General features: G+C 37.1%; 14 protein-coding genes across 18 annotated transcripts; 7 read left to right on the top strand and 7 right to left on the bottom strand.

Moving 5' to 3' along the window:
• Positions 1 to 5502: 5502 nt before the first annotated feature.
• On the bottom strand, positions 5503 to 7290 carry LOC105043698 (homeobox-leucine zipper protein HAT4). Its single transcript, XM_010921359.4, has 4 exons — positions 6877 to 7290; positions 6469 to 6755; positions 6270 to 6349; positions 5503 to 6177 (listed from the first exon to the last, which is right to left on the bottom strand). The coding sequence occupies exons 1-4, from the start codon at positions 7043 to 7045 to the stop codon at positions 5781 to 5783; spliced, it is 933 nt and encodes a 310-aa protein (XP_010919661.1). The 5' UTR covers positions 7046 to 7290; the 3' UTR covers positions 5503 to 5780.
• An 11203-nt stretch (positions 7291 to 18493) lies between these two features.
• LOC105043874 (U-box domain-containing protein 35) lies at positions 18494 to 27148 on the bottom strand. 2 transcript variants are annotated; one of them, XM_073255684.1, is made up of 10 exons: positions 26961 to 27148; positions 25626 to 25866; positions 24750 to 24871; positions 24547 to 24668; positions 22701 to 22924; positions 20986 to 21323; positions 20735 to 20836; positions 20217 to 20645; positions 19226 to 19978; positions 18494 to 19075 (listed from the first exon to the last, which is right to left on the bottom strand). In XM_073255684.1, exons 2-10 carry the CDS (start codon positions 25798 to 25800, stop codon positions 18893 to 18895), a joined length of 2448 nt encoding a protein of 815 aa, XP_073111785.1. In that variant the 5' UTR covers positions 25801 to 25866; positions 26961 to 27148; the 3' UTR covers positions 18494 to 18892. The 2 variants fall into 2 exon arrangements, with proteins under 2 accessions (XP_073111785.1, XP_010919905.2); XM_010921603.4 differs by having other exon boundaries at positions 25626 to 25861; positions 26961 to 27147.
• Positions 27149 to 38100: 10952 nt separating this feature from the next.
• On the bottom strand, positions 38101 to 41307 carry LOC105043699 (derlin-1). Its single transcript, XM_010921360.3, has 7 exons — positions 41157 to 41307; positions 40444 to 40579; positions 40144 to 40217; positions 39131 to 39224; positions 38865 to 38993; positions 38578 to 38738; positions 38101 to 38428 (listed from the first exon to the last, which is right to left on the bottom strand). The coding sequence occupies exons 1-7, from the start codon at positions 41171 to 41173 to the stop codon at positions 38317 to 38319; spliced, it is 723 nt and encodes a 240-aa protein (XP_010919662.2). The 5' UTR covers positions 41174 to 41307; the 3' UTR covers positions 38101 to 38316.
• A 4498-nt stretch (positions 41308 to 45805) lies between these two features.
• Positions 45806 to 47645, top strand: LOC105043701 (photosynthetic NDH subunit of subcomplex B 3, chloroplastic). The gene is made up of 6 exons (XM_010921361.3): positions 45806 to 46091; positions 46193 to 46303; positions 46398 to 46454; positions 46689 to 46751; positions 47117 to 47179; positions 47335 to 47645. Exons 1-6 carry the CDS (start codon positions 45876 to 45878, stop codon positions 47404 to 47406), a joined length of 582 nt encoding a protein of 193 aa, XP_010919663.1. The 5' UTR covers positions 45806 to 45875; the 3' UTR covers positions 47407 to 47645.
• Positions 47646 to 50409: 2764 nt separating this feature from the next.
• Positions 50410 to 52871, top strand: LOC105043702 (transcription termination factor MTEF18, mitochondrial). Its single transcript, XM_010921362.3, is given in 3 exon segments — positions 50410 to 50856; positions 50859 to 52477; positions 52570 to 52871. Coding segments are annotated over 2 exon segments (1821 nt in total). The 5' UTR covers positions 50410 to 50568; the 3' UTR covers positions 52392 to 52477; positions 52570 to 52871.
• A 7411-nt stretch (positions 52872 to 60282) lies between these two features.
• On the bottom strand, positions 60283 to 65523 carry LOC105043704 (probable isoaspartyl peptidase/L-asparaginase 3). Its single transcript, XM_010921364.4, is given in 9 exon segments — positions 60283 to 60793; positions 61687 to 61791; positions 62317 to 62374; positions 62439 to 62540; positions 62543 to 62674; positions 62677 to 62872; positions 62986 to 63050; positions 65121 to 65289; positions 65387 to 65523. Coding segments are annotated over 9 exon segments (1050 nt in total). The 5' UTR covers positions 65390 to 65523; the 3' UTR covers positions 60283 to 60573.
• Positions 65524 to 65716: 193 nt separating this feature from the next.
• On the top strand, positions 65717 to 67375 carry LOC105043703 (uncharacterized). Of its 2 annotated transcripts, none has more exons than XM_010921363.4 (2): positions 65717 to 66032; positions 67149 to 67375. In XM_010921363.4, the coding sequence occupies exons 1-2, from the start codon at positions 65793 to 65795 to the stop codon at positions 67218 to 67220; spliced, it is 312 nt and encodes a 103-aa protein (XP_010919665.2). In that variant the 5' UTR covers positions 65717 to 65792; the 3' UTR covers positions 67221 to 67375. The 2 variants fall into 2 exon arrangements, with proteins under 2 accessions (XP_010919665.2, XP_073111783.1); XM_073255682.1 differs by having other exon boundaries at positions 67059 to 67375.
• A 2182-nt stretch (positions 67376 to 69557) lies between these two features.
• Positions 69558 to 71707, top strand: LOC105043705 (probable transcription factor MYB58). Its single transcript, XM_010921365.3, has 3 exons — positions 69558 to 69969; positions 70220 to 70457; positions 71074 to 71707. Exons 1-3 carry the CDS (start codon positions 69713 to 69715, stop codon positions 71548 to 71550), a joined length of 972 nt encoding a protein of 323 aa, XP_010919667.1. The 5' UTR covers positions 69558 to 69712; the 3' UTR covers positions 71551 to 71707.
• Positions 71708 to 73494: 1787 nt separating this feature from the next.
• LOC105043706 (uncharacterized Rho GTPase-activating protein At5g61530) lies at positions 73495 to 85376 on the bottom strand. Its single transcript, XM_010921366.4, is given in 11 exon segments — positions 73495 to 73853; positions 74714 to 74854; positions 74857 to 74872; positions 78952 to 79196; positions 79276 to 79353; positions 79436 to 79534; positions 82114 to 82132; positions 82217 to 82279; positions 84391 to 84674; positions 84783 to 84874; positions 85238 to 85376. Coding segments are annotated over 10 exon segments (1155 nt in total). The 5' UTR covers positions 84844 to 84874; positions 85238 to 85376; the 3' UTR covers positions 73495 to 73704.
• Positions 85377 to 93549: 8173 nt separating this feature from the next.
• Positions 93550 to 96710, bottom strand: LOC105043707 (actin-related protein 2/3 complex subunit 5A). Its single transcript, XM_010921367.4, has 4 exons — positions 96499 to 96710; positions 96345 to 96417; positions 96154 to 96254; positions 93550 to 93806 (listed from the first exon to the last, which is right to left on the bottom strand). The coding sequence occupies exons 1-4, from the start codon at positions 96591 to 96593 to the stop codon at positions 93671 to 93673; spliced, it is 405 nt and encodes a 134-aa protein (XP_010919669.1). The 5' UTR covers positions 96594 to 96710; the 3' UTR covers positions 93550 to 93670.
• Positions 96711 to 101632: 4922 nt separating this feature from the next.
• On the top strand, positions 101633 to 103721 carry LOC105043709 (uncharacterized). Its single transcript, XM_010921368.4, is given in 3 exon segments — positions 101633 to 101893; positions 101896 to 101941; positions 101944 to 103721. Coding segments are annotated over 3 exon segments (1527 nt in total). The 5' UTR covers positions 101633 to 101806; the 3' UTR covers positions 103338 to 103721.
• Positions 103722 to 107757: 4036 nt separating this feature from the next.
• LOC105043710 (phosphatidylglycerophosphate phosphatase PTPMT2) lies at positions 107758 to 116737 on the top strand. The gene is made up of 6 exons (XM_010921369.3): positions 107758 to 108398; positions 110093 to 110215; positions 111749 to 111842; positions 113742 to 113824; positions 113906 to 113995; positions 116136 to 116737. The coding sequence occupies exons 1-6, from the start codon at positions 108156 to 108158 to the stop codon at positions 116538 to 116540; spliced, it is 1038 nt and encodes a 345-aa protein (XP_010919671.1). The 5' UTR covers positions 107758 to 108155; the 3' UTR covers positions 116541 to 116737.
• A 5508-nt stretch (positions 116738 to 122245) lies between these two features.
• LOC105043711 (putative kinase-like protein TMKL1) lies at positions 122246 to 126157 on the top strand. The gene is made up of 2 exons (XM_010921370.4): positions 122246 to 123097; positions 124373 to 126157. Exons 1-2 carry the CDS (start codon positions 122599 to 122601, stop codon positions 124957 to 124959), a joined length of 1086 nt encoding a protein of 361 aa, XP_010919672.1. The 5' UTR covers positions 122246 to 122598; the 3' UTR covers positions 124960 to 126157.
• Positions 126158 to 131684: 5527 nt separating this feature from the next.
• LOC105043712 (uncharacterized) lies at positions 131685 to 138358 on the bottom strand. 3 transcript variants are annotated; one of them, XM_073255681.1, is made up of 8 exons: positions 138334 to 138358; positions 137306 to 137507; positions 134858 to 135071; positions 134473 to 134639; positions 133096 to 133220; positions 132379 to 132439; positions 132151 to 132199; positions 131685 to 131997 (listed from the first exon to the last, which is right to left on the bottom strand). In XM_073255681.1, exons 2-8 carry the CDS (start codon positions 137471 to 137473, stop codon positions 131915 to 131917), a joined length of 867 nt encoding a protein of 288 aa, XP_073111782.1. In that variant the 5' UTR covers positions 137474 to 137507; positions 138334 to 138358; the 3' UTR covers positions 131685 to 131914. The 3 variants fall into 3 exon arrangements, with proteins under 3 accessions (XP_073111782.1, XP_010919675.1, XP_010919674.1); XM_010921373.4 differs by lacking the exon at positions 138334 to 138358 and adding an exon at positions 137960 to 138265 and having other exon boundaries at positions 137306 to 137485; XM_010921372.4 differs by lacking the exon at positions 138334 to 138358 and adding an exon at positions 137960 to 138261.
• Between the last annotated feature and the right edge of the window lie 1773 nt (positions 138359 to 140131).

The raw sequence follows: 140131 nt of genomic DNA, 5'->3' as shown, positions 1-140131 counted from the left end.
CGTGAAAGATACAACCCTTCTCCCTCACGTTACCGCATGGCAGCTGTCTCGAGTAATGATATCACGAGGATAGCCCGCTAGATGAGTGCCACCTGTTATCAAAACCGGGCTCTGCAATTGGATCCCTTCTGAATTCCACTCGAACCAGGTTTGGTGGGTCCAACCGCTTAACGGCGTTACGAGACCGGTTTGAATAGACCTCGACATGATAAGCCACCAGCCATGGACTATGCACCAGTTTGTCAAACACCGCTTGTGGGAAAAAACAACTCGAGGGTCCGTTTGATCGAGGATAATATGGCACGAAAAAGATGAATCACGTATCAAATTATGGCGTTGAAAATAAAAAATTTAAAAAATAATAAAAATTTGATAAATTTTATATTTATTTTTTTTAAAAATAAAATAAATACCATAAGAAGTTGATATTTGATAAATTTTCTAATGATTGTTATCAATATTTAATAAAAATATTTTCAATAAAATTATATATATAATTATTGAATTTATTTTGATACTTTTTAAATATATTTAATAAAAAATTTTATATAAAAATTAAAATGAAGATGAAATTATGCAAAGGACTATGTGATTATAGTCATTGTATAAAAAAATTTAGAAATGATAATACATCTCAGTATGAAAAAAATTTTATGTTGAAAAGTATATTTGTAGATCCTACCATATTTCTATATAGGATTATCTCCGACCAAATGTAGTAATTTTTTTTCAATGCTATTTTCTGAAGTAATTTTTCTACCAACCAAACATAATAAAAATTATTTTATTTTATATTTTTTTTAAATAAATAATTTTTATGAATCATCATATTATCTCATAATTTGATACACTCCAATCAAATATATCTTTAGAGAATTTTAATTATTATTAAATCCAACAGAACATATCAAATCTTATGGTGGATAATATGCCACATTATCTCTTAATTTCACCGATTCTTGTTTGCACATTATCCACGGTGCAAATGGTTTGTCCTCGTCCACTGGGACCTCATCCATACAATAATTTCTCCTCGGTGAGGTGACCAATACATCCCCTGCGTGGCAGACCTCCTGCAAGTTCTTTTACATCCCGATACTCCATTGGAAGATCTAAATGTCGAGGCCTGCAAAGCAAAACAGCAGTAGTGATCGAGGAAACTTTACGGCTTTTAAAAATTATATATATTATAATTTTAATAATATAAAAAATATCAATAATCTCGTATCGATTGTGAGTTAAGAAAAATTTATATTTATAAAAAATAAAAATTTTTTCTTACGTGATATATTTTTTAAAGGACTAAATCGTGAGGCCCATGAATCAGAGCGGACAATATCTCACGTGACGGACCTGGCCTTTGTCTGCAACAATGACGTGCCAAAAAAGAGTCGAGGTCTACTTCAACTGACTGTGAGACTCCTCGCACTATACACATCAGAGTCAAAGGAGTCCTCCTTGACTGAGGGACTTTGTTGCGGTTCTAATAATATGGAGGGCACCAATAGTTCCACATTAATAAGAAAAAAAAAAATTTCTACGTGAGGTACTTTTTAAAGGATAAAACCGTAAGGCCCATGGACCAGAACGGACAATATCTCACATGATGGATCGATCCTTTGTCCGCAACAATATATATGCAAAAAAAATTCTTAATTACAGATTTCATCCAAGATCCACTAACCTTCCTTCATTTTAAATTAATCATGATATTTATAATATTATTTAGATTTTTTTATTTTATATAAATATTTAAGATCCATCTAATGCATAGTTAATTTGAAAGTATATACATATTTACATATTTCCCCACGTATCTTTCTCTTCCAATTCTAACGTCTGGAGCTTTCAAATCTATTTAAATTTAGTCATAAATATCATAAATTCAATCATAAATATCATAAAATTTATAATAATTTAAAATATTTTCATCTAAAAAAATCAAAAAAATATATCATTTTGATTTTATAATTTTATATTAATATCTAAGATCCATCTAATATATAGCGGATAATCAATACGGGGCTTGATATTTATCCATGCGGACCTTGTCACAAGTACAGAGATAATTGCCACCGTGCCTGTAAATGTCTGGCCAAATGCCGGAGGTGTTCACGACCCTCGGCACTCATGCATTGAGACAATGCGGGAGAGCTTTCTAAATCTACTTGTTAAAAACACAGGGAACTATCAACATTACTCTTTTGGTCCTCGTGTTTCCTTCAAGTAAGCGTTCCATCTCCATCACGGACATCAAACCTCCAATCAGTACTATAGACTAATATCACCTTCTTTTTCTTTTTAATCTCATTCCATTCTTTTTTTTAGACGAAAACTTATTCCAATCCTGGTCCTCAAACCCCTTATTGGGTTTGTTACCTAAAAAAAAAAAAAAACCTTATTGGGTTTAGATCTAGATTTGGGTGCTATTGGCTCCAATCAATCCATAGCACCCACAACTAAAGTTATCTTTCCAGGATGAAATCCGGTATTGGGCTTTCATCGCTTCTTCTGGGCCAAGCTAAAAGCGCACCTTGCATGCCTATGTCTCCTCTGCTCCAACACATCAAGCTAGCGGTGATCAAATATATATTCTGTAAGGATAACTGATGTCTCCACTAATCTCCCGTAGCGACTTACCCTTAAACCTCAGGTGTATACTATAGGAGGCTTTTGTTGTGCTCCTACTTGTTCTATACATTTTCCTTCCTTTTCTCTATAATTTTTTTCTTTCTTTAACAAAATTTTGATGACTCATGGAGGTTTAAACTCCTTGCGCGCTCTTCGTTTATATCAACAAAAGAAAGAGAGAGAACTATATATCGGTGCTATCTTTTATTGTGCATACGTGAATGTCTATATCATGCCTATTGTATACTTTTCTACGTAATAAATGCAGATGTAGAGCTCTGACGTGGACGGCTAGTTGGCACCAAATGATGTCAACCGTTCGGTGATGGCAGCGCAAACGTGGCCTATGTTCTTTACCTTTGCCCGATTGTGCAAGTTGTTTTGGTCTTTTGCCCACAACCTTGGAATTCCCTCAAGCACACGTATTTGAATGACGGACGAGGGATAAGACAAACAAACCCATGTTTGACGGAGAAATGGAATACATACATGGCTGCATGGCCAACTTTTTCGCCTTTGAATTTTACCCGAATATTATTTGATGATTGCTCCGGTCTCTTCCGAGCTATGGATCTCTAGGGCTAGCTATGACATCACTCCATCTGACTTGTTCATCCAACCGTTTGTCTTAAATATGATACATGCATCTTATCAACATTCAGTAACTTATATCCTTTTTTTTTTTTTTTTTTTTTGAAAAACATCGGGTAAATTATTATCATAATAAATGGTAATATACGATAGAAAGATAAAATTTATATGTGTGTATGTATGTATGCATACAATTGATGAGTCAACAAGCATATCCAAATCATGTCAAGAAAGTCGTGACCTAATCACGTTACTTGAAATTAGTGCGAGACAAATTGCTTAATTATTGAGCTCAAGTATAATCAAATTTAAGTTCCCACACCTTCCAACATAATTAGCCAGCCAAATTGCTTAATGAACCACTGGGTTTCATTTGATGTTTCTTATTTTCTTAGATTGCACTTATAATAGCACCTTCTCCATCAATTCACTGCATGCCCAAGTTTACTTTTAAACAAATATATTGATTTCAAGTCTTGCAGATTGAAGAGGAATCGAGCTCGATCGCTATCGCTAAATACGTAGCGTCTTGAACTTATCTTCTAAAGCACAATGGAATTCCCACTCCGCGGAAGCCATCAACCTCAATAAAACCTAAAATCATCGTCATTGTGATGCTTGAGAAGAAGCCTAGTCCCAGGGTAATAATTTCACCTTGATCTCTCCTCTCATTTTTATTCTTTAACTTTGTGTTATCTCTTTTTTTTATTATTATTATTTTGTTGATTTTTTGGGCTAGATTTGATTAGAAAATTTTAGGCTTTGCTATGGGATTTCCACAAGATTAAATTAGTAACATGGTCAAACTAAATAAACCCAATTTTAACAAAAGTGAGCAAGGTGACAATCTAAAGATATAATGTTCAACAGCCGCCCAGATGCTCCGTTGACCATCTTGAAAACTTGTAGCAAGCTATTGGATTTTTCCTAAGGTTAATTTCAGGCATACTTATGTCACTCCTAAGGACTTCCAAAGCCGCACCCTCTCAGTGGCAAGCACAAAAACCTATAGTTCATAGTCACTTGGTCAGATATGCTCATGGTGCACTCTAGGTTTCCATATGATCTAAGCAGACATCAGACTGCTGAGAAAAGTTGAACCAATTACAGATAGGTGAGGGCATGCATCATTCAAAGGTGAGGGCATGCATCATTCGGAGGGGCATTTCCAAGTAGCTGACCCAGACATGGACTCCACATACTTTATCGTGAGGTCACCCAATTAGGCAGCTCCCGGTTTCGGTCAGGCAGGCCTATCCGCACTGTCTGAGGCCGCCCCGCCCGCGCACCCACACCAGTCAAATCTAAAGTCGATTTAAAGGGGAGCCGTAACGTCAATCATACTTAAAGACTGTCTCGTTTTCTTTCTTCGGTTCATCACCCCAAATCCATCTACCAGCCACGTGAGTCCTGGTCTTCTCTCAAACAGGAAACATGTATTACGATAAATTCATAAAAAAAGGAAGACCACAGACAATCAGTAAAGCCACACAGGAAGGTGGTCCCATCGACCTAGAGGTATGGTCGCCCCGCGTCACGATGGGCGATCCGTGTGGACCCAAAGAAACAAGTTAATAATAAAAGTACCGGTTACAGTATTTTCTACGAGTATTAAACTGGGGATAGATAGATACCATGCATTTTCCAAATTAATAATAACGCATCAGGATTTTAAAACTCGATCATCAGCCAACTAATAAACAACTAACTCACAGAGTCACATCCCGCACCCACTTACATTCATTACCTCGTCTCTTGCGGTGTCAGCAACAATGGTGGTGATGGTGGTAAAGAACTAATACTTCCAATTAAAGGTGAGATAACGACCATTACCGACCGGGAATGGGTCAGATCCTTCCTAAATTTATATGAACAAATGATTAGCATGGATACGAAGATCTGATATTTTATACTTGGTCTCTTTGTAGATTAGCTAGTAGTGAATCCCCCCAACGTGCACACCAACTGATCTCATGCAAGCCATGAGCACATGCCGCAGAGATCATAACCAATAGTTTATGGCAGCATCGACAGCACATAGAACAAAAATAATTTAAAAGAAGAAAAAGAGGGGGACAGAAGGAAAAGAAGGAAACCCTTTACATGATACGAGTTCATGTAATCAAATCATAAATAAGAAAAAGAGCTCGACATTTTTTTTTTTTTTTTTTTTGAGACTTCGGGACTGAGGGTCGGAGAAAACCCCCACCTCCTCTTAGATTTCCTAGAATATTTCCATAACTAAAGTAGAGGAAAGCCCAAGAAAAAAAGTGGAGCTGCTTGAACAAAATATGATGAGAAAGATAGGCCAAGGAATTCCCCGTCAAAAAAGAAAAGCTGACGGAGTGTCTCCCTCCATCACTCACCCACCCACCATCATCATCATCAACAGAAGTTACAGAACACTTGGACATCGTACAGCGACATCCATGGTATCCGAGCGCATCCACTTTTGTATCCCACCAAATATCATACAACCAACATCCATCATCCGCTCCGAAATAACCACACGACGGTAGCCAGTCATGGTGATGATTTTGGTTTCCCTTCCAGTCTAACTACGTACGCTGTGGAGTGGCATCGAGAAAGGAGGGGCGAAGCGGTATCGGGGCCCAGGGAGCCGGTGTGGCGGCGGTGGCGGCAGGGGCGATGGGAATCGGACGGTGGTGGTGGTGGTGGTGGTGGTGGTGGTGGAGGAGAGGATGGTGATCGGGCGGCGGGGGCACCGTGGACGGTGCGGAAGCGGTGGCGGTATTGGTGGAGTTGGAGACGCGCTCGCAGGAAGGACACATGGTGAGGGTGGTGGGAGGGGTCATGTGCATGTAGATCTGCGGCGATAGCTTCAAAGCTCTCAGCTCCTGGACTTCCTTCTGGAGCCTTCTGTTTTCTTCTGTGAGATTCTCGCAGCACCTCTTGAGGAACTCGCAGTCCACCTCCGTCTGCTTCAGCTTCGTCCTGAAATATATACCCCCAGCTGCTACCATCAGAATATGGACACATTCTCTTCCCGAAATCCCACTCCATCGGTTAAGACAAAGTTATCATACCTCGCTCTTCGGTTCTGGAACCACACTTCCACCTGTCTTGGTCTCAGGTTCAGCTGCTTGGCCAACGCCAGCTTCTGCTTCTGTTCTCGATAGTTAGAACAAAGAGAAAAACGCAGGGTCATTCTCGGAAGATTACAAAGTAAGTTTCCGCTCGTTCCCAGATTAACGCTAGTAAGAAGGGGAGGGGATGTAGACTTACGGGATTGAGGGTGTTGTGCTCTTTGAAGCTCTCTTCGAGGATGGCGGACTGGTCCTTGGAGAGGCGGAGCTTCTTGCGGGAGCCTTCGCCTTCCTCCTCGTCGGAGACACCCCGGGAGCACGCGCGCTCCGCCTCGTGCTCCTCCGCGCCGCCGCGCTTCCCGCTGACGCTAGAAACGGTGCTGTTGGGCGACGATGTCCCCGCCTCCTCCTCGCTCTCCCGCTCAGCCGCTGGCGCCCGGTTCACGTCGATCCCCCTCATGAGCAGCGGCCCCTCCGTTCTCCTCTCTGCAATCCAAAACACATCGGATCCTCAGATTCCATGCAGCAAACTAACAGATCCGTGATTCTTACTCGTCAGAATCCTCAGATCTGGAAAGACAAGTGCAGATCTAGATGGAAAAGCTACCCGAAGAGGCGAGGAGATCGCTCCATTGGGACTTCAGGAACGGCGGCTGTGGATGAGAATGGGAGGAGGAAGAAGGAGGAGGAGGCATGAGATTGAGCTGGAGAGGGAACCGAGTCTCCGACGACCTCAGGCTGAGGCTGAGCCCCAGATCCTCCTTTTCCACCATCATCTTTGTCCAAGCTAGCTCGCAACCCTTTTATCTCTTTACCTTTTCTCCTTGCTTCACCTTTTTTTTTTTTTTGGTCTCCCCTCCTTTTCTTTCTTTCCTCCTAAGCTGAAGGTTAGGGTTTGTGAAGGAATTCACAGAACAGAAAGGAAAGGGAGAGGAAAAGCGGTTGAAGGGGGATGGATGGAAGGGAAGGGGAGGGAAGCGGAGTTGCAAACGGTTTACAAGGAGGCTTTTGGGGATTTTTGATGGAATGGGAGGAGTTGGGAAGAGGCGTGGAGGGGGGTGGGGGTTTTAAATAGTGGTGTTCTTCCTTCAATCATGACCTGTGTCAGGGGCTCCCCAATTATCGGTATCGCAATCGTGGCTGCTCCCAAAACCTAACCCTCTTCCGCAACCTTTAACCCTGGTTATCCGTGCTTCGCCCATGAAAAGCCCGTGGCTCGCTTGTCGGACCGAGCCCCAGAAAGCAGAAGCGGCTCCGCCACGCTTTGACCTTTCGCTCTTCCATCAAAGTAGAGAGAGAAGGGAAGGGCTTCTCGCTCTTGGGCGCATGGGGGAGTGGCAGGGCAGTGGCGTGATGTCAGGAGGGGGGGCGCACACCCCTCATGATTGCAATACATGGTACCAATCCATGTCTATCATTGCCTTTGAGTTGTGCAATTATTACCGCCTTGATGTCGATATATGAGATGGGATGACCAGGGAGAGGGAGCATGGGTGACCCCCCACACCATTGAAGGCCAGTTCACACTCGCCCATATCATTGTGTCCCGTAGGGTACCAGCATCAGCTGCCGCATGCTGGGACCCGGTGACCCCTTGCACCATCATCATCATATCATGATCATTAACCATCATCCATCTACCATTGCCGCTGCAATCGACATTAACCTTCCAGCATCATTATCGCCCTTGAGACTGGTGTTACTTTAATCAAGTATTTAAGATTTTCTTGGAGATTTTGTTGTCGTCTAGCAGCCAACGAATCTCTTCCATATATGTGACAGGACAATGAGCATGCTTTGTTGCAATCCAGCAGTAGGATTTAGCTGTAGATGTTTGTTGTGCTCGACCCTTAAACTAATTTCAACTGTATATATTTCAAATATCTGGTTTGGTTGGTGGTTTTTTTTTTTTTTTTTTTTGATAAGATTGGTTGGTGGTTTTTCCAGTCTATATAATTTTGGTGGTTTTTGGTTGCTGGTTTTTTTTGGTTGGGTGGTGGTTTCCACCGGCAGTATGATTCGCTTCTAGATTTGTCCTCAAATAAGATATGAACATATATTTACTATATATATAATACAAATACTGCATGTTTGGTAAAATTTTGTTGGTACCTAAGTATCTCTAAGCCTTTATGTTATTTAGCCTATTGATAAATCTCTACTATACGTAATGCCCATGCTTAATACAAATGGACATTTGGTAGAACAAGATATGAGTCCCATGGGCTAGTCGTTAATTTTGTTTTCACTTAACCCATCAAAAATCTTTACTATATTTAGTGAAAATGTATAGTTCAAAAGATATTATTCTTTGTTGGTGAATTGTTAGCAAGATGTTTGTATATGAAGTCATATATCTTAAAATATGCATGAAATTTTGTGCCTCACTTCCCTTCTATAATGTTCCATGATTGAGGAGTTGTTTGTTTTTTTTTTTTTTGGCTCTTTTTTTTCCGGGAGTTGAGATTGAGGAGTTGTTTATTGTGTGTTTTTATGTACGAATATTTCAATGATATCCGGTGTACTTAATTTTTTTTAATTTACTAAATATATTTCGAAATAATTATATTAGACCATGCATTTAATCACTCCCTCACGAACAGACGCTCTCATGAAGATACCACCAATAATGACCAGCTCTAACACCTGCTAATAACAACGATAACAGCTTTTGTTTGCATGATATGATTGTGGATGTCCGTTGTCGACACTCTTCGCATAGTCTGACGCTTCCTCTGTCCATTTGCAGGGTGGAAATAATACCGCAAAAAGAATCGGTCCTCACATATAGCGCAGTAACCCACCACCACCGGCATGTTACGTGTGAAGGGCCCTTCATTAAATACCCATCTTAATAGAAGTAACTACCCCCATTACTCCCCAAGCTAAACTTCGGGCGTAACTCCCAACGAGCCTTTAAAGTCCTTCTCGGACATCTGGCGTCGGGTCACCTGAGCCGGATCCAAGGGGCTCGCCACTTGCTCTGGAGATAGATTAGGGCCCACCTAGCTGTATAAACCGAGCCGAGCCGAGCCGATGAAGCCGAGCGAGGGGGGACAGGTTGGGGTGGGGGTTCACGTGGAAGCTGGAGGAAAACCAGGGCGAACTCACGTGGACCAACATGTCGTGCCCCAGCACGTGCGAACACACCACGGAAAGACGTGACACGCGGGGCCCACCGAGCCCGGTCGTGCGTGTCATGCTGTCCGCCCAGCCCCCGACACCCACGCCCCGCAATCATTGGCCCCCTACTTGTACCTCCCCACTGCCACTTCCCGGAATGCCCCTCCCTCTTAGGATGCCAATAATTGCCTGGAAATAAAAAGAGCTCGTCACCGGTGCAAGGGAAGCCCCCTGCTTTTGGTCAGTTCCCTCATCCCCTCTAACATTCTCACAACAATGATATCTAAGTGCGGTATATCGGATGACTCTGAACTTGACAATATATCCCATTCACTTGAAAGAAAGCATCTCGCTTTAGAGAGATGATTAAAGGCAGACTAATGATAATTTAACAGAACAGAATGTACTTTAGGGAATAATTTTCTCTCTTTGAAAAGTTTGGTGCACACCAGTGGCAGGTTTTTGTTTTCTAAAAATCAAGTTTGGTCATCTCATGAGCATTTATTCGTGGCGGATAATAATGCTACTAGTTCCCCAATTCCGCCTTGGTTGGAGTTTGAACTTGGTTTGTGTTGCGACTTAATTAGCTCGAACATGTTAATTTCTGAGCTAGACTAGGTTGTTTTGCGGTAATTTTGGTTCTTTATAGATATTAACTTTTCTTCTTTCTTATGATTCAAGTAGTTTTCAACAATTTATCTATCAGAAGATGGTGTCGTGGTCAAGTATCAATTATTTAGTTGATAATACTTTATAAGTACCTCTAGATTTTTTGCTCAAAAGCTTACTCAATAATATAAAAGACAAATAAAAAGTAGCAAGTGATACAACACAAAAGCGACCCCATTTATCAAAAGCTTGATAATGATTGATATTTGAATTTGACTACCTTAAAACTATCTTATTTTATAAAGTTCTTTCCAGTAGGAGAATGGAAAGCATGGTTACATAAATCATGGAACTTTGTTCAATGGACATTTAGAAGTTGAGCTATCACGCTATCATTAGGGCCACTTAAACTATGCACAAGTTTATCTTGATGCCGACAATCAATATGTTATGTTTTCATTTTTTTTTCCAAAAATGCCATTTAAAGATGAATCAATAATTTGAAGTCAGAAATCAACAACAAGCTTTGTTAATTAAGCTTTCAATTCGGAAAAATATCATTTAAAGTTCAATCAACAATTAGAAGTCAGAAACCAATAACATGCTTTGTTAATTAAGCTTTCAGTTCCATATGATTTTTTGACAAAATTTTACTATTAAAACTTTTAATAAAAGATGGAATATGCACTGATTCCTTAAATACCATCTTAGTGAAATTCGAGCCATATTTCATGTATGAAATTTAAATGAAATAAATCAATAAATAATTTTTTTTCTTTCGTTCTGATAGAAGAGATCTGCAGGTAATTGCCATAGGATAAATAATGGGTCTTTTGTAGCTATTCTTAACCTCTCAACTTCTAATAGAGACAGGATTTGAACTAAAGTTCAAATCTCTTAATATTTCTATTAAATTAGTTCAAAACTCTTAATAATTCTATTAAATTAAATTACTAACCTGCACCTTTGATGGGTATTAGTTTCACAATTGGTTCATGTGATTTTAATCTTTAGTTCAAATCTCTTAATAATTCTATTAAATTAAATTACTAACCTGCATCTTTGATGGGTATTAGTTTCTCGATTGGTTCATGTGATTTTCTTCTTGTTACTCCGTGCTAATTGTTTTCCTGCGATAGAGAAAGCAGGTAATACCTACAGGTCTCCTTCATTAATTTTGTGAAGGAAAAGGAAGTGACAGGGGTAGAGAGGGGTTGAGTGGTTAATAATTATGAGGATGGGGGTAGGAGGAATGGGTATCCCTCCTCGGAACCAGTGGATTTAATCCCGGCACGATGTCGGTGTAGTGATGATTAAGTGTGCCCCCACGAGTGCGTGCTAGCTGTCCCACGTGTCCCCTAATTATCACCTTCACTACCCGACAACTCTTATCATGCGACAGGGGGAGAGAAAGAGATGGCCAACCCAATTGTAGTCCGTACGAGACTTCCAGCCCTCCCCCATGTGACTCGCACGTGCCCCCTATCTGTCCCTTACCAATTTGCCCTCCCACCCTCCGGAAAACCCAAGTTACAATACCGTGGTACCGTCCCAAATATACGCATCGTTGGAGTTATTTGTACGGGAATCCATCAAGTTGCGGTTATTTTATTCCGAAGCCCTGGGGCGAAAATGGAGTACCGAGCGACCACCAGCGCGACGACAGCGAGGTGCACGTACGGGCACGGATCCTCCGCACGTGCGGCGGGGAGCGGTCAAGCCTCAGCTTCCCGCGGTCAAGATGTACCACAAACCAATGGAGATTTTTATACTCTTTGCTTCCTCGTTGCCTCTCCTAAGAACGAGGAGACGGTGATCGTAAACCCTAAAATACTTATCGGAGAAATTATAGTACCCTATACGTGGCTCCCCGATGAGCTGTAAGATTCGAGTAGAGAGATCAGGACGGTCGGGTTGGGTGGATTTTTTTGGGGGCACGTGGGTCCTGCGGGCAGCCCGAGAGAAGCTGGGCTTCGGAGATGTGCAGCGCACGTGCGGGGACGGTCCGGTTCTTCGGGGAGTGGTGCACGTGTCTCGTGGGTCCGCTGGCCATATAGCAGGGTTCGCTTCACGTGCGAAGGTACTCCTCGTTCGGACGTGGGAATCCAATGCTGGCTCTTGCTGTTCGGATCGCACGTTGGGTGTGCGATGGTGGAAGGGAGGGAGTTGGTGGCATAATATGGGAGGATGGTTAGGGTATTTTAGTCAATAAATATGTGAAGCAAGGAGGTTGTGGGCCAAAGATGGGAGGCATGCGATTTAAGGCATGGACGATTCTATCATTGCAATTGATAGCAACGTCTCTTTGGATTCGAAGATAGGGTGGCCCCACCGGTTTCGGGAAAACAAAATTATGGAGTGATGCACCAGTTACAGTTAGCCCGGTGATAAAAGTTTCCTGATGGTTCGATTGATGGACCGAACCCATGACTTCAATCCTTTTTTCTCAACATAACAACAAAGGAGGCATGGCCTGCGAGTCTTGAATTTATTAGGGCTGCAAATTTCCCAAGGAAGACCTTCTCTTTGATGACTGTCGTACAATTGCTTATATGCCTTTAGCAATGGACAATTTTATTTCATTATCTGGATTTGAATGTGGAAGAGTAATGTTCTTCCAGAAAAGAAAACAATTGGGTTATTTGAAAATTAATATTTTCTTCTTTTCACCTCTGATACCATTTTGTTTTTTCCCAAGAATGGAGTGATGCAGTTCCTTCAGAGATTATTTAGGAAATGAAGCTCATGAAAATTATCCAAAAAGTATGATTAGATGAACATGGAAACACCACTATTTTATCGCAAGATTTGACATGGTTTATTGACATAGAGCAGTGGATTTTCATTAACATCGTAAATGTCTGGAGAATGATTAGATATGATTCACCATGATGAATAACATATGGTAATTGCAATGATTAATTATGATAACATACAGCAAATATGTCAAAAATGATTAGTTTTGCATGATTAGAGTCTGTAGTTCTTTTGGATCATGTTATCACGCACTTCTTAAAAGTGGAGGGCAAGTATGTCAATACATAACATAATTACATCAAGTTATATATCTCTATGGATCTAAAACTAAGCTGCTTGTACAATTTGTAAGATCTTCGATAAACACTTTCCTGAATCAGATAAAATGCGCAAAAACTTGCACATATAATTGAAATCAACCTATAGTTCAATGTGATAATACAAAAATACAAGATTGTCCGATTGGGCTAAGTATTGAATAGCCATTGTGGAGCCAACTCAATATGAACTTAATAATTATTGAATAATGTCTTGAGCACCAAAATGAACTGGACCGATCCAATATAATATAGAAAAATAAGTTGGCTTAATGAACCTGATAGCAAGCCAAATTTTCAACTTGCAACTGGCTAGCGCTATATGCCAAGACAGACATATTGTTTGTATTCCATGCCGTGCAATTCAATCTAGATAGATGTGATGGTTTGAATAATCATCCAACCTTGAGTTGGAGGTTAAGTCATTGCACTTTACATAACTTATTATGTTATAGCATAATATAATGTACAATAAAATAGAATATAAAATAATACAATACGAACACACTTAGTTTATTCTTACTTTGAATATACATACATTTACCAAGTAATATCAATGGTAAAAAAATTAATCAAATTAGAGATTACAGCTATTCATGGTATAATGCATGTGGCAGACTTCAGTAATATAATATAGAAAAAAGAATGAGTATTGGTGATAGTGATACTTAGTCAGTCCAGTCCCACCCAGTTGGGTATATTAAATGCTTGCATGTTGGAGGTTTTGAATTCCCTATGATTAGTAGGGATAATATAAAATGGGGGATGTAATCCCAAGTTTCTAAGCATTATTCAAAGCTAAGCCATCTGTCCCTTGTCAAGGTTTTACTATATAATAATGGCTCTTTTAAATACGTTCGCACTGCTGTTCCTTAATCACAGTGGATTCCCACACGTGCCGTCATCATTTCTAACCATCTCTTTGATGATGCTGTCGCGCCGATTGCTACGATCTTATGTCTTTCTCAACATGGATTTTATTTGTTATTTTATTTTAATAATATAATGAACTGTTTGCTGTGTAGTGCCGCTAGCTCAAGATTCCTTAGACACCGCTAATACCGCTGTCATGTCTAATCTTTTCTTCCCAAGTTTTATTAAGGATCAAAAAATAGCAATAAAGAAAAAGGCTTAGACATGGTTAAGCTAAATAAGTGAAATAAAATTAGAGATAGCATTTGCACATCATTTTTGCCACTACATTCTTTTATTTTCACCTTCTCTGAGAGTAATAAATGTTTGGTGTCAAAAGCTTTAAAGATTTTGCAAATAATTTTAAAATCAAAGAGTTTCATACTACATTTATGTCCAAACTAGTCCATTTTTTCTTGGATTTTTAAAACAAAAACAGAAAAGAGAAGTATTACCAGATGGTTAAATTTTACATATCGATTTTTTGAGACAAACAAAATTTGAGTATTTTCAATTAACAATATAATGCGATAGCAACCTTCCTTTTAAAAAAGGAAAAGAGGTAATCGATCACAATCATATTACTACAATTCATCCTCTACAATTAATGAATGTTTCTGAAAACTTTTAGAATTAGTATCATACATTACATGATTCTTGTTACTGCATTTTATCTTTATACCAGTTTTCTTTTCTTTGAGAGAGGAACGAAATACCCATCCAAGATAAATTATCCATGTTTAAATACTTGAAAATGCGCTACATAAGAATTGGACCCAGAACCTCTACAAGATGACAAAGGAGGCGACCGTGGGAATACTGCTAAATTCATTTTTATGAACATTGAATGTGTCAGAAAAAGGCTGAGATGATCACAATGAAATTTTTCACTGAGTCACAAACATGATGCACCTTTTATTCATTATATGCAACTGTAACATGTGTGGGTTTTATATTGTAGTTTGTTTATAATGATGTACGAACTTCGATGTGGAAACCTCCATAAGAAGATCAAGTGAGTAAATTATAACAAAGAAGAGAGGCAGTATGTGAATTTTCTTAAGGTATTTAACTAAGTATCATTGGCAGTTTCTTGGAAGAAAAAAATTCAACTAATGATTAACACATGCTGTGGCTGTTATAAGAAAACCATACCGATTCGCTTTAATTGCCTGCTGAAGAAAATTTGCTTAGTTGAATTGTCTGGGTGGAAAAACTCGATCCTGTTTCTTAATTATTGTGATTAAGTGCCAAGACGACCAGAGTTTTGAGGTCCAATTATACCTTCCATAAATTAGGGAGCATGCTGCCATAAATGCATGGGATATAGATTTTAAAATTGTTGGTGATAGGTTCATTTTGAGGTCCACCATGGCCTTTTCTAAAAGGTCTAGTCTCTCGTTGATTGTTACAATTATATTTTTAACAATTGCCTAAAAAAAAACTATGTTTTTGACAAACATCAGTATTTTTTTTTTTTTTGTAAGGAAGAAGTTGGAAACTTCTGACTCCAAACTTAATGAGAAGTCATGGGACAGCCCATGATTTCCTGCACTCAGAGCGCTGTCTCATGTACCATGGAGGAGACCACACAAATCAAAGGACCCCAGAGCATCTTCAAATCAAGAAAACATCTTCTCTGCACCTCTTGTCTTGCAGCTTGATGGGATCATGGAAGTAGAACAGCAATAGTTGAGAGGGGTGGGGTGGGGTAAGTTGTATTTTGTCAGCATTTCCATGAGCCTCTTATTCATGCTTGTTGTTGTCTTCATATTCATTAGAGCGTTGTGTTTGATAATGCAACCATTGAAAGTTGGTTCGAATATTTAAATCGAGGCAAAGACTTGTGTAGAAAATCCAGGTGTTCAACTGTTGTTGATCTTTTCTTTTCTTAAAGAAACATGGGAACTTGCTCTTATCAACTGCACGTTATCATTAAACAAAACATTGGATTCTTATTATATGTTTTTTGTTTCTATAGTATTTGTTTCATGGACTAATGAAAATTTTGGACTCGTTAGCTTCATACCATATCAGGTGGAAGAGGCTGATTTCAATCCTTCGTGGATTACTGAGGTCATTAGCCTGGAAAGTAATCAAACAAAGCTCTGACTAGATCATGATTTAAATTTTTAGTACCTATACAATGTATTGGAACTTCCTTTCATTCACAAAAAAAAAAAAAAAAAAAAAAGGGATTTCTCCACATGTTATATGCAAAATGATTCGGCATACATGGTTCTTGGCTTTTTCTAGAACAACCCTGATATTAGTTTTGGAAAGAAAGCTTCAAATGGTCATTTGCTTCATAAATTATTTTGTGCTTCTTTGTGTTTATTGATTAATTATCTGAAATTCAAGTTTATGATGTTTAAACTTGTCATTTGTTTGATTTTATGCTTTTTTTGTATGCCCTTTTTTTTGGCTCATAATTTTATAGTGGTTTCTATTGTGAATTACCTGCCAGTATTAGAAAAATATGGTGGTTTCTTTGAATTGACACTTGTCATATATTTGTTATTCCATAATTCGGATAATTTGCTATTTGAATGGCTCAAGTTTTCTTGAACAACTATTGCAATCTATTATGTAGGTTCAGGGTTATACTTTTTCTTGAACAAGAAGCGATTTTAATACATAGCATGTTTTTTAACTTTCACAATTTATTTGCATCACAATATATTGCCGCAACTTTTAATTGATCTTGTTTCTTCCTTTTTCTTTTTTTGCCTATTTTACTTTGATTTTCTCTTGCCTTTCTTTGGGAATTTTTATGTGAATATTTCATAGATGGTTATTTTTATTTTTATTTTCTAAAAAATCAATAAGAAGGATAGTGTTGCTAGCTGGTTGCCTTTTTTTCTCACATATACATCTCTTTGTATTTTTATGTTTCATTAGGCAATGATTGGTGCAGGTTAAATATTACTACATTTAATCTACTTTGATCCGGACCAATATCTTTTGGTAGGGAATATAATAGCAGAGTTGGATTCATTTCTTAGCATGCGAGGATGTTAGTGCGATAAAGATTTGCATTGCTCTTTTGTTTCTTGTGATTAATTATTTTGTAATAGAGGTTAAGTTGCTCTGTTGTTGGGATTAAAAATATTCGACCTTTTCATTTACTTCATGGATGTCAGCTGCATATTATTTGATTTATTTTTCAGATTTTTTGTGCTTTTTTTATGAATTCGATATAGTGGTAATTGCTTTGCATTACTTATTACTAGATTTAGTTGGTATAGTTTTAATATAATCTGAATTACAGATAAGAACAAAGCAAATGTAGCAGTTGATATTGAGCGAGTGGAACCAATTAAAATGGTATTAGTTGTTTCCGATGCTGCATAGTGATTTATTTAAGCTTGTGGGTTAAGACTGCATGGTTCAATATATTTTCTAACAGCCACAACAATTTCTTTAAGTTAGTAAGCATTTGCGTTAGGTCATAGGTGCGTGGACGGCCATAGTGGGAACTTAATGGATGGTACCATATATATGGTGGATGGATCATTATGCTATTGTTTTTGTTGAGGAACTGCCTTTCCCTGGACCTCATGGATCATTATTTTGAAAATACATATTTTCATTTTTATATGCCTATTATTTTTTTAATCTATGATATTCCATTGTTGCAGGAAGCCAATTTGCTCATACGGATGATCATTTAAATACTCTAGTAAGTTTTGTTTCTAGATAGAATGAACTAAGTTATGTGGAAGAGATATGCACTCTCTCTTATGTTTCTCTCTCTCGTTTTTTAATTACTCTCCTGGAAACCTATTGATATTTTTAACATTTTTCTTCCTCTCCTAATATTCTCTTCCAGCTTTTTTCTTCACATTTACCAGGTATGAATAGAAGCTCGAAGTGGATATTCAGAAATCTCACCTCCTTGTGTTTTTGTTTATATATTATTTCAAGGATGGAAAGTTTTTTGCTTCATATTTTTAATTTATGAACTACAAATAATTTAACAACATGTTTGGTTCGTGTCTGGAATCAATATCAAAATAAGAATGAATGATTTAAATGCTTAGAGGAGAGTAGGGAGTAAGAGTCCTCTCACCCAAACAGCTGGAAGGAGACTCATCCATTCACATTCCCATTTTCGACCTCAACTCTCCCCAACCGACATGCCCTTAATTTAATTTGTCTCAACAGTTTGTGGATCTACAAACTTAATGAGGTTGATAATGTAATTATACTAGAATGTGAACAGGAGTAGCTCCCCGGTGGCACCTCATTGCTTGTTTGCAGGTCAGGGTTCGAGTCTCTTGAGAAGTGTTATGCCTCGAGAAAATTTGGCCCCAAATATCACACCAATCATCTGGAAATCATACCATGTCCAATTTCCTATTTTAGATGAAAAGTAATTTTGCTCATCCCCAACATTTGCTGCAGAAAAATCACCCAAAAGGGTTTATACTTGTTAGTCATGTTTGTTGAGGCAGATCAGATGGCTTGTTTAGAGAGTCTATACAACTGCATCAGAGAGAAATATACAATTAAAAACAATAGTTGGACCATTTAAAAGAGAATTCTACACCCATATCACTGTCCAAATCCTGTATTACAAAGAGAACATGGAAAAAGTTCAGCTGGATCCACAAGAATTAATAACACTGTGACCCTCCCCCTAAGCCACTTTTTTATTTCATTACTCCGAGCTGTTCCACAGAATAAAATTTTGTTTGGCATATATCAGATATTGCACTACTTTGAACCCTTCAATTCTACCATGCTCAACTTGTTTCATTGTGTCAGTTGTACATATACCATTTGCAATTGGACCTTGTCAATGATCTTGCAGTGATGCTGAAACAGGCTTGTAGGATCTCTACTAAAGTTCTCCTGATTAGGTGAACCATAGCAATGACTTTCTGGACACAGCTTTGCGGTTCATTGAGTTCTAGACTTCCAGTCGTTAATAGCAGAAAGAAGGGACTGATTAGGTATCAGATCTTTATTGGGCAGTAGTAAATTTGTCATTGGAGACTTGCCATTTGTTCTGAGCCATGTCTCAATCGCATTTCGGCTGTATGTATACCCATCAGAAGCAATGCAAGGATCATCCATCACCCTCTGTGAAAGAAGTTCAGGTTAATTGCCTTAGTTCAACTATTCTGGTTTGAAGCAGTTACATAATAAAAATTGAGCATAAGTAGAATACTGAGAATATAAATGAATAAATGAAGTGCAGGATATATACATGAGAGAAGTAGACATACGTACCTTTACTAGTGGACAGATGAAATAACTTGGAGGAATAGATGTGGCTTGCTGCGCCAAGTCGTGGGCCTTGTTGGCAAAATCTTTTAGTCTCTCAAGCCATGGAAGAACCCGATCCTTCAAGTCAGGCCTGTCCTTTCGTCTCAGCTCCAAACAACTCAGGCCAAGGAAAGCCAGCTCCTGGGTCTCCTCTGGAGGCCACTGTCCTGCTCGAGAATCCAGAACATCCATCAAGCAGCTGTCTTGCAGTGCTTTTTCCACAATGTGAGCCAGCCCCATGGGTGATTTTGCAGTCAACAACCCCAGAATTACCATCCCCAAGGCATAGGTATCTGACTGTGGTGAGACCAAACCAGTTCTCTGGTACTCAGGGTCTATGTAGAAGAATGTACCAACAGGAGCACTGTCCTTGCACAATGTATGCACAGAATAATCCACGGAAGGAAGTATTGTGGAAAGACCTACATCACCAATCTTGCTTACGAAGTTACGATCAAGCAAGATGTTTTCGGGCTTAAGATCCCGGTGAATAATAGGTCCTGGTTTTGAGTTGTGCAGGAACACAAGAGCTGAGGCAATTTCCCAAGCTATTCTATAACGGTAGAACCATGGAAGTGGGGCCGCACCATCTTTGCATTGTAACCTGTCTGCAAGGCTACCATTTTCCATGTATTCATAAACCAGGCAACGCCTATCAGGACAGGCACCGAGCAGAAGCAGCAAGTGAGGATGACGAAGTCTACCCAAAACTTCAAGCTGGAAAATGAAAAAATCGTTTAAGGTCATCTTTTCGACTTTCAAATTCAAATTTTCTCTTTTTCTTTTCTTTGTTCTTTCAATACAAAGTTTTTGGAAAAATCAAAAGCAAGAGTAGCATCAGTAAATGCAATCCCATGATCAGAAATTGTTTTGTCATTACCGCAGAAACAATCAGTAAAGTCAATGCTACTGGTAGTTGATATTAAACCTTCGGATGTTCAGAAGTTTCCCGTACCTCTCGCTTGAATTGCTTGGTTCTATGACTGTCATTGGAGTGAAGAATTTTCACTGCAACACTTGTATGATGGAGGCTACCCTTGTAAACAGTTCCATTCGCTCCAAGTCCAATCTTAAAATGATCAGAGAATGATGAGGTAGCAGATTCTATCTCTTCCCATGTATAATTCCTGAATTGTACACCATTACATGAAAGGGCCTTTTCCATCCTCTTCTTCTCATCAGCTTCGCGAGCAATAATCTTCTCTACATCTTTTCTCTGCAAAGCTTCTTTTTCAGCACGTTCTCTTGCATATTCAGCCTCCCTTTCTGCTGCTTCTCGTCTCTTCTTCTCCTGTTGAGCCACTTCTTCAGCCTTCTTTGCTCTGGTCCTTATCTCTTCAAGTTTAACTGCTTCCTCTTTGCAGCGTGCACTCAGTTCATTTATCTAACAAAAGAAAATTTAGAAAATTTTAATTGCAAAAAACTCATGGATTTCTTTTGAAAATTAGTCGTATGTGGAGGGGAGAGCTTTACCTGATGGGAAGTGTTAACTGATTCATTCCGAGCAAACTCATACATTCCCTGAAGTTGCTGGAGATCAATTCTCAGCCGTTCAAGCTCACAATCGATATTGACCTGCCAATAGACAAGATACAAATTTAGCAGATAACTGAAATAGATCCGTTTTGAGCACTACTTGCAGCCACACAAACACTCGATCCAGAAATAGGAGCCTATATGAATAGAGACACACAGGCTAAACTTCAGGATCCAAGTATTGTTACCTTGCCCCCTGAAACTGAAGATTTCCTTGGATTTTCTGATGTTGAGCATTGGTCAGAATTTTGTGACTGATCTGTCTGGGAGGTTTTGCTACCAGACATAGTGATATCACTGCACTGCATTTCTGATCCATTGGAACTGTAACTCATGGCATCCTCATCAGTATCCAAAGATAGAAACCTAGTGAGATGAGTGCCAGCAGCTCCAGCTTTAGTAAGAACAATGTCAGCAGAAGTGGATCTCTTAAGCTCTCCAGAAGAAAGGTCTAGGTTTCGCTGGATTGGTCGTGTAAAAGCATTAGGAGGATAGAAATTTGCTTCTCCATCTATATCTGTAAATTCTACAAAAAGAACCAGATTCCTAAATTAACAATTTTCCATTCCTTGTATAAAGCTAGAAGACAGACCATTTTGTTCAAAATTTTTGATGTAACATATTAGATTAATTCTTTAAAGAAAATATAATGTTCATGACTTATCTCATATCTGAACCACAAATGGAATACTTGTCAGCAAGATAAAATATTTCAGTATGACAATATTTACTTGGAAAGCAGACAGAGGTGAAATTCTGAAAGTCAGTAGGAAACAAAAGAATTCTTCACAACCTAACCTCCTCACTTGGTTGATCAGAATGCCCTTCAATCAGTAGTAGGAAAATTTGATGCAACAGGGGGGAGAGAGAGAGAGAATACAATAATTGAAATTGCAATATGTCCATATCAAAAATGATTAATCAACCGGTGTGACAAAATGATAATTTGGAAAGCTCAAAAGTCAACCTTGTCTAATAAAAAACATGCAGAAGAATGAACTTGTTCAAGTTGTATCATCTTTCTTTATGAAGCTGACTCCAAATACACATAGTTCACCTTCACAGCCCGAGATCTTCATTCCAACTGGTCAGAATGCCTTTCAGTTAGTAACAGGAAATTGCACTAAAAGAGACCTGTATCTCTTACTGATAGTTAGTCTGGGTGCTATAAAGCAGTATCCTTTCCAGTCGTTGACTGTTAGAAAATAACTCCATAATATAAAACAAGACTAGAGGACTAACCTTCCTAAATGATAAACTTTAATCCTTAATAGTGAACTTTATGTAATAAGGTGATCTGATTCGATCACTTAAGCTGTATCTGCCTTCTTTAAGAAGCTGACTCCGAATACGAACTCAGTGAACAACAAACTCAAGGACCTCATGCAACAAAAGGTCATAGAGCACCCATACAATTAAATGTTCAACTCCAACTCATTTTCGATGGTTGTGTATGTTGTCAAACTCTAACATCTACTGGGAATATAGAAAAGGAATAAGGAAATACAGCATGTGACTATAGCTCTTCCCCACACCCCCCACCCCAACTCCTTTTCCGCTCCTTCTCATCCCCATGCATGGAAAAATAGAAGAAAGGAGGAATCCAAGGACATAACTATATTTGGAAACATGTAGAATTACCAAGAAAGGTAATTAGCAAATCATCACTTTGACATGCAGAGGAATATAGACCTAATCTAAACAATACTTCTCTACAACTAACTGTAAATGCATCGCATATTAAAGCAAAAAAAGGATGGTTCGAATAAAGCAAAATCTATGATATTTACTCTGGCTCTGCAGTTCACTGTTTAAGTGATAGGACACATGGTTTTTCATTTTTGTAATACCAAAAACATGAAGAGTTTACATTGGACATATATGCAGTGGAAGAGTTTATTACCTGAGTCTGTACTGGAAGAATTGCCTGAAATACTGCTAAAAACAGTACTTGAATCACTTTCATTTTTAATGCTTTCATCTTTCTCTGATGTAAATGATATCTCATCGATTCCAGATGCAGATGAATGAACAAATGACAATTTCCCATTTGAAATAATATACACCATACACAAGCTTGAAATGCATCTGGAGATTCTGGAGGACAATTTCCCACCTTTAAATTTCCTACAAAAATTTTATTTATCAAAAATTTGCCATTTTCCTTGCAAAGAGTGCAATGCAAATATATTTGTGGTGAGCCAGATCATGTAATGCATCATTGCATGGATGCTATTGTATGAACTAAGGAAGACCTTTATAAGATATGGTTATTCATCCATATAAAGAGTAAGCAACATGATTATAATAGAAATCACAAACAACTGTGGTGAGATAAAACGTACTGCATACAGGATGGACATCAAGAAGATTAACAGAAAGTGCAATGGCTCAAAATCTAACCAGTCTCCCTGAGGGCCCAGATCAGAGTTGCCCTGAAACTCAAGTTCTTAGGGACTTGATAGAATTTGATATAATTGAACAATATACTAGCATAAAAAGAGAAGCATATTCTATATACACTATTCACATATTCATATTCTAATGTTATATTTAGCTAGAACATTCCCGAATAATTTTGCAGCTAACAAGGGATAAGAAATATGAAGATATTTCAGGCACAAGCTTGGCATCCAAGTTTCCACTTCAACATTAACGACTCTCGGATGTCTGAGAGAAGAAATCATGCTACTTAGATGGAGGAAAGGTCGGATATTATTGCTGGGATCATCAATTGGAGAATTTGGTTGGAAAAGAAAGGGCAAGGATCCTTTTCCAATAGTAGGAACTCTAGCTCGTAGCTGTTATATAGAGAGAACAACCAATGCATACCATACAAAGAACTGAAGATCAAATATGCAGGCATAAATTGTTGGACACTTACATACTGTAATTTTGTAAATCTATAAAAATACGATGGAACAACAGTACCACACCTAACAAAGAAACTATAAAAGAAGAGCAATATTATTCTACACTTTAAAGTAGCTCACTATAGCAATCCACAACTTTTTCTGACACTGGTTTCAGAGGAGAACTTGGGGCTCTGATACATTGACAGAGTCGTGGATTCCTGGAACTCAAAATTTCCAACAATATTTTATGTTTAAGCACCAGAAACAGGTATCGTACGCATGGTCTGAAAAACAATATTGTCGAGATATTGAACCCAGGACCAAGCGTTGAGCCATGAACTGGGCTTGCTCTGATGTTCACACAACTTTGCTTAGCAAGCTAAGGTTCTAGAGTTGAGTCTCCAAGTATTTGAAATTAGGCAATTACGAGTTGGGTGGGTCTCCCTCTCTCTCTCTCTCTCTCTCAAAGAGCGAGCGAGAGAGAGAGAGAGACCAAGGGTTAAACCAAGTTTATGTATTCACAAGAAAACAATTAGTCTATTTCATTTCGTTGACAATGGTGACAGAGCTATCATTTAAAATAGAGAAAACATCCAAAACTTATGTATGGTTTAAAATGGCATTAGATAATACAAGAAAGCATGTTAAACTTATAGAAAACATCCATTTATTTGCACAAGATTCAAGAACTTCTAATTTAAGATATATGATTTCCCCAGCTTGCGAGGCTGAGTCTTGAGCATGGATTATGCAGATGTTAGAGAAGTGAAGTTCCAAATGAATATATTATGTTTTTGACACATTTTCTTTAATTTCCTAAAAGAAAATGTAAACATAATTCAACAACATATATACATCCATAATTTGAGAGCAACAAGAGATATGTCACAATACCTGATAAGGGGATTTCCAGAAGAAGCACCTATTACGAGCTTGCTGATTGAGCATCTTGCGACCTCTTTTGATATTGCATTAGCTACATCCTCTGCTTCTATCACTACAACTTTTGCTTCCACCTTCATGACAAATCAAATATAAGTTCATTCTGCGGTGACATATTAACACATGAATGACACCCAAGGAGCCAAGAATTTGACCTGTCTTTGAGCACACATTTTCTTGTAAGGAAGAAGCAACACTTCAGTTTGCCATTTTATCTCTTTCTTGTATGCAAGGGCAACATCATCCCGCACATCATCAATAGGAAGATAGTTTCCAACTAAAGTACCAAACATAGTCATGCAACAACTGATAGTCAAATTTGAGAGGACTTAGAAGGAAAGCCAGAGGATAAGATGTGTGAGATAGAATGTACTTGACCTGTCATGCTTCATGAAGTTAACAATGATAAAGGAAGAAAACCAATGTTATAGTTCATGAAAGTGATAACAATAGGGCAAGCAAACATGTGTTTTTGGAGGACAACCCATAATTGTTGATTTATGAGTTTATATAATTATATGTGTCTCCTATTAATTTCAGATTATCTTTTTGAGAAATCTATTAATTTCAGATTATCACAATTGCTTTCTACCATGTCTAAGAATACTCAGGAAAGAACTGGGACGAATTAGCAAGTATAACAGCAAGATAGGAACAAGTCAAATCAAATATGCTTGAGATCCATCTACTTCATCTTCAAATAGAAAGGAGCTATGTGTTTACTGTGGTAGTGCTAATTGCATATGCAACATTACAGAAGTTGAATCTTTCTGAATGCTTATTCTTTGATATTTTCAATCCCTTGCAGAACTCATCTAATTATAACATGAAGACATCAATTATGCATCTGTGACTGCACTGTTTATATTCTTCATGATGTCTTGACTGCCACTTATCTAATATTCCAGTAAAGGGCTTTCTGAAGAAAACTAAAACAAATAGATATGCCATAGACTAAGACGCTAATAAGGTGAAAATTCAGAACATGATAAAATTTTCAAGAGAGAATTATACTGCGTAACATAACTTACATGGTGTTGGGACCGATGTAATCTTCTGGCGGACATATAGAAGCCGAAATGAAACTCTCCTTTTAGGAACAAATTTCTCCAAAGCCCATGCAAGTGCATATTTGCTGTTTTTACTCCCATTGACTGCCACCGCAATAGTTAACACTGAAGGAGACAACTCATCTACTTCATCCATTTCTTGAACCTCTGTTTTCTTGCTTTCTTATTTCCACAAAGTTTGATGCTTAAGATTTGGTCTTCGCTTGTTTAAAAAAAAAAAAAAGGAAAAGATCATTTTTTTTTTTGTTCAAACATAATTTTTCTCCGACACTAAGGTAACAACAATAACACAGCATATATACATTCCAGTAGAAATCATAGATACGTCTCCATCAAATGCTACAAATGTATTTGAAATCTAAAATATGTTCAAAAAAATCCGCAGCATTTGAGAAGAATACACCGAAAGAACCCCAAATTGCAAAACTGGAAGAATTGAAATCCGAATGCCGAAAAAAAAAGGTAACAAAAAGAATTTCCCATGTATAAATGGAGAAAAAAAACGGAGAGGAAACGGACCATATTCCTCCAAAAGGCCAAGCACTATGGCCACATAAACATTTCAAACGTGAAAAGGAAAAGCAAATACCCGAGACAAAGACACGTTTTCAAATGATTTAAAGAGAAAGTCAGAGGTCCAGAAGAAGACAATAAACCCAGAATTTTAAGACAGGAAAATAATTAAATGTGATTTCCGGGAAGAAACAAAGCAGCAACAAAGAAACTTCGTAAACAAATTGAGAAAAATACATTGAAATCTGCAGTGACAATATACAAAGACAGCCCAATTCTTTTGTCAAAAAAGTCAATATAAAGAGACAGAGAGACCAAGGAACATTTTCCTCCATAAAACCAAGCACTCCCAGCCGCCAAGAATTTAAAAAAAAAAAAAGTTTTTTTAAAAAACAAAAATCCAAAACTCAAACTCCGTCTGCAACTAAACTGAGTCTCGATCACAAGTAATTAAAATAAAAGTCCAAGAAGTAAAAGGTCTCATTGCTCTGACAAGCACAAAACTGCAGAAAAATCACAACATGCGCTAGTTACAATTAGACAACCATGCTTTTCTTTTAAAATGTTTCACATGAAGTCCACATTACACATGGATTCGGCCCGAAGAAGAAGAAGAAGAAAGAAAAAGCCAACCAAAAGATTATATGCCCTAGATCCGGAAACTACAGAGACAGAGCCCAAAACAACCATTCCTCCATCCAACCGCTTCATCTCCACAAACTATGGCCAAAAAGTATCGAAAAGGACCCAAAAATCACAAGAAGTACAGACAAAAGCACCAACCTTTACTCGAATCCCTTCGCGGCCGTTCGGCTTTCAAAGAAAATCGACGTAAAAGGTCAACAAAACCGACCTCGACAGAGAGCCTCGAGAGAAAGAGAGGCGACGTAGAACTCTCTCTCGCAGGAGGCAGCTCAAGAAGAACGTCGCGGAGTTGACAGGAGAAACGAAGTTATCGTTGGACGGGATACGAGGGGTGATCTTCCTTTTAAATCACGATATATTGTACTGATGACATCAAGCAAATTGGTAAAAGATTATGTGTCGTCGACTCGTGGGCCCAGCTAATGCCATCCCCACGTGCGCAGGTGCCATGAAGGCTATGGTGGACTGGCCGCACGTGCACAAGTTTTAGGCAGGTAGCCCAACTGGATTTTGCTGTGTTGGACCTCCTATTTTAAGGCTCGGTCAGAGATGGCGACCATTGATCGCACTAATGTGGCTCATTTGCAAGTCTAGTTGGCGGAATTAATGTTTTCTATTTTTGTTCCTTGCGGAGAAATCTATTTTTGTAGTAATAATTCATAGGAACGTTTAAAGGTCTTGATGGAAGTTGGACAAGGTGAGACAAAGAGGAAGGAAGATGGTACTAGCGCAATTGCACGTAGAATTTTAAGAAAAAATAGAAAATATTAGACATTAGGATTGCTTATGCTTATTTGATAAAAAGATGCCAGTCATGATGTATCACTAGATGTTTCCGGTGATAATGTGATTATTTAGATGGAATTATATTAGCTAATCATTGATAATTTGATTATTTAGACATGAACAGTATTAGCTAATCATTAGGTACACTGTCAGATGGACATGCGTATCTGATGCATGATAGGAAACTGTTTGGTATAGTAAAATTTGTATACAAAAATATATTAAGCTAAGACTATTTGAATTCATTAAATGAATTTATCTTATGTTTGATTGGGATCATGAGAGTAATGATGGATAGAATTAGAAGAATGGATGATTCCATCCACCATTTGGTTTAAAAAAAAAATTAAAAAAATAATGAATGAAAAGGTAAGATTACTCATCCATCTTAGTGTACCAAGTTACATAATTTGAGAGAATGAAAGGAAGAATAAATGGAGTTTATGAAAGATATATTTCTTCGTTGATAAAATTATCTTTCATTAATTTGTTGACAAAATATAAAAGATCCACATCTCATCTTTTTTATTAAAATATATTTAGTAAAAATATCATACAAATATCAGTTATTATCCGTTTCATTCTATTTATATCAAATGGAGGAGGGAATCATTTTTATCCATCCATCTATATTTTACTAAATATATAAGAGGATGGATAAAAGACCTACCATTCTCTTCCGTTCATCCATTCTCACTTATCCGTCTTTTGTACCCAAATAGAGGATCAAAATTAGAAAGTTGAAAACAAATTAAAAGCTAGTAATTTGCAGTACTTTTTTTTTTAATTAAAGAAAGATATGGGAGAAAGTTCAATCAATTCATTTCATGAATGAACTAAAAAAAAATGAGTCAACAATAATTTAAATTACTTATCTCATGCAAAATCTACTTGAAGCAGGAAGCTGCTATTGCTCCAGATTGTAATGCATGTGTGACCAATACATTTCATTACAATATCCTTGTTAATCATCCTTGCTAGATGAATATTAACTATTTATCAGCTTGATTTGTATGCAAAAATTCTGAGCCTCATCTACAACGAGACTAACATATCCCATGAACATCGAAGAATAAGAGAGGAACAAAAACTATAAGTAAACCCGATGCTATCTACAATCCATAATGCAATTGAGAGTTATGTATACAATTTGCTCAACGAGATGATTTGGTGATGACAATTATAGTCCCTACCAGAGGTGGAGATAAAGCCTTCGGCATGTTGGAGCTTCTTGGCCATTTATTCTTTCAAGCCTCGAAAGCTTAAGTCAACAATTTTTGGATAAAGACTTATCTAAGGGTTAACAAGGTAAAATAGTCAAAAGAACTTAAACAAGAATAGTGGAAATCTTGAGTTGGCTCTTATCGCCCTTTTGATATTTTTTGTAGGTTAAAAAGTTGGGTTAAAAATAAAAATCTCTCTACATTTTATACTAAGTTGCTAATACCTCCATGTATTTTGAACTACTGCAATATCAATCTCATATTTTCCGTCTTGTTCAAATAGAAATCTAAGCAATTTACAAGACAGAACTTTTAGAAATTTCTTGTAAGTACGCAAATGATGTAATATATATACATCAAAATAGCAATCAAATGTGTACATAAGTCAGTATCATACACAACTGCTGCAACTTATGATCAGAATTAGGTAAATTTTAGATTTATTTGGCTAATATGAAAAATACAAGATTGACACGGCAGCAATTTAAAATACTGAAGGATGTTTGCAACTAAATACAAAATGCAGGAGGTGTATTTATTTTTAATCTCGAAAAGTTTTCTCTCCTGCCTGTCAAAATGCCAAAACCACTGACCACTAAGGAAGAGGCGATCTCACGAGGATCTCATGACAGTGACGGTCCGTGGCTCCCTCCGAAGCCCAGTCACGCACGGCATCTCCTGGTGACCACTGAGTTCCGTAGCGATCTTATCGAGACAGTTTTTGGAGCAGGTCATCACCTGCTCTCCAGAGCTCATTGCCCTTGGTCCCAGGGAAATTGAAATAAATTAAGCAACTTGAAATTAATATATAGGTCTCGTAAGCCCATCCTTTTCCCTTCCAACTTGTCATGGAATATACCTTGGATAAGTAGAGAGTTTACTTTTCAATTGTTGCACCCCTTTACCTAGGGAGACAAAACACAGAGAAACAACTACCTGGAGAGGCTGAGACATAGGATGCCTCACAAGAGAGTCAGTATATTGAAGATTTGATGCCCATATGTTTCCTGCCGCTTTCCTATCTATACCTTGCAAAGTTCGATTGGAGTTTCATATAGGGTAGATGCCAAGATCCTTCCAAGAACCATACCTAACTAATTGTAGATAAAGACATGTGAGTTTGATACTTAAGCAGATTAGAATTAATTACTCATGCATTTGCCATGATCATGACTGTGTTCCCCACCTGTTAGATGCGGAATTATTGAAATAAAGTGTGAAAGCTCGATCTCGGGTTTAATGTTGATTGCAAGAACGCCCGATGCCCAATGTCTGATCCTTTGGGTTCAAAACCCTTGGTATTGGAGCCAAACAATGGTGTTTGTAACTGTGACCATCATCAACCATCTACAATCCTTCCGTAGAGGGCAAGAAACAAGAAAGGCTCAATGGAAAGGGGCCAGCCTGGTTAATCCAGAGCCACTAATGAAGCAATTTAATCTTGTGCAAGCAACATCAGCATCTTACGTCATAGGACCATAGATTTGTGGTTGGTATTCTCAGCGGATAATTCTCGCAAGTGTGTACAGGTCTCAACTAGGAGGAGAGATCTCAGGTTGAACAGAAGGCGATTGAGGATCACACAAAGTCTCGTCCTTTTTGTGAAGAATGAGTGGCTCTAGGGTTTTTGAGCTTTTGTAGGTGCATGTCATATGATCATAAAGGAAACTTTGTTTAACTAACAACCGTAAGCTGTCAGAAATGTTTATAGAAATGCCAATTCACATATCCATCGTATATGACGTTATTGTCTAAATCAGTCAGCTGCAGTCAATTTGAGATCTCTCTTTTTCCTTCCGATCCTGCGAACGAGGATGCAAGGATGCCCTGATGAAATTGCCGATTTCAGTTTTCTAATCTTCACATTCTGTCACCACAAGGTACTCAAATGTTTAGACATGAGTGATTTAGAGAGCTTGATATTGAAAAGGCCATATTAAATCAAAGCACCGAGCACAAATTGGAGGATAATACAAAGACACAAATGGAATTAGAAAAATTGGCCAGCATACAACTACGGATTCGAGAGAAAAAAATAACTGCAATTTTGCATCAGAGTGCAATTAGCTGGTTCTTTAAGATGGAATAAGACAAGGGTAATTTGCTGGGCACGGCCATTAAAAGGGGGCGAGCTAGGCTGATGGTTTGCGGCCCATGGCCTAGGCCTGGCATAGCTCATAAGGGCCTGAGCTGGTACGGCCTAGTACGGTCCAGGCCTGATCCAGGCACGGCATAGCCCGCATGCTGCTCCGACCCTTTTCTTTTTAAAATTTAAAAAATATGATTTTTTTTATAAATTAAAAAAAGAGTTAAGGAGCAAAATTAAATGTAAATATTGAATTTTTTTTTTGTAAAAACAAAAAACCACCTTGTAATGGTGAGGGGTTTGGCATGGATTTCTATCGATATATTAATAATAATCAAAATGGTAAAAAGGAGGAAGGGGGGCTAGGCCTGACATCCAGAATATAATGAGGGAGGGAGAAGAAATAAAGATGGCTCATCTCAATAATTAAAAGATAAAAATTATAAAATTATAAATATAATAAATTAATAATTAAAAATCTTGTCGATCGTCATTCATCGGTAATATTTGTGTCGTCGTCGTTGTCGGATATTGTATCATGTCCATCTTTATTTTGAAGTCTTGTCTCAGTATCTAACCAATCTTTAAAGAATAACAACATCTCAATTGTCTCACCGATCATCCCACTCCTCTCTTCGTCCAGAGCACATCGACCTGTACTAAAAGTAAATTTCGATGCTATCATGGACATCGGCACAGCTAAGATATCACGTGCAATGGCGGATATTACAAAATATTAATTTTTAATACTTTTTTATCAGGCTAACACATCAAAATTCTCTATTTGATTTTTATGATATACAGATTGAAGATCATTTTGTAAATAAAATTCAAATTCACTACTTAAAGATGAAGATACAGATGAACTTGAAGAAGTATGCATATGTCTCTTATATGCAATGAATGAGAAAACAGATGATGAACGAAAAATACTAAAAGAAGAGGTGAAGATTTGTGAATGAGAAGCACTAGATTTACGAACTCTTTTATCATATAAAGCATAAATATCATGAAGAAGTTGGTTTACCTCAGTCTTAGCGGGTTTGCAATCTTGATTCATGTTTTCATAATATGCATCAAGTAAAATTAACACACTACTTAATTTAATATGTCGATCAAATATAGCAGTTAAGTTATGTATAGGACATCTTCTGTTTCAATACTCATTTTACATAGATTTTATTTCATAAATAATAGGCTCTAAAATATCATTATATTTATATTATGAAAATTTTTGACTAATAAGATATGCTTGTTGTAAAAATAAATAAGAGATTGGCTAATAAATATCAGAAAGAATATTAGTGACATTATAAAAACCAACCAAATTTTTTTTTAAAATTTTACCTTTATTCCAATCATTTTCAGTCAATGTAAAACTTAATCTACGATCATTAATATATGTACTTAATAAATTTTTGTATAGATATGCATCATGTATCATAGTATATATTGAGTTCCAACGAATAACTATATCAAGTTTAAATTTTTTAAAACATCTACTATGATTTATACACGTTTAAATTTCTGAAGTCTTACTCTTGAAGCATAAATAAAAAAAATTATATTTCTAATTTTTATAATAATATCTTCTTGAATCATATTTATACCAGATTAAATAAAAAAATTTAAAATATGACATGCACATCTAATATGCAATAAATTTTTATTTAAAATGGGATACAATGAGTCATTTAATAATCTGATAGTAAAATTATTATTAGATACATTATCAAAAGTAATAGATATAATTTTACCATTAATACTATATGAACATATAGTTTAGTAAATAGCATTAGAAATTTATTATCCAGAATATAGATAATCAAAAATACGAAAAACAAGAATACATTTATTTAATAACCAATCATTATCAATATAATAAGCATTAATAGTAATAAAATAATAACTACCAACAGATGCTGTCCAAATATCAAAAGTTAATAATACTTTTGAATTTAGGATAAAGAAAGTTTTAATTAAATTTTATTTCATTGCTAAAAAATTAATCATAACTATTTTTTTAAATGTGCACCTACTAGTTCTTTTATAAGCAGATTGTAGGGCTAATTAAACATACTCTTCAAAATTAAAAGACTCACATAAGCTAAAAGATAATTCATCCTTAACTATCTATTTTACCAGTACTTTTTTTTGATTTTTATGATTATATACAAAATTACCTATAAGATTACCTCTTTGTGTATTAAGGATGTTTTGAAGACGAGTATTATTTATCATATGGCTCTCTTGATATTTTTTCAAATGGTCAGTTCCCTCATTACTAGCACAACTATATAATTTGGTATATTTTTTACATTTTGCTTTTAAAAGACTCTTTCAAAATCATTCAATATAGCACTAGTTTTCTTATGAGAAGAAGAGACAGAGCTTTGACCTTCGATATTAGTTTCAAAGGGAGCAAGAACAATAGTTTCTTCTCCTTCAAAAACCAAAAAAATAATAAAATAACTCTCATCAAAAGATGCCATGCCTAAATATAAGTTGCGCAAATAATAAAAACTAATCCAAATACCAAATGGAGAAATTGAGTAGAGATAGGTGGAGAGCTGGAGATTTGTGAGCTTCCTCTTGTGCTTCTCAGGACCTCAACAAAGATCTTCAAGCTCCAAAACTCTAATAGATAGACTAATCATCTTCTTGTGTAGTACTTGAAAACTTGTTAATTGCCAATTGCTAAATATTAAATACTTGCTAAATATTGCTAGAAGAGAAAAAGGAGTAGTAGAGAAGGAGAGGAGAATTGATTTGGTATAATGAAAATAGAAGAGTAGGAGGTATTTATAGAAATTTTAATATTTTTATTTTTTCAAATTATTTCTTAAATTAGTCGTTTTATGGCTGTTAGGAAGGTTAACAGTAAAAATTTAAAAATTAGTCATTATTCAATCTAAAAAATTAAAAGAAAATTAACTGTTACGAGTTTAAATGGGTCGCGTCAGATACAGTTCATTTGGACTGTTTTTTAAAAAAAAAAAAAAATTGCCCATCAGGTCATGGGTCTCGTGGGCCATGAGTCATATCTGGTACAGTCTGTTAAACCTCGAGCCTAAAACTGTGTCAGGCCATGATTCGGGATAAAAGGGCGTGCCCACGTACAAATGGAATAAAACCATACTATAAGCTCTGACATTTAAGAGCAAAACAGGTACCTATGAGTTTTAAAAAAGGGCCAATATGTTTTAAGTCCTCGAAAGTTTCCTTAAACATTTTGACCAGTACCGAGGACACAGAAATTTCGTTGTGTCTAAGAATATGTAGGTCATGAAGAAGAAAGGAGGCAGAACTTCTTGAACCAGAAGTCAGAGATTAACCTAACAGGACATTTTCTCGTTCATTTCAGGTTGGGAAGCTAACAGCCTCGGCTGAGAAATACTTTAACAAGCCTTCTGAAAATGCCTTGGCCTTGGACAAATGTTCTTTGATTTTTAAATTCTAATGTATATTCCCAGAGAATGTGAGGAGATTGATCAATATCGGAGGAAGTCTCTGCTTCCAAGTCTAGGATAGAAATTGCATAACAAGTCTTGGGTCCAAAACTAGAGATGCATTAAGAAAAATTATATTTTTAATATTTATAATAATATCTTGAATCATACCCATATCAGATTGAACAAAAAAATTTAAAATATGACATGCACATCTAATATGCAATAAATTTTTATTTAAAATAAAATACAACGAGTCCTTCAATAATCTGACAGTAAAATTATTATTAGATGTATTACCAAAAATAATAGAAATAATTTTATCATTAATACTATATGAACATGCAGTTTGGTAAATAGTATTCGAAATTTATTATCCAAAATGTAGAAAATCAAAAGCATGAAAAGTAAGAATATATTTTTTAATAATCAATCATTATCAATATAATGAATAGTAATAACAATAAAACAATAACTACCAATAGATACTGTCCAAATATTAGAAGTTAATGATACTTTTGAATTTAAGACAAGAGAGTTATAATTAAATTTTTTTTTATTATTAAAAAAATTAGCCATAGCTATTCTTTTAAATATGTGCCTACTAGTTCTTTTGTAAGTAGGTTGTAGGACTAATTAAACATACTTTTCAAAATTAAAATATTCACATAAGCTAAAAGGTAATTCATCCTTAACTATTCATTTTATCAGTACTTTCTTTTGATTTTCATGATTATATACAAAATTATTTATAAGATTATCCCTTTGTGTATTAAAGGTGCTTTAAAGACGAGCATTACTCATCATATGGCTCTCTTGATATTTTTTCAAATGGTCAGTTTCTCTACTACTAGCATAACTATATAATTTGATATATTTTTTATATTTTATTTTTAAAACTTCATCTACTATGACTCTTTCAAAATCATTCCATACAGTATTAGTTCTCTTACGAGAAAAAGAGGCAGAGCTTTGATCTTTGATATTGGTTTCAGAGGGAGTAGGAACATTAATTTTTTCTTCCTCAAAAATCAGAGAAATACCAAAATGACTTTTATCAAAAGATACCATACCTAAATATGAGTTATGTAAATAATAAAAACTAATCAAAATACCAAATGGAGAAATTGAGTAAAGGTAGACGGAAAGCTGGAGATTTGTGAGCTTCCTCTTGTGCTCCTCAGGACCTCAACAAGGACCTCTAAGCTCCAAAGCTCCAATAGATGGACTAATCCTCTTTTTGTGTGGTACTTAAATATTTATTAATTGTTAATTACTAAATATTGAATATTTACTAAATATTGTCAGAAGAGAAAAGAGTAGTAGAGAAGGAGAGAAGAATTGATTTGATATGATAAAAATAGAAGAGAATAGAATATTTATAGAAATTTTAATATTTTTATTTTTTTAAATTATTTCTAAAATTAATCCGACTGTTAGGAGGGTTAATAGTAAAAATCCAAAAATTAACCGTGACTCAACCCAAAAAACCAAAAAAGAAGAAAGGGATTAGCTGTTACGGGCCATGTCTGGCCCGTAACAGTCTTAAATCTATCGTACCTGACACGATTCATAATGACATTAAATGAACCGTACTTGATATAATCCGGATCATGTTCGGTACGGCCCATTTGAATTTTTTTTAAAAAAAAAAATTAAAAAAAAGCCATCCATCAAGACCGCAGGCTTGACGGGCTACGAGTCATCATGCCTAGGACGGCTCGTCAGACCCCGAGCTAAAGGTCGGGCCATGGTTTGGGATAAACAGCCTGTGCCCATGTACAAATGGAATAAAACCATACTGAAAGCTCTGACATCTAAGAGCAAAACAGGTACCTATGAGTTTTACAAAAGGGCCAGTATGTTTTAAATCCTCGAAAGTTTCCTTTACCATTTTGACCGGTACTCAGGACACAGAAATTTCGTTGTATCTAGGAATATGTAGGTCATGAAGAAGAAAAGAGGCAGAACTTCTTGAACTAGAAGTCAGAGATTAACCTAACAGGACATTTTCTCGTTCATTTCAGGTTGGGAAGCTAACCACCTTGGCTGAGAAATACTTTAACAAGCCTTCTGAACATGCCTTGGCCTTGGACAAATGTTCTTTGATTTTTAAATTCTATTGTACATTCTTAGAGAATCGGAGGAAGTCTCTGCTTCCAAGTCTAGGATATATAGGAATTGCATAACAAGTCTTGGATCCAAAACTAGAGGTGCATTAAGAGGCACATCAAAACCCATCGCCTGGGATCCCAAACTAATTTTACTCAACATATTCCTCTCTCCTTTTATTCAACAAATTGTTCTAGTGCTTATAGACTTGCATCTGATGATAAGAACACCAAATGAAGGTAGTAATTGCTACCGCCGGCATGGAATCCAGATTGAGGTTCTCCAGTCAAATTAGTCCCAACTTGGAGAAGATGCTTATCTTCAAATTGGTAATGGAGTATATATGTATATAGCACTTGCAATCCATTTCAAAAGACAAGATTTACGACTATCAAATAATGCTTAGATTAGTTAGCAAAATAATTTTAATTTAGTAACCAATGGTTTTAGCAAACAACTTCATCAAACTAGTTTTGGCGAGCAGGCAAGTAGAGGGAAGCAACTCTGCTCGCCGGAACTAATTCAAATTTGCAATCACTTAGGCGCACATTATATTTGAAGTATTCTCGGCAACTAGATTGCCGGAACTAGATCAAATTATGGTTTAGCGAACGCATGGCGAACTTTTTTTTTTTTTTTTTGTTATATTTAAATTGCACAGGGAGTTACTCGTAATGGTTCTTGCACCCCGTGACGCAGCATGCTGGGACTAGTTCAAATTTTGTGATATATTATTCTCAAAAGAAAAAAAAAAAAAAGAAAAGAGAGAGATAATAATAATTTGGAATGACTAGACTGTTCCGGGTGTTATTTGTAATACTGCTTATATATACAGATATCAGCTAGTCTCGGCAGGTTTAGTGCCGACAATAGTCCAAACTTGCAGCAGACAATATTGCATTTAAGCTCTTATATAAAGAAACAATACTTTAAGTCCTCTTCTTGGATAGATTCCATCTCTCCCGCTCCCTGCTACTCGGTCCTTTCGTTGGTGCAAAAAAGATAAATGGAAAGAGATATATATTGGCATTGCTTCATGATTATACCTAAAGAATATTTCATGCCCAGCATAAATCAGAAATTATTTTAAGAGAGTCTTAGCACTTGGATCATATTGGAATTATTATGCATATCATTAGGTTCTCCAAAAAAAAAAAGAGGTTCACTACATACTGATGTTAGTGAATAAAAATAGGTGGGGATGTTAACTATTAATTGTATTTTACCTAACTCTAATGAGGAAAACAAACCTTACAACAGTCAAAGATTGTGTTGTTAAATGGATGGCTGAAAATTTATCCACAATTGCTAGATAAAGAGGACCAGATAGGATCTTCGACTGAGATGGAGTTCTAGATAGGATATAATTTTAATAGAGTGATTAGGGAACTTGAAGCTACTAACCACATGAAACGGAAAACATTTTTTTCTGATATGGAATAAGGAAGATCATTAAATCAAGACCATTCATAAGGTTCAGGTTATATCTTTCGTGAGAAAAAATGATTGATCTTTTTTTCACGATGTCAACCATTGGATCATATCTTTTAGATTGTATCTTTCATGAAAAAAAATGGTTGATCTTTTTTCCCAATATCAACCATTGGATCATGCCTTGCATAGATTTTAAAGCACTCCCAACTATCCCTTTCATCTATTTGCATAGATTTCATAATGGCTATCATCCGATGGTGTACATTGCGAAAATAAAGGGGAATCATTCTTTCACGTGAAAAGTACCATTAGATCCTCCCTTCATATACATGGTTCAGCACAAGTGAAATTTCAACACATTTAACATAATCCCATCCTCAATTTACTACTTGGTTCTCCGTTACCTATCTATTCAATCGGTAGCTTCTTCCCCTAAATGCGATGCCAGCATGCTGATTAGGCTGCACGGGGCTGTTCATCTGAGCTCCCTCACCCCAATACACAACCAATTTGTGACTGTAAATTATGTCAAGGAAATCATGACAGTGCAATCAAAATTATTTGAGATTGATAAAGGAATTCAGCCTCGTTAGCAATCTATAATCATGCAAAGTAATAACAATTCTAGCGAACTGAGCAAAAAAAAAGAGGAGTACAAAGGATACACCCATAGAGGAGTCTTCAGTATGTTTTGCCTTCCAGAAAGAGGATAAAGAACTGCAAGGAAGTAGTACAGGTGCCCAGAAAGGATTCCCAAGATATCAGGTACCAGGGGATCGTTGAAGATTAAATCCAGTGCGATCATAGCCCATGGGAGATAGACACCCTTCCAAAGAAAAAAAAACAATGTAGAAACTTGGTAAGTACACTAGCATGGAAAGAGTAGCATATAATCTTCTTGTACTGTTGGGAACTAAAAGCAAAGTATGTGACATGCCAAGTGATCATATACCTTCATGGTCACTAAGCCTGCAATCCTGATCTGTGAATTTGGAACCTCTCTTGACCAAACATAGAGCATCATGAACACCAAGGAGGGACCCATGAAAGGAAAACGTAATTGGGGGATCAAGCCAATCACCTATTATAGAAAACCAAAAACATAATTCCACACCTTGTGGTCTTAAAAAAGAATGCTGCAAGTGAATTGCAATGGGTGATACCGAATAAAAGTCCGATATTTTTCGTATAATTATATGATAAGTATGAACCGATTACCAGCAATGACAATGCTCCAAAGATCATCATCCAGAGGAAGTCTGCAGTCCTCTGTTTGAATGGCCCCTTCTCCAGCATTACGCCGTATCTTGCTCTGTGGCCAAAAAAATTTTCAAGGCAAAAGTTTAAGAACACCAGTGAAAATTTTACATTACTTGAACTCTGCTAATTTTCTAAAGCTTGAATGGGTTATTTAGCAAGCTGAGCCATCTTGTTCATTTGCAACCTGATGCAAATCTGGGTCATATAGACACAGCGGTCAATGCGCAGAGGAGGCCCAACCAGCCCAAAGGCCTAGGTAAGACAAAAACGTTTGGGCTTGGGCCACGCCATCCCAGATAAAGTGTCAAGCAAGACTGAGGAGCTATGGGCTTGGACATGGCTCAGACACATTTGGGCGCATAGGACACGGGTCTACATGTCTCCCTTTCATCTCTATGGGAAGTGGAGATTAACTGGCTGCCACAACTTTCACAAGTCACAACTTTCCAGTTTGCACAAGCATAGGTCAACAGCCAGTTGTGCCATTCTCCTTGTACAAGTCCACTGCTGATTCGCCATAGTCATTTAAATTGTAATACTTACTTTTGTTGAACAGAAAGCAATCACTAAGACGTTCTTTTTTGAAATAAATCGTATGATCCATTTTAAGAGTAATACTAGCCAAGATGTTTGCTTCTATGGGTTTGCTCAAGATTCTTTTGGATTTTATTCTACTCTTCGACATGTATTATAATAATTCATTAGATGTGTTTTGGCTTGTCATCTCTAATTTCTAATTCACCACCTCATTCATGCCAACTTGAAATGATCTAATACGAGAATCTTCAATCACGTAGCCTGTAGGGAAAAGCTAAAGACAATTTGTATTGAAAGAAATAGTCTCGATTTATGCCACAAAATTTCTAAATTTTCCCTGGCAGAACCCATGTTAGGTCTGTCATCGGTATTCCTATGTGCAGTGTGGTGAATGGAAAATTATAAAGTGAATCTTGTCGACCAAAGTTCCTTACAGCATCAGAAAGCGTAAACCGAAATATATGGAAAATCGACCAAGGAAGAAGAAGTTCGTTACGAGCCTCCAAACCTGCATTTGTATCCACCAAAGAAAAAGATGGGATTAACAACATGAATATGCAACATTAAAATAAAGAATGAACTTAACACCAACAAAAAAAAAAAAAAAAAACTATTTCATTCTATCTGAAGATGATGTTTTGCATATAATGATCCCATGGAAGTGACCTCCCTCCATGAAAGAACAACATGAATTTGAACTAGTTGGTTGCATTAATCAAATCATAGTATGGTACCTGAAATTGCTTCAGAACGAGGTCATAGTATAACAAAATATGGACGACGTTAAATAAGTGGAGACGATCTGCCGCCGACGTCATAAGACAGAAGACACCATAGGCCTTGGTCACGGGTGGAAGAGATCTGTAGTATCTGCAATGGCATCCAATAAAATGGTAAGAGAGTGAAAGGTTCTGCAGTGCTCTATCTTTAATTCAGTACTTGTTAAATAATACATTAATTTTTGCCCATCTACTTACAGTTTGAGAAAACAACTAGCAATATGTTAGGGAAAATATAAGACCTTACTACTTCTGTTTCAATCTTGCAAACTAAATACATAGAGTCTAACTTTTCCAAGTATCTGTACAGACAAGAACTCGAGATATATTATAGAATTGGGTACATAGTCAGGTTAAAGCAAAAGGATTGTGGATCCTCAACAGGGAAATTATGTAATAAACTTTATTTTCAGATACATATTCTCCTCCCCCAAAAAAAAAAAAAAAAAAAAAACTAGAAAGTTTGAAAGCTCAGATTGCTGGATCCAATATAAGTTCAAATCTAAGTACAATGAGATTTGAAGAATCGCATATCATGTACAAATCAGTTAGAAATTTACAACTATTGCACGGGGCTAAGATTACTGATGTGTATGACTGTGTGTGTGTGAGAGGGAGGGAGGGGGAGAGAGAGACAGAGAGAAGGGAGGGTGGGCATGGTGACATACTCTCCTGGTGTCGCCATTGGAGTGAATGGTGGTAACAAGAGACTATGGAGAAGAGGAGGACCCTAGCTCAATTAAAAGCAATGCATCAGCATCAGCCAAGTCCACCAATATGGTTTGATTACTCCTCGCATTTTTTATATACCGCGGAACTGTTTAAACAAAGGCTAGAACTTAGGAAGCAAAGCACTTCTTTCTTTTTTTTAATTTGTGACACATTTTCTAGTGAGTTGTTACACCTTAGTAAAGTGGAATTATCTGTACAAGGAATCAATGGACACACAAATATCTAAACCAAACTAGTGGCTTGAATCCAGGAAAGCTAAGGTCTTCTTGGAGAAATCGTAAAGTCTATACTGCTAAAATAAGTCAAGTCAAGATGCATCAAATTTTTCCTCCATTATCTGGCAGTTTACTGCTCTGTTACCATGACTCCTTTGATAATAATTAAATTTCCAGTCGGCGCAATGGACCAGGACCGAGGAACATTGACTCCCCAACAAGTCTTGTCAACCAAGTTAGGAAGGCCACAGAGGTTCAAATGAGTCGGGTGAGTTTAGGCAATCATTTATGGGTTGATTGAACAACATCGAACATGAACTAGACTAAGTCTTGTTATTATATCTGAATGGGTGATGGATGATTTACTGGATGAGACAGGAATACAATTATCAAGGAGTTAAAACTCCCCTCCACTTGAGAACGAATTATTTCAGGTTGTATAACAGCAAGAACGTAGAATAAATAATTCTAGATTCTAGTTTTCATCTAAGGAGACCAACATATTCTACTATGGAGCAGGAAGGGCCTTGTTTTCATCCATAGCACTGCCATATCTTTTTTTTACCTTCTTTTTGGTGGGATGGTACCTCTCAGTTGTTATCATTGCTGGCTTCCAACAAATTATTCCGATAGGTCAGAGTTGGACTTTGCTAGGCGAGAACCTGGGATTGGTAAGACTCCCAAGGTTGATGCTATCAATTTGGTACTTTAGTTATAGTAACCACTAACTATGCTATGAAATTTAGGTGGTTGTAACTGAAATCTGAAACAAGTCATCTGGCCTTGTGCCTAGGCCTCCTTACATGCAGCCAATAGTAAATACATCAGAAACGATACCACATGTACAACCAAGGAAAACATCGAGCAAATCGATTCTGGACTGGTTGCAAGACCATTGAAAATAATGTTATTTGATGCAATGAACAGTTCCATTTAATTTATTCTTCAAAGTCATCAGCAAGCGTGTTGAATGAGTCCACATTTGTGGCCAACATGAAATGGACACATTGAATGGCGAAATTCACAAGGCAGAAATGGAGACTTGTTAAGTTGAAACAAAATCAAACAAATATGAGATCTGGTAACTATAAAACATAGGTGGAAAAATGAAAAATCCCGCACCAATGATTAATGTTCCCTTCCAATCTCTAAGTAAATTTGTGTAAAGACGGCATTGATGGAAGACTAAAAATGAACGAGTAGATAGACAAATTTAAGGCTAATATGAACTGTCATTTGTTTATTCTAAAGAATTTCAGAATAGAACAACTGGACCATGGAATAGCAGCATTATCCCACTGAAAAAATCTGATTGTTACAGGAATATACTGCTGCCATTTTGAAAAAAATTCAACCATATTGATCGAGAGATTCCATAACAATGCCCAGATTTTACGGTCAGATATAATGAAGAATAAGTAAAGGCTGTATAAGATGATGGTAACTCTCTCTGATATATAGAAGAGTGACTTAAGGACAAGCATTACTCGTTGCATTCAAGAGTTATCATAACAATTGAGGCTTCATCAAGTTAAGCAATATTCATGATGCAAGCTGCAAGCCTAGAACTCTACATGCATAAAGTTTCAGCCCCTCATTGCCTCCTCGTTTGTTTCTTCACAATAGAGGAGGATTCTTGCTTATTTTCTTGACCCATCCCTTATGACCCTAGTCATCTTCTTCATGGTCACATTACTTGCCTGCAAAAAGTTTTTTTCTCAATTATGTTATGAATATATTCTTTTTCAACAATTAGTATGCACGTATTCTTCATAGCTACTTTAATTTAAAATATTATTTCTGTTAAGATTTGACGTCTCGAGATTCAGCCCACATTGAGCCCACAGCGATGTTCGCGACGAAAAACGGAGTCCAACGAGACCAAGATCACCTGAATCGGAGCTCGGATGGAGGAGATACGAGCTTTTGAAGTCGGCACGAGAATCGAGGCAGCGGAGGACCGGCGGTGGGCGGCAGCGGCGCGGCCGCAGGCGGCGGCGCGCGGGACGTGCGACCCAGGCCCGCGCGGGACGCGCGACCCAGGCCCGCGGCCCCTTTGCCCCGGTCCACCGTGGATCGGGTGGTCCACAGCGGGGCCTGTGGACCGCGTGGGCGTTTCCCACGCGTTTCTCACGATCCACGGCACTATTCCATGGATCGGAGCGCGATCTGAGGGCGTGGGTGACTCCCGGTCTTGATCCGACGGTCCAAGGGTTATCTGGCTTTGTTTAGGACTCCTGATCCTTCTCTAATTATGTTTTAAATCGTGTTTAACCCTTTAAATAGGGCAGATCGGTAACAGAGATGGGGGTGGTTGGGTTTTCTCGCCGCCGTACGAACCAGAGGAGAGAGAGAGAGGCGTGAAGCTGCTGTGAGAGAAGGAGCAGGAGGCTCCTGGACAGCGATCGCCAGGCTCTTCAGGGGTTCAGGGGGGTCTCCAAGAGAGAGAGAGCTTTTGTGAGGGGAACTTCAGATGAGAGAGAATTGGGTGTACAATGGTTGAGGGTGAGGTCTTCTCTTGTAAAATTTTTTTTTCATAGTGAAGTTTGCATGCCCCATGGAGGCGAGCCCTTTTGTGGCTGATCCACGTATTTTGATTGTTTTTTTCTTTTGTTTTGTTTCTTCTTTCTTCCTGCTGCATCGCGTGGTACTGAAAGGATCTTGAGAGGTGGTATCCTGACCAGACATCCATCCAATAATTTTTAATTTTTTAAATCTCAAAAATTGTATTAGTTTGGTTTGTTAATTTAATTTTAAAAATTACCTATCATTTAGCATCTATCAAAAATTCTTAAATTGATGATCATCTATCTCAATCCTATTCATATGTATATTCTGTTTAAAAGAACCCGTCCTTGTCCATGAAATGGGTTGATTCCCAGACCTAAAATCCCCTTGTTGCCACTTTGTCTCCTTTTGCCCCACTCAAAATTTCAAATTAGTTTCGACCGTACACTAACTATTGTTTGGCTAGGGACCTTATTTCACATAAAACTTGTGATCAGAGAATTATAAGTTGCTCATTTTTTCAATCAAGAACCTATTTATGATTTTCTTCACATAAAATGATGTAGCGCTCTGCCCTTCTTTTGATTTCCAAGCAAATATGATTGACCAATTGAGGGTGTTAATATAACCAACTTGTCACGTTAATAGAGTTATTATCATACTCAAAATCTGTTATTATATATACACTTTGTACGTACTATTTCATGCAAACAATTCATGTACAAATCAGATGGCCTTGCAAGTTATTCTTGTTCAACAAAGTATCTACCATTTTCTCAAGAAACAAAAGGGATCTAGTAATAATTTTCCAAGATATGAGATGTAGGGCCTATTTGAATGAGATCCCTGAGTTAGTCATTTTTGCGGGTGATACAAGCTAGACTAACTCTCTTGATAGCTATGAGTATTAGCTGAAGAATGTCTATCAAAGTTGTTACTGTAAGTGACCTCTACTTCATCCTCTTTTTTCAATTCTTTGTGGTCAATTGTTGCTCTTATCATTTAATGGATTCTTGGTTTTGTTTTCTTGTACTCTATTTTACCATACTCTCTTCTATGTAAATAATTTTTAGTAATAAAAGATGGGTCGCATACTCTTTGCTTCTCTTTCACTCAAAAAAAAAACTAAGCCATGCTCAACCATGCCCATTTATAAACCCCTCTCCAAAATTATCCAAGCTATTTTATTTAACTTGTTAGAAGGCGACTGCCCTGTGACATGGAGGTGCAAAATAAGATCCAATGGTTGCTCTGAACTGTGGTGCTTCCAAGCTCTGCTAAGGGAGGTTGTTGGATCTCCCATGATGCCTATCAACCTCGTGAGGGGATAACCGACAGCTAAACCGGTTCCATTTTATTCACCCTATGAATATAAGATTTATGGTGCTAAAGGATCTGCGATCCCCACATGATCAAACCCAAATTGAATTTAGAATTTTAGATTGGATCCGGCCCACCAATTCCCGCTAAATAGATGATTCATTTTCTTTCGCAACATGGACCATTGGATCACACCCCAAGCAGATCTCAAAGTACTCTGAAATCTTTCATTCATCAATCTGCACAGATCTCAAAGCAACCATAGCACGAACCAACGGTGGATTCATGCGAAGGAAGGTGAATCTTTGTTTCACCTGCAAGACAACCCCTGTTCAGTAATACTGGATCAAGCGCTCAACCTGAAACAGAATCAAAACCCAGTCTCAGGTTCCAACACAAATCCTAGACCCGAACTGACTCAGGCCAACGCCAGACTTTGCAGACCCAACTGCAGCTCCGCACCTCAGTTTTTTTAGATAAGGGAAACAGGGGCCACACAGAAAGCAGTCAGGATAAGAAACAAACAAAGTCCAGCAGAACAAAGCAGAGCACAAAATTGAATCCATAGTCTCACTCCCCTCCCTTGGGGTTTGAACTCCGTTTGTCACCAGAATGGGAGCTCTCCAATTCAATCCTCCAGGGTTCTCTTCGATCCCACGAGCCCCGGGTTTCAACCACCAAACCAAATCCCATAAATTCCTTCCCCTAACCAACCAGCTTGGCCTGCCCAGAGGAAAGCTTCATGCCATTGAAACAGCCACTGGAAACAGCGGACCCGAAGCTGCCATGCCCGAAGAACCCCCACAAATTGATATTGCATTCGTTGGAGTAAGTACAAATATAAAATTGCTTGTAAGTTATGTTCTTGTTCCTTCTTCGAGAGGTCTTCCAATCAATTCATAATGGTGGGGGTGGTGATGGTGGTGCAGTCGAGGCTGCTTCCTGATGGGACGCCGGACGTACACTATCGGTCGGCATGCGGCGGCCAGAAGCTAAGGGATATAATGTTGGATTCTAACATTGATCTATATGGACCTTATGTAAGTACTGTACTTACTTGGAGGCCATCTCTAACCTTATTCTTTGATGCACTACCTCCAGGAAATGATACATGTTAATGGTTTCGTGTTGCAGGATAAACCACTCCTAAACTGTGGGGGAGTTGGCACATGTGCAACGTGTATCGTGGAGGTATATATTTAGGCCATGGTTTGCTGTCTTCCTAACAGTGATCAGCTGTTCGACAAAATCATAGCTGTTGACATATTTGCTTGTTCGTTGGGTTCATGAGTTCATATGATATCGGTAGACAAGTTATTCAAGTCCATTTTCATGTGTGAGATGGCTTTGCTTTTCCTTTTGACATGCAAATGAACAGTTCGAATAAGCAAAGACATGAAAATAACGTGATGTCCAAATTGGCAGGTGGTTGAGGGTAAGGAATTACTAAGTCCGCGCACCGAGAAAGAAAAGGAAAAACTTAGGAAGGTACGTACTTCAACATCTTTCTTGCCTGTTACAACAAAGGTTTTGTTATCTTGAACCTACTGGATTTGAGCATCCAAACAGCCCTATTGTCCCATGGATTTCACCCTACTTCCATGCTAGAATTCTACTCTAATCACGCTCCAAAACCATTCTTTAGTTGCACTAGAGACCCCACCATTGGCCACAACTTGTACCATAAAGTTGTCCAGAAATTCCCATGAGCCACTCTACTTTAGGTGGTTGGTGTCCAACAAGCTCAGCTACGGCTAGTAGTGGTAGGAATTTTCGATCTACATAATGTTATATTAGCATCTGCTCCTTCCTTGTCAAAAATGTTTTTGTCTTACATTCCTTGCAAATTTCAGAAACCAAAGACATGGAGATTGGCGTGCCAAACTGTGGTTGGTAAACAAGATTCCAGAGGACAAGTAAGTGAGCTGCTATACATTGCAGTGGTTGATCTCAGTTTCTAAAATACTAATAACGGTTAATTTCCAGCCAGTACATTAATATATTTTTTTTTATATTTACAAGCAAATCTCTGTTACTCGAAGATGTTTATTCTTCTTTTCTATATCTGCAGCTTATCATCCAACAATTGCCCGAGTGGAAAGCACATGATTGGAAAAAACCCGGATATGTTCCAGAGGCATAATGTAATGACAAGTTATAACAATCCTTATAGTTGGTGGAGTTGAATCTTAGCTACTACTTGTTCTTGATTGCCTCCTCCTAGATTGCAAAGTAGTACTAGGCCGAGACCAACACCTTGGTATCCTATACTGTTCTTTGGAGATTGAGGGAAAATCTAGTACTTCAGAGTTCAATTTTTGATTGTTATGTCAAAATTCAGCCACAATCTTTCTATAACAGAAGATGGAGTTTTTCGGAAAATTAATTTTTTGATGAATATTTGATATTGTAATTAAGGACATGGACGTGCAATGTACCCAATAATCTGACCTAACCATCAGAAAAAGAATGATCACAACTAAAATATGAACCTTTTATGTTACGTTCCTGTCCTGCGTATAGGTTGTGGTCTTTGCTTAAGTATGTCAAGGTTTTCTTGATAATTTATAAAAAGATTGAAGGATAAGCTAAACTAACTAAAGTAACCATAATAATTGTCATCCAGCTTTTCCCAGTTGCTTGTAGCTAAAAGCTTACCACTGAAACATCTATTATCAACTAAATAGCCATAGAATTATTAGAGAACTTTTTTCGTTTACAAAAAGAAGATGTAATAATATCAAACTTCATTAGAATTGTTAAAAAAAAAAAAAAAATATATATATATATATATATATATATATATATATATATATATATATATATCAAATGAACCATAGTGTTAGCATAATTTATATATAGAACATTATTTAAAACCCAGCAAACATAACCTAAATCTTATTTTAAAAAATTGCATACATCCACACCAATGTCATCATGGATCATGAGACACTCACCTAGCTACAGATAACCCAATAAGAGATCAAGAATTCCAATGCGGAGGAGTTCTACTCTGGATATAAATGAGATCCAGTCTTATGCCAAAAATTAGGAGAATAAATTTCGAAACCTGAAGTCTGACCTAATTATCATTCTATAGATCCGGCATGCCATTATTTTAATTTGAAGGGTTTTTTTTATACAAAGACAGCAAAATCAGTGCAAACTTGCATTTGTGTGCAAAGAGAACAAAATAATTACAATGAGAAAATACAATGCAAACTTAATGGTTGTTTGATCAGTCATTTTGTATAGATTTCTTCATCTAAACAGACAGATTTCGTAACTGATGTACAAAAATACAACCTATTTAGTTGATAATATATAAATTGCTGGATATAAATATAAACTACTACAATTGTTATTATTTTCCTCTCCTTCAGAAAATTTTAAATATTTTGAAATGTCCAAGGCTCTTGCTTTTGAAATGTCCAAGGCTCTTGCTTTTGTTCATTAGGAGTTCAGTAGTGTTGATGAATAATCAAACGTGATCAATGAACAAAATTTTGGTACATAATAAGCAAATGAAAAGAAAAGCAGGTAAAGATCCAGGCATAGTTTAATGGTCTATTTGAATTTTGTGCTACTTCTATTAAAGTAGGATTACTAATCCATAAAGTTTTGTCAAAATTTATTATTACTATGAGTCTTGATATGATATTTTTGAACTTCATTTTCTTTTTTTTTTTTTTGTTTACAAATATATTTGAACTTCAAATGTTAAAAGTTAATGGTAAATTGACAATTAATAGCCGCAACCATTCTAGAATGTGGCATTCTGTGGAAGTTAGTAGCTGATGAGGCCCTTTACAGTAGGTTTCAGGGTTGTATCAACAGAAAAGAGGAAAATCCTACAGTGAACTTGATTTTAATATGTAGCAGACGTTCTTCATTTTGAAACTAAATGAATTTGACACATAGTTTGCCGTTTATAAAGTCGCATAAGAATTTTCTTTGGAATCGGATCTAACCTTGATTGCCTAATTCACCAAGTCATGACTCATTATGGTTCCATATCATATGACCAAAAAAAAAAAAAAAGAGGACATAGTAGACTAGAAAAATTATGTGAAGGCTTATTAACTAGTATTAAACATGCTAATGCCTCTCTTCACTTTCTCTTTAAATTTATCTCGGCATGCTTTATCTCATGTCTTGAACTGGATGAATCCAAATCACTTTATTCAGGGCCTTTCACAAATCATAACAAAATTAGAATGCTATTGCACAAACTAATAAGCTGATTTTTCTAATCCTGCCCCAAGAACATCTAAATATGTTAAGGAAAAGCAAATCACCAACTACAAATCTGAGTCATGAAAATTACAGAACGATCCTCCCTGGTTGCGAGAGGCTCAATCCCATTCTACAAATGCCCTTCGAAGATGTTGGCACCATTGCTCCCGCAATGTAATGAAATTTATATTTTTTTTAAAAAAAATTGCTCGAACATTTGATATCATATAATCCTAACAGAATTATATATAATTTTACAACGGACAATCAAATTATATTATTTATTTCCTCACTTTCGCATGTAATACTGCATCACATATGATGCAGCATTATCTCAAAAAAAAATAATTTGATTGTCTAAGAGAAGGTGACTATGTGATTACATGTAATTTTATAAATCTACAATCTTGCAACAAAATAACTTCAGAACCAAAATACCGCTATCAAATCAAATTAAAATATATATTAAATAAATTATGGATAGTTTCAGTTGGTGAAAATAAAAAAAAAATATAATAGATGGTTCCGACGGATGATGTCATCAAAAATAGCTGGATCCCAAATTAAGTTATCCATATAAAAAATAGATAATAATAAATAAATAAAAATGATAGTATTTAAAAAAAATTAATTTATATTCTATATAATCTAAATTATATATCAAACACTGCAATATAAATTTTTTTATTATTTTACAATAATATTACTATATATATTAAATATTATAATATAAATATTTTTATTATTTTATCATAATTATATTTTCTTTACAATCATATTATCATAATAATATTATCTATGTAATACATTAAATAGCCCCTAAGCCTTGTCTGGACTCCTGGTGCGAAGCCCGTGAGGCTCACCAAACCTCATTCTACGTCTACTGAAAAAAATTCAACCGTCTGATATCTCAACCCTGACACCACGAATGATATGATGTCCCGTCGTCCTCCTCATGCTTCGCCCTTTCTCCTTTCCACCCCTAGCATTTGGAATGGAGCAAAAACCCTAGCGGTGAACCGTAAACCCCTCCACAACTCTTTGTCCCCTCCCACCTCTCCCATGCGCGATGCGCCCCCTCCCCTTCTCCTTCTCCTCCTCTTCTTGTTCTTGTTATTCTAATACGAAACCGAAGACTCCGTTGTTCCTCCTCCTCTCGCGCGTCTTCTTCTGCTCCCTCCCCATCCCCAAGCTCAAGAATCTCTACTACCGCCACCGCGTGCGCGCCCTGGTGGAGGCCCAGAGCGCCCTGACCGACTACCTCCACTCCACCCGCTCCCTCCCCTTCTCCCACGCCGATCTCATCGCCTCCAACTCCCCATTCTCCCTCTCCGCCTTCGTCTCCCAGGTCCCATTCCCCCCTCCGCCTCCCCCGCCGACTTCCCCCGCACCCTCCGCCGCTTCCTCTCCTATCGCCCCGTCAACGAGTTCGAGTTCTTCTTCGAGTCCATCGGCCTCCCCCCCACCCACCCCGCCGTCCCCTCCCGCGCCCTCTTCCTCTCCGACGACCCACCTCTCCTCGCCGCCGTCTCCGTCCTCGCCCGCTTCGCCTTCCCCTGGACCCGCCTCGGCCTCCTCTACCGCGAGCAGCCCTCCGTCTTCTCCACCCTTCCCGCGGTCCTCCTCGCCCGCCTCCGCGCCCTCGAGGCCCGCGGCCTCCGCCGCCTCTGCGTCATCGCCGTCTGCCTCGCCTTCCCATCCGTCCTCGCCCGCGACGCCGACCCCGGCGGCGACGTCGATCTCCTGCTCGACGATTTGACGCGCGCCTTCGTGGACTTCGATCTCGCCGGGCGCACCGTTGCTGGCACAACTCCCGAGGACGACGGCAATGTCGACGTCTTCCTCCGGATTTGCAGGAGGATCCGGGTCTTCTACGACCTCGGCTCTCCGAAAGGTCAGATGGGAGAGCTGATTGGCAGGAACTGGAAGGCTTTTCTCGGGCTGGACGAGGCCGCATTGGCTCAAAAATTGAATTTTTTCATAAGATTAGGCATGAAGGGCGAGCAAGCTGGCCCCTTTCTTCTGCAGCACCCTGAAATTATGGATTTTGATCTGGAGAATCCGAGCGTTGCCATGCCGGAGTATCTGAACTGCATCGGCCTAGCTAAAGAGGTAGTGGCTTCGCTGTCTCGAAGGTTCCCGTATGTGATGGGCAAGAATAAATTGGGCAATTTGCCGGGGTCAATGAGAGCTATGGACCTCCACAAGTGCTTCCTTGGCAAGATTGTTTCAGAGGGAAATCAACACTACCTCTCGGCGGATTTTGCTTCTAATACTGCTTCTTTGAACGATAGTAAGATTGAGAGTGATTTTGTGAAAGATCTGGAAAGGGTGAAATCTGTGAGAAAAGAGCAATTTGTGGATAATAAAGTGGAGTTCTTCCTTGGTATCGGTTTTGGTGAGAACAAGAGCACCACCAGAGCTGCCTCGTTGATAAACGGCACAAAAGATCAGTTGCAGGAGCGGTTCGAGTTCCTTCTAGAGATTGGAATCGAGTACTCTATGCTTTGTAGAATGATAAACGCAACTCCCAAATTGCTTAACCAGAGCAAGGAATCGCTCCGTGAGAAGGTGAATTACCTATGTAATGACTTGAACTGTTCTTTGCAGTACCTCAATGTCTTCCCAGCTTTTCTTTGCTTTGATTTGGAGAATAGGACCAAGCCGAGGTATAAGATCCTTAATTGGCTTAAGGAGCATGGTTTGCTTAAGAAGCCTTTTTCCCCAGCTACAGTCCTTGCTAACTCTGAGAAGAGGTTCGTGATCAACCTGTACAGTGTACACCCGGCAGCTCCGAAACAATGGTTGGAGTGTTTCTCTTCTAGAAGTAACAGTGATGGTAGTCAAAAAAACTTATTTTTGCCTCGCCCAGAATCTCGAGCCAATTGTTGAATGATTTAAAAAAAAAAATCAAGTCGTTGAAAGCCTTTCATCTAGCCATCAGTTGAGCTGCTACAAATTTTTTGTCTATCATAAAGGTACATTTACAAACATTATCAACATCTGTGACCTTCAAAATTGTGAATAGAATCTTACATATATATATATGTATTTATGGTTTTGTTTTCAGATTGTACGGATGAACTATGGCAATAGGCGTCACTGAACAATAGTTTCAGGCTATAGTTGGTACATCACATCACCAAATTATCTGTTACTGCAAAATCTTTTTTAGGACAACAAACTTCAAGGTTGTCAAGAAAATTCACTTAGGCTGACCTGGAAAGTGTGCTGCCATCTTCTGTTCCTGACATGGTTACCTCTTATGCCATTGTAACACAGGAAATATATGCCAGATATGACAGTCCTATACTTACTGGCCATATTCTGTGTAAAGTGCATTTGATTATAAAGAAACATATGTTTTGATCACCTGTTTTTCTTGTTTGGTGTTCATTTATTTCATCAACTTGGAAGGTTTATATCTTTCTGTAAGGTCATGCTCCATTGGTCCAGTTCAATAGCCTTAGTATAACAGAATTTGGCAGTTGGCTCCACAAACATCGGTTTTCCTACTTACCAGTGCACTGTCTGAAAATGACTGGTGACAGTTTGTTAGACTGTCCTAGATTTTATTCCATGCTTTTAAGAGATGTAAAAAGGAAAAAAAAGCGGGGGGGTTGGGGGGAGGGGGGGGGGGATAAACTAGTATCTATCTTTGTGTAATTATTTATAAAGGAGTTAATCTTGCTTACTGTACCGCTATTAATGAAATAAACTCGAGTTTTTTTCTTTACTTTACTTCTTTCCTATTTTTTTCATCCAAATTTCTTATTTATGTTTATGTTGTGCCAATACAATACAAGTCCTTACTTTGATTTACATAAATTTGTTTTCTTAACATTGGATTCATATTGACAATGGTGCATCTAAGAAATATAATTCAATCGAATATAAATAAATCCGTTTCTGCTACTTACAGCAGATTTTTAAGTGTTGGGCGTTTTTGTATGTAAACAAACTGAATTAGGTAATATGTTTCTGATTGCCTTTGCAACTTATTAGTTGTTTGCTTTTTTCAACACTTCCTAATTGTTTGCACCAAATATGTGAAACCATGATTCCTTGGTACAGCAACTAGAGTTGATTTTCCTTACCAAACTCGTCATTTGGTCATCAACAAACACAATTTATTTTCTTTAGTAATAATTTGTGCACTCTTTACGTTGATGATTAGCTGTTGTTATTTGGTCAGATAGTTCAAACTAAATAGCATGAAAAAGATTAAAATTGGTCCATATGTACAAGTGGCCAGATCTGATTTCAGGAACAAGGAGGTAGAGTTCTTAAAAATTCATGCAGGAATGCTGAGTCTTGTAACTCTGGGTGGGTGGGAATGGACCATTTGCTAATGGAGCATTCTGTTTTGCTAGGCAAGCAACTAAAACTGAGAAGAGCTAGCCCAAAGATCAAGGATTTGGGCAGCTCCTCTGGCTTGTGAAGAATTTCAATTTTGGGAAGGTGAATTTAAGAATGGATGGTTGAATTTAAGGCTTGGAATGGTTGGCTGAGCAAATACTAATGGGGTGAGTAGACAGGGAATGGTTCTTTTTTTGTCAGGGCTGATGCTGTGCTTGCAGGTGGTTCTACTAATTTGTTTGACAGGATTTTGCAAGCTACAGAAATGTGGATGATAAAAAGGGTGGCTGACTTCAGCTTGGAGGGTTTTGGTTGTTCTTTTGTCCAATGCTCTGCAGATTTACTTTTGGAGGCATATGGAACATGCCATCTTGTATATTGGATGCAATAATATGCGCAATGGCTGATAACACAATATGGTAGAAATTTAGAAGTATATTAAATGTTGAAGGCTAGTATTGAATGGTTGAAAGCAAAGGTCTTTGGTCGGGCATTTTTTATGGTGGATTACGGTTGACATAATATGAGTTCCAAGTATCTGAAAATTTAGTACATAATTACCTTAAATATAACCTCACATGCAGACTTATATCTTTGTGGATGAGATGAGCTGCAAGTTTGTATGGTTCAAATATACTATTTCCAAACCATTGTACCTAATACTATTTGCTCAAAGAAAACAACAACATGCTTTCTTGAAGAAATGATTAACATCATCAGCTAGAAGTGTGAAGACTTATGTGGGAAGATGATGGTGCTTTAGTTTGCAAATATGAACTATTAATAAGTTATTCAAGGTATTTTAATGTTCTAAGCTTTTTGAAATGTAAATTCTGAGTATCTAAGTACTACTGGTCCATTTGTTGAATGGGATTATGTTGGTGCTGTTGAATCACAATGTCTTGTTAAAGTTTGGTGTGGTGTGTTATCTTTATAGGAAAAACCCACCCTTGTGTCTTCAGTTGCCATGAGGCTAAATACAATACAATGAGGTAAACTATGGAGATCTCGCACATGAAAGTGCTGATTTTCTTATCGAGTATTGATCTAATGATCTGCTGCAGTGAAGACAAGACTTGCATTTAGTATGATGGTGGGAGGGACTTGAGATGTGACTTTACATTGGTTTGGATGGTATTAATTCAAAGAATTAGCAAAAGTTTTAGTGCTAGGAGTAGCATACATGATGATCAAAAGTTTGTGGATGGTGGTAATATGATCTGGGTTTATTAGATGTTAGATGGTTATGTAGTTGAGTTTAAGCAGTCCCGAAATAATTAATGTTTGGGGAGAACAAGGGTCAATGATTTGGTTTTGTTTCTTCTTATGCAATTTCTGCTTATTTAGAAGTCCCAGTCAACTTCAGAGTATGCTGCTTGTGCAGTCATTAACAGGTGGGTTGATTAAACCAATCTAAGATGAATGACATGTAGAGTTATGAGCTGCTAAACCATTTTGATAGTTGAGATTAATGGGGGGAGAGTAGGTGACTATTTCGCTTCTAATAGTAAATTTCTAAGGTGGATAGTGTTCATGGGGTCTCTTAAGATCTGAGAAAACAGATAAATGCTGATGGTTTTTCGGCGCTCTCTCTCTCTCTCTCTCATCTCCCCACCCCACCCCCGGGGAAAAAAAAAAAAGAAATGAAATGTGGAATGTGCTGAAGGATACTTGTGTATTGATTTTCGGGGGCTCTTTAAGAATGGAAAATAATGTAATATGTGGAACTAATTTATCTCTTGTATTATAGGGTTCTCAAATTAGCTTAATGAATGGATTTTACTTCACTTTGGTCCTTCACCGAACTTTTTGTTTTGTGATTATCTACTATTTGTCGTTGGATTTATTGTTCCTGCAATAATAGTCCCTTTGTCTATGTAGAATATTATGTAAAGCAGAGGAGCTAAAATTATCAGCAGATATCCCTTTCACAGTTTCCTTGAGGTCTTTGGGTTTATTATTGTCTTGGTTCCTGTATTTAATTTAACATTTACTTGAAGGCTCAGGTATATAAATCCTTTTTCCTATTTATGTTTCTGAATTTGTATCTTCCTTCATGTTAGACCCCAGAAAAGCAAATAGTGGAAGAGATAATGGAACCTGAGGTGTCCTTGGGCAAGAGCAATGCTGCAAATAGTGTTTTTTTTTTTGCCCAAGAGAGTTATCTATGATGCTTACAACTGGTGCCATTGATTTGCTTATTTTGTACTACTACAGCATCATTATATCATACTGAAAGAATGGGTTGCGCAAATCTTGCTATAGTCGTGCTTATGGAATTTTTTAATAGCTACCTTTGGAGTACTTAGTCAGAGCTGCAGTCTCTAGCACATTTTACACAAGCTTGATCTAAAAAGCCACTGGATGAAAGACTTAATCTTGCTAGTGAATATCAAGAAGTCGAAAGGCACAAAGAAAACTTGAAAAAAAAAAACAAATATTTGAGTTACCTTCTGTTAAGTTGATTACATCCAGGCTTAAACTGCAAACAGCTCCATCTAGTCTGAGGGAGCTTGATGAAGCTGAAGTTTCTATTAAGAAGTCATGGGTTCTTATTTAAATTTACTTATGCTTTACCGTGTTGAGTTTTCCTGTCCACGATATTTTTGAGTGATAACAATCATTTGCTCACCCCTGCTGCAGTTGGAGGCAACGCAAAGCAACCTGTTTTGTACTACAGAATCTCAAAAGAAAATACCTCTCAGCTTTTAGACTCGGATGGGTTCCGAGTATGTTGAGATGAGAAATGTACCAGCTCTGATTGATGTCTCTGAATGCAGTTGAACAGTCCTAAAAAAATTTTAGGAAGGACTGAAGCTGAAGATAAGCAGAGGCCACATCCAAGTGACACACTGCTCCTAGCTAAAACTAAGCACGGCAAGGCAAAGCTGAGAAAAAGTGTTGGAGTAACAGCAGCATATTGGGTCTTGGATCCAGCTGGTCCTGCAATTGATCGTGTCTCATTTTCAAAATAATCATTGAGATAGGAAAATTCAAAAATTATTTTATTGTTTTCCAGAGGACACCTCTAAACCTTCTATCGGTTACATTCTTTCCATGATAATTTGTTAGCTAGTGGGAAAGGGAAGATAATTTGCTCATTTTATTGTTCTGCGAATTGTTGTTAGCATTGCAATACTCGTAATTTTCTTGTTTGTCACACCCAATTGTGCTGGAAAAATAGACAGCAAAAGGTCTTCCACAAAAACTGAAAATAGCTTAATCTGCCGTTTCTTCCACACAAACTGATCTTCTCCTTCAAAATTTCAATCTGCATGTATCTGTCTTCAACAAAGCTGGATTTGTGTTGGAACAGAAGGGAATATCAACCAAGCAAAGACAATTTCATCAATATATGTTACTTCATCTACCAAAAATACTCACTGAAGAAGGAACCTTTTTTTTTTTTGGATTGAACCGAAGAAGGAACATGATACACATACATTGATTCAGCTAGCAACACCAAAAGTGGTCATGCCTATTATATTGGAGACATGCTTGAAGCTCGGATGTCTCACCATAGGATTTGCTTGGACTGTAATGTTACAGTGCAAGGGTCAGGTGTTGAGCCTCGCCAAGCGGCTCCAGATGGCCGGGGATGTAGATCGAGGACGTCTTATACTTTCGTGAAGCTGCTGGAGCTTTGCAACCAGAAGAACGAATCGCCTACATGGTGCAAGAACGAGGGTGAAAGGAATGAGCCAGACTCCCAATTCCAATATCAGCATTGCATAGAATCCTGCTGGTTATTTGGTGCTTTGAGGCATGCATCTCTTGGCCGGTGGTTTATTATGTATACAAAGTCTGGTGGTCCCATGTCGTGACGCACATGTGGATTCCATTTTATTTAAAATTATATTTGGTTACTAATCCTGTAACTAATTATGCTTGTTATGTATATCCCTCCAAGATTTCTCTGTCCCTGCGTTGAAAATAAATTATCATTCGACTGGAAATTGGTAGGAACAATTAAAAATGAAAAAAAGTAAAGGTGTAGAAAAAGTAAGAGAGGACGAATAACTCACATTTTGCGGGGTTAAAACTATTCCACCTCCCCCAGCAATAACTTTTAACCCAAGGGGATAAATCAATGACATCGATCAAACTAATCTTATCCTCCCAAAAGTAAAGTTGTGTGGCAGGTTAACAGGATAAATCACCTCTCTCCCATGATTATTTCACAAGCAAACACAGTCTTGAGGTTTATACTGGATCATGTGCGGAGGCATATCAAGGGATTGAGTGGGCTGAACACTCAACATTTATGCCCTTTGTTTCTTATTTAGTAATCATTTAGATGGTATATTAAATTTGCTTTGCCTGAAAGCATTAGGTGAGATCATCATCTTGTCCTTTCCTCTCATTTCCTTATCTTTTGTTGATGAACAATGGTGATGCGTCCTCCAGGCGATGCCTGCAATGTACGAATTTGGAGAAAGTTGCAGAATAAGACAATGCAAGATGTTTTGGTTTTAGCTTCCGTCCCGGCTGATGCTCCTCATATAATAATTTCCTCTTTTGTTGTATTCTTTTTCTGCTATTGGGGCCGATGGATCGCAGGTGAGTTCTTCTATGCTTCATGGTGGGAATAAGGATAATGGAGCGATGCGGCAAACCATTCCCTGTTTAATGCTATGTGCTGCAGTGGCTCTGTAGCATGCATGCCAGCTAGATCTCATTAAAATTAAGTAAATTTTCTTTGCAGTTTCCGCAGGCTGTTAATCGATAGCTCATATTTTGATAATAGTAACGTTTCTAATCTTCAATAGGTTGAGATTGTATTTACATTTTATTTATTTATTTTTTGGTAGACACTTTATTTATTTTATTTGGAAGATGGATGAGATCAACGATTTGTTCTTCTGATTCATTAGCTTCAACAAGTGGCCCACCTGTCTCATTCGTAATTTGCCTGGTGACACATACCACTATAACTACTTTTGTCTCATATATATTACTTGCATTTGCTACAGAGTCTTTCCCTTTTCTTGTCTTTCAAGTCTTGAAAGAATCCGTCCAGTCTTCATCCTGCAAGCATTGGAAGCTGGAGCAAGCAAGAGTTCATCGGCAAGCAACAATACATTAGTGAACCTACTTGGGACCACAAAAGAAGGTAGAAGTCACATCATATTTTTGGTGACTTGGGATTTTTTCCTTCCACATGTAAGTTTTTGTTTTTTGATGATCCTTCCACACGTAAGCTTGAGTATTCTTGAACCAGTTTGCAGAGAAACTCTTATGTGCACTTGCGACTATACACATGCAATTGTTTCTCAGACACTGATGGTATTCAGGAGACTTAAGGATTTTGGAGTTACTTCATACCGTCATTGTAACAAAGGAATCTAAAACAAAGCACAAGCTACACCAATATTCCTATCCTCGGGAGAAGAAAAGAAAGACACTGGTATTCTGTCTTTATGTTTCAAATTTTCTATCCTTGTAAAGGATTTCTATGGTAATTCTTTTATAAACCTCGTCCCTCAAGGCACGTGCTCGCACTTGCTACCACTTGTATTATGCGATGGGTACCTGTCTTCTCTTTATTCTGGATTTTGGCAAAGGCATTTAGGACAACACTTCTGGTGGGATGCTACAAATTAAAAGAAAAAAAGAAGATGCAGTGATAGGTAGAGCAGGCAAAGCTGGAGCAGTTTGTAATGGTAGCAATTGGATAGGGTCGGGTTGGATATCAAAGGCCGGGTTAGGCTATGTCAAAAATTTTTTAGCCTAGACTCAATTCATTCATTAAATGGATCAAAAATTGAACCTGATTTCATTTTTTTTTATTAAATAGGTAACTTGATCCCACTGTATATTTGTTTGATAAACGGATTGAATCTTGTTAAATAGATCAAGTGTTTCTTAAATGGTTAAGCACTCTTGAATGCATTAAATGGACAGACAAGTTTTAAAATATAAATAGATCAAAATAGATAAAGGCTTAAAGATCTAAATCTGAACCCAATTCGTTTAATAAATGAGTCTAGATAGATTAATCTGTTTATGACCTAAAGTCCTTATGCCATACCCGAACTTGCTTAAAACCAGTTGGTAATAGATCAAGCCATAAATTGCCAACCCTTATTATGAGACAATACTATTTTTCTAGATAAGAACAGCTTAACTTGATGACCAAAGTGTTACTCTCAGTAGCCATACACTCTGTTCCCTCTTCTTAAACAATTTGATAGAATAGACCGTTCCACAGTAGCAAATAAATCTGCAAACTGGCGAGAATAGAAAATCCCATTACCACTTCAGTGTACACATCCCTGAAGCTAGAGTCATAGTTGCATTTAGCATGCCTTTTGGATGACTGAAAGCCCATCACATATCCTTTCAGGTTTGGTCAATCTTCTATGATGGAGCGAATCTTATCTCAGAAGAATGAAGAGATCAGATTGCAAAAATGAAATCAACATCAGTTTAATCAGAAATTAAAATTATTTTGGCTAGTAATCATTAGAAGCATTGTTCCACAACATACATAAGAATCTTGTCATCCCTGTACAAATGGGACAAGGCTTGGCACTGTTCATGCTTGTGTGGATGATAAGCCTGCAACTGAATCTGACATAGATGGACAAACTTTTTTTCAAAATAATGAGAAAGCAGTGACAAGCTCATTAGCGCTTGGCTATTTCCCAATACAAGGGAAAAAGGTACCACAATGACGTCCAAGTTCATTATTGTTGGCCTTTTCTGTTGTTCTCTAAGGCACCACTGTGAATATTTCCACATCCTCCATGCTGGGATTTCTCACCGAGTACTGAAATGTCCACCCATGACAAGCTCCTGCATGTTTGCCACTCTTGCTGAGGGCAAAAACAGCTCCAACAAAATGTGGATATTTGCGGGCAATTCTTGCTATTGCATCAGCTGCAGCATCCTCAGGTTCCATTCCTCGCCGCATGCTCTCGACGACTTGATAGCTGCAGTAATCACTTAATCAGACACAGATAATGGCCTTGTCTTCTGCTTGTTTCAAGTCATTGTCAGTCAAATTTCACAGCAGTATAGTCTAAAATGGGTCTTGGAAGGGTAATGAGGATAAGGAAATCACCAGAACGTTACAAGTTTGAACACCACTGGGAATTCTGAAATGAGATCAACAAGCATCTCCAAGGAGACCAATAAATGTTGTTTGTTAGTTCAACACTTGTTAACCTTTCCATAGACTTGAGCACAAGACCATCAAAGAAGAGGATCCTGCCTTCCTCCGTGTTCTGCCTCCCAAGAGATAAAAAAGGGAAGAGATAACCCCTACTGATTTGAGAGAGACTGTTAAGAAGCTAAATTTCTGACGTCCAAATCCACATTGCCACGTGACATAATTTAGGAAGTGTTGAGGATCAAGGAAGAAGCATTGAGGATGAGAGGACAGTTAGAGCTTAAAACATTGAATTTTTCTCCTTTAGCCTTTTTTTTTTTTCTCTCGAGATGAACGGCTAGAGGATCTCTCTCCTCTCCAAGAAAAGTCTACTTTGCTTATTAATATAAATAGATGTTAAAATGAATTTGAAAAACAAATAACGATTAACATTGCAAAATTGCCTGTTTGGAAGCATTATACCATTTTGAACTACAAGTTAACTACAGCCAAGAAACCTCAAAAAAGTCCTTCAGAATTTAGTAATCAATACCATCTCATCTACATGAATGGGTTAAAAGAGAGTTTGTCTTGGGATATTGTTTTTCTCTGAGCAGGTAAGCCAATTCTAAGGAACCAATTTGTGAAATGTGACTGATCGATCAAGGCTATGAAAAGGATCAGTGGTCACATTCATCCATTAATGACCTGAAAAGAAAAGATCAAGCATATTACCATGGAAGGAAGCGCATCATGATATCACCATCTCCAGTTGCACCACAAGCACCAACTTCATCATCAGCATATGCTGATGATCCTGCAATAGGGCCATCACCCACCCTGGAATCAAAAGCCTCAATAATCATTTAGAGTATAACATAGCATTCACCAGAAACAGGAGTGGATTAGTGATGATTATTCATGTCAGAACATATTGTAAATTCTAAAATGGATCTGTTCTCTGGCTTTCCAGTTTATATTCACGAATTCCATGGAAAGGTTCTGGATCAAGATATGACAAAACTAAAACATTACAAAGCTGAACTGCAGGTTGATGCTTGAAAAAAGCTTTATTTTGAAACTATTGCCACTCGGAAAGCACATATCAATTATCAAATGTACAATTCCACATAAACTGAACAGAGAAATAACTGCAACTGCAAAAAATATAGCCTCAGGCCTCACCCCAACCAAACAACAGATTTATGAATTGCAAAAAGGTTAAAGATGCAAGCATGAACGAACACTACAAGGAAATCCAAATTAGAAATTTGTTAAAGATTAATGGCTCAAGAACAATTTCAATTTTCCTAAGCATTTAAAGACATTCACCTTATTAAATTAATATGCCAACCAAACACTAACCTGCCAGGGATTTTAAATGTAGCACCATTGGTCGATGTCCCCACGCTATATGTCCCATCTATGCAAAGGACAGTAAACGTTCAGTTTTATAAATAAATTCAATCAAACTCAGTCAATGAGACTTACTTTATCAATTACAGCCATGGAGATTGTGTCATGGTTATAGAGATTTATCAATTTGGAATTTGACTCAAGACTCAAAAGATTGTTTCCTCCAGGCCATTTCCCTCATCAATCCTGCCCTTGGAAAGTCTACAAGAGTTCTCAACTGCCGTTGATGCAGCATTACTAAGATGATAAGGACCACAGCCGCTTGCAGGAATGACATTTTTCCGGAAGTTAGGCTGGCAATTGTTCTTTTCCACTTAATCCATTTCTCAATGGACTCTGGCGAACTGAGATTAGTAGGTCCCGGAAGACCCATTGAAATAGCAAAGACTGAGGCCTTCTCTCCAACAAGCAAAGTATGTTCAGTGTATTCCATAACTAACTTTGCAGCTTTAATGCCATCCTTCACATATCTCATAGCAGCCACAGCTCCAACCTCCATTGTTGCCTACCAATGTCCTTAGCAAACAAGCACTGGGCCATCATCTTCTATACGTGTGATAACAAGATAATCTTGAACCAAATATGGAAGCAAGGACATGCAAATGGGTGGATGATTACCCCATTCATAACAAGAGCGTCTAATGTAGTTTCTCCATTCTCATCTGGACTGCCACCAGGTCCAACTGTCCATACACAAATTTAATCAATCTAAAACAGGGAAGGAATGACACGTTTGACTTTGTTAAGCAATAATACAATATCCAAAACACAATAGTTATCAAGGAAGGCAAGGCTTTGCTCTGAGTAAAGATCAATATAATTATGTTCATACAATCTGCTCAAGTTAACATAGGTTATGATGAAAAATACAGGACAATGTCAGACACTATCTCCAGCATGCCCAGTCCTCCATGCTTCATTGTTTTTTAATATATGTAGTAAAATAACCCTTGCCATGCCAGAGGATATATAGGGTACTCAACATGTCCCAAGCCAAAAATTAGCTTATACAACACTACAATTATAATCTTCACTTTTTATTTTTATCACAAAAGCATCACCATGGACTCCAAATTTTATCAATGGTGATGCCAAGAAATTGCAACAATTGGTTCTTGTTCAAGAAAGATGTTTGGTATTCTCTTTATCTTGATGCTCAAGAGAAATATCAGTTTGTATTTGTTCAATTTAGTAATTTTAGTATCACATGCATCATACAATGTCGATACCACTCAAAAGCATCAATTGTAACCAATCTCTCAGATGGAGAGGAGAAGCAATTTAGCTAAAACCAATGTAACCCACAAGCTAACTAGCCTAAAATATCAATACCACTTTTTTCATCTTCACTGTACAGGATTTAAGAAGGTTTTGATAATGGTCTATTTTGGTTTCAGCATAAACAGATGGCAATCTGGTAAAGTTGACTCTTTATATGGATGACTAGTGGTGAGCTTTCTTATCCTAGCAATATTAAGAAATTGTTGCAGACATCTGAAAAAATGTTTAGCACTATGGAAAGTTACTATGAACTATTCATGACACCTTGGGACATGATTTAGATGTGTTCAAAGTATGGTTTGCCGTATGATCTCGTGCCAATATGTTGTCTGTATATTACCGACACTTAATACGCTGCCTTGTACCATACAAAACCGCGTACTGACACTATAATAGAATAGTACCAGTACGGACTGGTACTGAGATGGGAATCTTAGTTCGAAGTGTGTTAATACAAAGATAGATGATTTGATGAATTATGAGGAAATTGTTTGTTTTTTTCTTTTCTTGAAAAGCATTACAAGAGGCAAAAATTATTTTTATAATATTCTTCATTCATTAGGATCTAAGCTGAAGCTAAAATGTCTTTCTGTCCCCTCTATGTTCAGCAAACATTCAGGAGGTGTTTGGTTCGTAACCAAAATCGGAATGGAAATGAAAATCGAAATGATTGGAATCGGAATCGAAATGATCAAATCCTCCGAAGCGTTTGGTTCATGACCAGAATCGAAATTGGAATCGGAATTGGAATGAAAATTTGAATCCATAGAGGAGAGTAGGGATTGAGTTCTATATAGATTGAGTCATTTCCATTCCATCCTGAAATCGGAATCGAATAGGACTCCTCCCAACCAAACAGTTAGAATAGAAGTCACTCATTCGATTCCATTTCACACCCCCACTCCTCCAACCAAACATCTCCTCAAGTTCCTAAATCAGTTATCCAACAATTCATCCTTCTTCATCCATATCAGGTTATGAAGAGGATTCCGTTATCACTCTTAGTCAATTAGTGCCACATCATAAGATTATTTAAAGCTGAAAGAACAACTTGGTTCAGCAATATCATTTATTGACTTTACATCATTTAGGAATTCAAGAAAAATCTACAAGAAGTCCCCCTCCCCCCGCCTTGACACCAATATTCCCACATGTTATCTAAGTACTGAGGTCAATAGAATCCATTGGAGCTTATCTAAAGAACAAAGTGGAGTGCTGTTGGTATGTATGAATGAGTTTTTACCTCCTGTCCACTACCTTGGCATGGATTAACACTTGCTCTTTTTTTTCAGCAGAAGTGATTAGCTCTTCCTTATTCCTTAACGAGTTTGAGTAGCATTCAATAATTCAAGAGTAAAAGAAACAATTAGCTGTTCACAAAAAATCCAATACGCAATAAAAGGCAAAGCATACTAATGGATTCGAGAATTTCACAAACTACGCCACAAAACCAATAGTGTTAGCAACCTAACCCGTGCCGTCACACCGCAGCTCCTCGCATGCAGAGCAGCCGTCCACCACGGCATCGACCGCCGACAGTCCACGATCGTTGACCGACCTCCAAGCGGCTCTCACCGCCTCCACGAAGGGCCAGGTGCTAACCACCACCGGGTAGTTGTGCCCCTCTGCAGGCCCCATTTCCTGATCAAATCCAACAAACATCCCAGCTATTAAAATGATCAAAATTATCAACGCAAACAAGAGCAAACCCATATCCAAAGAGATTAGAGACCCTTACCATAGAAATTGGGTGGAAGAGTAGGAGCAGGAGGAGCAGGAGAAGCCAGAGATTCCTGAGAGCATGGCTGCTACCTACCTAGCGAGAGGGGTTTGCAACAAATAACCTGGTGGTCATCTCTGACCCCCCCGTGAGAATAGTGCACTCTGTTCCACGCTTCGAGATGATGATCGGAGCCATCAAAATGGTAAACCGTAGAGGATCGTCCATCAGACGGCTGAATTCCTCTCATCACCGTGTCAGTCATGTATCGCAGAACAAGAATAAACCCTGCATGCCAGGCTCAGCTCCATAAAGAGGTAACCTCATCCAAGCGGTGAGCAGACCTCAGTTCCTCTTTTTCGTTTCTCTGGGAACCCTAGAGCCAGAAGGGACCTATATGTCTATCGACGTTTCTCTCTGTTAAATGATCGAGCGCGGTGGAGGAGGAGAAGAGATGGAGGGAGAAGGGGGAGGAGGGAAGGGATGGTGGTGGTGGGCCGCGGCGAGCTCTGCCCAGCTGACGGCGGGGATCGCCTGGTACCAGCGAGGGTGCGGGAAGAGCGGCGCCATGATGCCATTCAAGGCCTTTGCCATCGCTACCGTCTTCGTTAGCGGCGGCGCCACCGCCGCCGCCGGCGCCCTCCACGCCACCGGCATTCGTACGGTAATTCTAAAATCACGCTCTTCCGTTATTTTTTTTTTCCGGGAATATTTTCAGATAAGCCCTCGCACGTATAATAATAGCATTGTACTCCCGGTTTTCCTTGGAATGTTTTCACGTAAGCCCTTCACTAATCTGTATTGCCGTTATAGTTGGGATTCATTTGGTTGGGATACGTCAGACAATCGATAATTTTTAAAAATTATTTATATAAAAAATAATTATAAAAAATAATTTTTATTATATTTAATTAAAAAAATTTATTATAAAAAATAATATTAAAAAATTAGTTTAGTTGAAGATAAATCTACATAAAAATATAATGAAATTTATAAATATATTTTTTAATATAAAATAATTTTTAATACTAAGATAATATTATCATTTTCAATTAATTTTTATGTAATGGTTATAATCATATAATTTTTTATATATATTATTTTCATCTTAATTTTTTTATAAAAATTTTTATTAATGTATTCAAAAAAATATTAAAATAAATTCAATAATTACATATATAATTTTATTTGAAATATTTTATCAAATATAAATTATCATTATTTAAAAATTTATCAAATATCAGATAATATTTATTTTTTTTTTCTTTAAAAAATAAGTACATGTTAATCAATTTTTTTATTATTTTTTTTTTTTTGATATGAAAATCATTTTTTCATACTATGCTAGATTTCTCTCAATTAAATAATCTTTTAGTGTATATTTTTTACAAGTTTTTTTTTCATATGAGCTCCTCATTGATTCAGTATTACCATTACAGCCCTCTATATTTTTCACGGAGATATTTTCATATAAACCTCTCACCCATTTAGTATTACTGTCAGGATCCTTCAAATTTCTACTTGAAATATTTTCGGAGAAGTCCCTTTCCTCAGGAATATTTCCAGATAAACTCCTTTATAAAATATTACTACCGTTATTTGCGGGGAGTATTTTTAGAGGAAACAAATTTATAAAACAACATTACCATGACATGCCTTCTTCTTCTTTTTTTTCTTGGGAATACTTCAGAAAAGACCCTCGCATATCACTATTTGGAGGCTCGCTTTATCTATAAATGAATCTCCTTGGTATATAACGATGGTGATGACGATGGTATAGGTGGATGACATGAAGAAGGTTGGTTCAGGCATACGGAGATGGATGGGAGCTCCTCCAAACGGGACCAAGTGATACGGTCCTCCGGGCATTGTTTTGCTTGGGGAATGCACCCATTTGATTGTATCAATTAATGAGGAATCATTCACTTGCCAATTTATTGTTATACTGACAAAGGGCATGTTGGCATGCCTTGAGATCAAGCATTTTGAGCTGATATTCTGGAAGTAGTGTTGAATTACGCTGTTGAGAATTGTAGTTAAGAGGACATTTGATATGGTTAGACACTTCAATAAGATTGAACTAAATTTTAAAAGATGTAAGTCATAATATGATATAAGTTATCAAGATAAGACATGTTTATCACCATTATCATCTCGTTACCACCATTACCTATTACAACACTCATGGTGCTGAAGCACCAAGGCTGACGATGCCAACTGTCATAAGATTACTATAGTAATCAAGATATGGATTCGATAATTATGATAACACTAATGTTTTTCCTTAATTCGGTTTCGACAATTTGGAGAGAGCTTGGTCAAGTTAATGTATCATGGTAAGGATCATGGTTTGAAATATTTATCCTAAGAAAGTAGTGATCTTGAGTTATATTGAGACGGAGACTCTGCATACTATGGTGATAGTGATGTTGTAACTGACCTAAAGCCATTAATCGACTAGTTGTGGGAAGCATTCTTCATACCCAAAAAAAAAAAGAAAAAAAAAAAGCATGGGGTTTTAAAATGGAAAACCTAAATACAAACCAATGTAGACAAAGAATGATCATATACTGCTTGTGGTAATTTTGTTACTCCAACGGTCGGATACGGTGCCATACGTTATTATCTAATATGTAGACAGTGTATCTAAAGTAGCAGTACAATAATCATCCTATACCCTTTGATCTGGAATGTTGCTTCTTGTTGGCATCATTGGCATGTCTTCAACACCCAAGGTGGAGACTTGCTATTCCCTCGAACATCCACAGCTCTCCCACCATCATCAACCCAGGCCTTTTTGGCGTTCTCCCTCGTCAACTAGCCGTGCACCCTTTCACCCAAGGAACCAGTCACGAACTAAACATACATGGTGATTGGCACGTACTCGTACGAAAGCTATATTGTTCTACTTGTCCTCATCCTTGTTCTCGTCGTTATCCTCCCATTCCCTATTGCTCTACGCAAGTAACCGAGCCAATTTCACGTTCAACCAAGGTTTCAATAGTGGCATTTTTCCATTACAAAACCATTATTGATCTTTTTAATGATTATGATGGCCATATTGTTGAGTTATTTACCCGTTATACCGACCATCGTAACAATGATATAATAGCAAATGACAAGAAAGTAAATGATTAACATTATTACTGTCTCAATTATTCTTTATTTAATAATATTATTTTAGATCGTACCAGCTTTTTTGAGGGAAAATATAGAAATTTGAATTCTAAAATGTAATGTTTTATTAAAAATAACACAAATATCCGATAAATGTCATAATTTATTTTACGACAGGTCGTTTTTTTGAAAGCAATGATACAACATGTCGTTGTATTACTAAATAATCGGTTATAACAGACATTAACTTTTCTCTGTTATTATATAATATATAACGTAACAAAGGCGGTCTGAAATCATTAATGGCCGTTATCTATTGCTCGACATTTGGCTTCATTACTTCCAATTACAGCTCCAGCTATTCACAGATGCGCCACTTGAGAGAGATTTGCGAGAGCTTGAGAACTCCTAGGAGTTACATACATACTTTCTGCAAATCTTGGTGGTTAGATTTTAATTTGATGGCTGACATTTTTGTTAATGAACATAATAATTGTTCGATTTTTTGATATCAAATAAATATATTAAAACCTGCACTGTGCTGAAGACCATAAATTGAACACTTGGCCTCGTCAGAGAATGAAATAATGAGGATTGAGGCTATCTTATTCTATTGTCCCAAATTGCTTGTTGATTTCATTTAATCAGATAAACAAACAGAGAAACATAACAGTGCCTTATTTATGAACAATGAATTCATTTTAGAAATAATCATAACTTAATTACATAGAGATAAATTGAGAGAAAGATGGCAAGGGAAATTTGATAGCAATAGTCACGGACTCATGGGTGGAGTCTACTGGGTTCATTTTCTGGAGTGTGTTAGTGTTTGAGAGAGAGAGAGAGAGAGAGAGAGAGTAGTGGCCGCATTTTTGGGAGGACCGTTAGTGGTTGGCAGTTATGGGGATAGTGGGCATTAGTGGGTTAGGAATTTGGAACAGAGAATTTACAAAAGAAAGAAATAAAAGAAGAAAGAAAAAAAGGATATAGAACAGGGGGAAAACATAAAAAAGCCATCAATGATGAACTATATTATTTTTTTAAGACATTGCTCTCTCTCTCTCTCTCTCCCTCCCTCCCCATCCGGCTCTGTGGCAGTGAGAGAACCCGGAAGGAGCCGTAGTACTTGTTCTTTCTCCTCCTTTCGTTCCGTTTGCAACAATGGTCCCAAAAGGAGCCTAAAAGAGGTCTGGCCGTCTGTTAATTATTTCTTTCCCATGCTACACGATGCAAGAAGCCAGGGGAGGTAGCGGTCACACTAGCAGCAGTAGTAAGACCAACAAGAACGGGAAAGAGGAAGAAGGTGGTGGAATGGTGCTGAAGAAAGGCCCATGGATGGCCGAAGAGGACGAGATTTTAATAGAATACGTCCGAAAGCACGGCCCCCGTGACTGGAGCTCCATTCGATCCAAAGGCCTCCTTCCTCGCTCCGGCAAGTCCTGCCGCCTCCGATGGGTCAACAAACTCAAGCCCGACTTGAAAACGTACACCAACTTCATTGCTCCTTAATTTCTCCTCATCATTGCACCTTGTTAGAATTTGGCTTTGCGTCTTAAAAGTAGTAGTGAATTATATATCTACTTAAATCTTTGTTTCTCTTCTTCTTTCTTCTTTAATTACAAGCATTAATATTATGTAGTGATAGTTGTAAGGAATTTATGGTTTCCATTGCTGATGGGCTTTAAATTGGATGGATGATGAACGATAATGATGATGACTGCATGCATGGAGAAGTGGGTGCAAGTTTTCTCCAGAGGAAGAGCGGATAGTGATCGATTTGCAGGCGCAATTTGGGAACAAGTGGGCGAGAATCGCAACATATCTGCCGGGAAGGACGGACAACGATGTGAAGAATTTCTGGAGCACCAGGCAGAAGAGACTGGCGAGGATCCTGCGGACACCCCTGCCATCCAGATCGAATAAGAACCATGGGAAGCTTCCTCTCTCTTCTCATCAAGTGCCCAATTTGGAGGTCAGACTGCATAGATTTATGAATTTGAAAGTTGCATTTTGACTTGCTGCTATCTTAATTTGATTTCTCGAGTTGGAGTTTATGAGAACATGCAAATTGCACTCTTTCTGGAATTGAAGACTGAAGCTAAACAAACATACATGGCCGAAAGCATCAATCCTATATTTTTTGAATTATTTGTCCATTGCGAAGGAATTATTATGGCTTCCTGAAATACCTGGATATTTTAAATCATAACATTCTTACTTGATGTTCTTTTTTTTTGGTTATTCTCTTTTGGATATGTAACAATACATGTATATAAATCATCTTCAACTCTCACCATATATTGTCGCCTTTGTTTTTGTGAACTTCCTGATTTCTACCCAGAAGTTGTGGTGAATTTTACCGCCCTGTTTTCTTGTTTTATTTTGAATTTTAGTCTTCGTGCATAAAGAAATTAAGTATTCCCGTAATCTAAATGAAGATTTTCTTCACTAATAGCACAGTATGACAGAAATTGGCTTCAACTCTCAGTCGGTCTTATAATTCGACAGTGGTTTCAGATTTTTCTGCCCGATGCTTTATAATCCGAAATAGTGGGCATCATTTTTCTCATCTTCTCGCTTGTCGTCAGGATCCCTCTCTGGATCGAATTTTATTCGAGGAAAATGGCGGATGCAACCAGAAGGCCACAAAGATGACTCAAATACCGGATATCGTGAGCCTCGACACGGCCCTCCCCCTGCTTGAACTAGAACTAGCCATGGAGAAAGAGCCGTGCCTTTCGGACCCGGCACCGCCGTCGCAGCCGCCCTTCGACCACCTCCCGCACCCACTACTCGTCGACCTCCCGCTGCCAGTCCTGCCAGAGGATGCCCCGGGACTCTCACCGGGTTTCGGGGATGCGATCTTCCCGGGTGGACTTGCTTGCCCGGAGGCACCACCTGAGGGGCTGCCGTTCTTGGGCATGGATGCCGGGCACGATGACATCGAGAGTGTGGACGAGCATCCAGGGACGTCAACCGACTTCTTCGACGACTTACCAGCCGACATGTTCGACTACCTGGAGCCGCCGCCGCCCCCGCCCCCGGCTTCATCTACATCATGGTAGCGTTATGCATTTGGTGTAGGGGAGAATTAGAAGTTCGACGCAATGAGATTTGATTGTAATGTTGTGTTCCTTTGGAACTGGATTTTGAACTGCATCCCTGGTAATTGATTTTTCTCTCAGACAATGCGTGGTATTAAGTGGGTTGCTACTCTAAGAAGTGGCATATCTGATACATACATACATACATATATATATATATATATAATATATATAATATATATATATATATATATATAGCCAGATTCTGAAATGAGACCAGAAGGGTAGTTCCCTGATCTCAAAATAATCTACCATATCAGCTGTCGTGAGAGAGTCGGCTAGGAATGCTTTCTTCTGAAGCAAAGGCAGCACTCCCGCTACATATCGACAAGAATGTATGGAGAGGATCAGCCAGCATTCAATTGGTACCACCAAAGAGCCTAAAAGATCCCCCACAAGAAGTCAGGATTTTCCCCCAGAGCCATTTGGGATAATCTGATGTGAAAAAATAATTCTCATATCAGATAATTATATTTGATGTAAAAAAAAAAAAAATTGATAGACTCCATATTTATTTTTCATAAAGAGAAAGTAAAACAAATATTTCTTATTGATATTTAACAAATTTTTAAATGACCGTAATTTATATTTGATAAAAATATTTTCAATAAAATTATATATATAATTATTAAATTTACTTTAATATTTTTTAAATTCATTCAATAAAATTTTTTGTAAAAAAATTAAGATGAAGATGATATTATATAAAAGACTATGTGATTACAGTCATTGTATAAAAACTAATTGAAGATGACATATCGTATTTATAATACTAAAAAATTATTTTATATTCAAAATATATTTATAAATTTAGTCATATTTCTATGTAGATTGATCTCCAATCAAACATAATGATTTTTTTCTATATTATTTTTGAAATAATTTTTTTACCAACCAAACATAGTAAAAAATATTTTTTCATAATTATTTTTTAAATAAATAATTTTTATAGATGGTAATCTGATATATTTCAACCAAACGAATCCTAAAAAATATCAGAGGTCAGGATTGTTTTTTTAAAAACAATACACTATTAACAACAAGTCGAGAATGGATAATAAGGGATAAATTAAGGTTTTGGCTCTATCTGATACCACTTCTATTTCTTTTTTTCATTTCTAAAAATAAAATCATAAAAATCATATATATATTTTTTTAATATTTTTAAAAATAAAAATTTTATATTTTTACTATCACCATCACCATTGCAATCATTCTTTCATCACTATCACCGCCATCCTCCCCACCCCCTTTACCACTTCTATCATATTATCATTATCATCTTTACCATAATTATCATTTTTACCGTATGACAGTAGCCCTACCACCATTACTACCCATGCCATCACCACCATTATTACTGCACCATCATCACTATCATTATTACTTTCATGAAATTATCTTGTTACCATTTCACTGTATCACTGTCATGCTTTCCAGCAACTTGCCCTTACTAACATCACTTGCACAATCATCATCATATTTATATTTTTAAAAATAATTAACTATATTTAATCTATTTATATTTTTAAAATTTGAAAATTAAAATTGAATTTCTATTTTTCTATCTGAACATACAATAAAATGAAAATGATACCACGCATCTCAAGTTTTTACATTGCCCCACAATGTCAAATTATATCTTTCACATTAATTGAACTTCTTCCGATGTTAATTCTAGGCCACAAGTCATAATGAAGGGCCCCGGCCGGACGCAAGGCTTAGAGTCTGACTTTGGCTGGATCCATGTTACCTTTGAAGAGATAAAGAGGGAAAAGATCTAAAATATTCTTCTCGGTGAGGCTTATGCTCCAAACTCACAATCAAGTACACACAAAAAGAATGTCTCAACTGTACAAATATCTACAGGCTATAACTTTTGTCGACAGATGAAACAACACAATATTTTCTAAGTCTCCCCTAAAGTAGTCAAACTATATAGAATCCAAATATATTAGAGTTCAAGACTGTCCTAGATAAACATATTTTTCCAGCACCATGGAGAACCTTTTCTAAAGAAAAATCACATTCCTGAGACAAATGGTACTTCCCAGATGAGATCTGTATATACCAAATTTTACCTCAGCTCACAAAAAGGAAGAGCAAAGACATAAATCATCTCCATACGGTCTCATTTGCATCTGTGAAAATGGTGTTGTGATGTTCGATGAGGCACAGGATTACCTCAATGGCACCATAATCTGGGGGTGCATCATCATCCAAGGGGATCTGGGAAGAAGCATCAGCAGTATCATCATCTTCATCTGCCACCAAATAAAATTTATTAATAATAATCAAAGTTTTATCAATATAGTCGGAGATGCACTTCTTAATTTCCCCCCACTTCTTTGAGGTGATTCCAAAAGATTGTTTAGAACCTTTAACACTATCATGAATTTTTCATTTGTGTTAAGAGAGAGAATTTACTAGGTTGTGAAACAGTGCACGCCCAATGCTGAGAGAATCATACACATAAGCTTGCATGCATGCATACTAAAATGCGTCCGTACATCCTCAAATGATAAAAAGATACTCAAGCTGGTTTATGTTATTGGCCAATAGCATGTGGACATTCAAAATAAGCGAAAGAGAACATGGAAATCCATGTCAAAATTTGAAACAGAAAAGTCTGAGAAAAACATTTTTCCCAGGCAAGCAAAAGAGAACAGGAAATTAAAGGTCAACATAAGTGACCTACTACTAAAATAAATAAAAAAAAGTCAGAGTATGAGTCTTGTGTTTGCCACAGAGGCTTATATGCACGTTTTGTTTAAACTGGTTGGTCTTTGCTTTATATGCAACCTAATGGGATGAAGCCTTGTGGATTTCCAGAAATGTTTAGGCTGAATTACGTTATAACCAAGGCTTAAGCATATATGCAAATGAAAAACTTCTACAATTCCATATTGCCATGTTAGAAACCTCGAAACTCACATAGCTTGTCCAATGAAATAAGATACTCTTAAATCATTGACCTCATAATAGATTTTAAGTGTCTATGTCCAAGTATAAGGAACCCACTCAAAAAGCCCACCACATTGCACCCCCCCCCCCCAAAAAACCCCAACCCGGAAACAACCCCCACCCACACCAAAAAAAAAAAGAGCAAAGGGGAGGAACTTACCCAAAAGGCTGTTCCAGTCATGCTGATTTGATGCCAGATCCACAGTCTTCGAAGGACCTTTTGATGTATAGCTAAGATGACCATGGAAATCTGCTCTTGAATCACCTTTCTGCCACATTATTAATGGTGCTAATTCCACAGAAGGCTATGAGCATCCATCTGCATTTAATTAATTTTAATGATATACTCAATCCTAAAAAAACAATCTGCATGTATATGCACATGAAATTCATTCATAACTGAAATAGAAAAGTAAGAAGGGTTGGTAATGTAAAGAATTCCTCGATATCAACAGATAGGAAGATACTCTGAGAGAAGAACAAAAAGATAGAAACAAGCTAAGAAGGGAAGAATAAAAAAAGAGGAGGCAGCCCAGAATTCAATTGCAGCAGAGATCTTGGGACTCACATGCATCAGAAACTTCAGTTAATAGTGAAAAAAACATCAAAAGTATCTATCCTATACAGCCCTATTTTATGCCTTACATAAAAACTTGCTTGAAGAAGCAGAGAATCCTACACAAAGGGAGAACCTCACTCTGAAACCAAATTAATTTACTCCCTTAATAGTAAGCTAGACCTTGTCTAAGATATCACCCAACTCATACTGGCGACTATGAGGAGCTGGAGAAATATCCAATTCACCAAACAATTGGAAATATGTTCCACTAAAATCTTTATATCCACATCAGCAGTCACCAAAGCACCTGTAAGATGTGTATCCTCAGAGATATGTCAGCTTTGTGGACCTTCCACGCTTTGGTCCCTGCCAGGATTAGCGTGTCTGGCTGGAAGACAGGTACGCAAAACCAAAAGGTAAGGAGGATTGGGAGTCGAAGATCTAGAAGTCAAGATCCAAGCATTCCTAGCCAAATGTGGTGGGGAATTCCTGAAAACAGACAGAACTTTGGAGAACTCAGACACAATGGGCTTAACACAGAAAATCAAATTAGCATCTCAATGGAAGGCTAGGAAAAGAATATCTATGGTTTGGAAAAGTATCTGACCCACTCTTCCCTTCTGGAATGGACTAAAACCTGAGCTTGAGAATGGTCACAACATCAATTTTTGGGAGGACACTCGGCTGGGAGATATCCCATTTTGTTTACCTTCCCCAACTCTATTCTGATGCAAAGAAGATTAGGATCACTGTTGCCTCTAAATGGAAACACAGTATACCTGTATGGAATATCAAAGCCCTCTATCCACTACACTTAGTAGAAAAACAAAGAACTTAGATCAGGCCATCCAGATGTACATATTTGGTTCTATGGCGAAGTAAGCATTCAGGTCAATTCTCTACAACTTCCTCGTATGATTCCTCAGGATTGGTTGTCCACACTGCACTTTTGCAGGTAAACTATTGAAAATTCCTATTCCTCTTAAGATAAGCTCAATGTGGGAGAGAATCACAAAAAGGGAAACTGAAGCAGATCTTGGTGGATATGCCTTCTGCGCTGAGACCATGGAATCCTTGGACCACATCTTTCCAAGTGTTCATTCATTCGCAATCTTTGGTCAGTGATACTAGCTCAGTTAAACCTCCTTAATCTGCCCGCTAAAGTTCAATCTCTCTGGACTACATGGAGAGATCCACTGTCACTAAAAGCCTTGGGTCGGTGTTGATAAAGTCTATGCTGCCTTCTTATGGACCTGCTGGAAAGAACAGAAAGCAAGAATCCTTCCTGAACAAAGCTGCCTTGCCCAAGCAAAATCTCCATTCCTGTCTTAGTCTTTCCAATGATTGGTCCATCCTATGCACTCAAAAGTAGCTACTCTATGTCTCCAATCTCTGGAATAGACAAAGGTCACTAAGCAGTTGACTTGCTTGGTGTTCTTGATTAGACTCTGTATAATCTTATATTTTCATTTCTTTTCTCCTTTGAAATTCTCTCTTCCTTCAAATAAATATGGTTTCTTCACCTCCACTATATATATATATATATATATAATAATATAAAAAAAAAATATATATATATATATATATAATTCTTACAGCTTTGCATCCATTGGAAAGCCCTTTTCTGCTGACCTCACAAAAAGCAAAACATGCCTTGTAGGGACAGAAACGTATAAAACTTAATTTAATCCAACGGATGCCTTCCTCAGGTTGCAGTTTTTTCATGATTCTAAGATTGTTGCTGAGGATTAGAACAACTCGAATGACAGGAAGATGCAGAGATAACTAGAATGATTTTCAAGGAGATAACAATGCAGAGCAAATGGCAGAAAAAAATACTGTTTCGAACATTTATTACGGAAAGCTGAATGTACAAACTTTAATAAAGTTCATATTGTTAAGTAATATAACATCAACAACCATTTGTACAACTACATAACATGTACGCAAACATAAAACAGAACAGTGAATAACATAAACAAGGAGACTTCAAGCAAGAAAAACATATAGTAAAACCGATATGGCCAAAGAAGTCACAGTAGAAATGGTTTCTCAGATGGATGTATAACATAATCTCAAGAATTAATAGGATGTCAGAGGTTGATTTCTGCTGTAAGCAAATGAGAGGAGATGGAAAAGATTGCCTTAGTTTCTACTAAAAATCAAACACCTTCTCCAGCTATTTAAGAAGAAAGCAGCTTAATTTGATGGCATGTGCTATCGACATTCGTGTTTAATGAATTGCACATAGTTGCATCATGTGTTTGCATACCTCACATCATGAATTGTCTGCTCATTTAGAAACCAATAAAATACTCCATGCATGTGTTTTCAGTGCCTTATGCTATGACATACTGCAAGTCTTAAGAAATATTGCCCTTGAAATAGGACTTTCTACATCATTGTGGGGCTGATATGCCATGACCAAGATTTGAAGTACCGCAGCATGAAGGTGTACAGGTCATGTATTGGATTAGGATGTACCACAGCAACCCCCATAGTAACTTATGATTTGCCAATGCATGGTGGTACAGCATGGTATGTACCAAGGTAGGCTCTCTACGGGTCGTATGCCTTGCTGATGGGACCTCTATTGTTGGATACCATCATTCTTACATTAATCCATGAGCACTGGAATCACATGATGCCAGCTACTCTTTCCAGCCAGTGAGATTTGTTCAGCATTAAATTTTGGCTGTATGATTGCTAGGCAGGTACCTTGCCAAACTAGATTGGCATGTCACCTAGCTGAGTACTAATCCGTGCCAAGCATTGGCACATACCATGTTAATGCCAAAAGCTGGCATGACATCAATAAACCATGCTGATCTAATATTTGTGCTTTTCCGTTAAAGATAAACAAGAGAGAATTACTTCAGTAAAGGTCCACATGTTGTGATCTTCATAAGCTTCCTTCTATTGTATAGAAGAGAATTTAATGCAACATGGACCATAAATCCATGATGACCAGTTACTCTTCAACTACATGAGCCCTCCAGAACCTTGAGACACCATTTGTCACCCAGACCTTTTCAATTCTATTTTGATAAACAAATGAGGTCCAATTTATCTTAAAATAATTAGTTCTGTATAAGCCTGATGATGCTTAGATTTTTGACAATTCAGAAATGTGCCTTGTAGTAGAATACCACTAGTGTGTAAAACTATGTCAACTCGACCACCTTGCAGTCCTAGACAAATGACTGTTGAAAGTAGGCTAAGGTGATCTTGCCAACTTCTATTTTGGCAATATAATTCACCATTTCACTACCACCAATCAAAAGTTTGCCAGATGAATGGTTCAGTGCTGAACAACTTCAGTTAGATGGTGTCCATAAATACTTCAAGGTAAAATGATCTTTGAGGCATTTTTGAGCTTTGGCTACAATAAGAATCTACATATGGGAAAGCATATCTTGAAATAACTATGGATATTTTAGATAGGTTACCAAGAGAATATCTTGAGATGTAGAGAGTTCACGAGAATGATAGAGACCAACACAGCAAGTGACACCTTCAATGCATATATGTGCAATGATATCAGTGGTTACAATTACTGTAAATCATGCAAATGACTCTACAATCATATAGAAAGAGTCAACTAATGGATACTTAAATCCTACTCTTGTCACCCACATGAGCAGCCCCTCACAAAATGAACATATGCAATAGATAAATAAGGAGCATACATAGCAAATAAAGTGTCTGGTCAGAGCGCATGTAAATAGTTAGTTGTTTTAAAAATTGATGGTATATCATAACCACATAAAAAGAAGCGTAGCTTCAAACTGCAGATATTTACAACCATGATAAATAAAGACCACAAAAAAACAGACTACCTTGTTAAGTGATGATTTCTGGCTCACCCGGAGCAATAAGGCAGTAACAAATTCCAGTGTCATGTAACTTGCATTTGGAAGCTTCTTCAAAATATTTCTCATGTCATGTAAGCTACTCCTTGCATCTCTAATTTCATGATACAGAGCAAATGTAGTAAGAGGCTCAGGAAGGCTAGCAAGATAACATTTAATTAATGTAGCCAAGTCAACTGGGCTTACACCCTCTGGCAAAGATGCATTCCAGTCTGTAACATTCAAATAAAACTATCAAATTCATGATTATCTCCAGTCCAAAAGCAGAACATAATTGACAGGAAGCAATACCTTGGTTATAAAGTGAAATTAACTGCCGAATAACCTTTCTGTCTCCTTCAGATTTAAACAAGTACTCAGTGCTTAATCCTAGGTGAGGCAAATTTCAGCATCAGCTTTTCAATTGTCATGCATAAACTACCATTTCCTACAACTGTTTATCTGAAACCACCTGATACAATGAGATTGTCTGCACATCTGACCAATACTTGAGGAACAGGCCTAGTAGAATGTTGACGTTCTACTGTAAGCTCAATTGGGACACCAAATACTGCAACAAATTCATTACAACATGCTTGAGCGTAACATTACTCATAACATTACAAATCATTACCATTTCAAGTTAAATTAAACAAAAAAATTTAGAGAATGATATGAAAGGCTTGGGCTGACAAGTGCAATCCATAGGTTCAAGTCTTGAGGCAGCCACTTTGTGCAAAAAATGAAAAAGGATAGGTTTGTCCCTGATCCATTCCTCTCAGGACAACTAGGTAATGGCCCTCACACACATGCACGTGCGCGCGCGCGCGCGCACACATGCACAAGTTTTAAAAACTACCAGAATGAGATGGTATGAAATGACATTGAAATATAAAAAAAAAACTTATAACATTGCTTAAACTTTATATTACAAATTAAGTATTCATTCTGTGCCACTCACTGCCTGACTTTCCAAGAGAACCAACCAAAATTCAGATATAATTTGACGCATTTTCTAGCTCAAATGCATCAGTTAACTGATCCACCTGCACCAAACTAAATTGACCTTCTTACCAGCAAGCAAGGTCAAATATAATGAAGTCCGACGTATGACAAATATGTCTTACAACTGGGTATAAGTGAAATGTAGCATCTCTCAGATGTTTAAATTCATCATATCAACATGATCAAAATAAACATTGTGTACAGAAGTGCACAAATATTGTATAAGCACAAAAATTGGTGCTCAAACTGTATCTCATATTATAAGTGAAGGGCCATTTTCTATTGTGAAATTATGCAGTTCAGCTGCTGATCTCCCGGGAATATTTGTTGCAAAGAGTAGATATACCTACCATCCAGCACTTGCTCCTTTCGAGTATCATGCTATAAAGCTAGGAATTGAATTTTCAAGCTCTTAACTCCAACTTCAATAGACAAACTGTTGGAGACCGACCATTCATGAGGGATCACCATCACTGGATAAGGGTTTAATCCTAAACTCATTATGCTGATGATCAAATTGTTATCCAATGCTGAATCCATAGATCCAGCAGGACCAGCACTTATCATAAGGTCCATAAGATGCTACCAAGATCCCATTATCTTCCATTGCTCAATAGCTAGCAAGTTCAATGGATGGCACTATCCCAATAAGGAGAATCAGTTGTCTTTGAGTAGAGATACGCCTATGCCATGGGAAAATGTAGTCCTTTTCCTAGAGGAAATTTATTCATAGGTTTCGTATAGCAGTTGTCTATACCCTTCTCTTTGATATTATTTCCAACAATGATTGCAATAATTTAATTAAACTAGGTCGTTTGGATTCTTCAACCTGACTGAGTTGCCAACATCAGGCATGCAAATGCATCCATAATGATAAGGATGCTCTGAATAATCACACTGACAGATCTTAGTTTCATAGAATCGATCTCAAAATGTTTTGAAAAAAAACTCTCCATTGGTTCTTTGCAGTCTCTATCTCACTTGTGTTTTAAAATAAGATATTACACAGACATATGCCATCTTAAGAACCACTAACAGTGCAGCTATGAGACAAGTTATTTTAACATTAGATCTAAATGGATACATAACATTATGGTTCAGTAATATATATTTTTCTTATAGATTAGCTAATTTCAGATTCTGATTTAACTCGTACAACCTACTTCAAAAGTCACCTGTTACTTGTCTCTGCCCTCCACTTGTATTGCTCTGTAACAATCAGATTTTGTCACATTTCATCTAAGTATAAATATTGATAGACTCCATTAGACGTTATTTGTGCTTCTGTTCTCCATCAGACTATATCAACTTGGCTGCATAAAATCAGATACATTATATTTATATTTTTTAAATATGTATGTATATAACTTATTTGTATATTTATACATTATATTTACATTTTTATGTAAAAAGAATTGGACGATATCTCTCTTGAAATAAACAAAAAGGAAAAGAAAGATGAAATATAAACCATGACCAACTAAGCCCCAAGGACTCGCTGAAGAATAGGAAAGAGGAATCTTATGGAAATATCATGGAATAAGATTTGTTCTATTCATGGGATTCTATCCCATTCCAAAAATTGAAAGTTCAAAACAATTGAAACTTTTTAGAGATTGGATGCAGTTACTAATTCATGATCTAGCATGCGCAAAATGAAAACTTCATTCTCAACTCTGCGAATTTTATGAATGCATTTCATTTGCTTCTCCACATGACAGCATGCTAGTTACAAAGATATAACCATGTATCTACAGCATTTTTGGACTTCAAGAGAATTAAATTAGGAATTCTATCAAAATTTAATTATGTAAAACCTTTAAATGCAGTGAGTTGGCTTCACTAACCATATGTTGCAAATAATTCTGGAGACTCACCACAAGAGAAAGCAATTAATGTGAAAATTTGCCTGAGCTTCTGCAAAGGCTTACCAAGCCTTGATAGGCTCGCCAGGTGTCTTTAATCACATTATAGAAGTTTAAAGCTTAAATTTGGCCCATGATAATTACAGATGAATCCTACTACAAGATGATTGACAAAAAAGAGCAGTTGATATTAGCTGTAAGCCATCCTCTCACAATTTTCAGATAACAAGGATCTAGAGATATTTAAAACAAGGCCACAAGGAAAGAATGTAAAACTTACCATCATTGCTTGCCACTCCCTGTAAAATGCAAAAACATGTAAGAACATACAGGAATGCAGCTGAATGGAGAATAGGTTTTCTGTATTACGAAAAATGACGTACCTTTTGCCAACGCTCGATATTGTTCAAAATGCTCTTACTTTTATCTGCTGTCTTCTTTGCTGCCTAGAATTATTTAGAAAAAAATATGTAGTGATATCTGGTGAAGACTAAAATGATGTAGCAGAACATGAAATTGAATTATGAAAAAGAAAGAGGAGAAAAATAAAGGTAGAAGAAGAAGAAGAAGAAGAAGAAGATAGTTAAAAGACAAAAGCATTTTTAGTTAAGATTAGAAAATCCACTATAAGTTAGTAAGTTTCCATGGCATTATATTTAACATAGTTGCAAAACATGAGTAGCAATCTCTAAAAGCATCCAAGTCAACTGTAAAGTTTAATAGGTTTGCAGGATAACCAATATCCAACTGCTTCTAAGTGATGATAGCATGTACTAATTTTTTTACCATTTTTTAGCATGAAACCTCCTTTCTTTCATACTTTAATTTCATGTGGTTTACTGGCTGTTTTTAGCAACTATGCCAGAAAAGGAAGCCTGAAAGCAATACATGCAAAGAACATGCATTATCCTTCAAATTACAAGGGATGATAAATAGAAGGAAGAGCAGCAGTGTGGCTTAAAATTCAGGCTTTTCTCAGTACACCTCATACAAACAAAGAAAACACCTAAAAGGAAATTCTTTTAGGATTCAAGAATTTCCTTTTTTTCTTTTTTGGTATCAAAAAAATGAAACTGTGGCAAAGCAGGAAAAAAATAGAATATAGACATGACAAAAGCAAAAATTAGGAAAAAGAAACCACTGAATGATATATCAAAAATTTGTTGGACTAAATCTTGACACAAACACCCTAGCAGAAAAGGGAGGAGAAAAAGAAAAAGAAAACTCAGGGTTGATAGTGTTAAGAACGTAATGTGTCGAATACATTAACTTAAGCATCGCTAGGACTTGTTGGCTTTTGACATTAATTAATGCTAGATACTTCTTTAGAATCATTCTTCTCAATTTTTTGTTAAGGCTTGATATACACTGTTGACATCTTCCCTAACAACTTCAGCTTTTAGGGATTACTGGTTAGATAACATCATATCAGAGCCTAATATCATGGACTCAAATCTCCAGTCGGGCCAAGTTTGCCCATTTTATTCTCTGGAGTCTTTTCTTTTGTTACGGCTGGTATACATTACTGACCCCTCGATAATAGCTTAAACTTTTGATCTGCTGGTGGTTAGTTAACATTTTTAACATACATTCATGGTATGCACCTCCATTTTGCCAAAATGGATAAGATATTCTAAGTTATATGATCGAGTGGTCAGAACTCCTGATGGTAACCTGATCTGATGATTTCTTTGGTATGGGTTCTGCTGTGACGTGTTTGCATTACACGTTGTCTGCAACCTACTTAGCATTAGGCAGTTGCCCAAATGTTTCTTACAATCATAGCTATTGAAAGCGGATTACAAAATAATGATGGATAAGTCTGATAAGCCTCTCAGTCCTCATCTATCTATGTGTATGTAACAAAATAAAATCTTGAACATGTTCTCTGACCGAGGAACAATAGTATGTGCCAGATCAATTGGAGGTAGCTACAATGGGCCAATTCCACTACATGAATTATTCATACCTTCCTTTTTTCCAAGAAAGGCAAAACTGATTTAAGAGCAAGCAGTTATAGGGCCTGCATGTTGTTTACATAGGTGCAGCTTATTAAATTCCACCAACAATTCTTTCTTTTCTTTTTGCCCTCTTTTTTTTGGGTCCATGTCATCCTGGAAATCGATCACTGACCCAATTTGAGTACCTTCATGGGATAGACCTCAATAGAAAACTATGTTAGAATTCCACAAGGATACAAATTTTTAGAACAAAAGCCATACCCTTGGCACTTGGATCCTTGTACCAGTGGCATGTCGCTTCACCACATAAAAAAACATCCTGAGAAAATAAATACCTTCATGGGTTCATCATATCTTCGAGATGATTTCTTGCAAATCAATAGCAACATATTGTCAAAGCTAATCAAGAAATCCTACTCTTTTTCTATTTATTCTTTAGTGGTTCACTATACATGAGATCCGATTTCTGCAATCTGGCTACAGGACAGGCGCGGTGTCCTAGATCAACTAATGCATCACATCAACATAAGTACATAAAATTCAGGAAATAAAAACCAAGAAATCGATATCAACCTCAAAAGCTATTGGAATTGTACCTCTTCGACCTTCAATTTTCCCACGGAAACCTTTTCTTTCGTTTCCAAGAAGCCCTTCCTCAGGAGCAATCCAGTGGAAGCGGCAGCAGAGAGAAGGCGTTCTTGCACGCTCTCTCCTGGCGGTGCTGCCGGCCGGTTTTGCCTGGTTTGCTGAATGAGGGCCCACCGGCCCTTGACCATCGACCCAACCTTCCCCGCCATATCAGCTACGTTTTCGCCTGCATCCTTAGCTACATCTCCTACAAAAGCCCCGGCTGATTGCCCAGCTTGCTTAAGCCTCACCCCTGAATTGAAGCATCTCACGCTAAGCATCCCAAGAGAGTAAAAAAAACAGAAACAAAAACAAAAATGCCCAATTTAAAAGAAATCGAGAATAACTAGATATAGATTACCAGAGGAAGAGAAGAACCCAGTGGCCTTTTCACGCCAGCGAGGCGAGTCCTCGGAAGGCATCGCGAAGTGCGATCAAACGAATGAAGAAAACCTGAAACAGAACAGATTTTACACTCCAAGAAAACAAAGACACGAGCCTCAAAACGATCGAATAATCGATAAATATTTTAAAGAATCAAGAATCGAGCCCTAGATCCATAAACGGCGTAATTTATATGCAAAACTTGAATCGAACCAAGAAACTGAAGTGGTTAAACAAAAGTATCTCATTCGAAGCTCGACGAAATCCATCAGATTAGGGAAAAACACAAAACCACTGGCATCCAGAAATCTCGAAGTTTTTTTTTTTTTTTCCTATGGAATCGATGGGAAAGCAGAGCGGGGTAGTTTCAGCAAATTCGATAGGAGAAAAGAAAGATTCGAAACCCTAAAATTCAAGAAAATGTCGAATTACCTTCGATTTTTCTTTTTTCTCTCCTTCTTCGGGGCTTGAGATTTCGATCGATCGATCGAGAGAGTGAGATGATCTTCCTTTCTTTCAGCACTCAGCAGAGAAAGAGAGAGACTAGAGAGAGAGCCCGGAGGGAGTTGGAATCTTCCGGTCTTTGCACGACGCGAGTATGTGACGGCTCGCTTTGGCTATGGGCAATAAAGCGCTGCCACGTGTGTGGATCCCAAGAGTCTCAGAATTGCGGACTCGGAGTTCGCTTGGCTGCGATAGCAGCAGTCAATCGCAACGGTTATTTGTGGCATCTAGTGTTTATCTGGTAGTCTTGGCTGGCTGGTAATGGTTTTTCTTTTCCAAAAAAGAGGAATCTAAAACAAAATTTTCTATAAAAAAAATATTACACAAATCTTCCTTCATGTATAGTTTCTCTGCTGTATTAAAATAAGCAATTCGTGGTAATTAGGACTATCTTTATGTTACAACAATTTCTTTATGAAATCCTTTGTCATAACTTTTTAAGACCCTTTGATAATATGAATGGAAGGAGAAGCTTTCCCTTTTAGAGCTTTTTATACCTCCATTTCAATAACCCCATGATCCCAATAATTTTTTTATCATTTTGTCTCAATTAGTGTAATGTCTAAATATCCTATATTACTTTGTCATTCTTGGTTTATCATACATAAGTTGCAATGTTTTTTTTCTTTTAATGTTTTTCCTTTTTTTTTTGGATAACCCAGATGAATCTTATCCATCTTGTATGAACACATCTCATGCAATCGGAGAAAAATTTGTTATGAAAATAGAAAGGGGCTTGAGCAACGTTCTCCTAAAGCACACTTTTTGAATTGTCTACCACATAAGTTGCCATCCTATCCACCATACTACTCATCTCCCGATACACAAATGTAGCTCATAATAAACATAAGTATTAGGTGACCCAAAATATCCAAAAGGAGGGGATGAGCATTAGCAGACCAAGGCCTCCTCAAGATCCAACCAATTACCATAGGGGAGTCCCCCCCCCCCATCCCCCACCTCCTTTTTTTACCGGAACAAACTGCTAGAATATTGCATGATATAATTTTGCAAATTTATGATTGAACTATATTTTTTTTTCGTGGGGCAAGAATTTAATTTGTAGCTTTTCTTGTTGAATTCATCTATAGATGGTAGAAAAACATTGCACATCAGTGCTTCACACAAGTAGCTCTAATTCTATCATATACATTATTGTTCACGTATTCTATCTTTTATATATAACCAATCAAAGGTGAGGGAATAATTCAAGGATACAAATTAATGTTCTATTTTTACAAGACCTTGCCATGGTTGTGCATATTTTATTCTAAATGACATACCAACCTGATCACTTTTCACCATCATTTTTCATTATTTATAACCTGATACCATAATCACGATCGGTTCCACTCCATTAAACCTACTCTATAATCTAAACTATCACTAACTATATTTCTTATAACATTTCTATAGTCTTAGTCATAGTTAACCTAAATTGAAAATTCATCTAAATCCAATCCATTTGACTTAGTTGAATGCCTCTATCAATTGACCTCAATTGCCATGCTTCATTCTTAGATAAAATATTTTAGAAATTTACCTCTTCACTAAGTTGTTTTAAACAATTTTTTATTCATCTTAAGGAACTTTCTATAGTCTAGAATTTACAAGATGAGATATGACAAAAATAATATTTAAATATATTTGAGTTGTTATCACAATAAAAATCAACAAGTACATCGTGACCTCAAAAGTATCCCTTCTATTTTATATTGAAATAATCAGCTACATTAGAAAGTCCTGATACAATCAAAAGTATCTAAGAGCATCAGATCATGAAGTAGCACAGCACCAATGTGCTTGGCAACAAAGGAGGTTATCCTGCCAATCACATTGTTCCAATCATTAAAAGTGTGCTTAATTAGGCATTAAGAGCGGTCTACAAAGTCTCTCAGAGGTACCTTTTGCTTACAATAGCATGGGCCAAAGGCCTTAAACCATAAATATAAAGTATTAAAATTATCTTATTTAACAAATTAATTAAAAAAATAAATTAAACATTATCATAGTCATAATCACAAGCATTACTATAAAATAGAATTATGACAGTGGTTGAAAACTACTACCATAGCCCAAAAAATCACTATTATTTTCTATGACAGCGATTAGATAACTGCTGCCACTATGTCCGCCATAGGCCTATGGCAGTGATTTTTTGAGATACGGCAGCGGTTGTATCAACTACTGCTATAGAAAGATATGGCAGCAGTTTTGTAATCACTACTATATCAACAGCTGCTATAGAGGCTATAGTAGCGATTGTCCAACTACTGTCGTAGTCTTTCAACGATCAAAAAAGTTGATAGATAATGGATGGTGGTCGGTCGACGGAAGAGACGGCCATCGATGGTAGAACCCTCATGATGGCTATGGCAGGCGGCCACCGGGGCGGTAGCGGTTGCCAGCAGTCGGTGGTGGCGGCGATCGGTGGCGGGGGTGGCGGCAGCGGTAGAGGCGAGTAGGGGCGGTGGGCGGTTGAGTACTTAAGTCATTATATACATATCATTCATTTCTTCCACAACTAATATAGACTATCACAATCAACCATAGGTTGGACCTACGGCAGCAGTTACGATAACCGCTGCCATAAGTCATCCTATGGCAGCGATTAACCATAAGTCATCCTATGGCAATGGATATCGGTAACCACTGCTGTAGGTCCAGTCTATGGCAACAGTTGGTGATGTCCGCTGTCATAAATAGATATGGTAGTGGTTTACTAACCACTGCCATAGACCTATAGCAGCGATTATTAGCAATCACTGCTATAGGAAAGAATATAATTTTTTTTATTTTTATCTGAATATGATATAATTTTAAAATTTAAAGTCCATCTTTACCATCCATGATCTAAATAAATCGTTAGAGTATTGTCACAAAAGATTGCCTCAATCCGACTGTCTTAGAGATGTCGATCATTAAAATTTGATTTCGACAGCCACGAATGACCGCATGATAATCTGATAGATAGAGACCATCAATAGATTCGAAAACTTACAACAATGATCTCAGCGATATTTATATTATACTATCAAAATTTTAAATAAAATTTTCAATCAGATATCATTTATTATAGTTAATTTAGTACGAAATGATTTCGAACGTTAAATAAAAAATGAGTAATGAAAAGGCCAAACACATTTGATTATAAGATGATTTTTTTAATAAATGATCTTTATTATTACTTTGATCGTTTGTATGGTGATGATCATAAAATTCAAACCATGCGTATATGAATGATCTAAAACTATATATCGCTTACTACTCATTCTTAAATTCCTTAAGTAATTATACTTGTACTTTTGTAAGATGTGTTCATATGGATTCCAACATATACGCACGATTTGAATTTTATGATCACTACCGTATAAATGATTAAAATACTAGCAAAGATCATTTATCCAAATAATCATCTCAATATTGGACGTTGATTGGCCTTGTGATCACTCATTTTTTATTTAACGATTAAAATCATCCTATACTAAATTGATCATGCTAATGATGTCCGATTAAAATATAATTTTGATAATATACTATAAATATCATCGAGATCATCGTCATAAATTTTCAGACCCATCGATAATTTCTATCTATCAGATCATCATGTAGTCATTCATAGCCGTCGAAATCAAATCTTAATGATCGACAAAACTAGGGCTATCAGATCGAGGTGGTCGTTTGTGAGGATATTCTAATGATAATTATTTAGATAATGAATGGTGAAGATGTGCTTGAAATTCGATTTTATTATTACAGGTTCACGTAATCATCCAAAATTGTTATGAAATGATAAAATTTTTACTTATGGCAACGGTTATTTGTAACCGCTGCCATAGGTTCTATGACTGTAGTTTTAGAAATCACTGCCATATAAATACTACCATAGCCTTTTTTGTAATAGTGATGCTTGTCCTTAGCTATATAACAACTATATACAATCAAACTAGTAATTATCATAACCAATGAGCATGTTCTGAACTATTTGGTTCAGTTTTATAAATCCTTGTCTGTTAGGTATATCAATTGGGCAGTCATGTGCTCTCTCTCGCAACGCCTTGAGTAAACTCTCAAACTCTACTAGCTCATATAACTCAAGATTATATCAGTTCACTGGTTCCATCAAAATCGACCACTATACGGTCTCCCGAGTTGAACCCTCTCCTACCGTACGTAGTTGTCTCTTCTGTCACCCTTCATCATCACTATAAACTTCCTCATTATCCATCATGCATCGTTGCATGTTCCTCTTGCGAACCACACGAATGTCCAACCCTTCAGGCTCTGTGCTGCTTTCACTGTCCAGTTTATCTTCCTCATGGTCGGCTAATCTTTAGACTTTGAGTCTTCTTGCGCAGACTCCAATCCCTTATCCTGCGTGATGGCGTTGCTACCATCTAATTTATCTTTAGTTGATGATTCCCAATTGCGATGTAGGGATGGAGGGTAGGGATTCAAATCACTACACTAATTAAATTTTTTTATCCTATAAGAATTTAAAAATATATATATATATAAAATTTTTTGAGTAATATTTACATATTTTTAAGAGTATAATGGATATTGCATCAAAATTTGGAGGTTCAATTGAATCCCAATACAAAAGATGACTCTGCCTCTGGCCTTTCCTACAAGGTTCAATAAGCGCTTACTTGCAGCATCCAACCTCGAGCCACAATGTTGGCGTTGCCATGAAATTTATCATCTTCAAATGATCTGTCTTTCTTTGATGTTTTCTGGGCTAAGAAAGTGATCAGCAACAGCTTCTCTTCTAGGGTGGCTGAAAGTGAATACATTACCAATGGCCTTCGAGAAGTTGATCTGGCTCTCATGTTTTTGTCAGTCATGTCCATGGGGATATTGTGATCACATGAAGAAGAAACAGGAAATACGTGTGAGGAGTAGAAGGGGAAGAGCAATATAATTGCTTTGGTGCAAGGACGTAAGCGTTGCATACAAACAAATCGAGATAGAAACAAACAAAAAAAGCGAGTTGTCCTCTAGTTGGATACGGAAACTTTAGTCCTATATTCCCACGCTTCGTTAGAGCCGCTTGTTGCTCGTTAATAGGGTTTGGAGTGCATGCATTATAGCTACAGGCTATCTCGCTTTAGGTAGTTGGACTCGCGTTTCCATCACGCCGTAATATCCATCCATTATTAATATTATATACCGAATTATATAGTAAATTAGATAAAAATTTTTATTTTATATTTTAAATTAAAAATAACTCTTCATTTAAATTTAAATTAAAAGTAGTTCCCCATTTCAAATATAAATTAAAAAGCAACTCCCCATTTCTATCTGAAATAACTGTTATATTCTTATATCCTCGTACAGTTATACAATAAGACAGTATTGTTTTACAATAATGCAGTACTAAGTTATAATGAGACAGAACTGTCTTCTAATATCATAGTATTATTTTATAATACGTAACGCAGTACTGATTTATAATATGGCAGTACAATTTTCTAATATCGTAGTATTGTTTTATAATACGGCAATACTGTTTTATAATAGTATTATATTACAATAAAGCAATACTGTTTTATAATAAGTCAGTATGTATTATAATAAGAAAGTATAACTTTGTAATACTCTTACATTATAATAAGACAGTATTGTTTTACACTAAGGCTGTATTACTTTATAATAAGACAGTATTATTTTTCTAATATCACGGTATTGTTTTAGTGTTGGTTTATAACTGTAGGGATAATTTGATTATTTATGCTATAACTGGAGAGTTGCTTTTAAGTAGAACTCAATCGAAGAGTTATTTTGGAGGTTAAATTCAAATAGAGAACTTTCACTAGTTTCCTCCGAATTATATAACATATAACAGCTGAAATAACATTGCAATAACAGTTATAACGGTTAAAAAATAAGAGAGGTCGGATCCGGTCGTTGGGATCGGCCTGGTATAGGGTAGAAGCGGAAATTAGCCCCTCTTAATCTCAGGAAAGAAAAATATTTTAAGTACTGTTATTAAAACCTTGATTTGGATGTCGCCTCTTACCATCCCCAGCCACGTCACACGTGCAGCTAGTGGGTCAAGCCGGGGATCTGTACAAGTTGCTTAGAGATGAGCCCATTAAGAGCCATGATTATGCCTGGACTTGGATGATTGAGTCCATCCCAGAACAGTCTTGTTCATCTGGAAAGTTACTTGGGACGTCTTCCTACCACGAGCCTTGAGCAAACGTGGGATGGGCATTCCTCCAGCTTGCGCCAGTTACGAAATGGAAGACTCTGTCCCTCGTACTTTTCCAGTGCAATAAGGCTGCTGCAGTTTGGTGGCTGGGTAATGTCCCTGGAGGCGTCCGAGTCAGCGACCCTGCCATTCGGGTTATTTAATTTACGTTGCCTAACATATATGGTTGGCTAGAAACGGCTAGATTTTTAAGAAGACAGCCAATCAGCGAGATCCATCGGCTTTGACTTAAGTGGCTGATATTATCCAATCACATGATACCGGAGAGCCTTTGATGGTTAGGAACTCCTAAAACCCCTACTTCGCCCCTGCGGAGATGTGGCTGGTGTTCATCACCTGGAGATAAGGCTGCAATGGGTCAGATTAATCCGTGGTGATCTGAAACTGAACATTTTTAATCAGGTTAATCCGTTTAGATCCTATCTAACTCATTTTAAGGATTTGTGGGGTGAGATCGGGTTTTAAAACCGGACATGTTATATTTTCCAAGTCAGTTTTGAGTTTATTAAATTCAGAATTTTCATGTTTGACTTCCGAGTCAATTTTGGATTTCTACTCTACAATCTAATCCGATTCAACCCATTCCGACCCCGATATACGGTTAGGATCCAAATCTTTTTTAGCCCTAAGTTTTAATTCAAAACTTATATAAGCAATTCCTTTAACATAAAAATAAGTTTAAAATTATTTTTTTATCCTAATTTATTTTAAAAGCAATGCTATTTATTATCTATTTTATATAGTAAGTAGTACTTGGCTGTGTAGTAATTAAAATATAATTGGCTATATTTGATGTGCATTCGATTCAGATCTGAATTTTTTGAGTTTTGGTCACATTATTCATGAGTCTGATCCGAACCGAATGATCCGTTAGATCAAAAATTTTCATAGTGGATCCGATCTGACAACCCCGATGGTAGTGTAATGATGGCAGCAACAAAGGAGGTTTGGAGTTTGTAATCAAAGGTTCAAACTCCAAGTTCGTTATAGCTGATGGATGTCTGATTTTTGACACTTCTATTCAAGTTTGAAGCTAAAGACAACCTAGACACATATCACCTCTACATGTCTGTATCAGAGGATGATTCCATTAGTGGAGGGTGACTGAGCAACATTAAAAGGCTAGATCCTCAATCGGAGTCTGGGAACTCAGACTCATCTTTGTTGCAAAATATTTGGAGTCGTACAAGGGAGGGCACATCCTTTTTCACAAGATATATCTACTGCAAGATGAACGAAGCTGTGAACTAGGCAGCGGCCTTCGTAGCTGAGCATCTGAGGGAGGCGCTGTAGATCGACATGGCATCTGCTCCGATGGTCTTTTTCGATGTTTTACTTTTCAATTTCATTAGACGTATTCAAAATAGAATAGTCTGAGTTGTCCAACTTAGCCACAAAAAAAAAAAAAAAAAAAAAAAGGAAAAACCTTAACTTGGAAACAACTGGAGTCACAGAAGCAGCTGCAATGTGCGACGATTACAGTACCCGGTATTTTTTTTTTTTTTTTTTTGGTGCATGCTTTTCAAGTTTTAGAATTGCTGACTCATGTTTGGCTAGATTAAGCCTGACTCAACATAGTATACATATATATACAATATTATATTAATGAAGATTTCATTAGTTATTCAACATTACTATCAATTTAAGGAAAGAACTTTACTTAAGCTTGGGCTAGATGACCAGGATTTTTTAAAAAAATTAGATTCAAAGGCCGGGATCACTTGTTGAGAGGAATTTTATGGATAAGATTTTTGTCACTACAAGAAATTTGGATAAACTTCACGACACAGACAAAAAACTCTCGCCAATTTCACAAACAGGGTCTCACTGATCGCAAGTGTTGAGCTATAAAATAATAATAATGATTGAGCTGAGCTTCAGATTGGCTCAAGAAAGTTCAGACTAAGCTTGAGCATAGCCTGAATCGCTCAAGCTTAGCTCAATTACACCCAATGCTCAGCAGTCAGCCCTTTACTGGGGCTCACCCATGAGATGCAATTCTAAACTCGCACATTTTTCCCCATATAGAACTCCAGTACAAATGTTATTTAACGATCTCAGTTTTCAAACTGTATAACACAAACATGACGGTGAATACAAATAGAGAAAAATGATATTACACTGACATGAAACTAAATTAAAGCTTATACGGTATTTACGGTGTCAGCAAGCGAGCGCAGTATGCATCCCAACCCTGCTCTCTCTGTAAGCTTTTCATGAATCCTCAGGCATTGGTCACAAGTTGGTCGGTCTCCGGTTGCTAAACCCCTATACAAGTACCTGCATTGTTTTTTGACAAAGGTATGAATACAAATGCAGCAGAAGGCAAGCAATGAAACAAGTGATTCCCAGCAGAAATGCTGAAACTAGCTAGAGGTCCTTGTCACAAAGTAACCATAGTGCAATTTCCAAAGCTGGCTGGTTAGTATAGACAACTAGAGGCACTTTTCCGCTTCCATGATAATTTACAATCTAAAAGCAAAGATTGTTAGAAGGGAACCCGCCAATCAGATCCAACTCTTCAGATTTGGTTCCGGAAATATAGCAACCATGGTCGTAAGCATTATGTATATATACATTTGGCAGTGATGAGTGGTGACTGATACGTGCATGAAGAAGAAAAGTGTAGAGGCTGCTCTTGTTCCACTAGAAGTGATATAAGGTGCAGGGGGTCATCATCTCTTTGAAAAAGTTATTGAATTCAATTGTTCAAAGGGAAGGTGATGAAAAACTTAAAACAACAAAATGAAGCTTGCTTGGAAGATCATGTGTCAAATTCCTCCATTAAATGTCCAAGACTGGAGAAGAACGGAGGACAACAATCACGTGTTTCTGAAACTAGAAAAGGTGGGCGGTACAAGCATGCATAGGTCAAGGTTCCACCAACAAGAAGAATGCTGACTATAGCTCTCAACGGCTTTGCATCCAGTTCTTTTAGAACTAATATGAAGGAAGATAATCATTCTATCAGCAGCATCACAAATAACCAGCCCAATTACAAGGTACCAAAACAAGTTTAAAGAACTCCACACTAAGCTCCTAGACTAACCACCACATTTACAAGGATCCTTGGAAGGAAAACCACCAATACTGTGCAACCCCCCTTTAAACTTATAGTTTCACCCAGCTCAACTACATATGATCAGCTCCTCGTTTTCCACTAACTAAGAAGACTCTGACACCTTCCATTGCTGTCTCCTTTAACCCAGCTCATGATTCTTTTTCCTTTTTAATTACTAATCTCATAATAAAATCCTAGACCAGTCTCATCAAATTCACATCCAGCCACAAAAGCTGCTCAATGGACAACTTCCAGATAACCTACACTTTAAATCCTCTATATTCAACTTATAATTCAGCCCCACTTTATTCCTTCAAGGGCATATTTAAAAAGATAGGTGCCCTGGCTGCCCATGTTTCCATCTTAGTATGTTGCACCATGTCTGAGCATGGAGGATAAAACAAACTAACAGAATAGAATTGAATGTTGCCGAGCATTTCATATTGACTTACTACATCTTATATCACATTCCACTTGCTGAATCACAAATAATTTCTTAGATTTCTCTGTCTGTTTTTTTTTTTTTAACACCACTATGTGTATATGTAGTAACTTAGAAACATCAACCAGGGAAGATTATTAATAAAACTGCACTTCTAACATCATTTCAACTTCACCATCTTTTTAGGTCCGCGTCCTATGCTAAACATTCCACATTGGCTGTACCATGTTCTCTTATTCCATATTCCTTACTCAATTTTTCTAGATTTTATAGATCTAATGAGTTCGAGTACAATTATTTCTTGAGAGGATAAGTAAACAAGGGAGTTCTGTGTATGCTAAATGACAGCAATAACAAGTACTTCAAATTGACAACAAGACAATAGAGCGCTCTGCACAAGTAAAACAATTCTATCACTAGCAAACAAAAACAAGAAAGGAACTTAATTATCATGCTATATGCACCAACAGCTTTTCAAAGTATCCCATTCTTGAAGTTCCGTACCAATTCCATTCTTCATTCCCTGAAACTCTATATATGATATTGGGCCAGCATTCCAGATTTCAATCCAGCGCCCTGTCCATTTTACTCTTATTCAAACATTATTTTTTTGTGGTTGTAAAAACTCGTCGATATACTAAGAATGTCATATAATTTTGCAATAGACATGCACTTGCGATGCAATTAAACAGAGAAGAAATTTTTTTTTAAGAAAAAAAAACATTCACAAGTAAACTGTAATATGATACACAAGTAAACTTTTAGCTCAGTTATTTGTTGCAATCATACCAACCATTGCATCAAAAACAGGACAGCCATCTAGAACTCAATTACATTTTGCCAGCACTCAATTTTTACGTCCACATTTTACAACCAGCTCTTAATCAAAGTATCAGAATACCAAATGATAATAAATTACAACAACAATAACAGAATAATCTATAAAACTAAAAAAAAAGTGTTTAACCAATGAAAAAACATCATATAGTTACCACAATATCTTTATACAACTGTTAATGAAAGAGAAAAGAATTGTAATTGACCAACAAAGAATTATCAAGACCAACATTAAATCTAAAAGTAAAATTAAGGATAGAGATCACATATCAGGATAGAGATCTCACTTCATGAGGATGTCGTAGTACTCGGGATCCAAAGAAGCGAGCATGCCATCCACATCCTTTATGGCCATTATCGCCCGATGCACCACTATCCAATTCGCCGACTGCGGATGAAAAGAAACCAAACAAAGGATCCAATTTTGAATAAACCCTAATGATCAAGCGAAGGAGAAGATCCAAGAGATGCCGACAACCTTGCACCTCTCATCTCTGGTCTTGAGAGGGGATCCCTCAAGTGCCGTCTTCAGAGCCTCCACGGGCTTCGATCTGTTGAAAATTTACAAGCAAGGTTGGATTTTGGATCACTGGGAAGCTAGGGTTAGGGCGACGGTTTCCATCGGGACTTACTGTTTAAGCAAGCTCTCGATCTTGCGGGACTTCTGCTCGATCCTTGTGATGATGGCTTCTAGGTTCTCGACCTCCAGAAACCCCTCCGCCGCCATTTCCGCCGCCGGTGGTGCTCTTCCGTTCTGCTCTCCTCTTTGAAGTCCAAGCGCTTTGCCCACCAGCAGCTTGAGGGTTTTTTTCTTCCACGTGGCGATCGGTGAGAAGCCCACTACGATTGTTTGGTACAGAACTCCAGAACGGGATTCAGTTAACATTACGTTAAACGGGAAGAAGTCAGGGGTGATGGTGGGCAACGTTTGCATAACGTCATGGTACCACGATTTAGGGTCCTGAACGAGGTTGAGGCAAAAAATTGCTAGTTGAACCAAACCACAAACTTATTTTTGGACCAATTTCAAATATAGTTAGCTTCTTTAGACGAATTAAAAAAAAAATGATCAAGCGAAAATTTTTTAACCCCTCCATTTATCTACTCTGCTCAATTATCTGTGAAAAAGCCCAATCCAAAGACCACGGACGGATGGTCATGGGCAGCGGTTGTCGATCATCGCACCATTCACATCTTCCAGTTGACTCATGAGTCCGACACAAATTCAATATGCAAACAATCGAGTACCTACTCTATCAGATCGAGCCCTCCATAATCGCTGCAACTATCACCACCACAACTGCCACCATAAGAATCCTGTCACCTCCTCTTAGCCCCCCATCCATCATTGTGGGTCAATAAGCACCTCCACTACCATGATGACTCCATTACCTTCATTTCGTAAGCTATGGTCCAATCAAACGAACAGTGAACAAAGAGGGGTAAAGAGCTTTTACTTGATGATTTTTTTTTTTCACTTAAATCTTTAGGTATGTCATATTATAATTGAACTGGTCCAACAATGATGTGATGGGTCTAATTGAACAATAAATTTTCGATTGAAGCATCTATAATAACATTATATTGGCAATTATACAGTATATTTTTTTTTTTTTTTGGTAACATACTAGTCATCCATTTGAGCAACTACTTAACAAAGTGATTGCATTAGATACGAGATTATTTCAGTGGACAGGGTCCGACATAAGCCCCACACCTTAGGATTGTAACATATTATAATGCAAAAATTTGTTGGGTGTGATATATATGGTACTCATGGTTGTATGCCAAAGGGCCAATCGGCCAATAAATTAGTTTTATATAGATGTCGTAATGCTTGAGGCAATGCTTATCTGGCTCTCCACGCATGCTCCGACCTCATTTAGAAAACAAAAATTTGCTAAAGCTGGGCTAGAAATTAATTTTGAGTTTATAAGTTAATATTTATTTCAAACCAAGTTTAGAAGCCAAGATCAAATTTAACTCATGTAAATTTAAATCAAACTTCAACCAAAGCTGGAATGCTTGTCCCTTTAAATCACGCTACTTTGGCTACTGGTATCAGTTTAAAGCTCGCATTATAGATGGCATTTTTTTCAGCTCATGCTCTTTTTCGTGTGATTACCGAAAACTTGCCGACTGCTTAGCTACTTGTGATGGATTCTTGAGAGGTCAGCTCTGAAACAGAGGTCATAAAAGCAGTTATAAAACCTTGTGGCAGGGGACATGATCATAACAAAGCTAATGAAAGTGGTAGACTTCCATTTAGTTTTCATCAGCTGTTCTCAGCACAAGCTTGAGACATTTGATGATACATTATGACATGTTTGATTCGCAGGAGGAAATTTTCACCGAAATATTTTATTTAGAAAGCCAATATCTGCATATATAATACTGAGAAAATTTTTATACGTTTGGCACATTAGAAAATGGCTTATATTTTGTTGAGCATTTTTTTTTTTTTTTTTTTTGAAAGTTGTACGAACATCTTTTATACCATTAATAAAGTAAAGATCTTATCACATTCTATTTGAATAGCTTAACAGCACATCTGGAAAAAAAATATATATATATATATATATATATATATCTATCAATTTTTAGCTGATGAGACTGGAACTTTCTATATCCCAAATGGATTTTTTTATGAAATATGAAAATTTTATTTTCATGGGAATACAGCTTTTTCATCTCTCTTTTTTTAAAACTCTAACCAAACATTAAATCTCTCTCCATTTTTTCATCGAACACACTTTCTCCCATCCTCTTCCCATGAGCCAAACAATTAGTCGTTACCTGCCCTCATGCCTTTCTCCCCATCATATTATAGAAAGGAATAGAGAAATTCCGAAGCATCACCGTGCTTATAAAGCACGCATATAGCCCACTAAGCGCATATAATCTCAACTAAAAAGGTGATGGTGGCACCACTTTCTGCTAGAGAACACATTAAGAATCCATTATCATCTACGACGCTCGAGAACCTTCCCTTCGATCATCTAATTAAACTTGATTACCACAAAGTCACAATCAAGTGAGCAACTAGCTTAATAAGATTATCCGCCTTCCAAAAATAATCATCAGGACAAGCAAGGCGGCGGCAAACATGTCTACCTGTGGAATGGAATCGGACAATATTATCTTTTTAAGTGGATTACCACATGGAATCTCATCCCATGAGCATGTGCTGAGATGGAGTTGATCCAGACGAGATGCAAATTAACTTATCAGACCAAAGCTTTAGAATCAGTTCTGTAGATTTCTAAGCTATCTCCAGTACTTTCTACAGAAAAAAAGAAAAGAAAAGAAAAGAAAAGCAAATGAGTAAGAAAGCATGCATGCCTCGTCACTTTAGCTTTGTTTGATGAAGATTATCCGTCTATCTTGACTACATGGTTTTTGGAACAATGATTCTTTCTGGCGTGGCTCCGACGGTGACATCCACCATCATGAACGTTAGATCCAAGCACAAAACTTTGAACGTTTACTTCTAAGCTGAATATTAATTAGACCCAGACACAAATATCTTTGAATGTTTGGTTCTAAGCCTTGTCACCTTTTCTTTTTCCAAAACAACTGGCTTTGCCGCTGCTGTCAAATATGCCAAACAATCCATTTCAACAAATTAGCAACTTTCAGAAATGTCATAGATATTGCCACTTGATCAGGAGAAATTGATGACCAAGTAATTTTTAAGTTTGGATACAATCGCAGAAAACTGTAACCATCTATCGATGACCTTCATGGTAAAATAACATCAGTTGCTTTTAGACAATGGGTTTTCTTTTGCCTTCTTTCAGCAAAACTTTTGTATATTAAGATTTCAAAAATCAAAATTTTGAAGATATTGTGGAAGTACAATGGTGAATGTCATCAAGTCACCCCCATAACCAAAAGGCCGTCCAGGAATGTGAGTGAGAACGCACATTTCTCTACATATGCGTGAGGAATATGTCATGCTTTGGTCCACCAATGGTTTGTTTGCGTGGGTCCAACGCCATTCTGCGGCAGTATATTGAATTAACCAAGTGGAACAAAGTAAATCCGTTGTGTAAGAATCTTTGAGTTTAAATTGGAACGGCTCATAACTGGGCCACCTCAAGCACTGGGCTTTGAAGTTGTATGCCCTGCTCTGTTCCCTTATTTTATTATGCCGAATGCAAACAAAATTCTCGTCTTGAAGGAGACTCCAACAACACTAAGAACCCCTAGCATAAGAATCTAACTGTAATAGATTATGGCAACGAATAATTGTGAGATCGTTTATGTGTCACACAAGTTCCATGCAAGTTCTTACATTTGAAGGGTAAGTAGAAAGCTAACCAAACAGTATACAGTGATCATCCAATGGTCCAACCTAACCATTGCATTGCCAACTTCTCACAAACATTCTGTTCTTGGAAAAAAAAAGAAAAGAAAAGAAAAGTGATGAAAAAACAATCTCGGTTTCCCATTCCTGAATAATTTGAAACTAAGGGTACCTATTTTTTGAGAAAATTTCTCAACAGGTCTGCCTCTAACACCAATATTTTGCACTTGTTAATCAACATATAGATCAATAGGACAGGGATCTTTTAAGCATTGATCCTAAGAAGAAACATAATTTTTAGTATTTGTATGATTTTTTTTTTTTTGGCTATAAAACAATATATACCTTTTTTTGTTGTGGGATATCTCAGTTACCTACATCTTAACTTAGGAAAGAAGCCATTTTCTTGAAGCAGATATCTACAACATACATGGTGGACCCACACCATTTGCTAAAGAGAAGCATAAATTCTAACCAGTTAAAAACTAAACACCGCGTGAGAATCGAAGAACATCTCATATTCTTCTCCTAGACCATTAGATCTGCAATGAATAACTAGGAGGGAAGCAAAAGTAGGACAAGGGAGGGAGACTTAAAGGTAACGGCCTCAGACCCACATTCTCCCAAGCCAAAGCTAGCGTAAGCACCCCAAAAGAAGAATCCCGACCACATCCCTCCTCTCTTTCAACCTCTGTCTTGCCCGTTACCACAATAATACCCTGGTCCTCTCCCCAAGGTCCCCCTTCACTCGAGAAATAGGGAATTCCAGAACGACCAAAATCTCCCTCTGCTGTGAAGGGTAGGATGACCCAATTCAACGCAAAATTGAAACTTATAATGCCAACAAAAATGTGAGCATGATATTCTAAGCTGAAATCTCCATCGGTACTTGAGCCAATCTCCCAAGCCCACAGTGTTAACATCTTATTTTTGAGCATTTTATTCTGGACCCAACTGATTAGGTATTCTGGACCCATTGAAATGAAGATGATTACCTAGGAGACCATGAGTCAACAAGTTATATCAGAAGATATCAGAAAGATTTATTTAAAATCAAAATGAGGCATGATATGGATGTACATCCTTGTAATCTGTCGCATATTAGCACCATATTCAATCCACAGATTCAAATTATTGGATCCGAATCCCATTTTGCTTTCTTTTTGATGAAACCTTTCTCTTTTTTGCAATTAAACTTGCTCCATATCGCACCATCGAGATTTAATGCTCAGCACTGATTGATGAATCACATCAGAGATGATCATAATTTTCTAAATAGAATGGTTCAGTCACACTGTAGAAGCTCCCCTGGCCAAGAATGCATGTTGTTGTGTACCCTCGTGGAGCGGGGTATATTCGGCAAATTTCAGCAGAATTGAGGGCATCTTTGCATTTTCGACCAACGGTAACAAAAAGTGGCAGCCCACACCTTTTAAAAACAGCAGCCTCATCCCCTCTCCTCAGCCTTTTCCTTCCCTCCACTTTTCCTTCGTCACTAAGTCTTCTCCCCTTCCCTGCTCTTCTTCTCCACCTTTTCCTCTTCCCTCTCTTCATCTCCAAGGCAATCGGGTGATCAAAAGCGCAGAAAGGAAGAACAAGAGTAAAAGAAGAGCATCACAACCTCCACTGCAATGGCGGAGCCAAATCCTGCTCTCAACCCCTCCAAATTACCAACTCCAAGCTCAGAACTCCAAACCCACAAGCCCAACAAGCCTCAGCTAGATTCCTCTCCAGTTTCCTCTACAAAGTCATCTTCTTCACCATCATCATGCCCTCCTCCCTCTTTTCCCCTCCCAAGCCCCAGAGTCCATAAACCAATCCCTCTTCACCAGAAGCTGGGAACTCCTCCACCTTCTCGTCGTCGGGATTGCCATATCTTACGGCATTTTCAGCCGCCGCAACACCGAACCGGAGCTTGAAAAGGAGGCGGCTGCTTGGAAGGCTGATAGCCCCCAATCTTACATCTCCCAAATCCTTCATGTCTCTTCAGACTTCGACGATGACGAGGTTTATAGCCCCCATGGGCCTCTTGATGAGAGCAAGATCCGGACTTGGAGCTCACAGTACTACCGAAATAATCCTGTGGTTGTGGTTAGAAATGAACGAACCGATGCCGGCCACGCTACCAATAAGCCTCTGTATCTGCCTGTCCGAAGCTTGAAATCATGTGCCCAGGACTCGGGGTTAATGGATTCCTGTAATGAATTCATTGATGAGTACTCTGGCTCAGTTAACGGAATGGAAGAGTCTAGATCTTTTGATGCTCTGAATTCGGAGAATGGACTGGAGGGGAGTCCTGTCCTTCGATCTCCTATTCCATGGAGATCAAGATCAGGAAGGATGGAGGTGAATGACGAATCAGCTTCGGGTACAGGTATCGCATCTCCACCTTCTTGTTCTGTGCCACCTTCCATCTTGGAAGCCGATTTCGGGCCTTCCAGGACTCCATCATTCCGTTCTCCGGTGCCCCGTACCCCCTCCACTCCGAATAGGCTCGCTCCTTCACCCTCTCTTTCCCCAGAAATGAGGACCAAAAGCGGTGAGGATTTGGGGAGGAGGAAGAGCTTCAACAAGTCCACTCCACCCCCGGCACCGCCACCGCCACCTCCTTTTCTTGGACATGGCTATTCACACATCTCAGACAAAAAGGTTGTATCAAAAAGTTTCAAAGATGAATTGGAAGATCTGAGCAGAGGAAGGAAAGGCTTTCCGAGTGCCAAAGGCTTTGCTCCTTCGATGTCATCATCAAAATCTAGAAATGAAGCAGAAAGCTATTCGGTTGGAAGGTCAGTTAGAACAGTTCCAGCAAAGGAAGTCCCAAGCGCAATGCCAGATCGAGTGACCAACTTCGGTGCTGAGCAATCCTTTGGCTATGAAGCACTCCAGCCTCCTCTGGTTCCAAGATATCAAGCTGAGAAGAGGAATGAATTCATGGAGAATGTGATCGTTTCCTCGGATGAGTCCGATACTGATGATGTTGCTGGTGAGTCCTCTGACAAAGAAGTTGTTTCAAACTCTGTGGCAGAAGCAGCACCAAAGGAGAATGAAGTTGATAAGAAGGCTGATGAGTTCATAGCCAAGTTCAGGGAACAGATTAGGCTTCAGAGAATTGAATCAATCAAGAGAACCAGTGGGCAGCGAAGCCCCAGAAACCAAAATTAGTGTCATATTTTGGTGCCTTGGCAACCGATGATGTTTACTTTTTAGTGTCCGTGATGCTGTCTTTTATTTCTTTTCCTGAATTTAGAGTTTCCAAACACCTATCTAGTTGAATGAAGATTCAAAATTTGTTAGTCTTGTTCTTCATTCTCTTTTCAAGGCGATCGTCCTGCCTTTATCATTAGTGGCAATGTACTTGAAATTAGATTATTGGAGCATGTGATTACGCTTGTACTGAAGACTAGTCTATTTTCATCACCTTTTGTTCTCCACCTTGTTATGTTCTCCATGATGTGGTCTTGGAAATCCAAAAATTGTTGATCATGTGATTATGCTTGTATTGAAGACTAGTCTATTTTCATCACCTTTTGTTCTCCATCTTGTTATGTTCTCCATTATGTGGTCTTGGAAATCCAAAAATTATTTATCAACAGAGTGTGTGATGTTCGGTGCATTTTGTAATCAATTGGCACAATGAATGCATCAGTAGTTCTCTCTATATTTCATTCAGATCACATGATATTTCTATTAGAGAAGCTTGATGGTTCTCTAGCTTTTTATGATCATGTGCGCCTCTTTGCATGCCTGCATGCAAGAATTGGTGGGGTGAGAGAGATAGAGTGAGACTGTTTTTAGAAAATCTTGATTGTGAGTGATGTGGATTACTCCCTGCTATCAGATAACCTTCAATTATAACCACAGCCAAATATTCAAGGTTATTGGATGTTGTTGCCCATTTGCCCAAGTTAACATAGGTAAAAAAGGTAATTAAATCATTAACTTTCGAACTTGATGTATGGTAATCAAGTACATGATGAACATTTACACTAATATCGATTTCATGTCATTGGCATTGCACCGATGGGGCAATTTCACCAAGCAATTGAAGCAGATAGAAGAGAAAAGTAGATGCGTATTGCCATATTTTTTTCTCCTGTACACACTGTTATTTCTTTTATAAGTGAGCAGTGGAAAAAGGAGAGGAAGAGAGTCCAATATGAGGACATCAAGATTACGAGATTTAGCTCATGGAAAAGGTAGTTTATTTAACAATCGAATTCCACTATTAACAGTCGCACCTCATGAATTGAAATCCATCAGAGGAAGGATGACATAGCAACGTTAGTGTTGCATACATCAAGTATTCATAGGGCTTACTCGGAGAATCGTATGACTGATTCGGCCTGTACGATGGGTGGTCTGTGTCAGAATAAGGTTCAAGTACCTTAAGGACTGAACAAGAAATAGATCCAAAATTCCCGTGTCGAACTTTCATTGGCCAAAAATAAAAAAATAAACAAATAAAATAAAATAAAGTAAAGAAAAAAAAACTGATCTAAAGTTTTAGGTCAATCATCTGCCATACAATAGCTACCCGACTTAAAACTATGAAAGACTAGATAACCTGGCTCTGTAGTGGATTACCAAAGTTTTTTTAGCACAGCATGCAGCTACCTAAGTGTTAAACAAATAAAAGAGGAATGTACTGGGGTGGTGGCCGTCTATTCATCCAAATTTGATCCCGAATCGAATATTTTTCAGTGAAAATTGAGACCCTATGATCATACCTAGAGGAGGTTGATGCACCAGATCACCCCCCCTCCAATGCCCATTTTTTTTACAAAAAAAAAAAAACATATAAAAGAGAAACTTTGATCCTGCCTAGAAGATTAATTTTATCATTGGAATGAATTAATTCAATCGAATTTTCTAGATTATCAGGTGCTTTATTTTTTCTATTTAACTTTCTAAGATCATTTTTATTGGAATACTTGGTTATTGCCATAGTAATCTTAGAATTGCTGTTGACAGCATAAGGGCTTCACAACCAGCATATTACAAGATTTTTTTTTTTTTTAATGAGGGTGCTGCGTTTTATAGCATTTTGATGTTTTCCCTCTTCTTTTGTGATTTCCAATATTCTAATTTAGGAGTTGTAGGAATGACCTTCAACGGGTTACGTTCTGCAAGACTCCAGATGTGAGATCGATAGTGAACCGAGCTGGAGAGCTGAAAATTACGCCGACGTGAACTGTTAGCAAAATCTGCAAAAGAAGTCTTAAAACCATGGAGTGCCCTCCGGTTTAGGATCCTCCTATGTTTAAGTCAGTCGGAGCTTTGAGAACAGATAGTAGAAATGGAGAAGTAGAAAGCAAAAAATAGGAATTTGAATGGAGAAAATATGGAGAGAAGTCTGGTTTCTTTTGAAAATTTTAGCAGAGTTTTGTCTTTGTTCACTCATGTTTGACTTATCTTCTGGAGAGCACTTTATCCCCCTTTATACCAAGGGAGCTTGCTTAGGTCTTAAAGAAGGATTGTTAGGCTGTTACAGAGCACCCCACGATTTTGGAATTTTTTTTGCCATTTTACTAGTGGTTCACATCGGTGCAACTCTCAACTCTCCAACTCGGTTCATTGCCGACTTCACCTCTGGAGTCTTGCAGCAACAGGTTAGTTGGCATTCTCCATTTGCTTCAAAAAAAAAAAGAGTTAGTTGATGTCCACTAAGTAGAAAAAAAATTATTATTTAATTAGTACCACCAGTCGATCAATCATGTGGTACGAACCGTTTATATGAAAAGAGATGGTCGAGATTGTGCACTTGTATGAACTCACTGAAGTATTATAGCAAAATTTGACAACTATTAACGAGGTTAGCTGGCACTGATCTCCAAAAGAGTTTAAAAGAAGTTTATATATATATATATATATTAGGAACACCTTCTTAATTTTAATTCAATTTCACTTACATCCTCTCAATTTTCAAAGTATTAAACCAACCCTTCATATTTTTAAGATATTTCAAAATAGTCCTATCATTTATCTCCATTAATAGAATAATATCATATGATCATTATATTATAACGTCATTTTATAAAATGATCAAACTATCCTTATCTCTACCTCCTTTCTCCTTTTTGATTGCATCTCTCCTCCTCCATTGTCGATGTCCCTCTTTTGTCCTCCTCCTTACCTCTCCTTTTCTTCTCAACTCCTCATCATCCTCCTTCTCCAAACCCACTCATTAGCCCTCTCCCTCCATTTATGCCCACTTCCCGTGGGCAACTCCTCCTTTCCCTCTTCATCTATTTCTCTTTCTCATCATCCTCCTCCTCTAAGTCTTCCTATGAGCTCTCCATCTCCATGTTGGCTTCGTTTACCTCCACCCATTTCTTGTCGATAATCTCCCCCCACCTTCTTCATCCACTTCTCCTCCTCATCCTGTTCTTCCTCCAAGTCCGCCCATAAGCCCTCTCTTTCTGCAACGGCTCTATCCACCTACTTGATCTCCTTCTTCTTCACTCACTTCTCCTTCTCATCCTTCTCCTCCAAGCTCATTCATGAGCCCCACCCCTCTATGGTGACTCCCTCCACCTTCGCCTCTTCCTTACCAGCACCCCTCATTCTCTCTCATCTCCTTCCTCCTCGTGCATTTCTCCTCCTCATTCTCCTCCTCTTCCAATCCTATTTATGAGCCCTTCCTCTCTACAATAGCTCCCTCCACCTCCTCACTTTTCTCCCCAACGACCCTCATTTCTCCTCCTCTCCTTCCTCCTTATCCACTTTTCTTCATCATCCTTTTCCTCCTCCAAGCCCATTTTTAGATCCTCTCTCTCCATGACAGCTCCTTCCATCTCTGCCATGTCTATGCCGGCAACCTCTCCTCCCATTTCTCTTCACCCATTCTCCTCCTGCTCATCCTCCTCCTCTAATTCCGTCCATGAGGCCTTCAACATTGCCTTCTCCTTCCATACCGATATCCATGACTCCATCCTTCCTCTCCATAATGGCTCCCTCTATCTTCATCTTTATTTTCTGGTAAAACGGATAACTCATACAAGCCTTAAGCCTTGTATGAATACATCAAAAAAATAAAAATTTTATCATCATTGGTAGACAATAATAGAATTATTTTATAATAATTTAAAAAAAATTAATATTTTTTAAAATTAAAAAATAAAAAATAAAATAAAATTAAAATTAAAATAATATTTTTATAATTTATTTTAAAAAAAATTTGCTGGAAGTTTAAAGTAAAAATCCTGAGCGCTGCTGAGAGGACCAATAGATGTACGTTTGTGGTCCGTTCTCCGTAGAGCCACGTGTCGAGCCCACCCGACAGCCAAGCACGGGCCGACTCGGGTCCGAGCACCTTATCACGTGGACGTGCCGCGCCTACCCCACTGAGCCGTCCGCTCCACCCGTGACTACATCCAACAGGCCGCCGATCCCAATTACATCCGACGGTCAAATCAATTCACAACTTCTTTTTAACTCGCAGGCGATTGCGAACGCGGTGGCCGTTCGATCCATAACCTATCTAACATGAGATGTTCATCGACCGCGAGCTGCGAACGCACATGGAAGCGACATGACTGCCTTAATGGAAGACTAGCCCTTAAGTAATGCCGTGGGTAGCGGTCCAGGGGAAAGCTGGTAGTTGTTGCGGGGTGACTGGTCTTTTTGTTTTTGGGGAGGGAGATGAAACGACGTAGCGTAAAATTGAGAAGGAAATCTGGGAGAGAGGTAGATGGCTTCTTCGATTTGAGATCAAGAAGAGAAGAATAGCTTGCGGCCGTGGATTCCACACACACTCTCTCTGTCTCCTTTTCTCCATTTATCTCCCCGATCGTTGCCTTTTGATGCGATCCCTCTTGGATCGGAAACCGGTTTCTTTTCCCTCTTTGCTCGTTTCAATCGATTGCGATAGAATCCTTTGGATTCTGTGAGATGTGAAGGATTTGCCTGTTGGAATTGGGGATCTTGGGTTTGTGGGTTGGGATTTGAGATTGAATTGGGAGAAATTGGGGAATTTGTGGGATGTATATTGAGGAATTGACTGAGGGTGATTTCGGGGGAGGTGGAGGAGGAGGAGGACGAGGACGAGGAGGGAAAGGTGAATCGTCGATTGCCGGGATTCATGGCGGGAAGGTTGTGTTATTGGATGCGAAGAGGGCGGTCGTTGGGGTTGGTGCTCGGGTTCTCTTCTATCCGACTCTTTTGTATAATGTTGTTCGCAATAAAATACAGTCCGACTTTCGTTGGTGGGATGAGGTCGATCAGGTTTGTGCAATTCTATCATTTTGCTCCTCACGATGCAGTTTTATTTTTTTCCTTTTGACATTTTCTTTTTCTTTTTTTTTTCATTTTAAGAAGTTTTTCCCCTTCCACTTTTGATGACTGTTGATAGCCATATTTGTATAGATTTGATCAGTTCCAGTTTGCCTATCAGAAAGTGATAGACTATAGATGCATTACAGCTTGGATTTTGTTGGCAAAAAAACAATTTGAATCCACTTTATATATATATATGTATATATATATATATATTATATATATATATATATATATATATATATATTATGTTGGGAGAATTAAGTGGCACACTATTGTTTACCAAATTTATTGGCTATGTGAGAGAGTCCAAATAGCTGTAGGAGTGAAAAACATAGACTCTTTCAAATTTGAAAGCTTTTAAATAGAGGATGAAACATGGATTTCAGCCAGCCTTAATGTATATCTAGCAATGGCTGCTGGCTAGAAGTCAGTACACAAGATGTTAGAATAAAACAAAAAACATGAAAATTATTCAATATAGTCTTAAATAGTTCATTGCTGTCTGGTCTATAGTCAGATTTTGGATATTGAGTTGAATGTTGGAACAGTTTGGTTTCCTTTAAAAAATCAAAAACAAAGTTGATTGGGAACAAGAGTCGGCCATTACATATAAATTTCAATTTTCCTCTGAAATCAGAAGTTAAAAAAGGTTAAAAATTGAGTCTTATTAGTAAACCTTTTGAATGTGAGACAAAAGCTTCATGAATTCATCTTTATATATAAATGAATAGTAAGTGGAAAAAATCATGTGAAAACGAAGTCAAAAGGTATCAGTGTTATGTTTGGTGCTGCAAGTGAATGATGTGGAATCAACTGGAGCATGACCTTATTCCGTCCAAACTAAAGAGATTTGAATCAGGCTTAGTTTTGGCTTATTTCAAATGTGGATGAAATATAGATTTAAGAAGTATCAGGTCCTGTTATTTATAATTTTATACAGTTTCATGGATTTGCATTATTATGTGTGCTTGTTAATTAATCTTTAGTGAAATTGGCTTTTCAGTAATGCCTCTATGTTGTTATGGTTGTTGATTTCTTTTTAATAAATGTGTTTTCTTATTAGTTGTGTTTTTTCTACCCAATTCGTACGCTCAACACCCCCCCCCCCCCAAAACCAAAAAAAAAAAACAATAATTAGTCTGTCAAAGTTAAAATATATTTTGACCCAACCTCTTAGAAAGTTGATTGGGCTTTGATTCAAAATTAACCTGAGTCAAATAGATATACGAAAATACAATCAATCTTGACCAAGTCAAGTGAGTCAAGCAGGCTGGGTTCATTTGAGGTGTGCTGGGTGATAACCCAAAGAAATTGGATGGCCTTGGTTGCACCTGATCACCTAGGTAGGTGTTCACAAAGCAGGGTGACCTATGACCACTCATGTGGTGGGCCTTGCCAAGGAGCTCTAGTTTAGTTAGGCACCCAGGTCCCAGGCAGGTGCCTCTGACAACTAGGATATGTAGATCCTGCATGCATAGGCATCAACATCCATAAATTTATTTTATATTATTATCACTGTTATATACATGCATATTAAAAAGTGATCACATTGACAGATCATTTTCTCTTGCATAATTTTGATTTCGGTGCTACTTTTCTCATATGATGTCTTTTATAGAGACTAACATATCTGCCATCAGTTTTTACTGTTAGGTGCTGTTCCATTCCCTAGTGATGTTCCTCACCTAAAGCAACTTGGTGTTTGTGGAGTTGTCACCTTAAATGAACCATATGAGACACTGGTCCCTACATCACTTTATCTTGTAAGTACTTTATTTTCTGTTGGCCTTAATTAATGTGCATGACAAAAATATATTCACAGGCATCTTATTCTCCTTATCCCCTGAAATTTTTTGTAGTGTGACAAAGCGTAAATTGTACATAGTTGAGAAAGGCAATGCAATGGAAAAAAATAATTTGATTAAATTGCTTTTGCATGTACCTACAGGCCCTTGAAATGAGCAGTGCATAGTGGGATCACAACCTACAAGTGGATTTGGTAGTTTGCCTATCTAGAATCATAATTGAAGTTATATATCTTCAATTTAATGTGATATTTGATGCACTTCCTTTGACAAAGGCAACTGTCATGCAAGCATAAAGCATTTTGTTTTTTTACAGAGCTAATACTAGATTTCCATAAATTCAAATATAACCTGTATTAGTTTTGTCCAACCAACTCAGACTATGGATAAGCTATATGAATGGATTGTAAACTGGTAGAAATGAAGCTGCTTTGTTCTTTCAAATATGCAAAAGATCAAATCTCACTTTGTGAAGGGAAACCAGCCATTGTCCTGCTACATATATTCTCATATCTTGTTGTTGTTAAAAATTTTCTAGTACATTAGTTCATAGATAGAAACAGATAGGAACATAAACAATCTACTGTTAATGTTTCCTCATTTGTTTTTTTTTTTTGGTTTTTGTTTGTCAGATTTTTTAGACTTTTTGAATACAGGCAATGTCCTGACATATATTCTTATATCTTGTTATTGTTAAAATTTTCTAATACATTAGATCATAGATAGAAACAGATAGGAACATAATCATCTACTTTTAATGTTTTCTCATTTATATTTTTGTTTATATTTACATTAGATCATAGATAGAAACAGATAGGAACATAAACATCTATGATGTTCTCTCATTTATATTTTTTTTGTTTATGCCAGTTTTTTTAGACTTTTGCTCATACTTTAATTTCAAAATTTGTATCCAAAGCCAGAACAATTCAGATTGAATTTGATCAGTTTTACTTCTGACCTCTGCCATAAAATGCTGCCACCACTAATTCTTTTGCATATCTGTTGTTATTACTTGTTCATATTATTCAATTATTACTTCAAAATATATGGTACTTTGAGGTTTCTAGTTTACTGACATAATTCATGCAAGACATCCTTGCCTTTATAAAGATTTCTAACATTGCAAACTATGGCTACTAATTTGCACAATAAATACTTATTACCATTTGCCTTCAAGTGCATAGATTCTTGACTTCCGCAAATTCTTGCATATGATTATATGGTATTGTATTGTGAGAATTTTTTTCAAAACAATTTTTTCTCATTTTTATTTTCTTGAAATTTGCTGCCGGTTTGTTGGTATTTTATCCTATTTCCAGGCAGTGATATTTTCACCCTCAGTGGTTATGACTGTTTTGTTTGATGACTAAAATAATTTGGACATTTTTTTCTTTAGTATGTAGATGGCAGTTCTTTATATTCATTGTTGTATATGAATTTAAATGAGGCAACTCTTTATGTACATTTTCTTTTTAATTATTATTATAGGATCATGGGATTGAACATTTGATGATACCAACAAGAGATTACCTCTTTGCCCCATCGATTGGAGATATTTGTCGAGCTGTAGATTTCATCCATGGTAGGCATCTGCCTTCTTTGGCTTTAGTATGCATATCAGATAAATTTATCTTTTATGGTGCCTCAATTATGATGCAATATTGATTTAGTGTAGTTGCATTATTGAAATTAGACCTGGTTGTGTGAGGTCTAGTTCACTGATTTACCAACATTTAGTAAGTAATATATCTGTTAGAATTTCAAAACAAAGTATCTGTTTGTATGCAACAGCTATTTGAGATTCCTTTTGACTAACTTATTGAAGAAGTTGCAAGACATAATCCTAATTTTGTTATTCCTGACATACACAAATTAGCAGCAACTTTGGGCATCTTATGGCTATATCTTGCACCTTGATTGTGTGGTTTCAATTAAGGTTAATAATGATATTGTCTGATTTTCATAGTTATATAATCTGATGCTCTTTAGCATCACCTTCTCCTTGCTTATGAAATCAGCATACATTATTTTCCTATTTAAGGAAACTTTCATGCCCCACCAAACTTTAGTTCAAATGGTACTACCCCCAGCCGCTTCAGGGGTGGGGGTTTGATTTTGTAGGGTGGAGACCCTCCTTTTGGACCCTGCTACTCAGTTCTCTGGTTGTGTGTGCCTTAGGCTCTCAATGATCTCGTTTCCTACCCAGGCAGAAGGAGGGAGGGGGCGGGGATGTGTATAGGGTAGGGGGCGAAGCCTCCCTATTCTATAAAAAACATAAAAACCAAAAAAAAGAAAAGGAAAAAGAAACTTGCATATCACACCAGCATAGTGCATCTTTAGTAATTAAAATAAATGATGAAATGATATGGGAGAAACAAAATTGGGACATTCTCACATAAGCCTTCTTTGTATATCACAAACAGAAGAGGTTAAAATTATATGATACATAATGTAAAAAATAACAAGGACACATGACCATCTTCCTCAGTGATTATTTCATACTCCTGCTTAAGCATAAAATATGTGGAGATACTTTTTGGTGGGACACTTGTTGGGAATCATGAGAGTAAGTGCGGTGGATGTAGGAGTGGGTATTGGTGTTTTGTGGGGGATGGGGCATGAGGATGGGTGTGTGTGTGTGTGTGTGTTTTTTTTATTTTTTGGTGGGGGTGATATAAGATAATATCACATGCATGGAAGGTTGCAGCTTCTTTGGTTAATTGGCCTTTCTCATGGATTCTCGAGCCTCAATTCCTAGGAAGGGTAGACCTGAGTGGTTTAATTTCTTCACTTAGAGAGTTGAGGGAGAGATTTCATGCATACCTCAGGAATATTTGAGCAATGGTTTTGAGAACTTAGTTTTCAGTGACAAAAGAGACAATCAGTAATGTGTCTTTCTTTATGGAGAGATATTTTTGTGTAATTTGTCATTTATGTGGGATAAAAGGGCACCTCTTTAATGATTACTGCTGATACATGGCACTATAGCCAATGTTGAGTCTTGAAGTCAGGCTCTATACCGGTTTCTTACCAGTACAGTATGGTATGCCTCTGTACATGACTGCATGATCTGTTGAAGTCAGCATAACACCCACAGCATCTGTCCGAATTTTTTTTTTTTTTTGGTTGGTGGGGGGTACCAACAAAGAGCCTGCTGCTCTGCCTGCTTCTATGCAAAGCAAACCCTGGTATGGATCAATTCTCAAAACCTATGGGAAATTAGTAGGCTCAAAGTCACAATGCACTCTCTATGATATAGATGACATGATAATCTTGTTCTGCTTATCTTTTACCATGATGTCATTGAAGCTTTCTTTTTCTTTTTCTTTTTTTTGACTTTCATATTTTCCCATGCTCACTAGCTAAGTTGGACATCTGTTCTTGGGGATTGAGTTGTGAAAAAAGATTATGCATGTCTTTTTGGTTTATTTTTCTTTATTTTTTATTAAGTTGATCTTTTCTTTTTTATGGACTCATGAAGAGAATGCATCCCGCGGGAAGACTACATATGTTCACTGTAAAGCAGGTCGAGGCCGCAGCACAACCATTGTTCTCTGTTACCTGGTTTGTTGCATGCTTACCCTTTCTTTAAGGAAATAGTGATGTGCATTTGCGGAATCTATGTCATAGAGTTTTATCTTTTAGGTGCAACATAGGCAAATGACACCTAGTGCAGCATATCAGTATGTCAGATTAAGCAGGCCAAGAGTTCTTTTAGCTTCTTCACAGTGGCAGGTAACTCATAGCAGCCTCTGCAGGCTCTTCATAAGCATTATTCTTCTGTCATCTTTATTATCATCAGTTTATTTTTCGCTCTGCTCTTCTCTAATCTCTCTTTTCTCTCTTATGAAGATGAATCTTTTTGGTTTTCTTTATTGATTTATTGTTTTGCTATTTAATTAACGGATTGAGCCTTATTTGACGAATAAGTATACAGATTAAACAAATCATTTCTGTCTCCAATGTGTGTATCGATGTGCATATTGGCAGGTTTTCAGAATAATTCTGATTGCACAAATAACTTATCTAATAGTTAGACACATGTTGACATGCTGGGCTGCTTGGAACTGAGACATTAGGTTTATCGATATGTATTTGCAATGACCTTTTTCCCCCTCCTTTTTTTTCCTTTGGGGAAGGGTGGTGGTAGTATTGATAATGCATATGTAATTTTAAGCCTATCAGCGCTGTATAATCTGTTTCTTTTATTTTCCCTCTGCAAAAAACAAGCTTCTATTTAATTTGTTACTAGAAAATAACCGTCATGATGCTGTGGATAAATTGAATAAGAGAGGGGAAAAAAAAAAAGGGCAGGGTTTGGTGGTGGTAGCAGTGTCTGGCCGACCACAAGGAGGGAGAGAGGGAGGGGGGCAACTGAGTTTCTTGGCCGCCGAGAAACTATTTTTCTAAGCATGTAAAGACAACATATTTGGTTGACTGTTAAACACCTTTTATTGGAGAGTTTTTTCTATAGCCATAATGTACTTAGTAGCATGTACATGATTTTTCAAATTCTGCATTTTGCAAAATTAACTTCTACCAATAGTCCACCAAATGTGGCTCAAGGGAACTGCCAACCTATGCTACTCAAAGCTTCTGCATCAAGCATGTGAAGCTCACCCACTATCCACAAACTTGATGTGAATCTTCTGGACCAGTGAGGATTAAAATTCACCATATGGTGAAATACTGCATAAAATGTTTAGTATATTTGAAGTTCAATACCCTGTTTATGTGTATCTCATTTGTTCTTTAAGTTTTTAGATACATTAGTTGACCAATCCATGTTGTATGAATTCATGATAGTCTTGCTTGATGTATCACTATTATATGAGTAAATCAGAACTATTGTGCTTGCTTTTTTTTTATTTTTATTTCAATTCTATTTTGATATATGGTGTTCTTTTCTTTTGCACAAACTAAATCTGTTGCATTGTCTGGGTTTTGCCATGCATTATTTGAGAGGTCCCATAAGGGCGTGTGTTTAGTCCTTGCATTGTTTATTAATCGAGGAGATCTTGGGTACTTATACAGGGCCAAGGAACCCTACTATACTTTGCTAGCCTTTTTTGGTGAGGTCCTAAGCTATTACAAATAGTAGTAGAGCGGATCCAGCTCGTGACCTATGTTGGACCAGGGAAGGTGCAGCATGGTCTCTTTTGGGGTTGCCATGAGCCAATTGTGGTGTTTGCTGGTATATTTGACTGGATTTGGACCCTTTGTTTGGTAAAAATGCTAGGACTTAAAATAGGAGTATATGAGGACTAGCGTGGGTGTGTTTTATCCCACATCGGTTATTTGCTAGAAAGATTTTAGGTACTTATATAGGACCATGGAACCCAAAGAATACTTTCTTAGCTAGCTTTTTTGAAGCTCCTGGATCATTACATTATCTCTATATTTTATAAAATAAAAATAAAAAGGTAGTATAATATAAAAAAAAAGATTCATAACATTAAGCGAGTCCTTACGCAAAAAAAAAAACATTAACTCAAGTCAAAGGTCAGAGTCAATAGCAATGATTCGAAGCTCTTTTTTTTACATTACACTATTTTAGAAACCTAAAGATTTTGTGTAGATAGATATAATACAGATTTCTGATTCTAGCAGGAAAAGGCGGTAACAAGTTGCTGCATGAATGTGCTCATTCCTGTATTACTTTGTAGCAATTTGCTAACTTATTAGAAGAACTTAATATTGAAGTGTTAGAATTGGTTTGGTAATGTCAACCCTTTTTGTTTCAGGAAATATTGTTGCTCCTTGTAATCCTGTGTGTGAAATTGTTCAATGAAATATCTGCTCTTTGTTTGCATCAAGATGACCAGCAATGCGAGCATTATTTTTGACAAATTTGCTTTTGCCATATGAATTGCAGGCTGTCCAAGAGTATTACCGGCTAATGGTGAAGAAATCGGGAAGGTCTAGCTGTTTGGACAATCCAATTGTAAAGTCACCAGCAATCGTCACCACTCGAAACCTGGTGGCTTTTGATGACAGCTCCTTTGTGGTGGTATCAGAATCTGACCTTGATGGGTATGATGGGGGTGTTGGACCTTGCAATATAGGCAATAGCATATGGGCAGAGCTGAGCCTTGCATACAGGGTGCAGTTTGCTAGCCAAGCAGCTCTTGCAAGGCTCTCATGTTTCTGGCTTCGGTGCCAAACTAATCGGGAGATACTGTTGACTGATAAGGTTGGGAGGGAGAGCTGCTCTTTGGAGGCTGATCAGCTGGGAAGTGGACATCCCTGTTTATTGCAAGGAATGGTGGTGAAATTGTAATTATGTTTTTTTCAATCTTTTTGTTTTCCTTCACGTATCTGAATCTTCAGTCTTTTATGGCAACTTATTAGCATGTCTGAGCAAGCAAAACAAAGACTCAGGCTGTTGTTGCATACATTAGTACAGCTTGTATATATGTGAAAATAAATCGTACAGCATTATGTAATGAGGTAACAAATGACATCATATTTATTGCATCCTTTTCCTTGTCCCCTTGTGTATATCCAACGATTTCGTACTTGGTTTGTCATAGCTTTTTTTCTTCAGGCATTTATGATGCATTCTTTTAACTTCTAAGTTGTCTGTATGACTTTGAGTTGTAGACAAGCTTGAACTGAACCTGATGTAGGTTCGGCAGCAGAATCTGCACCAGCTTATGACCACCATCTTGAGGAATGAAAACCAGAATTATAAAATTTTGGGGGACAATATCTACTTTGGATTGCGAGAAAGGAGATATGCTGTATAAAGCAAATAACGTAAACAACACTCAAACTTCCATTTTGACGGAGGGAAGATCTGTCTGCAGGGCTTACTGAAGCATAGCAGACCGCAGATGGCTCTTGTTGAATATAGATTGCATCGATTATCTTCTTGCTCGTCGTCAATCTGTAGGTTTATAGGCACGGATTCGCATCAGAATCCAGTTCACCCTCGTGCCTGTACACACTAAATAAAGCCTTCTCCGTGATGTCAACTGTGTTCTGTAGATATGAAGTCAGATATTGGGTAACCAATTGGACGTCTACCTCTTTTTTCTTTAAAAAACATCAGTATGCCTTTTTTTTTTTTTTTAAGGAAAAATAAATCAATATGTTATATAATAACGTTTGAAAGCACAACCTTGATAACTCCATGAAATCAGTCAGCTTTATCCAACACAAGTGAACTGGCTTGAGAATGAGAATGCGACATATATATATATTTCTTCAAACTCACCAACCGTTCTTGAGTCCTTTCTCAACATCCTTTTGCAATATTTTGTTTTCTCCCTCAACCCTTTGAACTCCTCAACTAACAATCTCTTATGATCCTTAGTTTACATTTAGTATTAGATGGCACAGAGTATGTGCAGATGGTGGTTAAAAAATAATGCTCATGTTGCTAGAATCTCAAAAGGAAAGCTTTCGGTGGAATTATAATGCAAGGCTCAGAGAATATAAATGCAGAAAGTTGGTGAAGGGCTCTGTTCAATCTCACTTTTATAATCTTTCCAGAATGTGGTATTTCACTAATCGGAAAAACAACCATGATGACATCTTCATGCCACACCAATATCAGGTGTCCAATTTTTACGAGCCATAGTTACAAATTCCGTGTTTGAAAAGTCAAAAAAATCGTCAAGAATTTGGAAGGAATGCAGATAGAAAATAATAAAAATAATATTTTTTTAAAAAAGAATTGTAGAGCATTTATAAATTTATTTACGTAAAAACAACTATAAGAAAGGTAAAAATAATAAATGATAGCAAAAAATAACCTCTAACGATATTACAATAGTATATGTTACCATTAATTTGTAGCATATAAATTTGTAAATTAGTCAAGAATAATTTATGAATAAATCATAAAATTTATATATAATCTGAGATTAATCGAAATTTTTGGACAGCTTCATTTTGAGAGAATAATTGGAGAATTATTCGGTCAAAGCAAAAGTAAAAATAATTTAAGAATTTCTCAATAATCGAACTATGCCACCCGCTACCACTAAATTGGTTGGCTTGAACCACACGTCACAGAGCCGTACGTCGCGCCCAAATCGTGGGCTAAATATTCTTCAGTACCTCGTGGTCTGCCAAGTCACACAGCTCCGATTTCTCTGGCCTCTGCCCGTTTTGGCCACATGAACATTCCCCTTATCTACCTACTTCATGCAGTGCAAACTTGAGGAAAGTACGGCAGCCAATATGATTAATATTGCTTTAAAAAATTTCTATTTTCATTGATCATGAGATTGTTGTGAGACTCCCTTTCATGGCACCTACCATGTGCCTTGTGGTGTCCAACTCTTATTGATAACTAAAGAGATTTGGATTTTGGATGTCATTTCTACTATACAACTGGATCGCCATGCTGCACGAAGGTTCCTCTCACCAAATGAAGTTTTTTTATTTCTCAAGTGGGAATGTTAAAAGCTAATGAGAAACAAAATCACAAGTTCAACACTACAGATATAACATCATTAGTGGATAATATTAATGAAGAGCAGGCTATGATTATGATTATAATAATATCCTTGGGAATGTTGTTGCGTGAAAGTATTAAATCCATGCCTGACCTAATCTGGAGAGTACCGACAGGAGTCGTATCCTTTCTTCATGCAAATCCAACACTGGATCGCATAATGATCGCTTCGAGAGCTATATAAATGGATGGTAGAGCTTGAAGAGTTTTGAAATCTGTGCAGGATGCAATCCAATGATCAATATTATAAAAAAAATGATAATTATTCTTTGATGCGAAGCATACGATCTAAACCCAAACTTGCTAACTAAGCTTTGCGTATCGTTGCATGCAAACACCAACCACAAAAGCCTGTGGCCTAATAGAAATAGTGTCTTCCTTAATTTGTCGTTTCCACTTCAGACTTTGCTAAGTTATTTACTCTGGCAACCATCTCCTGAGAGAGAGCAATTTCTCCGCAATTACACTCAAATGCACAATTGTAGTTGCTTTCAGTTCAGATAACCATGATACATACTAGCAATTGCGAATACCCAATGGCTAAAAAGAACTCAAAGTTATAATTGAGAATGGCAGGTATTCTTCTTATATCGTACTGCCCCATCCTTCTAAAATCTGGATCTCCCGGTGTGAATTCTTTTTAAGATTTTCCTTTCCGTGATCTGTCCGAGTCCGACCCTTGGAGCCGTACCCGTACATAGGTTTCGAACGTTTCGACAAAATTAATTAACAACCAACAATAATTCCGATTAACATTATTACACTTTATCGTGTGCGCACACGACACGTCCATGTTGTCGGAGTTTCTGAAAGCTTCGCTGGAATGATATGAGAGCGATTGGTGATACATGCTACGATCGATCCTTGCTATGAACTCGCCAAATATGTGAGTGCAAAAGGGTTTGTCTCAGTAGGTCCAGGACGATACGACCCAGCCAAATATATGTGGACACAGGACTGACCAATTGCTTGACAGGTTCGGTTTGGTCCAAAAATAAGAATTCCATTGGTAGCATCCTACGATAGGAGTAACTTAGTGGGGCCAATTTGGGTTCAAGTCCAGTCTTACAGACCCTCTTCCTCGTCTGATGATGGAGTCGGTTTTGGTTTGACTCCTCGTTAATAGCAATTTATACTTCCAGGCAGGAAAGTGATCTACCGATAATAGCAGCCAGCAATTCTTATGCCTTCTTAACGAGGATTTTATCCCGGCCAAAACAATGCCCCACATTGCTCTCTTAGACCTTCTTGAAGTGGTAAATGAGAATTAATGTTAAAATCTAAGTAGAAAAGAAAAGGCCACAGAGTTAACCATATTACCAAGAAATCAGTGTGCGGATGCTTTCTTTGTGTAACTGATGAAGCTTGCTCCTATGCTTGTATACACGTTCCTGCACCCATCCTGCACTTATAAGGGGAAAAAAAAAAAACTAATAAAGAAATCCCTTCGCAGATGCGTTTCATTATAAAATTTAGTGAGAGTTGTACATCACCAACGTTTCTTTTTTTCAGATTCGACTTAATTAAATAGATCATGCTCTCCAGCATAAAGATGGCGACTCTTGCAAGCTTCCTCCTCATGTGCAACGCATTAGCAATGGACCCTCTTAACTGTAACATGCTCTCCGGTTTAGGTTCTTTGTAAACTTTATTATCATGACAACCTAATTTGATGCCAGGCAAACTTTAAGATTTTAATGTGACTGCGCCGATATATCATCTATTTCATTAAACAAAAAGGAATCTTCACATTAATAGCCGCTGTAAAAATACAGTTCCATTATTCAGTGAAATTTATAGTGCATATACTCCAAGACCACCTCTGTCTATTGCGAGTACAGGTTTGGCTCTTGGCACAGGGAGCATGCATGTCATGATCGCTGGGCTTTCACCCACCTTGTTAATTTGACCTATTGTCCGAGCTCCTGTGCCGTCCAATCCACAGGATATCAGAATCCTTTCGCTACCCTTTTTACTCCTTTACTTTTATCTGAGTCTCTTGATGCATTGATTGCCACCATCTCTTTTGATCCACCAGCCTTGGCCACATATGCTTGGCCTCTATTTTGAGAAGATGCAGCCGAAATTCTTAGTTGTAGCATATACTTATATGACTTTGAACTAATTTAACTCTACTTGTTCCCTAAATTTTATTATGTTTTGGAGTTTATGTGGCTGGGTTTCCTTTCAATTGGAACCAACTTAGGACAAGATGCTTGTTTGTTATGTAGAAATGTCAAGTAGAGACCTAGTAAGCTTTTAGCAACCTCCAACAAAGAAAATGTTACCATCAATTGCGACTGATCAATAGCATGACAATTGTAATTGGCCATGGGAGTGTATTAACACAAAGTGGGAACGGCATGATGGTTGTCTAAGCTACATTTTTTCTTTTACAGCTCATGACTTCTACTTTCCACCTTCAATATTAATTATGCTTGCAAAAGGCCCACCCTAATCTTGATGATGTATCAATTTGAGCCCTACAAACCCCACCCCACCAACCTCTCACGAATTGTCAACTCAATCCCTCCCCTCGCCCAAGCCAGGAGTCAACCACCATCTTCCCCTTTTAATTAAATCCCATGATTTTAATCCACAAGACTCCATTAAAAGCCTCTCCAGCCTTTTTCCCTTGGCCTCCATTCCGCCTGGTGGTTGGGTGGGTGGCAGGCCCCGGGTTAATTTACTGCTGGCCGCTGTACCGGTTCCCTGCCACACACGGTGCATGTCCCAAAGGCCTTCGCCGGAAGCACTGTTCTGTGCAGTGCACCACAGCAGCTCCACCAACCTTAGCGTTGTTCGGATCATGGCAGCCATTTCATAATAATTCACAGCAGATGCTGCATGGGATACACACAGCAGTCAGCAGATGTTGAAAATAACCATTATTTTCCATTATGATAATTGTTATGAAACAGAAATAATTGCCATTTGTTTGATGTTTTCATGGATGATCTGATTAGAGACACTGCTTTAATAATTCAAATTATCATATATGCCAGTATAAAAATAATGTTTTGGATGGTAAAAATAATATCATTTTTTTTTAATATAAGCGTAAGATGATTTTTGGTGCTATATTGCCATGCTTACCCAAATTAAAAGATAAAAGTGCTTTGTAATTGTTGATGCTATTTCTTGGATGGATTAAGAGTACTAGGTTGACCTGCCAGTAAAAAACTAAATTGTGGAATAGACCTAACTACTTGGGTGGGAGTAGGTCAAGTGCTGTTCCACCTCCAATACAAAGCTTGTTTACCTAGAAATAAAAGCATCTCATCTACGTACGTTCTTTTGTCACGGTAGAAATAAATAAATATAGATGTGTAACGAAAGATGTTTGCTGTTTATTAGCAAACAGCTACAAAGAGCCCATTTCCAAAGGAAAAATAGTTTTTCCAAGCCCGCGTGACTCCGCGTTGAACCGCCCACTGATCCCACCAATCGATTCTTCCCACGTACCTCCCACAGCTTTTTTAACCAAACGAACTCAACTCCTTTCCTTATTGCACCCCTCTCCCTCTCTCTCTCGCTCTCTCGAACCAGTTTCAGCTTCCTACGATGGAAGCTTTTCTTCACTGCTCCCAAGAAACCTGAAAGAATCCCTAGGGTTCACAGCAATCGATCCATCCACGCTTCCTAAAAGAATCCCTAGGGTTCTCGGCAATCGATCCATCCACGCTTCCTCCCGAGCCCGGAAGGTATCCACTTTCTTCTCCTCTTTTCTCCTCCGCCGTCTCGTCTCCTCCCAGATCTGAAGCTACCGATCCCCTCAAAAACCTCGATCACATCACATTTCCCCCAAATCCTCCGCCCAAAAAAAAAAAGTGGAATTTTTCTGAGAAAACGCCGCTCTTAAAGAGAAGAGATGGAGAAGCACCGAAAAATCCAGATAACTCTTGGTGTCATCTCTCCGTTTCTAGTTCTGCTACTCCTTTACGCAGTGTACTGTTGTTTTCGGAGGAGATTCGGATGGAGAAGGGAGAGGGAGTCGTTGGAGGACGGGGGATTTCGGTACGACAAGGAGGAGGGAGTAAAGGAGGCGGAGGGGCTGATAGGATTCGCCGGAGGGGAGCATCTTACGGTCCATGACATCCTGGACGCGCCGGGGGAGGTGGTGGGGAAGTCTAGCTATGGGACTCTCTACAGGGCCAGCCTCCAGCGGAGCGGCTCGGTGATGCTCCTCCGGTTCGTCCGTCCGGCCTGTGTCGGCCGGACCAAGGACATCCTCCCGGCGATCCAGATGCTGGGGCTTATCCGGCATCCGAATCTGGTCCCCTTGAGGGCGCTGTATGTAGGGCCAAGAGGGGAGAAGCTCTTTGTCCACCCGTTCTATGCCGCCGGGACTCTGTCTCAGTTCCTCCGGGGTGAGTTACATGATCCGTTGGCGCTCCAAAGTTGATATTTTTGGCTGAATTTGGTATAAAATTGGCAACTTTATGTGATATTTGGGAGATATTGAGTATTTTGATCGAGAAAAAGCAAGTTTTTTATTAGAATTGTTGGATTGGCTTTTTAAGTTTTATGCTTGATTCGTTTTTCCGGACTAAATTGCTTAACTTTCTCTTTGTTTGGCTGCAGCGTCATATTTTTGGCTGTTTTTGTTGTAAATATTGTGTCCTTATCTGATATCTGGAAGAAATTGAGTACATGGAAAGAGAGGATCTTTATTTTTCTGAATGTTTTTATGGGCTTATTAGTTATTGTGCTTGGTTCATTTATTTGGATTGGATGGTTCTATTTTCTCTTCTTTTATTTGCAATGTCCATGAAAAGCAACTCATTTCTCTGGTCTTTCCATTTAGAAGGTCAGGATGCTCCTTCCTGCGAATTTAGAGGATGTCATCATAATTATTTCACAAATTCTCATAAATGTTTTTAGGAAGGGATTAATCATTTAGGGTTTCGTGCTATAGCTTTGCAGTATGAGAAAGAAGAGAAGGAAAAAGAAAACCTACTTTTAGAAGAAATGGAAGAATTGGAAATATCTGAAACTACAATATTCCGTTTGCTGATTAGCTGACATTCTTTTGATCCTGCTTGATTTGTTGACAAATTACGCTAGATTTTCTCAATTGAATAAATTTTGGATGGCTAAGCCTCCCTCCGTCACAAAAAAAGAAAACAAATTATGCTAGATTTCGAAGTTCTCAAACTGTTGTTTAGAGTAAGGTCATTTTAGATTTCTTCTTTTGTTTGTGAGGATGCTGAGATGAGTTTTATCTTCCTTGGAGGGTCATTATCAACTGATTTTTCTTCCTTGGAGTTTCATTATCAACTGATTTTTCTTCCTTGGAGTTTCATTATCAACTGATTTTTAAAAGGTTTTTTTTTGTGTAAATTGTGAACTGTAAATAGTTAATACGTCACCTTCTGTGGTATTGGAGAAAGCCCATTCCATGTTTTTCTTCACTTTATGTTGTTATATATGTGGCTACAATGCTAATCGTGTGACACATTTTCTTGCCATTTGATTTATGATCAATAGCTTTTCTTTTCTTTTCTTTTCTTTTCTGTGTGTGTGTGTGTGTGTGTGTGTGTGTGTGTTTGCCTTCTTCATGTCTTGAACTCCTGTTTGTTTCCTGATTTCTTAAAGAGCTCAGTTCCATCATTAAAGGACCAATGGTGTTTTAATATTTGCAGATGGAGTTGCTGAATCCCAAAGATGGGAAGTTATTTATAAATTATCTCTGGGTATCGCCAAGGGACTCGATCACCTCCACACTGCCCTGCAGAGGCCTATTGTCCATGGCAATCTCAAGTCCAACAACGTTTTACTGGATGTTGATTTCCAGCCTCGCCTCTCAGATTTTGGCTTGCACCTCCTCTTGAATCCGACAGCAGGACAAGAAATGCTTGAAATCTCTGCAGCTCAGGGCTACAAATCTCCAGAGCTAATTAAGATGAAGGATGCCAGCACAGAGAGTGATATCTACAGCTTGGGTGTTGTGTTACTTGAGATGCTGACTCAGAAGGAGCCTATGAACAACAAGTTCTTGCATTCTCAGGATCTTCATCTGCCAACCTCCTTAAGAAACTTGGTACTCGAGCACAAAATCTCTGATGTGTTCAGCTCGGACCTCATCAATCAGAGTAGGAAACAAAAGTCCACTAATGAAGACAGTTTGTTGATGTTCTTCCAACTAGCGATGGCTTGTTGCTCTCCTTCCCCTGCTTTGAGACCGGATATCAAGCACATTGTCAAAAGACTCGAAGAAATTGGACAGTGACAATTGCCAAACTTGTGTTGGCAGCAGTGGAAGTGACAACTTTTCTTTGCAGTCTGGAAATTTGTGCTATTTTGTTGATGAAGACATCAAGAACCACAAGGATATTGACAAAAAAGATGGGGACTAATTTAATCTTTCTTCTGAGCAACCAACCTACATGCCTCGTGACCTTTGAATCAGCAGCCTCAGCAACCCGATGATGGTGGTGTGGGCCATATCTTGGTTGTGTTGGGCCTTTTTTTTTTGTTGCCGAGGAACTAACAGTGCAGCAATCAGGGGATTCCATTGGATCCTTTCTGATTCTATCAGTTGAACCACTGACATTGTATAGCTTTTACAAATCAAATTGAGGAAGGACACAGCACAACCAGTGTGTAGAACAGCAAGTGCTCGAAGAACTTTACTGTGGAATTCTTCTGAATTTCCCTTCGGCTCTATTGAGAAATAGCTTGAGCTTTGGAGTTGTCCGTCATGAAATACAAAACCGACACAGACCTATGACATCAGTCTACTTTCATCTTTTATCCCAGATTCTGGGTTCCCTTCTTCGACCGCGTCCTTTTATTTTGATGCATTAGAGAGGAATCATGTGACAGGGAACCACTCTTGTGTCTCTTAGCCAAGCTGGCTTGGCTGGAAGCTGAGGATCCCATCCCTTCTCTGCACGGTCTGTTTCGAAAATTATGTCACCAGCCGAGGAATACAAACATATCTAAGCACATGGCTGGCATTCCTTCCGTGTTGATGCAGCTTGCCCATGCATGCTTCTCTCGATCCCAGAAATAGGGAGAGGCAAATCAGCTGTTTAGAGGGATAATATAGCCAGAGATACTGGATTAGATGGTAATTGTTCCATGCATTCTAAAGCTATGGTTTTTCAACTCAGGTGATTCTGGGATGCATCCAGTGCTCTTATGGTCGTATGCATGCTTGAAGGATGATTGAATTTTCAAAGATTCCCTCTTAAATCTCCACAGTGGAAGTTTTGTCTTTACCAAAATCAAGACTGTCCTCAGGGATGTTTACAAAAATGCACTGTTGCCAATTACTTTGTGGTGTTATTACATTGATCCGAAACCCCACCTGTATTGTATACTGTGGTGCGAGAAGTGCACGCACCTTTCTATATACCTCTGTGCATGTGGTAGCTCACGTTTCAGTATTATATGTCCCAATCCATCCTCAACAGTTCTGCCAACTGGATGCTGGTTCACATGATTTGGTCAGTTCAATAATCTTTCTTATTATGTTGGACAGATTACGACAAACTAGTCTTTGTTTTTTTGGTACATAGTAGAAACTAGTCTTTAAAGTAATAGCCAGAGTTATCCACTCCTAAATTGCACAAGAATAATGTTGGTGAGATGGAGATCTCAGCCCAAAGCTCATAGTTACAATATTCTCTGAATGGTGAAAATTTCATAAGTTATTCTCAGAACTATTCTCTGAAAATGAATCTACAGAACTATTTGATTATTCTCGAATTATATGCAAAGAAAGTTTAATGTGTTATAAATTAATGATATCATAAATTATTGTGACAGATGATTATTGGTTGCCGCTTGTTTCTTTGGCCTCTCCCTACTTATTTTTGAGTAAGTAAACTTGTAAGTGTTTTAGGATGCTTATTTTTTTAATTCAGTTATTTATATTTTTGTTCTCTGAAGTCTTTCTAATTTTCTAAAACTTTTTTCAGATTTTTTTCTGAATTCCAAATCATTATGTCCAGCTGAAATGTTCGTGAACGCCAAACTTGTGCTTATGGTTATTATAATATTTAAAATCTAGTTCTCCCCGTACAATAGCATGCCAACCAACAAGTATTTGAATTGTTTCCCATTAATGTAAACATAAGCCGTAATGAACTACCAATTGCTGCTCTAGTTCTATTGTCGCCGGATTGGGTGGAAGCCAGGCAACGTCATGCCATTCTCCTTGCTCTTGCTCTGTGCCATGATTGAGGGAGATTTGTGGAGTTCAATTTATCCGGAGATATATGCAATATAATTTGATGTACCACTCAGAAGTGTTATTATAATGATGCTAATACCTCCAATTTCGGTAAATCTACCCAACAAGCTCGGAGAAGCTTCCAAGTTCTTTCTTAGCCTTTCCGCAACCCCTTCACTTTTCCTATTTTGTTGGACGAAGCTATATCTATTTCATGTATGAAAACAAAGGTATCGCCATCACCCTTTTTATTCTATTCTTAATCATAAGGGGCTGCTCTCCCTCCTGACCGTAAACCTCCAAAACCTTGCAATTCCTATTTTATTTCAGAAATTTATTGGATCATTGAGTCGCTGTTGGTTTGGGGCTAGCAAGCAAGTCTTCTCGGTTCTATTGGTAAGGGCAAACCCCGAAATAAGATTCATGAAAGTTTCGATTCCATCGTCTTGGCCAAGATAAAATCTAGGATATCATAAGTTCATATAATGTATTCATATTGGCTATGTTTTTAAATAATTTTTATTGTTAAATTAATCTTTATTAATAAATTTCAAAAATTAATTTATAGGTATAAATGATTATTTCAGATTTATTATATTATCAAAGGAGAAATTCTTTGTGCAATGCATGCAGTGTACAAAATCGATAGGGAGTGCACCGCCTCGTCCGATTGTCCATGTAATTATCACTTTTCAATATGTATTTAATGTCTGTCGTCGATTTTTTCATTTAAAAATTTTGTATGGCGAAAATATCTGCCTCTTGAAAAAAATTATAACATTCTGTAGCGTAATATAGCCCAAGATGTCATAATATGGCCTAAATATCATAATATAATAGAGATATTTTGTCCAACTATTTCAAATGCGCATTTATGCCTACGGTCGGTTTTTTTGTTTAAAAATTTTGAATGATGAAAATGCTCATTTTCTTTAGTAAAAAAATTATACATTCTATGCATATTATAGATGTGGAATGTCATAATATGGACATAAAATGTCATAATTTTTTCAAAGAACGAATATTTTCATCGTACAAAATTTTTAAACGAAAAAATTACCTGCAGACATTAAATGTGCATTGAAAAATGATGACTATATAGATCAATTGGATAAATCGGTGCATTCTATGTCAGATTTTCTATACCACCATATTGCACAAAGAACTTCGCATTATCAAAGATATCAATATAATTTCAATCCTATTATTTTGGCCAACATAAACAAATAAAATCCATGATATCAGCCCATGCAATATATTCATATCACCCTTTTTTTTTTTCAATTTTAAATCAGTTTTTAACTAAAGAATTTTGAATTGATGCTTAAATATAATCGATAGTTTCAGATTTACTATATTATCTAAGATATTGATATTTTGGTCTAAAATACAAGCCTAGATCTTGAAAAGAATACCGGTTGCCTCCAAATTATTTCTTTTACCATATGGGCCAAGATAGACTGAGACCTTAATCCATCTTAATCTCAGTCATTGAGCCAGAAATTCATATTTTGGATCCTAAAAATTTGTTAACAAGATAAAATCATTTTCTTCTTTTTTTTTTTTTTTTTTGACCAAATATTTACTTGCGGCATTTTTGAAGGGAGGTCGCATGGAGTTGAATAAGTAATATAAAGTAATAAAGAATAAGAAGCACATAAATGATTGAATCCAAGATCCACTAATTTAACCTTAAATTCGATTTAAAGTTCCAACAAGTGTATCTAGCCTTTTGTTTTGCCTCCTGATCTTTCTAACGAGTAGTATCGCAATGACATAGATGCTGCCAGACTGGATTCGAGACAAGAGACTTTAGTTGAAGAGATAAGTACATTTGATGGAGCAAGGCAACTTACTTTCTTAGATTGGAACAATGACATCATCAAAACCCATGAATACACCACACACACACACAAAATTGCAAATGATATAACCTAGAATTTTATTTACTTTCTTTTTGTAAATTTTTAGACCATCAATGTCTTTGAAGTTCCGTAGACTTAAAAAATTACAAATTTAATATTTGGCATACGCATTATACTCATCGGGAGTACACGGTGAAGAGTTGATAATGCTATGAAATTTGAAAAACTTAGGTTCTGTCTGAGATTGCTATTGATAGTAGAGTTTTTGAAACTTTTAGAAATAGAACTTTTGAGGAATAGAATTTTTGAAAGTAGAGCTTTTACAAAAAATTATTTACTGTTTAATAACCATATTTATAAAGTATTTTAAAACTTTATCATATATTTGATAACTAAAATAAGAAAATACTTTTCGTATGATAAAATGATAATAAAAGATATTGTATAGTATCATATAATAGAGAATAATATAATAAAATATAATATATTAAAATATTATTATACTATATAATATTATTCTCATATAAATAACATAATAATATAATATAATTATAATATGATTATAATATAATGTATAATGTAATATAACATATTAGTTATAATCTAATATAATAATAGATTATAATATAATAATGATGTATTATATTATATCATATTATTCTAATATAATTATATTTATTATTACTAAAATATTATTATGTTATATTATATTATTATAATATTATAATAGATTATATTATATGTCGATAACAGAAATATTATTATATTTTAAAATATTATTTTATTGTATAATATTATTATCATATAATGTAATATAATATAATGGATTATAATCTAATCTAACAATAAATTATAATACAACGGATTATATTATATTATTATAATAAAATAATATTATAATAGATTATATTATATGTCTATAACATAAATATTATTACATTTTAAAGTATTATTTTATTGTATAATATTATTATCATATAATGTAATATAATATAATTGATTATAATCTAATTTAATAATAAATTATAATAAAATAGATTATATTATATTATTATAATATAATAATATTATATTATTAATAAATATTGTTATATCAAATTATATTTTAATAATATAATAATACTATAATAGATTATATTATATATTTATAATATATCATAATATTAATTTATTATTATATTATATTATATTTATAGTATAATAATATAATATGATATAAATATGAGATTTATTAGTAGGTATTTTTGTCATTAAAAAATTTATTTAAATCAAAAAGCTTTCCAACATTAGTCAGAAAATACATCTGAAAAGCTTCAAAATAGAGCTTTTTCCAAATAGATCTTTTCAGCTTTCTCACAAAACTAAAATAATTTTTTAATTTTTTATTAAATATCACTATATCATCCCAAAATATTTGAAGATAAGAAAATATTTTTTAGTACTCTAAAAACTTAGCCAAATAAAATCTTACGTAAGTAAATCTTGAAAAAAAAAATAAAAATCAAACAAACAATTCTAACAAAAGAAAAATGCTACTATAACTGGTTGATATATTCAAGAAGATCAAAAAGTAAGAGCTGTCCATAATATAATGCACCAATTGATTCCTATTGTCGTTATCTAGATTAGGCTTAAACATAGTTGAATACCCTAGGATTAGGTACCAAGAAAACATTTTTTAGAAGTACCCTTCTTTTTGTCGGCCGGACCGGTACAGATGCACTAGGCCATGCCCCGCGATGATGCGTTACTTGAACATGCCAACATGTGATATTTATGCAGAATGTCATGCATACAAACATTTCGCGGAACAGGTGACAGATTTGGATGTTTCTGAAGTTTCTTCTACATTTTGGCCAAGAGACAAAACCTTTTACCGATTAAGTACAAAAGCACCTGCCAAGCATTTAAACAGAGCTCTGTTGTCTCATTTATTTATTTATCTTCATATGATGAATCATCCTCTCCAAATCTCCTAAAATGTGGAAACATATATCAAACAATATCACTTGATTGACGAAACGTAAAGAAGCTCATCGTTAAACTTAACAGCTGGATGGCCATGGGAGCTAGCAGGTTCTGGGATATAGTCAGACTTCCCATAAAACTAGCAATTATGCATGCTTGTATCTTTCCCCAAGGTGCATGAGAAGAAGCCAAATCTGTTAAAAGATAGATTTCTCGGCACTAGTTACTGCATGGTGCAAAATTATATTTGGTACATCTGCCTGCAGACGTTTCCCTCACACAAATTTAAACAAAATATATGCTTCCGACATGCCAAAAAAAAAAAAAAGGTTGTCTATCTTTCCTGCTGCCATGGAGCCCTGAGTTCACAGGATTTTAACAAAATCAGAAATTGATGATGCATCAAACAACACAAGATACTTCTTAAGTTAACTCACGAATCAATTGCTTGGCTGATGCACCACTTTTGCTACAATCTTTTATAGGCTCGAACAAGAATTCCAGTTTCAAACACTAGCAGCTGATAAAGCCAACTGTTTTGGTTTCTTAATCTGATGTTGCTTGCAATGCAAATTTAAGGTGCGTGATTTGAAATGCCATATCTAGTTCAAATTAAATCATTGATCTATAATATACAATTGAAGAAAAAAAAAAGTTGTCTGGTTTAGCACTGGTAATCTAAGGGAGCTGAAGTCCCCCAATTCCATCAAATACTAGCAGAATGATCATTACCCTAAAAAATGGACTCTTTTTTCCTTCTTTTCCCCCTATGACATCAGTATCACAAATCATTTTAGTAGTTATTGCCAATCTATGAAGTTCAAACACCATTAATGTACTTCATCCAGATACTGACCATCGAGAAGAAGACAATTCCCATCTTCAGCCAAATGAACCAAACTTGCAGAGGAAGTATGGTGCCAATAAAGTGAATAAATAAGATGAGATAAGAATGACACACAAATGTTTACTAACCTACAAATAATTTCCACTGGATATTTTGATGGCATTCAACAAAATAAAGTTCCTAGGTGAGTTGGAATGTATCCATCAACGCAAGCTAAAAATAATGAATACCCTTTTGTTCCATTAAAGAAAGGCCAGACAAATTTTTATTCAGCATATGATTTTGTCACTCTTGAAACATACTGTTTTCCCAAGGCACATAGGGTTCATTTGGTTGGCTTCTCTTGGTTAGATGTTTGTTTTCCCAATGAGGTGAACATGAAGTTGCCAGAGAATATTTCTTCTTTATCTGTCCATACAAAGATTGTGTTAGCAAGACCAAATATTTTGAAGCACATTTTCATTGCTGAGGGAAATTTAAGAGAACATTTTTTTTATATGAAAACGTTGCATAGGGGCTAGAGTAAGGATATGAAAATATGTAGCAACATAAGTGATTTGCCTGTCAATGAAAGGCAGGTAGACTCCCTCCTTGTGTATCTAGCCATAGCCTAAAAGCACAAGAAAATAGAACCAAGTCCTTTTCAGCATGCGGCAAATAATGACTAAAAGTAAACCCATGGTAATCAGAGTGGCATTGAAAAAAAAAAAAAAAAAAGCAGGAATACGACACATCTATCTTGTAGATACCAGTGCAATAGTTAATAAAGAAGATAGACAAGGAACATGCCTGGACTGCAGTAGCAGCAGTATCATTTATTATCTCTGAGCCATCATCCGAAAAAATATTCCTGTAATAACACCAGCCTAAGATTTATTACAACTTGTTGAAAAAACAAACAATTGCTTGTTTTCACTAAAAAATATGTCAAATTTTTGAAATAATGTCAATTTATGATAATTTACCCATCTCAACAAAAAGAAAAAAAAATTGCACTAGATAATGATTATTACAGATATTTTTCAACAAAATTTGAAAAACAATTCAAATCTTTGATAAACAAATAATCCAGATGTGTCTCCTTGACATTATTATGCATTTAAATATTTTATTAATATGATTCATTTTAATAAATAGAGGGTAACTCTTGGTGCCATGGTAAGGTTGCTCCATTCTGCCTAGGTGTCTCATCACTCATGGCCATGCGGGGATAAGACTGCATACATTGGATGCTCCCTAGACCCTGCAATTGACCAAGCCTCATAAACTAAGCTGCCCTTTTTATCACTAATTTTAATAAATGACTGTAGAAAATCTTTTTTATGAATTTGTTTTTTATTTTATTTCACCAAAGTTATACTACACCTATCATTAAATTGTTCGAACTGTTTACTTTCTTTATCCACTTAATATTATGTGTTACTGTGTAGGAACTGTTGACTTCCCAAACTTCCATAGATATTCCTGTTGCAGAATATCTAGATATGGTTCTAATAGATATCTCACCTCCATATCACGTTTGCAAGATCATCATGTTTAGCGTCAGGACTCATAGCAGCATCATATGCAACAATATTCCCATAGAATATCTTTTCTAGATCCTTCATCCACTTTGTCAGCAGCAAGTTTACCTGCAATCCAGCGGTAATAATGCACAATATGTTTCTAATTGTAAGATTAGGCAGTTATTAGAGCTATTAGGATCAGAAATTCATGAAATAACAAAAGAGAGAGACATGCTAAATTAGTTTCTGAGGATAAGTGCACATAACAAAATCCAATTTAGTCAACTTCTTGACCTCTCATCTATTTCCTGGTTGCACAATCTTCAACTAATTATAATTATGCATTTTCAGCACTCGTTGATAAAATTTTATTAACCAACACTAACTTACACTTCCACCTGGCTTTTATGTTGCAAATTTCGACCTGTTTAGCATTTTAAAGCAGAAAAAATTGTTCTTTCAATTACCTGGCCATCTGACTTTAAAACTATAGGTAACTAGGATTTCAGACTGCAATATTGCAGCCTATATAATAACTATCTACACCAAATTCGACTGCAGTATAAGTACAGATAACAAGTGGTTTTGTCAGAAAAGTACAAAGAACTTATGAATGCAAGCAAAGATTGTCTTCCACCATCAACAAATAACATTTCATAATCGTCAAAAATCTTAAACACTGCAATCTACGAAGGAAGCAAAGTCCTAATGCACAAGAGCATTCATTTATCTAAAAGAAAGCATTAGCAAGATGAGCTTTGTTTGTTTTGCTTTATTTTATTTTCCACATCTGATATATCACAGACAATGGCTTAGCTAAGTTGTTGCAACACATACGGTTGGCAAAACAAATCCAGGACAGATAGCTTTGATCAGTAGCAATACAACACAAGCCATACAAAAAAGGTGTAACATAGCATGGGATGAAGCAATACTTCCTTGCTGGTAAAACATTACTTACTGACATATAAAAATTAGTCCAGATGGCTAGTCAATAAGCCAAATCCAAAGTGCAACAGGAAACAAGTAGCACAGGGTTTACGTCAAAATATAACGCTGGGCAATTTTCTTTCTCTTTTTATGGTACTTTTCCACAGAAGAAAATATATTCTTCATAATCATGATGCACATTCTGTTTACCCTACATGATAGAAGGTGCAAGAAGGATATGTATGAGTTGGTGGCATTACAAGCAACATGACACTACAAAATGAAGGATTCATTTGCATGTACATATTGGTGCATAACACAAGAATTGTAGTCTATAAGCAACAAAACTTATGTCAAAACTGAAAAAAATGACATGAAGTTAAATTGAACAGAAAACTCAAGCTCTGTTACACTAAAAGACATCAGTTAAAAAGAAGTGATCACTAACCCCAGCCTTGGACACTCTCAACTCGAGATCATGATTGTAGATCTCATATAGATATTGTCCAAATTTAACTCCTTCCTTTCCCTCTTCCTTCAAGCGACGTAAGAAGAGCCACATATGAAGCACAAGCAAAGAAAATGTAGTTTTAAATGTTCTTTCCAAGTGAAATACTGCAAAAATATAAGTTTATAATTAATGTCAGGGAAAATCGTAATCATGCATTACATATTGTTAACTCAGCAAAACTTAATAATAGGCAGTCAAACTAACAAATATGTACATTGCATGAATGACAAAATGTATCGACAGTTGATGCAATGATGAAAGATCAGATAAAAGAATGCAAATAAATGTAATATACTAACTAGTGGTTGCTAAGAAGGCACACCATCATAAATATCAGGCCGGTCAACCTGATATTTGATTCGTCGATAGACCACATTTGCCCCTCTAATGGATTTGCTCTGCTCACTATAGAACAGCAGTAGCTTGAGCATTATTCGTCGGATGCCCTCAAATTGTGGTTCTTCTACTCTCAGAGGTGAGTTCGGAGCCAAAGCCAGTGAACAGGGCTTTGACCAAAACATAGCATTTAGTCTGACCTGTCAAAACATATGAAATTCCAACTTCATTGGCACTCAAACACAGGAAGCCAAACATGATATGCTTTTCAAAAAAAGAAAAGGAACATCTTTAATCCACAGTATATCAAAGACATTGATAACATGAAATCAAAGGTTCAAAAGTGCATAATTCAACTTGTTGACAGCCTGAGGATGCAGTAAGGCTTCGGTCTAAAATATAGCAGTTAACATTAGTTATATCGAAGATCTGGTAACTTATAAAGCTCAGTTAGGCTGATAATCTGTGAAAGTCCAAACAGATAAGTTTGTAAGAAAGTGATTTAGCCACTAGTTTACATGTAGGATTAACCAAACCCAAGAAAAACTAATACAAGGAATACAACCAGCCAACACCATAATATTCCACTACACATGAATTTAATTACAAACAAGCAACAGATGTGCTGACAGGCGCAAATTTTGATGTGCAAAAAAGCTATGCTACAACACAGGAATGAATATGGTTTACATAATTACATGTACATGCATTCCACAAGAAAAATTGATAATGACAGTCTTTTTGAAGAATTAATATTAAATAACATGTTTCAAATGAAGATGGTACAATAGGGAAAAAATGGTTACAAAGTCCCGCACGATGCATGAAAGGAGTATAACCAAAAATTTTAAGATAAATCCCTAAGTTGTTGTATAAAAGGAAACAAGTTGACTTTTTGGATCTGCATTGTTTTCATATAATCAGTCATCCATGATAATAGTTGTTTTCATGCTGCAAAAATATTCTTACATTGCATCCTAGGTATATCCACATTTGCACATGATTTATGTTGATGTATGAACTGGTAATATTGCATCCTACTGCGAGTACAAGTATCATAAAGTTAATCCTAACTGTAACTATTAAGCTTTAGACATGTAATTATTGGTTACTTAAATACCATGGCAATTTGACCATTATAGGTGTGTTAGGAACAAATACTCTTAAACAGACCAAAAAAATTACAATTAGTTCTCAAAAAATGCAAGGCCATGAAATTAAGATATAATGTCATGATGCATCACTAACCAGCTTGCAAGTCAAACATTCAAAAAGGGCATCTCAGTGAATAAGACTCCCGCCATTGCAGGCTCTGGGGAGGGTCAGATTGCATGCTGCCTTATCCTCATGTACAGTGAGGTTATTTCCATAATTCGAACCTATGACATCCAGGTCACAATGGAGCTCACCATCATGCCAAGGCCCACCCTCTTTTAGACCATCAAACATGCATTAAGAAGCTCCTTAATATAGGCTTGAGGAAGAGCTATTATAAATGTCACTAGAACATAACCACAAATTTAAATTTTATAAATTACATCAACGATACTATTCTTGTTGGACATCTGTGTTCATTTCTATCCGAAGAAACATTGCTATTGTTGTTATCAGTTGAAGGTCCTTGGTCCACTCTACTAATTTTGGGGTCTCAACCTTGCATCCATGAGGAAAATAGACGCCGCAAAAGAAGCACAACTTTGAGATAATATGTTGAAACTATGAAGCAAATACTTATCATATACAAGTAAAATTCTTTTATAATTTACTTAATGGTACTTTGTATATTGGTATATTATTCACTTTTTAAATTCATTTCTTTGATGACTGATTACGTTTAGAAATTGTAAAGCTCTTCAGTGCCTATTGAATTCAAGTCCTTTTCTTCATTACTTTGTAGTAGAATTCACAAATATATTGAACTTGGGCATTTCTTCCTCAAATTTGAAGTTAAGGGGTTATTCCGGAACATGTAACTATGGAGTATTATATTAGCTTTATATTTAAAAAAAATGTTGTCACGGTGAATAATGACTCCATCTATATAAATTTTTAAGCCTTATAAAGTACCTCGATAAGGGCTTTACCAAAAGCCTCAGTCTATCAATGCTTACTTTTATCATCCACGAGTAACTATTCAGTCTTTTCAGCACAAAAAAAGGGGAAAAAAAAACGACCAGATTGCCACTATTTAGCAATATGTTCAAAAAATTGATCAAATAACCCAAATTTAATAATAAATACCAAAATAAAACAAGGGCAATGTGTCATAAAGATACATGGGCATAGTCTTTGCTCGTACAGTACATAAAGCTACCACAGAGGGAAAAAGGGCAATGCATCGCAACCCAGTAAAATGGATGAAAAGAGGAGGCAATGAAAGCAAGGAACCCATGCCAATTTACCGCACAGCAAGAACCATAGTTTTTGCTCATACCTCTGGGCTACTTGGAACGCGCTTGGGGGCCGAAGTAGGTGGACTCGAGGTAGCGATAGCGGCAGAAACCTTAGCATAGCTCCGGTCGAAGAGGCAGGCTCCCACCCTATTTTGCTGAGACGCCAGGGCGGAGAGATGGGAAGCCGCTTTTCTCCATCTCGGTAGCATCCTCGGAAAACCCTTAAGAAAAGGAAAAGAAAATCTAGAAGGGTTTCAGTATTCCAAATCAGAGTATGGAAATGTGTTTATAAATGGAGAACACATTAATTTGATCGGTACTTGTGGAGGAGAAGAGAATGAAAGGTGCGGAGCCCGTACATCCGACAACACGAATCTTAATAAAATCCACTCAAAACCGAGTAGGTTTAAAAATCCATCCAATCATAAATATACTTGGGCATTACAACAAACAGATAGCATGGCTAACTCATTCATGGCTTCTAAAAAACAAAAGGAAGCAAAAATACGTTCGGGTGCTTCAATGGTCGAGCCAGAGGAAGGCTACTGGTGGTGGTGGATGGCAAGGAGGTGGCTCTGGTGGCGGAGGGAGCGGCAGGCCAACGTGGAAGAGGGGTTGAGGAAGTGGAGGAAAATAAGGGGCGCTTGGTGGTTATGGGCCTTGGTCGGAAGCTGCGGTGTGAGAGAGAGATTCACCTGGGTGGATGGGCGGCGGTTGCCGTTGGCCTCAGAAGGCGGCCGTGGCCTTGGATGCGAAAACGAAGGGGGCGCGAAGGTAGAGACCGATCATCGCAGGAGACAAAAAAAAATTATGTTCTTCCGAGGACTAAACTCTTTCCTTGCTGGATCGGCCACTTCCCATACGGTTTGGGCCCAGACAGCAAACAGACTCTTCTCATTGGCTCTCTAGGAATGGGTCCCACCTTCCAACGCCCCTTAAATACTAAAAAGTAAATTAAATTAACCCTCGGTCCCAATCTCCATCTCCGTTCTTCGGTGTGGCTGATGGCGGGGGACCGACACCCCCCTGGCTTGCTTTACGACTTCTTGAGGTTGAGGCGTATGCTTACCATGATAGGTCCCGGTAAATGATCAGATTGGTCTGGGGTCAACCCCGATGGCGGTGAAGAGCTCGAGGCGCTGCCGCTGCGGTGGCCTTCCGGCCGAGGTGGGGCACGCTGTGGCTGACCGAGTGGTGCAGCGGTCGGCAGGATAGGTTCTGACATTTTTTAAGTCTAAAATTAAATAAAAAATATTTTTTTAAAAAAATAATATAATTTAAATATTAATTATTATTAAAAAATTAATCTATGTACAATAATTTTTTATAAAACATGTAAAATCTATCATTAATTTATTTAATTTTTTTATTATAATATTATAAAAAATTATCTTTGCTATAGAAACATCAATGCAAGATCTAAAATCTGAAAGGACCGTTCTGTTCGATTTACCTTAGGACCAGCTCTGACAGTCGGAGGTATGCCTCAGGATCGGGCAATCATCTGCTCCGTCGAAGATGAGGTGGCTGGTGGCGGTGGACTCGATGAAGCAGGGACGATCACAACCAAAAGGAGAGTTTGGCCAGAGGAGGAGACGAAGGAGTTGAGAAAGAGCCCATCCATTGGATATTTTAGCCTGGGGGCTAGGCTACAAGGATCCTGCAGGATTTGGATCAATCAACAGTTTGCACTCTCTGAAACGAATGCTATCACGAACCCGATTGTCCATTTTTAAGATTCCTTCGTATTGACCGGCTCAATCTAGAATTTATAACAAAGTCACGTAGAATATAAGTTTTTTTTTTCTTTTGGTAACAATAGAATATAAGTTTTGGTCATACAGGACTATACATAAAATTTTATTGGAAGAAAAATTTGATATACTATTATATATAATAAATTAAAATTTTTCTTCTCTCTTCTTTTTTTTTCTTCTCTATCTTTTTTATCAAAATAATAAATTTATTATAAACCAAATATTATATTAATTATTATAATTATAAAATAATTCATATAAAAAAAATTAACTTTTTTTTTGTTGATAAGACTATCTTCACGTATCTTTGAAATTTAATATTAAAATTCATTCAAATTTAGAATGAATTTGAAATTTATCTCTCAGATGCTAAGATTGTAAATTGGTTGAATTAATCTAAGACTCGATCTAATCCAAATTATTTAGATCTAAGCTTTTTGAAAGAATCATGGGGCTGGATTAGATATTCAAATTAAATCATTTTATTTTTCAAGCCGAATCAGATTTATTAAATTTGAATTCAATTCGATCCAGATAATTTTAGAGCTTTAGCTTCACGAAGCAATCTAATCCGAACCAATATATACTTAGGATCCAAACTTATTTGAGCTTTTTAGTTATAATTTAGGACTTATATGAGCAATATCTTAAAAAAAAATAGATTTAAATTATATTTATATCATAATTTATTTCAAAAATGATATTATTTATTATCTATTTTATATAGTTAATAGTAGTTGACTATATAATAATTAAAATATAATCATCTATGTTTGATCCATATTTTATCTAAATCTGATTTTTTTCAAATTAGGGTTGAGTTATATATGAATCTAATCGGATATGAATGACGTTGGATAAAAAATTTTGGCTGTGGATCTAATCCAACGTAATCTTCCATTGGGCTACATCTAGATCCAATATTAGAATTTGATCAAAAAATTTGATCAAATTAGAATCACTCATGATCCAATCTGATCCGACCCATATGCATCTGGTACTTATTATTCAAATTTAAATATATATATATCATATTAAGAAATTTTATAAAAAATATACATAATAAAAGGATTTGAACTCCAAATCTTTAGATGGCAAGCAACTAGCTTA

This window comes from Elaeis guineensis, chromosome 4, assembly GCF_000442705.2.
Source record: "Elaeis guineensis isolate ETL-2024a chromosome 4, EG11, whole genome shotgun sequence".
Classification (NCBI taxonomy): Eukaryota; Viridiplantae; Streptophyta; class Magnoliopsida; order Arecales; family Arecaceae; genus Elaeis; species Elaeis guineensis.
Note: the sequence above shows the minus strand (reverse complement) of the source record. Positions and strands in the feature narration are given on the sequence as shown.

Coding starts and splice junctions, on each gene's coding strand:
- LOC105043705 (XM_010921365.3), top strand. CDS start 69,713: ATGCAAGAAGCCAGGGGAGGTAGCGGTCACACTAGCAGCAGTAGTAAG. Junction 69,970..70,219: donor CTCAAGCCCGACTTGAAAAC/GTACACCAACTT, acceptor TGCATGGAGAAG/TGGGTGCAAGTTTTCTCCAG. Junction 70,458..71,073: donor ATCAAGTGCCCAATTTGGAG/GTCAGACTGCAT, acceptor GCTTGTCGTCAG/GATCCCTCTCTGGATCGAAT.
- LOC105043712 (XM_073255681.1), bottom strand. CDS start 137,473: ATGCTACCGAGATGGAGAAAAGCGGCTTCCCATCTCTCCGCCCTGGCG. Junction 134,640..134,857: donor CCGGCCTGATATTTATGATG/GTGTGCCTTCTT, acceptor ATATTTTTGCAG/TATTTCACTTGGAAAGAACA. Junction 133,221..134,472: donor TGAGAGTGTCCAAGGCTGGG/GTTAGTGATCAC, acceptor GCTGGATTGCAG/GTAAACTTGCTGCTGACAAA.
- LOC105043707 (XM_010921367.4), bottom strand. CDS start 96,593: ATGGCGGCGGAGGGGTTTCTGGAGGTCGAGAACCTAGAAGCCATCATC. Junction 96,418..96,498: donor ATCGAGAGCTTGCTTAAACA/GTAAGTCCCGAT, acceptor AATTTTCAACAG/ATCGAAGCCCGTGGAGGCTC. Junction 96,255..96,344: donor CCAGAGATGAGAGGTGCAAG/GTTGTCGGCATC, acceptor TTTCATCCGCAG/TCGGCGAATTGGATAGTGGT.
- LOC105043711 (XM_010921370.4), top strand. CDS start 122,599: ATGGAGAAGCACCGAAAAATCCAGATAACTCTTGGTGTCATCTCTCCG. Junction 123,098..124,372: donor TCTGTCTCAGTTCCTCCGGG/GTGAGTTACATG, acceptor TAATATTTGCAG/ATGGAGTTGCTGAATCCCAA.
- LOC105043699 (XM_010921360.3), bottom strand. Junction 40,218..40,443: donor TCGTTCTGAAGCAATTTCAG/GTACCATACTAT, acceptor ATACAAATGCAG/GTTTGGAGGCTCGTAACGAA. Junction 38,739..38,864: donor CAGGCTTAGTGACCATGAAG/GTATATGATCAC, acceptor TTTCTTTGGAAG/GGTGTCTATCTCCCATGGGC.
- LOC105043698 (XM_010921359.4), bottom strand. CDS start 7,045: ATGATGGTGGAAAAGGAGGATCTGGGGCTCAGCCTCAGCCTGAGGTCG. Junction 6,756..6,876: donor CGATCTCCTCGCCTCTTCGG/GTAGCTTTTCCA, acceptor TTTGGATTGCAG/AGAGGAGAACGGAGGGGCCG. Junction 6,350..6,468: donor AGCACAACACCCTCAATCCC/GTAAGTCTACAT, acceptor TATCGAGAACAG/AAGCAGAAGCTGGCGTTGGC.
- LOC105043703 (XM_073255682.1), top strand. CDS start 65,793: ATGATCGAGCGCGGTGGAGGAGGAGAAGAGATGGAGGGAGAAGGGGGA. Junction 66,033..67,058: donor ACGCCACCGGCATTCGTACG/GTAATTCTAAAA, acceptor GGAATACTTCAG/AAAAGACCCTCGCATATCAC.
- LOC105043874 (XM_073255684.1), bottom strand. CDS start 25,800: ATGGATGAAGTAGATGAGTTGTCTCCTTCAGTGTTAACTATTGCGGTG. Junction 22,925..24,546: donor TCTGGAAATCCCCTTATCAG/GTATTGTGACAT, acceptor AAATTTTTGTAG/GAAATTTAAAGGTGGGAAAT. Junction 19,076..19,225: donor TCATCTGTCCACTAGTAAAG/GTACGTATGTCT, acceptor CTTCTTTCACAG/AGGGTGATGGATGATCCTTG.
- LOC105043710 (XM_010921369.3), top strand. CDS start 108,156: ATGTATATTGAGGAATTGACTGAGGGTGATTTCGGGGGAGGTGGAGGA. Junction 108,399..110,092: donor GGTGGGATGAGGTCGATCAG/GTTTGTGCAATT, acceptor ATCTGCCATCAG/TTTTTACTGTTAGGTGCTGT. Junction 113,825..113,905: donor CCATTGTTCTCTGTTACCTG/GTTTGTTGCATG, acceptor TTTATCTTTTAG/GTGCAACATAGGCAAATGAC.
- LOC105043701 (XM_010921361.3), top strand. CDS start 45,876: ATGGGAGCTCTCCAATTCAATCCTCCAGGGTTCTCTTCGATCCCACGA. Junction 46,304..46,397: donor TTGATCTATATGGACCTTAT/GTAAGTACTGTA, acceptor TTCGTGTTGCAG/GATAAACCACTCCTAAACTG. Junction 46,455..46,688: donor GTGCAACGTGTATCGTGGAG/GTATATATTTAG, acceptor CCAAATTGGCAG/GTGGTTGAGGGTAAGGAATT.